General features: G+C 38.1%; 1 protein-coding gene across 1 annotated transcript; it reads right to left on the reverse strand.

The window, feature by feature from the left end:
- Window positions 1-110,641: 110,641 nt before the first annotated feature.
- On the reverse strand, window positions 110,642-114,454 carry LOC121978276. Its single transcript, XM_042530642.1, has 9 exons — window positions 114,262-114,454; window positions 113,883-114,090; window positions 113,699-113,807; window positions 113,492-113,590; window positions 112,713-113,164; window positions 112,428-112,589; window positions 111,920-112,347; window positions 110,835-111,145; window positions 110,642-110,785 (listed from the first exon to the last, which is right to left on the reverse strand). Exons 1-9 carry the CDS (start codon window positions 114,452-114,454, stop codon window positions 110,642-110,644), a joined length of 2,106 nt encoding a protein of 701 aa, XP_042386576.1.
- Between the last annotated feature and the right edge of the window lie 29,725 nt (window positions 114,455-144,179).

Raw genomic sequence — 144,179 nt, forward strand, 5'->3', positions numbered from 1 at the left:
GGACCGATCAGGCCTTAGGCTGATCGGTCCCCAGACCAATCAACCAAATCACTGTGAGAGTTGGCTTCGAAGCCTGATCGGTCTGTGGACCGATCAGACTATAGGTGGATCGGTCCACAGACCGATCCCCCTACCTTCTCTGCCTCTGATCGTTTCCTGATCGGTCTGGTGACCGATAAGATAACTTACAGTGAGCCACTATTTGGTTACTGATCGGTCACCAGACCGATCAGAAAACCCATAGTATCACTGGATCGGTCTGCTGACCGATCCAATGCCCATGTGGATTTAGAGCTTCCCATCCCTAAATCCTAAGGCCTTCCTGGTCTTGAGAACGGGCTACCGAGCCCTCTCTGACCTAGTCTGGAGAACGAGCTACCGAGCCCTCTCCGACTTCCTCATCTGGTCCATAGATCGAGCTACCGAGCCCTCTCTGACCTAGTCCGGAGAACGAGCTACCGAGCCCTCTCCAACTCTGTCTGGTCCAGAGAACGAGCTCCCGAGCCCTCTATGACCTAGTCCGGAGAATGAGCTACCGAGCCCTCTCCGACTTCGTCCGGTCCAGAGAACGAGCTCCCGAGCCCTCTCTGACCTAGTCCGGAGAACGAGCTACCGAGCCCTCTCCGACTTCGTCCGGTCCAGAGAACGAACTCCCGAGCCCTCTCTGACCTAGTCCGGAGAACGAGCTACCGAGCCCTCTCCGACTTCGTCCGGTCTAGAGAACGAGCTCACGAGCCCTCTCTGACTCCATCCAGTCCAGAGAACGAGCTACCGAGCCCTCTCTGACTTCATCCAGTCCAGAGAACGAGCTACCGAGCCCTCTCTGACTTCCACGTCCGATCTAGAGAACGAGCTCCCGAGCCCTCTCTGACCTAGTCCGGAGAACGAGTTGCCGAGTCCTCTCCGACTTCGCACGCCAAGCTTCCATACTTGGACTTCTCCCGTGCCAAGCTCCCTGCTTGGACTTTTCCGTGCCAAGTCTCCATACTTGGACTTTTCCCGTGCCAAGCTCCCTGCTTGGACTTTTCCGTGTCAAATCAACTCAAGTCGGGTCAACTAGGTCAACCTTGACCGAAGGTTGCACCCACAATCTCCCAAGTTTGTATTCTTGTCAAACATCAAGATACAACTTTTCTATTCTCGTCAAACATCAAAATACAACTCGAGTCAGGTCAACTCGAGTTGGGTCAACTAGGTCAACCTTGACCTAAGGTTGCACCAACACCAACTTGTTTCTTTTTCTTCTTTCTGCCTTTCAGCTTAGAAGCAGAAACATTTTTAGCAATGTGAATTTGAGAACTTTGACAAAATAGCCCTTCTGTTGCTCGGAGTTCTATCAGAAGTTCTGCCAATGAATAAGTCCTTTTGTTCATGATATAGTTCAGGAAGAACTGCTCAAAACTCTTAGGTAGCGTTTGGAGAATGATATCGACCAGGGCTCCCCACGTCGATTTCAGCTCCAAGGATTTGTATCTCGTTCAAGTGAGCCATCATTTTGAGGATATGATCCCTTACGGGTGTCCCCTCAGTCATGGTGGTCGTCATTAAGTTTCTCATGGCCTCCTGCCTGGTAGCCCGATTCTTGTGTCTGAAGAGTTCCTTGAGATTGAGCATCATGTCATAGGCAGTGGGTAAGGCCTGATGCTGATGTTGCAGCACATTTGACATAGAAGCCAAAATATAACACTGCGCCATCTCATCTGCCTTGACCCATTTCCTATGTCTGTCAATCTCCTCTTCACTAGAATCACTATCAGGCACATTAGGACAGACCTCAAAAAGTACGAACTTGTATCCTTCAGTAGTTAAGACAATGTCCAAGTTTCGTTTCCAATCAATATAATTGGGCCAGTAAGTTTGTTTTCTTTTGAAATAACAGTAAGAGGATTGGAAGCCATTTTGAAATCCTGAGAATCACAAAATAAGATATTTGGTCAAAACTTTAGAATTTAAAATAATATTGATTCCTCGAACAATATAATTTAAATTCATCAACATCTCAAAACACCGTGAATTTCGTATATCACGATAGTGTGGATGTATACTAATTCAAACATTTGTATGAGGAGGTTTTACCCATTAATTTTATTATCTTGTCAACCTAACTTTATGACAAATAAATTTAATAGTTGATTTGTCTTCAGTCACACAAATAATAGCAGTGAATCTGATGGGGAGGATACTATTAAATGCACCTAAGTGTATACCATTACTTAATACTTAGTCCATTAATTAGAATTATGCCCCTTCAGATGGAGAAGATCACACTAACCTAAATAATTTCCTATAATCATCCATAGAGGAAGTTTGATCTAGTGATCCGCAAACAAACTCATCCGATGTGGAGGAAGGCACTTAAAGCCAATGCGCAAGTTTGAATGCATCACTTACAAACCAGTAATGGAGATCGTGGAATTTATTTAAATAATTCCTCTCCCACTTAGTTATTTAAAATCGAGGAATTTTAACATGCGCACACATCACACATGCACACAAGCACGCAAATACAGCATATAAGGCAATAAATATGAAAATAAATTTCTAGCTATTATGACCTTATCCATCGTTCTCCTTTGTATGCCACCAACCCTAACCGCCGCCAACCCTATGGTTTATGTCATCACGTCTATCTTGCTTCCTTCTTCATCACACCTCCGGTCCTCAAGGTAGCACCACGCATAGCAAGCCGCAACAATAAAAAATAAAAAAAATATATTTATCGATTCTATATTCCACGAAGGAATGCATATTTAATCTAGATTGAACAAAAAGTAAAATAAACTAATACAGCTCCGGCTGTATTTAATAATTACAATCATGCACACACAATACCCTTGACATGCCCAAGGGTTCAATCGTTGGAACTATGATGCCATAATAGTTGGAACTATGATGCCTGCAACCATAGAGTTAATCTATTTTGCATATCCTACCATTATCCTGCCTAAATTATATATGAACAGTGCATAATTCAATTGAAAACCAATCACACAGAATCAGAAAACTCACTCTGATACCACTTGTTGGCGCTGGGAATTCCGTTCTATGTAAATCCCCTATACAAAAATTTGTATGAGTACAGAACCTTTCCTAGTAACCCACATGCTCGATCAGACATGCGTTTGATCAATCAAGCAAGATCTTGATTGATCAAAGTGCACCTTGATCGAAGCACAAGATTGCTGGCCTCTTATGTTGGTATTCAAATTGATATCCAAAATCGACATGAAGAAAACAAAACCAATTACGCAGCGGAATTAAAGAACTTGTTGTACCTTTCTTCATAGCTAAAGACCTCTTGATCTTCTGCCATTTTCCTCTCCTATTTTTGGACATCGTGTGGGCGACGATCTACCAAGAAAAAATACCCGAACTTCTTCTTCCTTTCCAAGCCACCTACCACCAAAAAATGAAAGCAAAAGGGGTGCCTCCTTCTTCTTTTCCTCCAAACCGCCTGCCACCTAGGTGCTTCTTCTCTTCTTTTTCTTCTCCTCCAAGCCCCAGCCACCAAGGGGAGATGTGGTGCCGGCCCTAGAGGGAAGAAAGGGAGGAAGAAAGGGATGGGGCGCCGACCCTAGAGGAAAGAAAGGAGGGGTTTTGGGCATCGACCCTATAGGAAAGAAAAGGAGAGGGTTTTGGTTGTCGAGAAAAACTTATCACTTATTTTTGTGGCACAACCTCCTCTTCTTTTATAATCCTTGGCGCCAAATAAAAAAGGAGAAAAATTAACAGATTTTTTTAGAATTCTATTGAAAAAAAGATCTCCCCTTTTTTTCTTTTTTCTTTTTTTCTTTTATTGTGGTCGACCCCTTGCTTGGGCACCAAGCAAGGCTTGGCTAGCCCTATGCTTGGCAACAAGCAAGGCTTGGCCGACCCCTTTCTTGGGTAGGAAGCAAAATGAAAATGGGTGAATGCAAGGCTTTTTAAATGCTACAACAAGGACCGAGTGGAGGAATTGGTTTTTGCCTCCTGATGGACTTGAGATTCTTGTGTTCGACCCGAACACCCAACTCAAGTTTATTAGTAATAATCTATACCACTAAAGGGTCATTATTGAACTACCGCACCAATCTCATATTACAATATGAGCTCCTACTTGTCATGAGTGCATTAATCTCCCTGTGTTTAAGATATCGTATGTCCGTTAATTAAATGAGTTACTGACAACTCACTTAATTAACATCTGACTCCAAGAGTAGTACCACTCATCTTTATTATCATGTACTAAGACTACCTGTAGGATTTACATGATAATCCTTATGAGCTCCTCAAGAGGACATCTCAACCTAAATAAATTGGACACAGTTTCCTTTTATAATCAACAACACACCATATAAATGGTACTATCTCCCAACTTATCGGGCCTATTTATTTAACGAATAAATCTCACCCATTGATAAGTTAAAGAAATAAATACTATGTATATGTGTTTGTTATTATATCAGGATTAAGAGTACGCACATCCATAATAATAGAGGTTCTGTTCTTTTATGCAGTTAGTATAAATCAAACAAGCTCAAATAGTCCTGCTCAATACACACAGTATACTAGTGTAATCTTATAGTCAAGACAAACTAATATCAAATTACACTACAACCATTCCAATGGTTCGTCCCAATCATCTTGGTTGTTAGCTACTATTTATAATTTATAAGGAACCGATAACATGAGCTTCTGTGTGACAACACACACCATGTTACCTACAATGAAAATTAAATGGACAACTGTATCGACATATATATAAATATAAAATGCAAACGTTTGACCAAAGTGATTCTCATTTCAAAATATCTCAAAAATAGATGTTCATACAAAAGCTAGGCTTATAGTATACATCCCAACATCCTTGACGATCCATCCATCTCCGCAGTAAGGAGGCATCCCCAAGACATCGGAAACATCGGCAAGCATCTCTTCTTCCCCTTCTTCTCACATCTAGGGTTGTTCTTCATTTGCAATAGAGTAGATCTCCTTTCTAGGAATAGGGAGTATATGTGATGTGATGGAGATGTAAAACTATACAGATTTGCCATGTTTCTATTCAATGACTTGTTAATGCCTTGTTCATGTTTGATGAAATGTGTGTGTGAAGCTTATATATATCTTTTACATATTTTATCAAATGGTTGTGTAGAATTGTTAATCCTGTAGGGGTGATACTCTAGATCATATGACCGAGGGTCGCTAGTGACAGGCTGCCCCGCTAACGGACACCTAGGGAATCACCTAGAAAGGAGAAGCAAATCTCCACAAGGAAGTAGGGGATCGGACATAATCACTATTTCTATTTCTATATTATTGTGTGTTAGTGTGTTTTTGTGTTGCATGACCGAGGGACGTTGGTGACAGACTGTCCCGCTAACGGGCTTCATAGGAATCACTTCCATTTAGTAGCATAGGACATGGAGTAGGAGATCATGTCAACTACTGCAGGGGAGAGTCGGTAATGCATCTAATTTGCTACAAGAGTATGAATATAGAGGATAGGAACTAAGCAATCTATGTAACATCACTTAGCATCACAACGAAACCAAAATCCTAGAATCACACCTTAAACCATCTCTCACATCCTCTTAGCTAAACCCCTCTCAAGATCCACCATTTCTTCTCTCTTCTCTTTCTCTTACTTTCTTTTCCAACCAATTGTACTTTTGTCTAGATAATTCACTGTACAAAGTTAACTAGTGCTTAATCAACAGTCCCTGTGGGATCGATAAACTTTTTATTACTGATGATGAAACTGTGCACTTGTGGTTGCGTAACAACGTCCTACATCATCCAAAGTGACTAATGGTTGTGTGACTAAGGGAAGTGTTTCTTGGGTCATCCCTACAATTCCATCCACAACGTGACTGTAAATAGGTTTGGATGTAGGAAGGGAAGGCTCTTTTGGATTTTTTTATATTAGGAGGTATTTGAATTAGAGTAGTGCACTCCACTGTTGATACGAACCCCACCAATAAATGTGATGGAACTCGAAACAAAGGTGGATAGAACCCCAAGAACTAAACGACAAGAGTGTGAGCCTTGACCCGTAACCAAGAATTGGCATGAACCATGTCTACGAAGGAAAGAAACGCCACACCTTGGGGTGATAAGTTTCGATGGGTTGAACGCCACGAGAGTAGACTCGATAAGTTCAGCAAGTTCTTTCAAGAACTAAGAGAACACACAATCTCACCAAAAACTAAGTTGCTTCATACTAAGATGTCCCTCCCTTATATAATGAGAGTGAACAAGGAAAAAAATAAGATAAGTACATGCACAATTAGAGTCCCAATGTTGCATGCCTCATACAAGCAATCTAGAAACCCAAAACAAAATAAATGCATGCACAATTAGAGTCCCAAGTTGCATGCTTCATTAAACAATCTCTTAAGTCTTCATGCATGAACGAATTCCCATGCTTTGCATGCTTATTAGCGTTCTTCCGTTAAGCGCGGCCAGTCATGGATGGTTATGCCCGATTACGTGGATTAGACCACGACTAGCAGTTGCGGTTATCTTGGTTTTTCCTTGCTTATAGTCCTCCCAATGTTTTCGATTAGCCCATTTAATGCTTCCTTGAAACGCTTTGCCCGTAGTCTTGTAATTGGGCCCTCCGGAAGTGATAACTGATCTCTCCTATCTTCAACCCTTGGGCATACATCATTCTCCCCTTCTCGAAAAGGATTTGTCCTCAAATCATCACCTGCATCAAACAGGGATAAGTCAGCAACATTAAAAGTAGAATGTACACCATACTCACCTGGTAATTCAAGTTTGTAGGCATTATCATTGATGCGCTCTAATACTTGAAATGGGCCATCCCCTCGAGGCAGAAGTTTAGAACGACGTTTGTCCGGAAATCGCTCCTTTCAGAGGTGCAACCAAACTCATTCTCTTGGTTCAAACACAATTTTCTTGCGCCCCTTGTTAGCTTGTTGTATGTATTGCTGAGTTCTTTTCTCAATATTCAGTCGTGCTTGTTCATGAATCTTTTTTACGAATTTAGCCTTTTGCTTACCATCTAAGTTTATATGCTCACTTACAGCTAAAGAAATCAAATCAAATGGTGACAAGGGATTGAAACCATAAACACTTTCAAATGGAGAAAATTTAGTCGCAGAATGTATGCTCCTATTGTAAGCAAATTCAACATGAGGTAGACAATCTTCCCATATTCTCAAATTCTTATTAATGACCGCACGAAGTAAAAAAGGACAAGGTTTGATTGACCACTTCAATTTGCCCATCAGTTTGGGGGTGACAAGTAGTAGAGAACAACAATTTAGTTCATAATTTCCCCCACAAAGTCTTCCAAAAATAACTCAAAAATTTTGCATCTCTATCAGAGACAATGGACCTAGGCATGTCATGCAACCTAATAACCTCTTTAAAGAACAATTCAGCTATATGCGATGCATCATCGGTTTTATGACATGGAATGAAATGCGCCATTTTAGAGAATCTGTCTACCACAACAAAAATTGAATCTCTCCCCCTCTTGGTCCGGGGTAATCCCAAAACAAAATCCATTGAAATATCAGTCCAAGGTTCACTAGGTATAGGCAAAGGAATATACAAGCCATGGGGTTTCAATTTAGATTTAGCTTGTTTACAAGTGATACACTTCTCACAAATTCTTTCCACGTCGCATTTCATATGAGTGTTAGAGTGTATACTAAAAGCCTTACTTTTGGTATAAACATTTATCTAGAAATAAGAATCACATTGGTCAAATGTCTACATTTATGATAAATGTAGTTGTTCAATTAATTTATATTGTAGATAACATGGTGTGTGGTGTCACACACAGAGGATCATGTTATCAGTACCTTATAAATTATAAACAGTAACTCACGACCATAATGGAAAGGAACAAACCATTGGAAGGTCGTAGTGTAATTAGGTATTAGTTTATCTTAACTATATAATTACACTAGTACACTTAGAGTGTATTGAGTAGGACCATTAGAGGTCGTTTCTTTTATACTGACTTTATAAAGAAACAAAGACCTCAGTTATTATGGAAGTGTGTGCTCTTAATCCTAATATAATAACAAGCACATATATTTGATATTTATTTCTTTAATTTATCAATGGGTGAGATTTAGTTCGATGAATCAATAAGCCCGATAAGTTGGGAAATGATATCACTTATAGTGTGTATTGTTGATTATAGAAGGAAACTGTGTCCTAGTGATCTAGGTTGAGAATGTCCTCAGGAGGAGCTCATAAGGATTGTCATGTTAAACCCTGCAGGTGGACTTAGTCCGACATGACGATAAGGTTGAGTGGTACTACTCTTGGACTAAGATATTAATTAAATGAGTTGTCAGTAACTCGCTTAATTAGTGGATATTTGACATCTTAAACACAGGGAGACTAACACACTCATAATAAGAAGGAGCCCAAAATGTAATTTGGGATTGGTGCGGTAGTTCAATAATAGTTCTTTAGTGGAATGAATTATTATTGATGGAATTAAGTTGTGTGTTCGGGGCGAACACGGGAAGCTTAATTTCATCGGGAGACCAAAACCAATTCCTCCTCCCGGTCCCTATCGTAGCCTCTTGTATATAGAGATTTATACCCACCACATACCCACCTTCTTACCCAACCAATAGGGGCCCCGCCAAGCTAAGCTTGAAGCTCAAGCTTAGGGCCGGCCAAGCCTAAAGGTTGGCCTTAAGGTGGCCGACCAATAGCTTGGAGCCCAAGCTTAGGTGGCCGGCCACATCATATTAAAAAGGATTTTTTTTAAAATTATTTCTTATGTGGATATCATAGTTTTAAAAGAGAGTTTAAAAATTAAATCTTTCCTTTTAAAGCTTTCTACAAAAGATTAAGAAAAGATTTGAAATCTTTCCTTATTTGTAGATTGAAAGGAGATTTTATTTAAGAAAAACTTTCCTTTTTAACCATGATAATAATTTAAAAGAGAAGTTTAAAAATTAAATATTCTCTTTTATTAGTTTCTACAAAAGATTAAGAAAAGATTTGATATCTTTCCTTATTTGTAGATTGAAAAGAGATTTTAATTTTTAGAGATAACTTTCCTTTTGAAAATTATCCACATGTTTAGAAGAAGAATTTTAATTTATAAAATTTCCTTTTTATTAACCAATCATGAAGGGATAAAAATTATTGGAGAAATTTTTATAAATTTCTAGAAACAAATTAGGAAGTTTAATTCTTGTATGAATTAAATTTTCCTTGTTTTGGGGAATTAGAAGTGGCCGACCATTATTATTAAAAGAAGAAAATTGTTTTTTAATTAAAATAATTTTTCTTTTTTATGACAAAAGAATTAAGGAAATTTTTATTAAAATTTCCTTATTTGTCAAGACCAAGGATTATAAAAGAGGGGGTAGAGGTGCCTTCATGGGTGATCAACTCTATTATTTTTCTCCTCTCTTTTCCTCCTTAGTGGCCGACCCTAGCTTCTTCCTCTTCTCTTCTTCTTATGGCCGGCGGCAACCTCTCTTGGAGCTCTTGATGGTGGCTTGTTCTAGCTAGGAGAAGAAGGAGAGAAAGGTGGTTTTGTTTCTTGCATCCCTTGGAGCTTGGTGGTGGTGGCCGGACCTCTACTTCTCTTGGAGAATTGTGGTGGCCGAAACTTGCAAGGAAGAAGAAGGTGCTTGGTGGTTCTCATCTCGGAAGATCGTTGCCCACACAACGTCCGAGGTTAGAAGAGGAATACGGTAGAAGATCAAGAGGTCTTTTTAGAAGGTATAACTAGTAATTTTTCCTTTCCGCATCATGCTAGTTATTTATGGAAATAATACCAAATACAAGAGGCTTACGATTCTAGTATTTTGAATATGTTTTTCGAAGTTGTGTTCTTTTATTTTTCTTTTCCTTGTGATTTGATTGTTCTTTTTGGTTGACCTAAAGTTATTTTAGGAAATTAAATATTAGATTTTCATAAAAGATTTTGTCTAGTCGGTGGTGGTTGTTCCCATATCCAAGAAGGCCATGTGCCTCGCCACGTCAGTACTGGGAACCAATTATGGAAATTAATATTTAATGGAATTAATAACTTAGGTGATTTGGATCAAACGTGTTAAGTTCCGCAGGAGATCCAAATCTAAACCTTAAAGAACAAATAGATTAAGTTTTGGATCAAACGTGTTAAGTTCCGCAGGCGATCCAAAATTTAATTTAAAAGAACACATGGTAGCTAGGAAAAGGTTCAGACCTTTGTACAAAATTTTTGTACAGTGGAACCTCTAGGTTTTCCGAGTAGCAACCAACAATGAGGCCAAAAGAAATGATCCTATAAAAGCCCTAAAGTCTTAGTAACGCCAAAATGACCCATCAATCCACCACCATGGGCTTCCCTAGTGAATAATTCACGTAATGAACACATAGACACACACAATCTATTTTCACGAAATAAAAACCCATTATGCCTATAGAACTTACCAAATGCAACCTTATCGCATGCTTTGAACACCTCAGAAAAATCAGTATCGTTAGTATATAAATCCTTGATATATTCAAATCCAAGTAACTTCGTATCTAAAGTGGACAGTAAAGCATACCTTCGAGATTGTGCATCAGCAGCTACGTTCTCCTTTCCTTGCTTGTATTTGATCACATAAGGAAATGTCTCAATGAATTCTACCCATTTAGCATGGCATCGGTTCAACTTATGTTGGCTCTTCAAATGCTTTAGAGATTGATGATCTGTGTGAATCACGAATTCTTTTGGCCATAGGTAATGTTGTCATGTCTCCAATGCTCTCACCAATGCATACATTTCCTTGTCATATGTGGGATAGTTGAGAGTGGCTCCACTCAACTTCTCACTGAAATAAGCAATGGGTCTCATTTCCAGCATAAGCACAGCACCTATACCAACACCAGAAGCATCACATTCGATTTCAAAGGTTTTAGAAAAATCTGGTAGGATTAGTAAAGGAGCAGAACTTAGCTTTTCTTTCAAAGTGTTGAAGGCCCTCTCTTGCTCCTCTCCCTACTTGAATGACTCATTTTTCTTGATGACTTTAGTAAGAGGAGCTGCAATATTGCTAAAATCATGAACAAACCGTCGATAGAAGCTGGCCAAACCATGGAAACTCCACACTTGGCTAATTGTTGTCGGTGTTGGCCACGCTTGGATTGCTTTCACCTTTTCCTCATTCATCTCAACACCTTTAGTACTAACAACAAAACCAAGAAACATGACTTTCTCCATACAAAATGTGCATTTATCGAGGTTAGCAAAAAGCTTTTCTTCTTTTAGCACACTCAAAACTAACCTTAAATGTGTAATATGCTCTTCTAAGCTTCTGCTAAAAATTAAAATATCATCAAAATACACAACTACAAATTTTCCTAAGAAAGCACGCAAAACATGGTTCATCAAACGCATAAAAGTGCTAGGAGCATTAGTTAAGCCAAAAGGCATTACTAACCATTCATATAAGTCATGCTTAGTTTTAAAACCAGTTTTCCATTCATCACCTTCCTGTTGGGTTTTTTGGGCCGCGAAAACCGCTTTTCGCATTGCGGAAACCCCGAAACTCCCTAGCCAACGGATCCGTTCAAAGAAAATTTTTTTTCGAAAAACTACGAGTACTAGTTTACCTAGATCTACACTTAGATCTACAAGGGAAAAGGTCCTTTGAAGCGAAGCCCTTCGCAATCCCGCAAGTCCAAGGTACGCCGGATCTCAAGATTGTCAACGTAGACAATCCTCTAGAAGTATCCACACGAACAAGATGTGTTCTCTAACACACAAGGATGGAGAAGAGAGCACCACAAGTGTGCTAGCACTTTCTAGGGCTCTCGGGTAGGATTTAAAAGGGGAGGAAAAAGAGAGAATAAGAGGAATCTCATACACTCCTCTATGCACCCTCCTTGTGACCTTCACTCCACCTTATTCTCTTGGAACTCAACTCACTCTCCTTCACCTTGCTTGGAACTCACGGCAACAGCAAAGAAGGAGGAAGAAAGACCAAGGAAGAAGATGATCACATGAATGCACTTGAATGAATATCAATTTTTCATTCACCACACCACCTCTTGAGTGGCCGGCCACAATAAATGGAGAAGGGGTTTGTAACCCCCATGAGGTGGCACACCATGTGCTAGCCTTGATGATGTGGCACATCATCATTGACCACTTAATGCCAAGTCACACATATGATGTGGCATAAAGTCAAGTCAAACTTGTCTCTTCCTCTTCCTCTCAAGTCAAGTCAAACTTTACTTAATCTCTCTCATGGTTGATCTAATCCAACCATTTAATTCAAGCCAATTTAATATAATGAATCTAATTCATTTAATTAAATTGATTCAATGAGTCATAATCTAAATTAGACTCATTGAACACATGAATCAACTTGAGTCCAACTCAATTAGCCCAATTTGGATTACTCTTAATACAATTTGGTTCAACACATGAACCTAATCCTCTTGGTTCATCATATGAACCTAATCTCCATCCACTTGTTCTTTGTGTGTGACCCAATAGGTTCTTGTAACGTTGGCAATGCTCCTAAACTCATTTAGAAGCATAAGTAATGAGCGGTATCTAACAATACATCATTACTACCAAAGTTACAAGAATGTTGAGATCCAACATCACCTTGTGACTACTAATTGTGACTCCTCACAATATATGACAAGTGTCCTTCTATCCTAGACATCTAGATTGATCAATGTGAGGCATAGACCGTGTCATCCTCTAATCAATCTAAATCTTGAACTCCAAGTAGGCTCACTAAATCAAATGAGCTCAATATCTCATATTGACTCATTTGGGCATGGCCATACACTTCGTGGTCTCACTCTATAAAAATTATCGATGTCTCTCCCATCATATAGGAGGGATAGATCTCAACTACATCACTCACATCCCTCTGCATAATTTGTTACATACCCAATAATCGCCTTTATAGTCCACCCAGTTACGGGTGACGTTTGACGAAACCAAAGTACGTAACTCCTTATGTAAGGAACCATGGTGACTTCAGGTCTAAGGACTAGTAGTCATACTAATAGCCACACGAGAAAGTATATGACACTCATCTAACGATCCATGATACTTTCTCATGGCGGGTCATTCAGTATACATTCTCTAATGTATACCCATGTGTCAACTTGATATCTCTATATCCATGACTTGTGAGATCAAGTCATCGAGTTGACCTACATGCTAGTCTTATTGCATTAACATTGTCCCTGATTATTAATACTCGACTAGAAATGATTAAGAGTAGTGTTCCCTATATCATCTCACTATCGATTCAACCAATCGATTGATATAGGTAAGAACCTTCTACTTAAGGACGTTATTATACTTAGTTTATTTGGCACCAATACAAGTAAGTATAATAACCAAAAACCAAATGCCTTTATTTATATAGAATATGATACAACAAGTCCATAATACAATCATCAAATGATTGGCTCTAGGACTCTAGCTAACAATCTCCCACTAGCACTAGTGTCAATCAGTGTAGGCTCGAAGCCCCAATGACCTAGTGTGACCATCATGCTTCCTCTGTGCTAAAGCCTTGGTCAAGGGATCTGCGATATTAGCCTCTGTGGGTACTCTACAAATCTTCACATCTCCTCTCTCAATAATCTCTCGAATGAGAGGGAAGCGCCGTAGTATGTGTTTGGTCCGCTGGTGTGAGCGAGGTTCCTTCGCCTGTGCTATAGCTCCATTGTTGTCACAATAGAGCTCAATAGGGTCAGCAATGCTAGGAACCACCTCAAGTTCAGTGATGAACTTGCGAATCTAAACTGCCTCCTTTGCTTCCTCTAATGCAGCAATATACTCGGTCTCTGTCGTAGAATCAGCTACAGTATCCTGCTTCGAACTCTTCCAGCTCACAGCACCACCATTTATGCAAAACACGAACCCTGACTGTGATCGATAATCATCCTGGTCGGTTTGGAAGCTAGCATCACTGTAACCCTTTATAGCTAGCTCATCATCGCCTCCATATATCAAGAAATATTCTTTAGTCCTTCTTAAGTACTTAAGAATATTCTTGACTGCTATCCAGTGACTTTCACCTGGATCTGACTGGTATCTGCTCGTCATGCTCAAAACATACGAGACATCAGGTCTAGTACATAGCATGACGTACATGATAGATCTTATGGCTGAAGCATAAGGGATCTGATCCATGCGGTCTCTCTCCTCTCTAGAAGAGGGAACTTGAGTCTTCAAAAGACTCACGCCATGTGACATCGGCAGAAACCCCTACTTGGAGTTCTTCATGGCAAACCGAAGGAGTACCTTGTCAATGTATGTACTCTGACTTAGGCCAAGCAATCTCTTAGATCTATCTCTATAGATCTGTATCCCTAGAATGCGGGATGCCTCACCTAAATCCTTCATTGAGAAACATGTCCCTAGCCAAGTCTTGACAGACTGTAGCAAAGGGATGTCTTTCCCAATGAGTAGTATGTCATCCATATACAATATGAGGAAGACAACTATGTCCCCTACAACTTTCTTGTAGACACAAAGTTCATCTTCGTTCTTGATGAAACCAAACTATTTGATTGCATCATCGAATCGAAGATTCCAGCTCCGAGAAGCTTGCTTTAGTCAATAAATGGACCTATGCAGCTTGCATACTCTGCTAGTATGGTTTGGATCTACAAAACCCTCAGGTTGTGTCATTTACACATCCTCGAGTAGGTTTCCATTTAGAAACACGGTTTTGACATCCATCTGCCAGATCTCGTAATCGTGGTAAGCTGCAATAGCAAGCATGATCCGAATGGACTTAAACATCGCTACTGGAGAAAAGGTTTCATCATAGTCAATACAATGAATCTGCTTGAAACCTTTAGCTACCAAGCGACCCTTATAGATAAGTCCATCCATGTCAGTCTTACTCTTAAAGACCCAATTACACCCTATGGGTTTTACCCCTTCAGGTGGATCAACCAAAGTCCATACTTGGTTGGTGTACATGGATTCCATTTTGGATCTCATGGCCTCTAGCCATTTCTCGGAATTTGGTCTCATCACAGCTTCCTGATAGGTGATAGGCTCATCCTCTATGAGCACAACGTCATCATGGTCAGACAAGAGAAATGAGTATCTCTCAGGCTGACGACGTACCCTATCAGACCTGCGAAGAGGTAGGTCTACTTGAACTGGTTGTTGTTCCTCAACTCTTTGTGGAACAACATCATCCACATCACTTTGCAGTTCCAGTTCAACTTCCATCGAGGCTTCAGTGCTAGGATCCGTATCTTGAACTTCTTCAAGATCGAATGTACTCCCACTAGTCTTTCTAGAAACAAAGTCCCTTTCTAGAAAGACTCCAGTCTTTGCCACAACTATCTTGTGCTGACTGGGAATGTAGAAGTAATATCCCTTAGTTTCCTTGGGATATCCTATAAAGTAGCACTTGTCGGATTTGAGTCCTAATTTATCTGAGACTTGACATCTAACGTAAGCCTCACAACCCCAAATCCTCATGAAAGACACCTGGGCATCTCTCCCAGTCCATATCCTATATGGTGTCTTTATCACGGTCTTAGATGGAACTCAGTTGAGTATAAAAGCTGCCGTGTCTAGAGCATAGCCCCAAAGGAATGTCGGAAGATCTGTGTGACTCATCATAGACCGTACCGTATCTAATAAGGTACGATTCCTCCTTTCGGATACACCATTCCACTGTGGTGTTCCAGGAGGAGTGAGTTGGGATAGGATCCCACACTCAGCTAGATAGTCACGAAACTCATGGCTAAGGTATTCTCCACCTCGATCTGATCGAAGTATCTTAATACTCTTGCCAAGCTGGTTCTGTACTTCATTCTTGAATTCTTTGAACTTTTCAAAGGATTCAGACTTATGTGCCATCAAGTACACATAACCATATCTACTGAAGTCATCAGTAAATGTGATGAAGTACCTATAACTGCCTCTAGCAGCGACATTGAAAGGGCCACATATATCACTATGTATAAGTCCAAACAAATCAGTCGCTCTTTCGCTGTGCCCACTAAAAGGTGTCTTGGTCATCTTGCCTAGTAGGCATGACTCACACATCTCATAAGATTCAAAATCAAATGAATCCAACAAACCATCCTTATGGAGCTAGGATAAGCGCTTGTCATTTACATGACCTAAGCGGCAGTGCCAGAGATAGGTTTGGTTCATGTCATTTGACTTGAACCTCTTGGTATTAATGTTATAGATAGGGCTCCCAAGGTCTAGAATATAGAGTCCATTCATCAAAGGTGCACTACAATAGAACATATCGTTTAAATAGACGGAACAACATTTGTTCTTTATTGTAAATGAAAATCCTTTCTTGTCCAAACAAGAAACTGAAATTATGTTCTTAGTCAAGGCAGGCACATAACAATAATTATCTAATTCTAGTACAAGCCCAGAGGGTAGAGATAGATAGTAAGTTCCTACAGCAATAGCAGCAACCCGTGCTCCATTGCCTACTCGTAGGTCTACCTCACCCTTCGTCAATGCCCTGCTATTTCTCAGCGCTTGTACATTAGTACAAATGTGCGAAGCACATCCGGTATCTAATACCCACGATGAAGAAATAGAGAGGTTGACTTCTATAACATGTATACCTGAAGTAGAAATCTTATTTCTCTTCTTCTTAAGTGTTAGCTAGAGCCCTAGAGCCAATCATTTGATGATTGTATTTTGGACTTATTGTATCATATTCTATATTAATAAAGGCATTTGGGTTTTGATTATTATACTTACTTATATTGGTGCCAAATAAACTAAGTATAATAACATCCTTGAGTAGAAGGTTAGCTGAACTGATAGTGAGATGATATAGGGAACATTACTCTTAATCATTCCTAGTCGAGTATTAACATTCAGGGACAATGTTAATGCAATAAGACTAGCATGTAGGTCAACTCGATGACTTGATCTCACAAGTCATGGATATAGAGATATCAAGTTGACACATGGGTATACATTAGAGAATGTATACTTAATGACCCGCCATGAAAAACTATCATGGATCGTTATATGAGTGTCATATACTTTCTCATGTGACTATTAGTATGACTACTAGTCCTTAGACCTGAAGTCACCATGGTTCCCTACATAAGGAGTTATGTACTTTGGTTTCGTCAAACGTCACCCGTAACTGGGTGGACTATAAAGGCGATTACTGGGTATGTAACAAATTATGCGGAGGGATGTGAATGATGTAGATGGGATCTATCCCTCCTATATGACGGGAGAGACATCGGTATTCCTGATAGAGTGAGACCACGAAGTGCATGGCCATGCCCAAATGAGTCAATATGAGATATTGAGCTCATTTGATTTAGTGAGCCTACTTGGAATTCAGGATTTAGATTGATCAGAGGATGACACGGTCTATGCCTCATATTGATCAATCTAGATGTCTAGGATAGAAGGACACTTGTCATATATTGTGAGGAGTCACAATTGATAGTCACAAGGTGATGTTGGATCTCAACATTTCTTGTAACTTGGGTAGCAATGATGTATTGCTAGATGCCGCTCATTGCTTATGTTTTTAAAGGAGTTTAGAAACATTGCCAACGTTACAAGAACCTATTGGGTCACACACAAAGAACAAGTGGATGAAGATTAGGTTCATATGATGAACCAATTGGATTAGGTTCATATGATGAACCAATTGGATTCAGATTGATTTAAATTAGACTTATTGAGTTAGACTCAATTAGATTCAATTGTTGAATGAGTCTAATTTAAATTTGATTCATTAAGTCAATTTATATTAATGAATTGAGATTCATTAGATTGAAATTGGCTTGAATCAAAGAATGAATTCAACTCAACATGGAAGAGATTTGGTCAATTTTGACTTGACCAAAATGGGAAGTTGAAACATCAAGTTTGACTTGATGGATTGCCACTTCATGGAGGATGACTCATCCTACATGGCAGCCACATCATCTCCTAGTTGTCAAGGAGGTTACAATCCTCTAGTTAATGTGGCCGGCCACATTAAATGAGGGGGTTACCCATGTGTGGTCGGCCACATAATAAAAGGAGGTTTCATTTTTTGTGGGAATTGATTAGGTGGTAATTATTCCATCTTCTTCCTAGCTTCTTCCTCCTCCTTTGCTGTGGTTGCCGTGAGCTTTCATGGAGGGAGAAGGTGTATGAGTTGTGTTCCAAGAAAAGAGTGAAGTGAAGGTCACAAAGGAGGGTACCTAGAGGATTATGTGAGATCCCTTTTTTCTTTCTCTCCTTTCTTCCCTTTTAAATCCTACCCGAGAGCCCTAGAGAGTGCTAGCACACTTGGGTGCTCTCTTCTCCATCCTTGAGTGTTAGAGAACACCTCTTGTTCGTGTGGATATCACTAGAGAGTTGTCTACATTGACAACTTTGAGATCCGGCGTACCATTGGACAACCTGGATTTGCGAGGGCACGCTTCGAAGGTAAAAATGTTTTTCCTTTGTAGATCTACTGTAGATTGTAGTTTAAAACTCGTACTCGTGTTTTCGGAAAGTTTTCTTCGCACGAGATCCAATGGCTAGGGTGATTCGGGGTTTCCGCGAAGCGAAAACGCGGTTTTCGCGGCCCGAAAAACCCAACATTAAGATCTTCCAGGTATTATTTGGAGTTCCTCTTCCAGTGCCTTGCTTGTCCTTGATATAGGTAACAAAGATGTTCAACCATATCATAAGCGCCCATCAACTCATGTTGCTTCTGAAGCTCAGAGTTCATGGTCGCGAGCATAAGACAGGACACATCTAATGCGTCATCTTGATGCTTCTTGTAAGCATCTCGGTCTACTCGCGTGGCAGTGGCAGGAGGAGCCTCCGGAATGGGCTGCTCCAGAACGTACAGTTTATGTTCTTAGGTGAGAACTATTCTCAGGTTCCTGTACCAGTCCAGGAAATTTGCTCCGTTGAGCTTGTCCTTATTAAGGACAGAACGCAGAGAGAAGTTGTTCGTGTTTGACGTCATGGAAATTCTACAACAGAAATAAATGCAGAAATAAATATCATATTCTTTTAAATCATTTAATTTGGTCTTTAACAAAATGATGCTCCCACTGAATTCTGTAATTCATGTGGGACAAGATCCATATCATACTAACCCTTGAGTTAGCTTTGGCTAATACGCCTAAGACTTAGTATGATCGGTAAGTAACTAATTACCAATTACATCTCTATGCAACTCTTGTTTATAGGATCAAAATCTGCATTTATATTAAAACTCGAGTTAGCTTTGGCTAATACGCCCAAGAGTTAATATAAACGTGATTTTGACCTATCTACCAACCATTGGATAATGCCTATAGTTAAACTCGATCCAATTGAGTTAACTAGTTACTCAATCTAATTGAGTTGTACTCACCCATGAGTTGATAGGCGGGACCAAGATTGTCCCTCCGTACCCTACCAAGATAGTATGTGTTTCTCTGCTTTGGCAGATTCAACAAAAACATGCGATCGAGGTAGTGGTAGGTATCACGGCATGGTAGGCATTACGAGTTGTCACGATTTAGATCTATTCTAAACGATGATGCGTATCATATACTCGATAGATCTAATATATTCGAAGGGTGCATCATGTGCACGACTTAGATCTAATCTAATCATTAAGCACTAATTAATTACTTAATTAATTAGCATGCATCATATACACACAAAAGAAATTAATTAAATAATTTTTTGATTATGTCATGGCCCTACTACGATCTTCTCAAGCCAATGAGAAGATCGGATGGTCAACCTAAGGTCAACAGCTTCTCAAGCGCCTTCTTTTTGACCACCTTGTGTTGCTCACGCCTTCCTCGTAACCCGTCTTGAGTGGACCTTCCACCGCTTCAAAATTTACATTACATTTTGAAACTCGAGTTACATTCGAGCCTAAATCTAATTTACAACACGAATATAAATAGGGAGGCACGACGCGCAGGTCGCGTATCAAATACAACACACACAAACACATGACGGCACGTAGGCCGTATTATAAATTACAACACAAATCTAATCATATTGGGTCTTTTTGGGCCATGACTATCACAAAAATAATATATAATTCTAAATTATATATTTTTCATAATTTTCTATAATTTTTCATAATTTATTTACAATTTTTATGTGTAAATTTTTCCCGGCGGTCCCGATTAGTGATTTCGGGTGCAATCGCGGAGCAAATCCCCTTGCGGGGTTAGGGGCAGTACCCCTACCCGCGATCTAACCATCGCGAGTTGCTCCTAAGCGATCCTACAGTGCCTTAGCCCGCTGTCCCAAAAAGTTTTGGGTCGAAGCATTGCCGTAACGGAAAAATCTTCTCGGTAGTCGAAGCCTACAAGTGTCTAAACATTTGTGCTTCGCTTCTACGAGAAAAATACCCTTTAAAACTATAAAAATCATGAAATTACAGAAATTCACAGAATGTTTATTTTTCATAAAAACCAAAATAAACTCGTACATGCCTTCGCACGTGGCTCTGATACCACTGTTGGATTTTTCGGGCCGCGAAAACCGCTTTTTCGCGTCGCGGAAACCCCGAAACTCCCTAGCCAACGGATCCGTGCAAAGAAAATTTTTTTTCGAAAAACTATGAGTACGAGTTCACCTAGATCTAGACTTAGATCTACAAGGGAAAAGGTTATACCTTTGAAGTGAAGCCCTTCGCATTCCCGCAAGTCCAAGGTACGCCGGATCTCAAGATTGTCAATGTAGACAATCCTCTAGAAGTATCCACATGAACAAGATGTGTTCTCTAACACACAAGGATGGAGAAGAGAGCACCACAAGTGTGCTAGCACTTTCTAGGGCTCTCGGGTAGGATTTAAAAGGGGAGGAAAAAGAGAGAATAAGAGGAATCTCATACACTCCTCTATGCACCCTCCTTGTGACCTTCACTCCACCTTATTCTCTTGTGACTCAACTCACTCTCCTTCACCTTGCTTGGAACTCACGGCAACAGCAAAGAAGGAGGAAGAAAGACCAAGGAAGAAGATGATCACATGAATGCACTTTAATGAATATCAATTTTTCATTCACCACACCACCTCTTGAGTGGCCGGCCACAATAAATGGAGAAGGGGTTTGTAACCCCTATGAGGTGGCACACCATGTGCTAGCCTAGATGATGTGGCACATCATCATTGGCCACTTAATGCCAAGTCACACATATGATGTGGCATAAAGTCAAGTCAAACTTGTCTCTTCCTCTTCCTCTCAAGTCAAGTCAAACTTTACTTAATCTCTCTCATGGTTGATCTAATCCAACCATTTAATTCAAGCCAATTTAATATAATGAATCTAATTCATTTAATTAAATTGATTCAATGAGTCAAAATCTAAATTAGACTCATTGAACACATGAATCAACTTGAGTCCAACTCAATTATCCCAATTTGGATTACTCTTAATCCAATTTGGTTCATCACATGAACCTAATCCTCTTGGTTCATCATATGAACCTAATCTCCATCCACTTGTTCTTTGTGTGTGACCCAATAGGTTCTTGTAACGTTGGCAATGCTCCTAAACTCATTTAGAAGCATAAGTAATGAGCGGTATCTAGCAATACATCATTACTACTAAAGTTACAAGAATGTTGAGATCCAACATCACCTTGTGACTACTAATTGTGACTCCTCACAATATATGACAAGTGTCCTTCTATCCTAGACATCTAGATTGATCAATGTGAGGCATAGACTGTGTCATCCTCTAATCAATCTAAATCTTGAACTCCAAGTAGACTCACTCAATCAAATGTGCTCAATATCTCATATTGACTCATTTGGGCAAGGCCATACACTTCGTGGTCTCACTCTATCAAGAATATCGATGTCTCACCCATCATATAGGAGGGATAGATCTCATCTACATCACTCACTTCCCTCTGCATAATTTGTTACATACCCAGTAATCGCCTTTATAGTCCACCTAGTTACGGGTGACGTTTGACGAATCAAAGTACATAACTCCTTATGTAGGGAACCATGGTGACTTCATGTCTAAGAACTAGTAGTCATACTAATAGCCACATGAGAAAGTATATGACACTCATATAACGATCCATGATACATTCTCATGGCGGGTCATTCAATATACATTCTCTAATGCATACCCATGTGTCAACTTGATATCTCTATATCCATGACTTGTGAGATCAAGTCATCGAGTTGACCTACATGATAGTCTTATTGCATTAACATTGTCCCTGAATGTTAATACTCGACTAGGAATGATTAAGAATAGTGTTCCCTATATCATCTCACTATCGATTCAATCAATCGATTGATATAGGTAAGAACCTTCTACTCAAGGACGTTATTATACTTAGTTTATTTGGCACCAATACAAGTAAGTATAATAACCAAAACCCAAATGCCTTTATTTATATAAAATATGATACAACAAGTCCATAATACAATCATCAAATGATTGGCTCTAGGGCTTTAGCTAACACTTCCATCATCCTAATCTGATGATATCCACTCCTAAAATCAATTTTTGTGAACACACAAGAACCATGCAATTCATCAAGTATATCATCAATCCTAGGAATTGGATGGCGATACTTTACCGTGATGTTGTTGATGGCTCGACAATCCACCTCACACATCCTTCATGTTCCGTCCTTCTTGGGAACTAGTAACACAGGCACGGCGCAAGGACTCATGCTTTCTCGAACATACCCCTTTTCTAATAATTCATTAACTTGCCTCTGAAGTTCCTTTGCTTCCTCCGGATTGCTTCTATAGGCAGGTCGATTCGGAATGGATGCACCAGGTATGAAGTCAATTTGGTGCTCAATTCCTCTAATGGGAGGTAAACCATGCAGAACCTCTTCAGGAAAGACCTCCTCGAATTCCTGTAAGAGAGAAACAATAACATTCGGCAAAGAATCGTTAAGGTCGTTAGTGCTCAGGAGTGCCTCCTTATACAAAAGGATAAGGGGCAGCTGATTTGAAAACGAAGCTTGTTTAATCTCACTTTTTTTTTGCATAAAAACTATTTTTCTTTCTCTCTCCTTTTTTTTCCTTGCCCACTCCTTTTGTCTCTTTCCTCTCATCTTCTTTCCTCACATTTTTCTTTTCCTCTACTTCTTTTTTCTCAATTTTTTTTTCTCTCAATTTCTTTTTCTCTCTTCTTTTCATTTACTTTTTGTAATCTCAACTGGTCCTCCATAACTTGTCTTGGAGTCAATGGTACAAGAATAATAGGCTGTCCCTTCATAGTAAAAGTATACCTATTTGTGAGGCCATCATGTGTTACCTTTCGATTGAATTGCCAAGGTCTCCCCAACAATAGATGACATGCATGCATGGGAACCACGTCACACAATAGTTCATCTTCATATTTGCCGATGGAAATTGCTACCAAGACTTGTTTTGTTACCTTGATTTCTCCGTAATCGTTTATCCACTGGAGGTGATAAGGTCGCGGATGTTTCTGAGTTGGTAGTGACAATTTCTCCACCAAATCAGTACTTGCCACATTGGTGCAACTCCCCCCATCAATAATGACACTGCAAACCTTGTTATTGACAAAGCAACGGGTATGAAACAAGTTTTCCCTTTGATTACCTTCCTCCTCCTTAACTTTTAAATTGAGAACTCGTCGGGCCACCAATAAGTCTCTGATAACAGCATGTTGTTCATCATCATTGTCCTCTATTTGTGGCACTTCTTCAACTATTTCATCCTCATCTTCCGACTCAAGTTCAACTTGGGCGTTTATTACCATTACCCTTTTGTTCACACATTGACTAGCTATATGACCATGCCCTTGACATTTAAAACACTTGATATCACGAGTTTTGGAGGAAATGGGCTCGCGATTACCTTGATGAGTAGTAGATGGTGTAGGTTTGGGCTTCTTGAAGGGTTCAAACTGTGGCTTATTTTGAGGTTGTTTCTCCTTTCTTGGAGCTGCCCGCCATGTGGCGTGAGTAGTTATTGGTTGTCCCTTCCTAGCCAATCCTCTCCTCTTGAGTTGTTCTTCCACTTTTTGTGCTTGGTGGATCATGTCCGACAGCTCAACATAATGCTGCAATTCAACAATATCAGCAATTTCTGGGATTAAACCATGTAAAAACCTGGCCATAGTGGCTTCCCGATCTTCGTTGACATTAGCTCGGATCATGGACAACTCCATGTCCTTGAAAATATTCCTCCACACTTTTGGAGCCTTGAGATAACCTTTGAAGCCGCTGATATAAGCTTCTATAATAATGGCTGGGTACAAACCTCCTTCTCATGAGTACTTTCATCTCCTCCCAAGTGGATACAGGTTGCTCTCTATTCCTTCTCCGAGTTAATTAGTGAATTCAGTGGCAGCTAACTTTACCTTTTTAAACTCTGAGAATTCATGACAGTCAAATACCATTTCCATCTTAGTTTCCCATTTCAAGTAAGCTTCTGGGTCATTTCTCCCTTGGAAGGTTGGAATCTTCATCTTAATCTCTCCTAAATCATTATTTCTTCTAGTTCTGTTTCTATCTCCTCGATAACCAATCCTGCTCCGATTGTAGTTTTGCTCATCAATGTCTTCCACAATAACCTCTTCATCTTCTTCGACATCAATCCCTTGGGCATGTCTTCATTGTAGTCTAGTAATACGGTCTTGTTGATGTCTTCTTGGTGTCCCATCCTCCACCCGATCCAACCTCTCATGGATAGATTCTAATTCCGCCCTCATCATCCGCTGCATCTCCCCCATCAATGCTTGTAATTGCAGGTTCGGAGGTGGCCTAGCCCCCTCATTTGCTCCATCCTCCTGGTTGTTGGACATGGCTGCAAAATGAAAGAAAAACCTCACAAGCACTCAACTCACGTTTGGGTGGTAGCTCTCAATTGATGATGTCTCTTAGTTCTTAAGCAAACTCTGGAACAAATCAGAATATCACGTAACAATTCAAAAGATACCACCGAAACTTATAAAGGCAGAATTTTTAAGAGAAAATGAAAGAGTAGAAGTTTGAGAGTAAGGAAAACAAGAAAGGGATAGTTTGAAGACAATTTACTTCGATTCACACAAGCAGTTTTTTTTTTTACGCTTTCTTCTTCTTCTTCTTCTTTTTGTCTTTTCGTTGCGCTCTTTTTTTTTCCATGATTTTTTTTTTTTGCTTTTTGCTAAACAACAAGTAAAGATAGATTTGCACTTGCCATTGAACCGAAGCTCTGATACCAAATGATACGAACCCCACCAATAAATGTGATGGAACCCGAAACAAAGGTGGATAGAACCCCAAGAACTAAACGACAAGAGTGTGAGCCTTGACCCGTAACCAAGAATTGACACGAACCAAGTCTACGAAGGAAAGAAATGCCACACCTTGGGGTGATAAGTTTCGATGGGTTGAACGCCACGACAGTAGACTCGATAAGTTCAGCAAGTTCTTTCAAGAACTAAGAGAACACACAATCTCACCAAAAACTAAGTTGCTTCATACTAAGATGTCCCTCCCTTATATAATGGGAGTGAACAAGGAAAAATACAAGATAAGTACATGCACAATTAGAGTCCCAATGTTGCATGCCTCATGCAAGCTATCTAGAAACCCAAAACAAAATAAATGCATGCACAATTAGAGTCCCAAGTTGCATGCTTCATTAAACAATCTCTTAAGTCTTCATGCATGAACGAATTCCCATGCTTTGCATGCTTATTAGTGTTCTTCCGTTAAGCGCGGCTAGTCATGGATGGTTATGCCCGATTACGCGGATTAGGTCATGACTAGCGGTTGCGATTATCTTGCTTTTTCCTTGCTCATAGTCCTCCCAATGTTTTTCGATTAGCCCATTTAATGCTTCCTTGAAACGCTTTGCCAGTAGTCTTGTAATTGGGCCTTCCGGAAGTGATAACTGATCTCTCCTATCTTCAACCCTTGGGCATACATCAACTGTCAAGGCCTCACTTTCTTGTTCCTCAAGCTCCTCTTCATGTGATATTTGAATGGCTTTGGACTCTTCATATATGATATATCGTCACTATCCTCACTCATGTTGGGATTTTCCCAAGCTGAAAGAGTTAATAAAATTCTAGTGTTTGAAGAGTCTACTCTCTCAAGCTTGGATCGTAAGTGTTTGATTTCTTGACGCATTTGGACTTGCGAGGCTACAAGTTCAAATCAAGTCAAAAACATAAATCCCATGAACAAATCTATAATCAAGTATATTTTAACTACAAAACAAATAAATAAAAACGAAGTCAATGATTCAAGGGGAGTCACCAAACTAGTTTTCACCTCCAAAACAAAGTCTACCCAGTTGAGTAGTTATGACTAGACTAAAATGATAATTTGGCTATTGTCCAACCTAGAACTAGGGTGGGGTGATATGATAGTACATTAGGAAGCTTGGTCTAGGGGGTCAAGTCGGGTAAGGTGATGTGCATAGATTTCATACACTTTTATACATACTTTGATGCACATTCACTTGTTTTCTTGAAGTATGCTCTATGCCATTATACTCCTCTTTATCATATTTTCAACATAATTACTTCCTTTCTTGTAGATCTACTTGTGCTTATTTTGCTCTTGACATGATTCATTTTTGGAGTGAAAATGGAGTTATGGAGTGTTGTGGAACAACCCTAGAAGAAGAATAGAGTTCGGTCGTGCCTTTTGGCACGATCGTGTCTCCTCACCAATGAGCAAAGTTGTAACACCCATAGGATCCTTAGCAAAATTCTAGAATATTCTATCATGAATAAAGAATAAAGAAAAATATATATGCTTTAGTTGAATTTTTTGCTCCTAGCCAAACACTTAAATAAATAAAATAGGAATAAAAATACATAAGGTCTAGGACTTGAACTCTAGATCTCTCATTAGATACCTGAATAAGATAACCACTAGACCAAGAGAAATTATTGTAAGGAATGAGAGGGAAACCATAATTAAATGTAAGAAGAAAAGGCTCTTCTCTTAGAAGGAGAAGTGAGAGTTGTCTTCTCCCTCTCTAATGAAGAGATGCTCTAGAATATTCCTTTCTTACTCACCAAGAAGGGATGTATCTAGACTTTTCTTAATGATGAAGAGAGTAAAAGAAAGGAGGAAGAAAAATATATTTTTCCTTCCTCCTCTCATGATGAATAAAAGGAAGAAATTAAAATGAGTTGGCATTTTTCTCATTCACTCTCTTACTCCTTCCTCCTTCACCGTGCCCCCTTCTTCACCCATTCTTCTTCTTGCCGAGACCAAGGAGCAAGGAAGCTTCCCCTCTCTAGAAAGGATCCACAACAAAAGGTTAAATCTCTAAGGAAAACAAGCGCAAGGAAGTGAGTATCCCCTCACTGCAGTACAAGTAGCTTCGGTTTTTAGAATGTTTTTCTCTTTCGAAACTCTAAAACTTTTCTTGAAAGAAGATGGTCAAGATAAAGAATAGGTAGTTACTTAGGGTTAACAAGTGATAAAAGATGCTTCATGTTATAAAAAAAAAAGAAAAAGAAATTTAGAACTTGTTGCATGATTCGGCCAAGGATGGAAGAAAGGATCTAGAATAAGTTTTTCTTTGATCACATACTTAAATTTCTACTCTATGATATATGAATTTCATATGTTGTTAGTTTAGTCTTCATTCTTCATGTCGTGAAGAAAAAAAAAAAAAAAAAAAAGAGAAACCTAGCTATATGGTTCGGCCAAATTGATTATAAGGCCATAGGTCAAGAATTTTAGTTAGAAACCATACTAGTTGTACCTCTTTGTGATGTATGAATTTTTACATGTTTATAACTAAGGTCTTTATGCTTCATATGGAATGAAATGGTGGTAAACCCTACTGATATGGTTGGCAAAATTGAATAAATGGGTTAGGGTTTAAGTTTTTGAACTCAAATATGCTTAGAACATGAAGTACAATACCTTGTAGGCTCTTAGATTAAATGAGCTTGTTATAAGTTTAAGTTTTATACTTCTTATGGAATAAAATGATATGGAACTCTACTGATATGATTCGGCCAAATGAAAATAAAAGGGTTAGGGTTAGAGTTTTGAACTCAAATAGGCTTATTCATGAAGTATGGTTCCTTGTAAGTACTTGTACAATATTCTATAGGTACTTAGATTAAATGTGCATGCTACATGTTTAAGTTTTATGCTTCCTAAGGGATAAAAAGACATGAAACCCTACTGATATGTTTCGGCCAAATGAAAATAAAAGGGTTAGGGTTAGAGTTTTGAACTCAAATAGTCTTATTCATGAAGTATGGTTCCTTGTAGGTACTTGTACTATGCTCTATAGGAACTTAGATTAAATGTGCATGTTACATGTTTAAGACTTATGCTTCTTATGGAGTAGAATGATGTGAAATCCTACTGATATGTTTCGGCCAAATTGAAATAAATGGGTTAGAGTTAGAGTTTTGAACTCAAACATGCTTATTCATGAAGTATATTACCTTGTATGTGCTTAGATCAAGTTTACATGCTATGTGGATAAGTTTTATGCTTCATATGGAACCAAATGATATAAGAACCCTACTGATATGTTTTGTCCAAATTGAGATAAATGAGTTAGAGTTAGAGTTTTGAACTCAAACATGCTTATTCATGAAGTATATTACCTTGTATGTGCTTAGATCAAGTTTACATGCTATGTGGATAAGTTTTATGCTTCATATGGAACCAAATGATATAAGAACCCTACTGATATGTTTTGCCAAATTTAGATAAATGGGTTAAGGTTAGAGTTTTGAACTCAAACATGCTTATTCATGAAGTATATTACCTTGTATGTGCTTAGATTAAGTTTTACATGTTAGGTGGGTAAGTTCTATGCTTAATATGGAATTAAATGAGGATGAAACCTACTGATATGGTTCGGCCAAGATGGATAAATTGGGTTAGGAAAGAGTTAAACTTAACCAAACATGCTTAGGCATTTTCATGATATGTAGTCTTTGATATATAAGTGGAGTAAGCTTTCATGCTTTATGATATGTTGCATTTCTATGTCTTATGATAAGATGTGCCATGTTTATGATATGACATGATAGACTTATGACATGATATGCCATGTTAATGATATGATATGCTAGACTCATGATATGATATGCCATGTTCATGATATGTATGTTAAGTTCATGAGATGATATGCCATGTTTGATGATATGAAAATGACATGTTATGCTTTATGTTATGATAAGAACATGTTATGTTTCATAATGCATGTATGAATGGCTTATGTAAGAAGAAAAGCCTAAAGAGTTGCTTCCCTTAAGCTGGGACCAAGAGCACTCTTCATGTTATGGAAAAGAGTTGCTTCCCTTAAGTTGGGATCAAGAGCACTCTTCATGCTATGGTAAAGAGATGCTTCCCTTAGGTTGGGATCAAGAGCTCTCTTAATGATATGACAAGAATTATGACATGTATGATATGATGAGATATGATATACATGATATTTTACTTTGTATGGCTTGTACCAAGGGTGGGCTCCATAAGCGCCCCGGGGTCGACGGACTATGAACGGACCTCGTTAAGGGATGGGCTCCTCAGTACGCCCCTAGGTCGACGGACTATGAACGGACCTAGATCCCTAGTAGGTTCGGGGCTAGCTACCCTGTCCTAGGGATTGCGCATTTATGTTTACATGTGGTACAAGTCAGGGCCCTTCTCATGATGATGATGATATGATATTCAAGTATGTATACTATATGTTTTGAAAGAAGCATGATGCATATGTGCATTCCATGATACATGTTTTAAAAATATACATATTGCATCTACATGCACATATTTATGAAATTATGTTTATGCACCCTTATGAACAGGTATGAGTTATGATACATGTTTACATGATATGATAGGCTTCATGATATGTGCTTAAAGAATGTGATATGAATCATGATATACCTTCACATGATAGACTTTGATATGTTATGCTCCTTATGTGATATGATATATTATGTTCTGCTTTCCCTCATGTGACGCTATGAGTTGTTATGGTTTTTACATGATAAGATATGTTCTATGTTATGACTCTCCATGCTATGTTATGCTATGCTATGTTTTCTACATGTTATGTTATGTTATGTGTTTCTTCGGATTTATGGGTAGGCAAGGATCTCACTAAGCCTTTGGCTTATAGCTACACGTTTTCCTTGTACTGCAGATAAAGGCAAGGAATGGATTGTTTAAGGGGAGCAGAGTAGGAAAGGCAAGGAAGATGTGTGTGGAAGTGCTGGTGGATAGATCTATTTAAGTTTCTTTGAATTATCTAAGTTATGCATGTGAACAATGTTGGACCTATGCTTATGCTGATGATTTCAGCTAGTATTTCATACACTTATGATATTTTACTCATGTTAGAATAATGATGATATGATGATAATGTTCAGTATGCTTTGATTCACATGCCATGATAAGTAAACTAAATGCATATGAAAAAAAAAAAATTTAAAAAAAAAATTTACATATGTCTTCCGCTGCCATGAATCCATATGCATTAGTATAATTGATGTCTATGTTTCAGTGACGTCCGTCCCTCCGGGGTGGCCTTAGTTCTACCTGGAAGGGCGGGCTTTACAAAAGTAGACCATGGTTGTGCCCCTGGCACTACCACCCCTGGCATGGTTGTGCCACTCCACCATAACTCAGTTAGGCCTAGGTAGTGTGGTTTCACAAGACTGTTTCCTCCAAACAGAGCCCAATCAAGTCTCGACTGTGTGGTTTTACACGGTCGTGTCTTCCATCCAGAGGCCAATCAACCCTGGCCGTGTTAAAGCACACAACCATGTGCTACTTCAAGAGGCTATTCAAGCTCTGGCTATGCCAAAAGGTGCGGCCGTGACACGACCCATACTTGGGTCGTGACACGACCCGCTCTTGGGTCGTGCTCTACTCTATAAAAGGGGAGTTCTTCCCTTTTTCAAGGGGCGGAAGGTCTTCCCTTTAGGAGGCTAAACCTGGTATAGATCTATTGATTCTTCATGATCTGATTGACGATCTGAAACCATTTTTACCCTCTCATTCATCTTCAGAAGCATAGGATTAGACCCGAAGACCTCTCTTTGTCTTGGCTTAGCTTTTCTTCCTCTTCTTCTTAGATTTGGATTTTAAGCTTACAATTACAATATCTTTGGATTCAACTCCTCTTGTTATGGAGTATATTCCTTTGTTTTAAGATTAAGAGAATAGTTGTGTCGTATAATTGATATATCTATTCTTTAAATTTGCCAATTTTAAATCCGTGTGACATGTTTATAACTTGTATCTATTTGATTGAATGTGTGTGTATAGTATTTGTACTTAGATCTCATGTTTGATTGAAGGATTATACTGATTTATTTGCCCCATAAAGGGAATGCTCTAGATCGTATGACCAGAGGGCTCTAGTGATAAGGGTATCCCTTTAATCGGACATCTAGAGTATTGCCTTGAAAGGGAAGATAATTCTCCACAAGGAAGCATTGAATTAGGATTAATGGGCTATTTATAATCCTATGTTCATAGGTGTTTTGTGTACCCTAGTGCATATTTGACCGAAGGGGGGGGGGGGGGGGGTCCTAGTGACAAGGGTATCCCTTCTATCGGACTTCCTAGATAACCTCATCTACTAGTAGCATTGGATACCAATAGAGATATCACTCTGACATGACCGTCGTGGGGTAGTATTATATTGAGTTAGACTTTCTACATGTGCATAAGGATAGACAATGAGATATGGGAAATTCTTGGTATATTAATTGACATCATAATGAAACCAAACTTCTAGAATGCTCCCCTAAACCAAGTTTCCTCAACTAACTCTCGTTTCTCTCTCTCTTTCTTCTCTTACTTCTCTCTTACTTTAAGTGCGTAAATTCACAACTCTCAAATTGTTTAGCTAATTTGCGGTGCTAAGTCTCTAGTGCTTATACCCAATCCATGTGGATTCAATATCTTTTATTACTGACCATATAGTTGTGTACTTGTGGCCTCGTAACAAATTTTTGGTGTCATTGTGAAGGATTGTGTGTATAACATTAGTTGATTAAACACTTGAGTTAGTCTGAACATTATTTTCTTTTCCTTTTTGTAAATATTTTTGCATCTCTTTTTGGCATATACCTTGCATTTTCTTATTTTAATTTGTGAAATTTGTTTACTACACTAATTCAGTATCTTGTTTTTTCTTATTTATGCATTTTTTATTCTACAATTTAATTTCTACACTTTTATTTTCTACATTTCAATTTGATTAAGTCTTGTTCTTGCATTCATAGATCTAACCCTGCAATAGAGATTTATTACCTCTTGATTTGGAGATCGATAGGACTTTTCAAAGAAGACGAACTTGCAGAAGTAACAAGAAGAACATGCAAAAACAGAGATGGCAAACAAATATCTCAAAGATTAAGCAGCAACTTATGCTCGAGGACTCTGGTTTAGCATCACAAGATCATCTATCGAAGACAATAATTTTGAGATAGAGTCTCCCATAATTATTATGATGCAACAACATCAGTTCGGAGGTGGACCGTATGAGTATCCCAATTAGCATCTAGAGGTTTTCTATGAAATATGTGGTACCATGAAAATGAATGGAGTACTAAATGATGTTAGCTAGAGCCCTAGAGCCAATCATTTGATGATTGTATTTTGGACTTATTGTATCATATTCTATATAAATAATGGCATTTTGATTTTGGTTATTATACTTACTTGTATTGGTGCCAAATAAACTAAGTATAATAATGTCCTTGAGTAGACGGTTCTCACCTATATCAATCGGTTAGTTGAACCGATAGTGAGATGATATAAGGAACACTACTCTTAATCATTCCTAGTCAAGTATTAACATTCAGGGACAATGTTAATGCAATAAGACTAGCATGTAGGTCAACTCGATGACTTGATCTCACAAGTCATGGATATAGCGATATCAAGTTGACACATGGGTATACATTAGAGAATGTATACTGAATGACCCGCCATGAGAAAGTATCATGAATCGTTATATGAGTGTCATATACTTTCTCATGTGGCTATTAGTATGACTACTAGTCCTTAGACCTGAAGTCACCATAGATCCCTACATAAGGAGTTATGTACTTTGGTTTCGTCAAACGTCACCCGTAACTGGGTGGACTATAAAGGCGAATACTAGGTATATAACAAATTATGCAGAGGGATGTGAGTGATGTAGATGGGATCTATCCCTCCTAAATGACGGGAGAGACATCGGTATTCTTGATAGAGTGAGACCACGAAGTGCATGACCATGCCCAAATGAGTCAATATAGGATATTGAGCTCATTTGATTTAGTGAGTCTACTTGGAGTTCAAGATTTAGATTTGTCAGAGGATGACACGGTCTATGCCTCACATTGATCAATCTAGATGTCTAGGATAGAAGGACACTTGTCATATTTTGTGAGGAGTCACAATTAGTAGTCACAAGGTGATGTCGGATCTCGACATTCTTGTAACTTGGGTAGTAATGATGTGTTGCTAGATACCGCTCATTACTTATGCTCCTAAATGGGTTTAGGGCATTGCCAACGTTACAAGAACCTATAGGGACACACTTAGGACAATTAGATGGAGATTAGGTTCATATGATGAACCAAGAGGATTAGATTCATTTGATGAGTCAAATTGGATTAAGAGTAATCCTAATTGGGCTAACTTGAGTTCGACTCAAGTTGATTCATGTGTTTAATGAGTCTAATTTAGATTTTGACTCATTGAATCAATTTAATTAAATGAATTAGATTCATTATATTAAGTTGGCTTGAATCAAATGGTTGGATTCGATCAATCATAGAAGAGATTTGGTCAAGTTTGACTTGACTTGAGAGGAAGATTAAAAGTCAAGTTTGACTTGACTTTATGCCACCTCATTGGTGAGTTGACATTGATGTGGACCAATGATGTTACTCCACATCATCATGGGTGCCACCTCATGGAAGTTACAAAGCCATTCTCTTTAATGGATTTACATTAATTGCAATTAATGCAGTTAATTTGGGGTTACAATGGAGAGTGGCCGGCCACTATTGTTTGAATGAGAATTCAATTTTTTCATTGAAGTGTGCATTTTTCTTCCTTCTTCCTCTCAAGCTCTCCCTCTCCTCCTTCCTTGGCTGAACCACATAGGTGCTAGCACACCTTGGTTTTTGGTCATCTCCACCTAATTAGTTCGTGTGGATACTTCTAGAGGAGTGTCTATTTTGACACTCTCGAGATCCGGCACCGTTTGGACGAGCGGGAACGCGAAGGGCTTCGCTACAAGGGTAAATTTCTAAACATGTAGATCTAAGTATAGATCTAGATAGTAAACTCGTACTCGTAAGTTTTTCGTAAATTTTCTTCGCACGGATCCATGGCTAGGGGCTTTCGGGGTTTCCGCGACGCGAAAAACCCAACAGTGGTATCAGAGCCACGTGCGAAGCTTGTACGAGTTTAATTTGATTTTATGAAAAATTAAAGCTTCTGTACATTTCTGTAAATTTATGATTTTTATAGTTTTAAGAGTAATATTTCTCGTAGAAGCGAAGCACAAGTGTTTATACACTTGTAGGCTTCGACTACCGAGAAGTTTTTCCCAAAACGGCATCGTTTCGACCCAAATCTTTTTGGGACAGCGGGATAAGGTGCTCTTGGATCGCTTAGGAGCAACTCGCGATGGTTAGATCGCGGGTAGGGGTACTGCCCCTAACCCCGCAAGGGGATTTGCTCCGCGATTGCGCCCGAAATCGCTAATCGGGACCGCCGGGAAAAATTTACTCATAAAATCTGTAAAATTATGAAAAATTACAGAAATATATAATTTTGAATTATATATTAATTTTGTGATAGTCATGGCCCAAAGACCCAATTCGATTGGACAATTGTGTTGTAATTCATAATACGGCCTGCGTGCCGTTATGTGATGTGCGTGCTTGTATTTTATTTTTATTTTATTTTTCGCGACCTGCGCGTCGTGCCTTTCTTTTATTCTGGTTGTAAATTAGATTTAGACTCGAATGTAACTCGAGTTTCAAAATTGTAATGTACAAAAATTGGAGCTGTGGAAGGTCCACTCGAGACGGAGTTACGAGGAAGGCGCGAGCAACACAAGGTGGTCAAAAGGAAGGCGCTTGAGAAGTTGACCTTAGGTTGACCATCCGGTCTTCTCATTGGCTTGAGAAGATCGTAGTAGGGCCATGACTAATCACAAAACTTAGTTAATTACTTGTGTATATGATGCATGTTTAATTAAGTAATTAATTAGTGCCTAGCGATTAAGATTAGATCTAAATCGTGCACAAGATGCACCCTTACGATTAGATTAGATCTACATCGTGTACAAGATGCACTCTATCGATTAGATTAGATCTATTTCATGTATATGATACAACATCATTTAGATTAGATCTAAATCACGACAACTCAAAATGCCTACCATGCCGTGATACCTACCACTACCTCGATCGCATGATGTTGTTGAATCTGCCAAAGCAGAGCAACACATACTATCTTGGTAGGGTACGGAGGGACAATCTTGGTCCAGCCTATCAACGCATGGGCGAGTACAAACTCAATTAGATTGAGTATTCCTAGTTTACTCGGTTGGATCGAGTACAACTATAGGCATTCTTCCAATGGTTGGAAAGGTAGGACAAATCACGTTTATATTAATTCTCGGGCGTATTAGCCAAAGCTAACTCGAGTTTTAATATAAATGCGGATTTCATCCTATAAACAAGAGTTGCATAGAGATGTAATTGGTAATCGTTACCTACCGATCATACTAAGTCTTGGGCGTTTTAGCCAAAGCTAACTCAAGGGTTAGTATGATGTGGATCTTGTCCCACATGAATTATAGACTTCAGTGGGAGCATCATTTAGTTAAAGGCCTAATTAAATGATTAAGAATATGATATTTATTTCTGCTTTTATTCTGTTGTAGATAACCATGACGTCAAATACGAACACCTTCTCCCTGCGATCTATCCTTGAGAAGGACAAGCTCAACGGAGCAAACTTCCTGGACTGGTACAGGAACCTGAGAATAGTTCTCACTCAGGAACGTAAACTGTACGTTCTGGAGCAACCCATTCCGGAGGCTCCTCCTGCCACTGCCCAAGAAGCATCAAGATGACGCATTAGATGTGTCCTGTCTAATGCTCGCGACCATGAACTCTGAGCTTCAGAAGCAACACGAGTTAATGGGCGCTTACGATATGGTTGAACATCTTCGTCAACTATATCAAGGACAAGCGAGGCATGAGAGATTTGAGATCTCAAGGGCACTGTTTCAGTGCAAGATGTCAGACGGGGCTCCTGTAGGCCCATATGTACTCAAAATGATTGGGTACATAGAGAACCTACAAAGGTTGGGGTTCCCACTTGGCCAAGAGTTGGCCACTGATCTGATCTTGCAATCCTTGCCGGATAGCTATAGTCAGTTCGTTCTAAACTACAATATGAACAAGATTGACAAGCCACTGCCCGAGCTGCTTAGCATGTTAAGAACTGCTGAGCTAAACCTTAAGAAGGCTAAGCCCAACACTGTTATGATGGTTCAGAAACATAAGGGCAAGGCCAAGCCCAAAGGCAAGGGAAAGTCCCAAGTTAAGGGCAAAGGCAAGGCACTGAAGCCTAAAGGAGGGGTCGCCAAGGATGCTACCTGCTTCCACTGCGGTCAGACCGGGCACTGGAAGAGGAACTGCAAGGTATACTTGGAGGATCTTAAGAAGAAGCGAAGTGAGACTTCCACTTCAGGTATATATGTTATAGAAGTCAATCTATCTATTTCTACATCATGGGTATTAGATACTGGATGTGCTTCTCACATTTGTACTGATGTGCAGGCGCTGAGAAATAGCAGGGCATTGACAAAGGGCGAGGTGGACCTACGAGTAGGCAATGGAGCACGGGTTGCTGCTGTTGCTGTAGGGACTTACTTTCTATCTCTGCCCTCTGGGCTTGTATTAGAGTTAGTCGATTGTTGTTATGTGCCTGCATTAACTAAGAACATTAAATCAGTTTCTTGTTTGGACAAGAAAGGTTTCTCGTTTACTATTAAGAACAAATGTTGTTCCGTCTATTTGAACGATATGTTCTATTGTAGTGCACCTTTGATAAACAGACTCTATATTCTAGACCTTGAGAGCCTTATCTATAACATAAATACCAAGAGGTTCAAGTCAAATGACATGAACCAAACCTACCTCTAGCACTGTCGCTTAGGTCATATAAATGACAAACGCTTATCCCAGCTCCATAAGGATGGTATGCTGGACTCATTTGATTTTGAATCATATGAGGTATGCGAGTCATGCCTACGAGGCAAGATGACCAAGACTCCCTTTAGTGGGCACAGCGAGAGAGAAACTGATTTGTTAGGACTCATACATAGTGATGTATGTGGCCCTTTCAATGTTGCTGCTAGAGGCGGTTACAGGTACTTCATCACATTTACTGATGACTTCAGTAGATATGGTTATGTGTACTTGATGACACATAAGTCTGAATCCTTTGAAAAGTTCAAAGAATTCAAGAATGAAGTACAGAACCAGCTTGGCAAGAGTATTAAGATACTTCGATCTGATCGAGGTGGAGAATACCTTAGCCATGAGTTCCGTGACTATCTAGCTGAGTGTGAGATTCTATCCCAACTCACTCCTCCTGGAACACCACAGTGGAATGGTGTATCCGAAAGGAGGAATCGTACCCTATTAGATATGGTACGATCGATGATGAGTCACACAGATCTTCCGACATACCTTTGGGGCTATGCTCTAGACACGACAACTTTTATACTCAATCGAGTTCCATCCAAGGCCGTGATAAAGACACCATATAGGATATGGACTGGGAGAGATGCCCAGGTGTCTTTCATGAGGATTTGGGGTTGTGAGGCTTACGTACGACGTCAAGTCTCAGACAAATTAGGACCCAAATCCGACAAGTGTTATTTCATTGGATATCCCAAGGAAACTAAGGGATATTACTTCTACATTCCCAGTCAGCACAAGGTAGTTGTGGCAAAGACTGGGGTCTTTCTAGAAAGGGACTTTGTTTCTAGAAAGACTAGTGGGAGCGCGTTCGATCTTGAAGAAGTTCAAGATGCGAACAATAGCACTGATGCCTAGATGGAAATTGAACTGGAACCACAAAGTGTTGTGGATGATGTTCCACAAGGAGTTGAGGAACAACAACCAGTTCAAGTAGACATTCCTCTTCGCAGGTCTGATAGGGTACGTCGTCAGCTTGAGAGATACTCATTTCTCTTGTCTGACCATGATGGCGTTGTGCTCATAGAGGATGAGCCTACCACCTATCAGGAAGCTGTGATGAGACCAGATTCCGAGAAATGGCTAGAGGCCATGAGATCCGAGATGGAATCCATGTACACCAACCAAGTTTGGACTTTGGTTGATCCACCTGAAGGGGTAAAACCCATAGGGTGCAAGTGGGTCTTTAAGAGAAAGACTGACATGGATGGACTTATTTATAAGGGTCGCTTGGTAGCTAAAGGTTTCAAGCAGATTCATGGTATTGACTATGATGAGACCTTTTCTCCAGTAGCGATGTTTAAGTCCATTCGGATCATGCTTGCTATTGCAGCCTACCATGACTATGAGATATGGAAGATGGATGTCAAAACCGCGTTTCTGAATGAAAACCTGCTCGAGGATGTGTACATGACACAACCTGAGGGTTTTGTAGATCCACAGCATACTAGTAGAGTATGCAAGCTGCATAGGTCCATTTATGGACTAAAGCAAGCTTCTCGGAGCTGGAATCTTCGATTCAATGATGCAATCAAATAGTTTGGTTTCATCAAGAACGAAGATGAACCTTGTGTCTACAAGAAGGTTGTAGGGGATATAGTTGTCTTCCTCATATTGTATGTGGATAACATACTACTCATTGGGAAGGACATCCCTATGCTTCAGTTTGTCAAGACCTGGCTAGGGAGTTGCTTCTCAATGAAGGACCTAGGTGAGGCATCTCATATTCTAGGGATACAGATCTATAGAGATAGATCTAAGAGATTTCTTGTCCTAAGTCTGAGTACATACATTGACAAGGTACTCCTTCGGTTTGCCATGCAGAACTCCAAGAAGGGATTTCTGCCGATGTCACATGGCGTGAGTCTTTCGAAGACTCAAGGTCCCTCTTCTTGAGAGGAGAGAGACCGCATGGTTCAGATCCCTTATGCCTCAACCATAGGATCGATCATGTACGCCATGCTATGTACTCGACCTGATGTCTCGTATGCTTTGAGCATGACGAGCAGATACCAGTCAGATCCAGGTGAAAGTCACTGGATAGCGGTCAAGAATATTATTAAGTACTTAAGAAGGACTAAAGAATATTTCTTGATATATGGAAGTAATGATGAGCTAGCTGTAAAAGGTTACAGTGATGCTAGCTTCCAGACCGACCAGGATGACTATAGATCGCAGTCGGGGTTCGTATTTTGCATTAATGGTGGTGCTGTCAGCTGGAAGAGTTCGAAGCAGGATACAGTAGCTGATTCTACAACAGAAGCCGAGTACATTGCTGCATCAGAGGCAGCAAAGGAGGCAATTTGGATCCACAAGTTCATCACTGAACTTGGGGTAGTTCCTAGCATTGCTGACCCCATATTGTGACAACAATGGAGCTATAGCACAGGCGAAGGAACCTTGCTCACACCAGCGGACCAAACACATACTACGACGCTTCCATCTCATTCGAGAGATCATCGAGAGAGGAGATGTGAAGATTTGCAGAATACCTACAGAGGCTAACATCGCAGATCCCTTGACCAAGGCTTTGACACAGAAGAAGCATGATGGTCACACTAGGTCATTTGGGCTTAGAGCCTACACTGATTGGCACTAGTGCTAGTGGGAGATTGTTAGCTAGAGCCCTAGAGCCAATCATTTGATGATTGTATTTTGGACTTATTGTATCATATTCTATATAAATAAAGGCATTTTGATTTTGGTTATTATACTTACTTGTATTGGTGCCAAATAAACTAAGTATAATAATGTCCTTGAGTAGACAGTTCTCACCTATATCAATCGGTTAGTTGAACCGATAGTGAGATGATATAGGGAACACTACTATTAATCATTCCTAGTCAAGTATTAACATTCAGGGACAATGTTAATGCAATAAGACTAGCATATAGGTCAACTCGATGACTTGATCTCACAAGTCATGGATATAGAGATATCAAGTTGACACATGGGTATACATTAGAGAATGTATACTGAATGACCCGCCATGAGAAAGTATCATGGATCGTTATATGAGTGTCATATACTTTCTCATGTGGCTATTAGTATGACTACTAGTTCTTAAACCTGAAGTCACCATAGATCCCTACATAAGGAGTTATGTACTTTGGTTTCGTCAAACGTCACCCGTAACTGGGTGGACTATAAAGGCGAATACTGGGTATATAACAAATTATGCAGAGGGATGTGAGTGATGTAGATGGGATCTATCCCTCCTATATGACGGGAGAGACATCGGTATTCTTGTCAGAGTGAGACCACGAAGTGCATGGCCATGCCCAAATGAGTCAATATAGGATATTGAGCTCATTTGATTTAGTGAGTCTACTTGGAGTTCAAGATTTAGATTGGTTAGAGGATGACACGGTCTATGCCTCACATTGATCAATCTAGATGTCTAGGATAGAAGGACACCTGTCATATTTTGTGAGGAGTCACAATTAGTAGTCACAAGGTGATGTCGGATCTCGACATTCTTGTAACTTGGGTAGTAATGATGTCTTGCTAGATACCGCTCATTACTTATGCTCCTAAATGGGTTTAGGGCATTGCCAATGTTACAAGAACCTATAGGGTCACACACTTAGGACAATTAGATGGAGATTAGGTTCATATGATGAACCAAGAGGATTAGATTCATTTGATGAATCAAATTGGATTAAGAGTAATCCTAATTGGGCTAACTTGAGTTCGACTCAAGTTGATTCATGTGTTCAATGAGTCTAATTTAGATTTTGACTCATTGAATCAATTTAATTAAATGAATTAGATTCATTATATTAAGTTGGCTTGAATCAAATGGTTGGATTCGATCAACCATAGAAGAGATTTGGTCAAGTTTGACTTGACTTGAGAGGAAGATTAAAAGTCAAGTTTGACTTGACTTTATGCCACCTCATTGGTGAGTTGGCATTGATGTGGACCAATGATGTTACTCCACATCATCATGGGTGCCACCTCATGGAAGTTACAAAGCCATTCTCTTTAATGGCTTCACATTAATTGCAATTAATGCAATTAATTTGGGGTTACAATGGAGAGTGGCCGACCACTATTGTTTGAATGAGAATTCAATTTTTTCATTGAAGTGTGCATTTTTCTTCCTTCTTCCTCTCAAGCTCTCCCTCTCCTCCTTCCTTGGCCGAACCACATAGGTGCTAGCACACCTTGGTTTTTGGTCATCTCCACCTAATTAGTTCGTGTGGATACTTCTAGAGGAGTGTCTATTTTGACACTCTCGAGATCCGGCACCGTTTGGACGAGCGGGAACGCGAAGGGCTTCGCTATAAGGGTAAATTTCTAAACATGTAGATCTAAGTATAGATCTAGATAGTAAACTCGTACTCGTAAGTTTTTCGTAAATTTTCTTCGCACGGATCCATGGCTAGGGGCTTTCGGGGTTTCCGCGACGTGAAAAAGCGGTTTTCGCGGCCCGAAAAATCCAACAAATGAAACGTGTAGACTTCTCTTATTCGACTTTTCTTCAAGGGATAGAGCTAAACTACGACTCTCTTCATTACCTATAAATAGTATTACATCTTGGGAATAGTGTGAGCAATTATTCCTTAATAAGTTCTACCCACAAAGAAAGACAACGTATATATGAAATTTAATTGCTAGCTTCAGACAGCTTGACATCGAATCTCTCTATGAAGCGTGAGATCGATTTAAAAATATGCTTAGATCATGCCCACGCCATGAATTGGAAAAATGGTTAGTGGTCCATACATTCTATAATGGAATCAATTATCATATGAAGGTATCACTTGACTTTGCTGCCGGAGGTGCACTTATGAATAAGAGCCTTGATGAAGCCAAAGAAATAATTGAGAGCATGACTCTTAATCATCATCAGTGGGCGTCAGAAAGAAGTGAAAGTTCTTTCTCTGGGAATCCCATTAAGGTACCTGGTAAATATGATGTTGAAGTAACCCTAATATCATGAAAAATGGATGCCTTAACAAAGAAGCTTTCCCTCTTGGAGTCATTTTTGCTCAATTAGCTCAAATTGAACAATATAACACTATTGAAAACTTCAACACACGCCAAAAATAATCCATACTCCAATACATATAATCAAGGTTGGAAGAATCACCCCAACTTCTACAAAAATAACCAAGATCAAGGGCAACACATTGGGAAACGTCAAAGTTAGCAACCAAAGCATCAACAAAGCTATCCACCATAACAAACACAACCCAACTATCAGCCATCCCAAATAGAGAAATTTCTTGAGGAGATTCTAGCTACACAATTGGAGATGAAAAATGACATCAAGTAATTTAATTAAAGGTTGGAAAATTCTGAAAAGCATTTGAAAATGCTTGATAGTTAGGTGGCACAGATAGCTTCATCATCCTAAAGAGCACCTAGGGTATTTCCAAGAAAGCCATATGTTAATCCTATTGAGGAATGTAATAGAATTGAGCTTCGAAGCGGATAGACCTTGGGAGACCCCCAAGTGACTTCTTCTAACAAAAGAATTAATACTTATGGAGAGCCCTCTCTGTCTTCATCTCATTAGGTGGCACTCAAGAGAAGGAAGAGAGTACCATTCAGGTTGAAGATCTTCCTCCACCAATAAACCAAAGTCAAGCAATTCCTTTTCCCTAAAGACTTGCTAACATCAAGAAGGATAAAAAATTTGGTAAATTTCTAGAGAAAGTCAAAGAACTTTGCATCGAAATTCCTTTGATAGATGCATTGCATCAAATGTTAAAATTTTTGGATATCATATTCAACAGAAGAAAGAAGGAAGGCTATAAGACAGTGACATTGACTAAGGAGTGTAGTGCTCTATTGTTTGCCATTGTACCTCGAAAGCTCCAAGATCCAGAAAGTTTTTAGATTCCTTGCAAGATAGGAACCACAGTTATTGATAAAGCTTTATGTGATTTGAGAGCTAGTATTAGCCTCATTCCTTTTTCAATTCGAAATAAGCTGGGTCTTAAAAACTTTAAGTTAACCACTATGACACTACAACTCGTGGAACATTCATGTAGATACCCAATTGGTATCATTGAAGATGTGCCAGTGAAGGTGGGGGTTGTATCATCCCCACTGACTTTGTCATGCTAGACATTGAAGAGGATCCAGAGATCCTAATAATTTTGGGGAGTCAATTCCTTGCCAGCAAGAGCTTTAATTGATGTAAAAAATCACAAATTGTCCTTCGTGATAGGCGAGAAAAGGATAATTTGACTTGTCTAAATCCTCTAATCATGTCTCTTTTCTTAAAAGTAGTTGTAATAGGTTAGATGAATTCTTACAAGATGCAATGATGTTTCACTCACACAGGAGGCTGCCGGATGTTGTCCCTAGTCCGACAAATAATGAAAGGAGGCCCCAACAAAAAAAAATACATCTATCCGGTAAGAGCAAAGATGAAGGAAGAACAAGAAACGACCATCATTAGAGGGTAAAGCCATTCCTCTAAGGACATAGTTTTTAGTTGAACTGAGATGTGGTTGAGCTAAAGACCTAAAACAAGCCTTGCTTGGGAGGCAACCCAAGATTTTCTATTTCATTTTCCTTAATTTTTCTTTTTCATTGAGTCTACTACACTTTTTTAATTTTATTTTTAGTATTATTGTGTCCTCCATAAGCTGGCCATGACCCTTCCATTGACATAGAGGAATCCTTGAAGACAGAAAGGAGGAAAGTCGTAGTGAAACTCAATGAAGCACATACCTCATGACATGGTCATGTCATTTGATATGGTCATGTGAGACTGGCCATGGGCATTCAAGCTACAACTAGTCGTCTGACATGGATGTGTGAGTTTGGCCAAGCAGGTTCAAGGTGAGGTCATGTCATTTAACACAACCGTGTGCTACTAGTAGAGGGCATTCATAATACGAATGTGTCATTTGACATGGCCATTTGCGAAGCCGTGCTTTAAAAAAAAAAAACTGAAGTACGGCACGACCGTATCATTTTGGCATGTTGTGCCAGACCAATCGAGCCCAACACTGTTTGGCCGTGCCTATAAGGCACGATCGTGGGAGGCAACAACCCCCCCTCTCTTCCTAATCTCCCTCCTTCATGTTTCCATCTCCAAGTTTCCACTTTCCTCATCCCTAAGCAAGATCCCACAACATTCTTCTCCCTCAATGTCTCCATCTTGAATTTCTTCTCCAAGATCTCCTTTTCTCCAAGATATCTTCTTTCTAAGACCTAAATCTAGATCTAGATCTAAGAGATCTTTTCTTCCTTTTTTTCTCCTAGAGCTCCGCTCTCCAAGATTCTCTCCTCTCTCAAGATGCCTCTTTCCTTCTTCTAGAACACTCTTTTTTCTCTTCAATAATCACTCTCTCCTACTTTTCTTTAAACCATGTCCAACATTTTGAAGATGATCTGACATGGAAGTGAAGGATCAAGTAGAGGGAATTTCTCGGGGAAGGACAAAGGAAAAAGGAAGGCTTCTTCCAAGAACAAAGGCAAACATATTACACACGATGAAGGTAACGACATTAAATTTGGTATTATCTTTCGAAATAATGAGAAAAAGCTAGATTTGACTCTCTTGTTACTCGTAAATTGGTTTGCACTAGATATTTAGATCCTACTACTATGGAAGTCTTGGGGATTAAGGATGATATATACTAGTAAATTAGTTCTTTCGTTGGAACAACATGATGTACTCACACCAACCAACCTATCCCCACCTTACCCAAGAGTTTTTGAGTTCACAAGAGACCAACTTTACCTCTAATGATGATTATGATGGTAAAATCTACTTTAGGTTAATGAATTAGGATTTTTGGTGGACTCTATATGACTCTAAACATTGCTTTAGTCTACCTACAAGGGGATCTCACAGATTCATGTATAATTTCAATAGCAATTAATTTTGGAATTCAATTACTAGTTTAAATAAACCCTATGATCCTTCACGATCTAAAGCTTCGATCATGTAAAATCCCATGTTTCGATACTATTGGTGCAAGGAGCACTAGACAATCAAACCTGAATTTTGATAATGGCAAAGAGTTCTAAAGTTAAGTATTATTGTTATTCTAACAAGCTAAACCCAGTGTGCAGGAAAGTTCTAAGTGATCTTAGGCAAGGGAAAGCCTTAGCTGTGGTTAGATAATGAAATCCTGGTCCAGATGACTGGGTAAAATCCTAGAGTCGAGAACATTAAGTGAAAATCTTAGGAGTCGCGGACACCAGGTGCAAGACTGAATGAGTTAGGGATCAGATGTCTAGCATGAAGTCTTGATGTCTTTGATGCTGAGAAAAAGTCCAGACAGTTTAGAGGACTGGTCTGGCAAAAGGTAATCTCTCCTAAGAAGAGTAGGTGAGGCACATTCCGCAAAGAGGAACTAGTAGGCATCGGTCTGACCTAAAGTTTCAACAAAATTCAAAGTCAGAATCAGACAATCTGAAGGCTATTAAAACTTAATATTCTTTATATATTATTACCTAGACTAACCCTATTTTGTAGAAATACTAAGATGGAAAAAATGGTGGTTTGGGCACTTAGAGTCCGAGTGCCTACAGCTGCTCTGGGCACTCAGAGTTTGAGTGCCCCGAGCTGCTCCGAGTACCTAGAGTCTGGGTGCTTGGAGCTGCTGCAGGAGCCTAAACAAGCTTCATCAAAGAGGTTCCCTTGGGCGGGTGCTTAGCTAGTCATTATGGTAGTCTGGGCACTTGGAGTTACTCCAAGCGCTCGGACGACCAAAAGTTGATCTGCACAGCGAGATGGAGTGCGATGACTGGTGGACCTACATCACGGTCTAGGCACCTAAGGGTGATCCGGTTGCCTAGAAGTGGATAAGTTTTGTTAGACCGAGTTATAATGAGAGCACGCCATGTCAGCCCTATGGGGCCGCTCAGGGAGGTTCTAGTCGCCTAGAGTAGGCTATAAAAGGAGGATTCGACCAGCACCTCCAATACATCATTCTAAGCATCTTCCGCTTCTGCATTGCTATGAAAAATACTCTACGACGCCAGAAAGCTACTCCAACGATGACTACATTAGAGATCCTCTTCTAAGTTGTCGGTATCATTTTAATTCAAAGTTACTTATGCTTGAAGTGTAATTTTTCATTGTAACTTTTTGAATTTATTACTAATTGTCCAATGAAAGCACTTTCACATATAGACCTTGGCGTAGGAGTCGCCACAGGCTCCGAACCAAGTAAATCTTGGTGTGTTAGAGACTGCTTGTTTTTTACTTTCCATTTTCCACTATGTGTTATTCTAATCGAATATTTTCTAAAAAGCATGAAAGCCATGAGCAATATTCACCCCCCTTTAGCTCAATGATCCTACAGTTGGTATCAAAGAAGATGTGCTTCGAATGGTGAAACCACCATTCATGTAATTTTTTTTTGTGGTATTAGTTTTAAATTCTTTTTGAGTCGATCAGAATCTGTACAATTGCCCCTTCTGATCATTTTTCTAGCAATTGAGTTTTTTTTCTTTCTAGAAGTAGGTATAACACTACTCAAGTTCTTTTATTTTTTCATAAATTCTTTATTCCGCACTACTAATCTAAGACCAAGTCTTGGGACAAAGTCTACTTATTTTGTTGTGTGCTAGATTTGTTTTTCAAATGGCATACCAAGAAGGCTATAACACCGCACGCCCACCACTTTTCTCCAGTGAAGATTTCAGCTAGTGGAAGAGCCGAATAGAGTACCACCTCAAACACAAGTCAAAATGTGCCGATGCAAAGGCACTCCAGACCCTCCAATGTGGTTTAACTAAAGAAGAGTTGAATTGGGTCGGCCCCTTCAACAGTATTAAGGAATTATGGGAAAAGCTAATCGAGCTGCATGAGGGCACCTTTGACACTAAGATAAGAAAACAAGACTTAATTATAAATAAGTTATACAATATTAAAATATAGGATGGTGAGTCGCGAGTCAACTCCATGATTGGATCAAAGACTTGCTCAACAGTCTTCATGCAATTGGTTAGAAGGTGAAAAATTGTGATGTTATAAGGTATGCCCATAATGTTTTTCCAAGGAATACTTTGTGGGTATTCATGGTGGATGCTTAAAAGGTTTCTAAGGATATCTCTCTAATTAAGTTAGATGAATTATTTTTAAAATTTGAACTTCATGAACATACTAATGCACATCTAGTCGAGAATGTTATTGCGTTGGTTGCAGGTACAAGCAAGACAAAGGAGTCTAGGAAGAAGTACCAGATCGAGCAAGAGTTTGAAGACGAATCTGACTCGAAAGAAGACGATGAAATTACTAAAGAACTTGTGAACCGAGTTTGGAAACTATGCAGGAAGAATAGGGGAATCACTAAAAGAGAGATTAAAAAGGTGATCCAGTCAAAGACGATGCAACCAAGTCCAAAATTGAACACCAAGTCCAAGTTTGAAGTCACTTGCTATGGTTGCAACAAGAAGGGACATATCAAGGCAAATTGTCCAAACCAGAAGGAAAAGAAGAAGCAATGGTAGAAGAAGGCACTATAAGGAACGTGGGATAAGTCTTCATCAGAAGACTCCAACGAAGATCTCGAACAGATAAGCTTCCTCACACTTCCAGCTCGAGAATAAGTCAACGAGTCTAAAATAGAGAGTCAATCATAAGTCGAGTCCGAGCAAAGCCATGGATCCGTATCTGGTTCAGAAGGTTCCCAATCTACTGTAAGTATCTCTTTAATTAGATCACATAATTTAATTTCCTACATATCTATAAAATTGGCTGAATCTAACCTCCAGGTCAAGTCACTCCAAGAGGAGGTCAAAGCCCTCAAGGAAATGACTAACCAAAGTTCATTAACTAAGAAGACACAAATTGGAACTCCAACTCAAGTCCAACTTGAGGAAGAAAATTCCAATATGAGAACTCAAGTTAAAGAACATAAGGAAACATTGGAACAATTCACTTTGGGTTCCAAGAACCTTGACCTAATTCTTGGAAAATAAAGGGTCGTATACAAATGATCTGGACTTAGGTATAAGGCCAAACATAAATTTAAATCTTACATGTCTCTTGTTAATCAAACAAATAGAAAAGTAGTCCAAGTGTCATGCCCCGAAGGTTGTTCGATAAAAAAAAATTATACAACACGTCCCCTGTAGCAGTGATAAATGAAATATGTATACAAGGTCACTAGGCTGCACAAGCAATAATCAACAACTCACACAGCTAGAACATACACAACCACACAGTTATATACACAACCCATACGGCTAGAACAAAAAGAACATAACTAAGCAGTTGTATAATAAACAACCACACAGCTGTACTAAAAATATAATAGATGACAAAAACAATACACAACCTACATGACTGGTATTTACACAAACCACGCAAGATAATACACTATTGAATGTCGGCATGACTTACACCACAATACAAACTCAAAACGAATAAATGTGGCAACAAGGCTTAAAACCATAAGCAAAATCATATAACACAATACCAAACTCAAATACAAAGTACCAATAGTGCATTACAAAATTGCATGGAAAACTGATCTCATATGTGACGTGAGACTGACAACTAGGATCCTCCAAGCAACTCCTCTAACATCTACTTGTTATTTGGCGAAAGAAAAACCATTACAAGGGGTGGTGAGTGTGAATCACTCAGCGGGTAATGAAAACATGGTAGTGCTTGAAGAAAAATGTAAGGCGATCAAAGGTATACAGTCCTAGTAGGAAAATAAGAACATGATCATATATATGACATAACAAATATACATACCCGTACCCGTCTAACACAAATAGTATAATGATCAGTAACTCACTAGAGATCAATCACAAACCTGCTCATAACACCTGGGCAATATATATAACAGTATAACCATGTATGATAAATAGTAATAGATCATGAAATGTAAGACCATCGCTCCATCACAAGAATACGTCATATGTGGGAGCAATGCTCCTCCATAATAAATCCATTGTATGTGTGGGTAACACTCCACCACAAACAATCCACAATATGTGAGAGCAATGCTCCACCACAAACAATCCACAAGTATGTGGGAGCAAAGTTCCACCATAAATAATCCATAATATGTGGGAGCAACACTTTACCACAACAATCCACAATATATGAGAGCAACGGTCCACCACAAACAATCCACAGTATGATGTATGCCCAAGGGCTGAAGATAGGAGAGATCAGTTATCACTTCCGGAAGGCCCAATTACAAGACTACGGGGAAAGCGTTTCAAGGAAGGATTAAATGGGCTAATCGAAAAACATTGGGAGTACTATGAGCAAGGAGAAACCAAAATAATCGCAACTGCTAGTCGTGGCCTAATCCATGTAATCGGGCATAACCATCCATGACTGGCCGTGCTTAATGGAAGAACGCTAATAAGCATGCAAAGCATGTGAATTCGTTCATGCATGAAGACTTACGAGATTGTTTAATGAAGCATGCAACTTGGGACTCTAATTGTGCATCCATTTATTTTGCTTTGGGTTTCTAGATAGCTTGCATGAGGCATGCAACATTGGGACTCTAATTGTGCATGTACTTATCTTGTATTTTTCCTTGTTCACTCCCATTATATAAGGGAGGGACATCTTAGTATGAAGCAACTTAGTTTTTAGTGAGTTGTGTGCTCTCTTAGTTCTTGAAAGAACTAGCTGAACTTATCGAGTCTACTCTCGTGGCGTTCAACCCATCAAAACTTATCACCCCTAGGTGTGGCGTTTCTTTCCTTCGTAGGCTTGGTTCGTGCCAATTCTTGGTTACGGGTCAAGGCTCACACTCTTGTCATTTAGTTCTTGGGGTTCTATCCACCTTTGTTTCAGGTTCCATCACATTTATTGGTGGGGTTCGTATCATCTGGTATCAGAGCTTCGGTTCAAAGACAAGTGCAAATCTATCTTGTTATTTAGCAAAAAAAAAAAATCGTGGAAAAAAAAGAAAAAAAAAGAGCGCAACGAAAAGACAAAAAAAAAAAGAATAAGAAGAAGAAGAAAGCGCAAAAAAAAAAAAGCTGCTTGTGTGAATCGAAGTAAATTGTCTTCAACAATTGTTTTCTTGTTTTCCTTATTCTCAAACTTCTACTCTTTCATTTTCTCTTAAAATTCTGCCATCATAAGTTTCGGTGGTATCTTTTGAATTGCTACATGATATTCTGATTTGTTCTAGAGTTTGATCAAGAACTGAGAGATATCATCAATTGAGAGCTACCACCCAAACGTGAGTTGAGTGCTTGCGAGGTTTTCTTTCATTTTGCAGCCATGTCCAACAACCAGGAGGATGGAGCAAATGAAGGGGCTAGGCCACTTCCGAACCTGCAATTACAAGCATTGATGGGGGAGATGCAGCGGATGATGAGGGTTGAATTAGAATCTATCCATGAGAGGTTGGATCGGGTGGAGGATGGGACACCAAGAAGACATCAATAAGACCGTATTACTAGACCACAACGAAGACATGCCCAAGGGATTGATGTCGAAGAAGATGAAGAGGTTATTATGGAAGACTTTGATGAGCAAAACTACAATCGGGGCAGGATTGGACATCGAGGAGATAGAAACGGAACTAGAAGAAATAATGATTTAGGAGGGATTAAGATGAAGATTCCAACCTTCCAAGGGAGAAATGACCCAGAAGCTTACTTGGAATGGGAAACTAAGATGGAAATGATATTTGACTGTCATGAATTCTCAGAGTTTAAGAAGGTAAAGTTAGCTGCCATTGAATTCACTGATTACGCTATTGTTTGGTGGGATCAAGTGGTGATGACTCGGAGAAGAAACAGAGAGCAACCTGTATCCACTTGGGAGGGGATGAAAGTGCTCATGAGAAGGAGGTTTGTACCTAGCCATTATTATAGAAGCTTATATCACCGGCTTCAAAGATTATCTCAAGGCTCCAAAAGTGTGGATGAATATTTCAAGGACATGGAGTTGTCCATGATCCGAGCTAATGTCAATGAAGATCGGGATGCCACTATGGCCAGGTTTTAAGTGCTCATGAGAAGGAGGTTTGCTTATATTGTTGAATTGCAGTGTAACACCCATGAATTATTTAAGCTATACATATGGGTATTCTAGTTTAGAATAAAAGGGAAATGGAAATAGAACCAAAAAGAAATAAAAAGAGAGAGGAGTTAAGGTTTGAACCTTGAACCTCTCACAATAGATAAGGCTAAATTGGTGTATGATAACCACTAGAATTATGAATGATATATGAATAACAAGGAATGGAAATTGTAGTTAAAGGTAAGAGTATGATTAAGTAAGGGAGCAAGGGAAAATCAAGTAGCTTTCCTCCTCTTCCTCTTGGTTAAGAGAAGAAGCAAGCAAAAAGACAAGTTGCTTTTTTCTTCCTCTTACCATTTTCGTGGGAATGGAGAGAGTGAGGGAATAGAGGAGTCAAGGGGATGAATTGAGACATTCTCCACTACAACAAAAATGACTTTCCGCAGCGCACCATCAACGACGTGCAGTTAAAGCACACCGTTAATAATAGTTTTTACGACGCGCCTAATTAAGTGTGCTGCGGATAGTAAAATATTTATGCAAATGATAGTGTGCAGAAAAACTACGCCGTTAATAAACTTTTTTACGGCGTGCAAAGTGCGCTGTCAAAACTTTATATTAATAGCACGTGGAGCGCGCTGTTAATAATTATTATATATATAAATAACGGCGTACAAAAATATATGCTGTGAATAAATATTATAAAATATTAGCAGCATGCAATATGCACCTTAATAATCTTCAAAATTTTCTAAATATTTAACCAAAAATTTTCACGCAAAACAAACCTCCCGCAAATATTTTTTCGTACACCCTCATCTGCCTGCGAAACAAATCCTCACGCCCGAAACTGCCCACAAAACCTAAATTCATGACAACTTCCTCACGCCAACTCCTGTCGTCGGAACCTCCCCGCTGCAGCCCTAAACTCCTCTCCGCCAACATCTTCGCCCATCCTCTCTCCGTCGAAGCCCTCTCTGGCCTAGTCGGGTGTCGCCGTCACCTTCTTCCGCTGGGTGTGATCCTGCTACCTCAGCGACCAACACCCACCCTACGCGTGGAACCTTATGGTCGACCTCCTCGGCAAGAACTTTTCGACACCAAGTGAAACTCTGTCCACTCCATACAATCCGAGGGCCTTCTCTCCATTCCTCCTACAATGGTGATCTTGATTTTTAGTACTGCCACATCTCCAAAGGTGCATGACCCTTTTCCATAGCAGATAATGGGTGTAGATTTCACGGCAGAAGAACTTAAGGTAACTCTTATCTTCTATTCTCAAGCAAAATTTCTTGATGTTGATGCTAATGTTTTTTTATACAGGTAGACCTCTTGTTATCTAAAATTTCTTCAAAGATTGTTTGTGATCCAATTGAAGCAAGGAAGTTTTTTGATCCAATCTTTGCTTGTGTAGGAGATTATGGGTGAGAAATTATGGATCAGTTATTTTAGATTCTTCATCATCCAAAATTCTGTTTGACTCTGTCCTGTCAACACAGACAATCATGTTGTTTTAGGTTGTGTATGTAATAGGATTTCCTCTTTTCTTCATGAAATATCTTTGTTATTTTTTAGTCGAATTGTTAGATCCATGAATCCTTTTCTGGTCATTAAATAGTAGTTCATGCCATTCATGCTAAGTATGTTAAATAAGTCGTCAAAGTTTCAATTATATATAGATGTTAACTATGAACTGTTTGATAAATTGTCTCGAAGATATTTCGTTGTTACTTTCAACAAGAATTAGTGAAGCAGAAAATTAAAGATTTCTCACTAGATTTGTTGAATGGCTCTTTGAGAAATGTTGCCATCAGTCATACAATCATCTCAAGTAATTTATTCATTTATTCATGTAGTCTTAGCGATACTGGTTCTCTCTGGAATTGTTCTGCTCCCAGTTCTTCTAGTGGTTGCAACTAAACCTGCACCATCTTCCACGGATAGCAATAGTGAGGGAAGCTTCAAGAACCTTGACAAATTGACCATGGGGCATGTCAATGTAAGCTATGTTGGTCTCTGGAATTTATCCTTCAATGATTTGTAGGTCATGTAAATGTCGCTCGTCATTTAACAGCTGAGGTTGAAACATTGCTTTCAGCCACATTAATACACGAGGTTAGTAAATGCTCTATAATTCTACTACTTCTATTTCTACTTTCTTTCATTATGCTTGGTGGCAACTGAAGGCCATTTTCTTCAAAGGTGATGCATGCTTTAGATTTTGACCCTCATGCCTTTGCACATTTCCATGATGAGTGAAAGAGATGAAGGCGTAGCCAGGTATCAATTTGCAGTTTGTCATTATAACTTATTCCTCTTGTTACTTTATACATAGCTTCTGGTTACTTTTTTTGTGTGTCTGTAACTATCCTTAAAGGACACTATGCAAGTTATGGATGAGAAGTTTGGTTGTGCAGTTGCACATATTGTCCTGCCCCGACTAGTTATGCATACTAGATAGCATTATGGGGTAAGTTGCACCAAACTGTTATATTCATTATGTATTTGGAGTATGATAATTAGTTTAGCATTGAAACTTGAGTTTGTGATTTCTATTGGCTTGATGCTTTTATTATTGTTTGGAAGGCATTTTCTGAAAATTTTACTTGCTTAGAGTTAGAAGATGGAGGTGGTCGTGGTACATCAAGTAGTTTCTTTTGAATAAAAAACATTTAGTTAAAGTTCAACTAATTTTCTTTCCATTATGACTACCTGATGTGTGTTTCATGATCAGGCTCTCATTGGGAGGGAAGACTTTTGATGAATGAAATAATGATGGGATCCGTCGATACAAGATCTGTGGTTTCAGAAATGACATTGGCTTTATTAGAGGATAGTGGATGGTACCAGGCTAATTATAGCATAGCTGAGCGCCTTGATTGGGGTAGGAATCAGGGAGCTGAGTTTCTAAATTATGTATTTCTAAATCACAAAATTGTTACAAAAATATACATGATTGAATTAATAACTTTGTATTGTTTATTTACAGTCAAATTTGAGAAATATGAATCATGGAAATGTCTGTGCTAATACCAAATGTAAGTTGCTTCATTGATCTGCTGATGAATTAGTTGTTGCAGAAGGTCGAATTGCATCTACATATCCAAACACAAAAGTGCATCATATTATTCTTGGTGGATCATGTTGGAAAGTTTGGGTTGATAAGGTTTTGGTGGAAAAGGTAGACCTAATTCGACCAAATGATGAAATGCAGTTTCTCGATGATACAATAGGAAGCACGGTCGCATGGTTATCTAAATTTATAGTATTGTGTGATTGATACATATTATACTAATTTTTTTGGATTGTAAGTTGAATTGTTGTTATGTAATTGCTAGTTTGTTAGAGATTTCATATCTTGTTTTAGATCTTTTGAGTTTTTGTGGTATAATGAAAAACTATAACTTTTATTACTTTTGTATGGATTTGATTTGCACTAAATTTGTTGTAAAATTTTAATTTATTATTTTTGTCAAATTATTTTTTTAATATAGTTAAGACCATCAACAGCATGCTTTTACGCGTTGCGAAAAGTAATTTCCGCAACGCGCAAAGCACGCCGCGAATACTATTATCCGCGGCGTGCTTTGCGCGCTGCGGAAAATACTATCCACAGCGTGCAAAGCACGCCGCGGATAATAGTATCCGCGGTGTGCTTTGCGCGCTGCGCAAAATACTTTTCGCAGCACGCAAAAGCATGCCACGGATAATTTATGACTTTCAACAGCTTTTAATTGTGCAGCACGCAATGCGCGCTGTGAAAAGCGAATTTGCACGCTATGAAAATTCATTTTTGTTGTAGTGCTCCTTTCTTTTTACTTCCTCATTAAGGATAAATAGGAATAAGAGAAGAGAAGGGAAAGAAATGTTGGCTACTTCTTCCTCCTTCTTCTTCCTCCTCCTTCTTTCTCCTTGTTCCTCCACCGAGACCCAAAGCTCCTCCCTCTCCCATTTTCGAATCCAAGATAAGTTTTCTCCCTTAGAAAACTAATTCACTAGAAGGAGACCTCAAGATCTACTCCTTACAAGCAAGAGAAAAAAAAGGAGAACTAGGAAGAGAAGCTTCTTCTTCCTCTTTACAAGAGTACTTTCTCTTAACTAAGCAACAAGTTGTGAGTATCCCCTCACCGATGATACAAGTTGTTCATATGTCTTCCATGAGTTTAGATTGTGTAAAATAAAAACCTAAGGTTCTTCTTAAAACTTTTGGCCATGGTATGATTAAAGGCTTAGGAAAGCTTAAAACCAAATCTAATGTGCTCATGGTTTTCTTTATGATATAATATGAAATTCTTATGCTTATATGTTGTTAAAAACCTAGACACCTTCACTTAGGGTATTCGGCCATAGTGAGATTAAAGGCTTGGGAAAGCTTAAAACTAAATCTAATATGCTCATGGTTTTCTTTATAAAAGGCATTAATCAAGGAGTGAAAGGACTTAAATTAAGTTAAATATTTTTTAAATAATTTCTTAAAGTTAAAGTGTTTTCTCTCAAAATTAAATATCCTTTTAAGTGAAAGCATTTTTTTTCTTAAATTTCAAAGTTAAATATTTTTTGAAGGTCAAAGTATTTTTGAAAAAGGAAGCTAAGTTTTTTTTGTTAACTATTTTTTAAAAGAAAGTTTAAACTATTTTAGCAAAAATAAGTTTAAATATTTCTTCTGTCTTAGTTTGTTTTGAATCTTTTCAGTTAAATACTTAACTAAGTTATTTTATAGAAATCTGTAACTAAGTACTCACCTAACTTTTTGAAGCTAAGTATTTATCTCAGTTTTTTTTTATCAAAATATTTTTAAAAACTAAGTACTTAATTTTTTTTTGAAAATATTTCAAAAGTTAAAGTATTTAGTTAAAATTTTTGAAGGCTTTTATCAAAATCTTGTTATGATAACTGCTTATGCTCTAAAGTTATTAAAAGTTTTATAAAATCTTTTTAAAGCTAATTAAGTACTTTAAGTTTTTATAAAGTTTTTAGTTAAATACTTAACTAAGTGTTTTAAATCCCTTTCAAAACTAAATTTGTTTAAGGGGGAGCTTTGTGTTATGAAAGAGAATAGACTTTTTAACTATCTTTGCAAATTTTTCCCCCTAAACTTAATATCTTTTTGATTATGTCAAAGGGGGAGAGAAAGGTTAAAATTAAGTTAAACATATAACTTTTTGATAAAGGGGGAGCATAAGGGAGATTTTTTTAAAAAATGTCAAAATTGTTTTAAGTTCTTTTAACTGTTTCACTTATGCTCATGCTTAAGTTCTTTACATTATTAGTATGTTTTACTTAACTTTGAACCAGGTTATCATAATAAAAAGGGGGAGATTATTGATGTAGGAAGCACCAGATAATCGAACCTAAGTTTTGATTATGGAAAAGGGCCCAAAGTTAAGGTTACTTGTTGTCTAACAAGTGTGAATGAGTTTGCAGGAAAGTCCTAGGTAAAAGTCTTAGTGGATTCTAAGTAGGTGGAAAACCTTAGGGGGAGGTAACTCTAAGTCCTAGGGGTGGTAACCATAGGAAATGGAAAGTCGTAACTGTGGTTAGGTAAGGTGAAGTCTTGGTGGGTCGAGCACTTTGGGTGAAATCCAAGAGTCGAGGACTCTAGCTGAAAATCTTGGTGGTCGCGGATCAGGTGGAAGTCTAGACGGGTTGTGGAGCGGACGTTCAGCATGAATACCTAAAGTCTTGTAAGCTGAGAAAAAGTCCAGATGGTCATGGAGGACTGATCTGGCAAATGGTAAACTCTCGTGAGAGGAGTAGGTGAGGATGCGTTCCCCGAAGAGGAAAAAGTAGGAGTCGGTTCAACCTATAGTTTCAACGAAACTTAAAATCAGAATTGGGCAGCCCAAGGCTATCAAATTCATATTATATATATTGTTTATTGCTTGGACTAACTTTGTTTTGCAAAAAATAAGGAGGCTGAAAAAGTTGGTTTGGGTGCCCAGAGCTGGTCCGGGTGCCCAGACCAAGCTCATCCTGGGTGGGCCGTGGGTATCTAGGTGGTCTGGGCGCTCGGACTCGATTTAGGAGCCATGTAAAATACGACATTCAAATAATAAGGTTATTTGAGAAATAATCTTATTGAATTTTTTTAAAAATTTTTAGGAAATTTTTGTGATTTAAATGGAGTTTGTATGACTCGTTTTGAGGGTTGAATTGGTAGGGCTAGTTGGAGGCCTATTTAGAATACCCAAATTAAATGGGAGTTGATTTAAGTAATTAACGTAAGGTAAGGTTATAAAGGATTAGCCTAGGGTTTTATTTTAATCGTCGATTTCCTTTTCCCCACTCGATTCCTCTCTTCTTCGTCTCTCTCTCGCGCGCGGATGACCCGACGCCGATGGCTTCCCCAACGATCTCGATCTCGCCGAGTCACCTGAGGAACGTCGTCGAATCTCGATGGTACCGACCATCTCCGGTGGAGCCATCGTCTCCTCGGCCGTTTTTTGTGCGCGATCGGTGGAGGATCGACATCTAGGGCACCGCGAGGTACTGGACTCACGTCGTCCCCAGTCGTTCGACTCCTTACAATCCTCCTCGTTGATATGTTCATAGGAGAGTGATCGTTATTGTAAAATACCGTAAAATTAAATAATAAATATTATTGGATGAAAAATCTTATTGGATTTTTTATTTGGAATTTTTAGAAATTTTTCGGAATTTAAACAGAGTTCATATAACCCGTTTTGAGGGGATGGATTCGGGGTAGAGTGAGAGATCTATTTGGGATACCCTGTAGTAGGAGTTGATTGAGGCATTAGCTTAGGTTTAATTTCTTAACCTAAGTTTTTCCTCTCTTTATTTCCTTTTCCCTTTTTCCTGATCCCCTCTCTCTCGATTTCCCCTTCCTCGCGCGATCTCCGCTGTTCTCGACCCCTTTCCTCCATTGATCATCGCCGATTGCCATCGCCGACCCAATGGAGTAGTCCCCGGCGTCAATCGGCCCACCGCCTGCCGAGTCTGCTTCCTCCCTCACCTTCTCTCTCGCGTGAACGCCCGACGCCGACGAAGAACGACTTCTTCCACTGCGATCGCGTCCTCGCTAAGTCGCCGGAGAGCATGGCCTTGGTTTTCGGGGGTTACCGACCATCTCCGACTGAGAGGTTGTCTTCTTGGTGGTTTCTTGCTCGTGGTCGGCAGCAGCCCGACGTCTAGGGCACAGCCGGGGGAGTTTGACTGGCATCCCCAACTGATTGATCGTCTCCTCCTCAATTTGTTCGCTAGGGATTGATCTGTAGCTCCACACCTACTGGATTGGATCGGGCGACATCATCGGAGGCGACCTATCAAGGTATGCTTCGTCCGAAAATTTATGGATTCAAGGATCCGGTACTATAGGTCTCAATTTTTGATATTCCTCTTGTTTTGGACTAGGGGAAAGTGTCGAATCATCTTAGTAACAGATCTTCCCTGAGTGGATCTTGATCTTCTTCTCTGTTCATGGGCAAGAACAGATCATTGCCCTAGCCTTGATCTTGGAGGTAAGTGTTTAGTTTTGGTTGTGGATTCGAGCTAGTGATCTTCTTGGTTTGATTTGGGTGGTTTCTGGGAAACAAGGGTTGTGTTTTGATTCCGGCCAGCAGGCATGTGGAAGGATTTATTGTGGTTTCAGCCATGAGTTTCCAGCAACATACAGTTGCAACTCTTCAATTGTGGATCAACAGCAATTCATCTGTTGAGGTGAGTTTTTATACTGAGGATTAGGGTTTCAGCAAATCTTTTGCTGTATGATTGTAGTTTTGGATTGCTTTCTTGGAGGGATAGGTTTGTGTGTGCTCTTGGAGCTTATGGGCAGGGAGTCATAAGTAGACTTGGATTCGGGATGAGCGTCTTGATGTGAGACTACTTGATACAATCTACATATCAAGGCGGGTGTTTCTTCCTTGGCCTCTATGTAGATTTTCTTGTACTTAGTGCATGGTTATTATTCGATGGATTAGGCTACTTTACCTTATATCGTGTTCGTTTGTTGATTTCCTGCTTGAGACTTATGCTTGATCGTTGAGGTGTTCCATTTAATTCATATACAGTCTCAACTCTTGATATCTACTCTGTTGTGATTACATGTGTAGAGTAAGTCTTGTAGGGATTGTCGGGTTGTTGGTATTACCATGCTGATTGGGTATATGATGTGGACTGTACGTAGGTTGGTATGCGTGATAGGAGTCATCATGTTGACTATACATTTGCATGTTGTATGTACACACGTATTTGTTATGTATTTTTTGGAGGAGTTGTGTTGATTGTAGGTTTGTTGTATATACACGTGTCTGATGTGTTTATTGGAGGATACATGTTGATTGTACTTATGTTCTGTGTACATGTGTCTTGTGGGATTATTGGAGAGTTTTGGTTGGTTATACATGTGCAGTGGTGTACATGTGTTTGGTGGGATATATGGAGGTATCATTATGATTATACTCATGTTGTGGAGTACGTATGTCGATTTGGGGGTTGCATGGATGATGACGGGGTTTGTATCATGATTATATATATATCATATTCATCATTCATTGCATTTGATGACCATTGTCTCCTTTGTGCTGAGAGAGTCGTCAGTTGGTTTGGGAATAGCCCCGCACACTCGGCCACTCATGGGTAGTGGTAGCTGGAGTAGTTGCCGCTAGTCCTTTCGTGCCACCCGGTCACAAGGTTTTGTGAGATCCGGCGTTGTGAGCAGTCAGGGACCCTGATACTACGTAGCTAGATAGCTACTAGAGGACTGTCCGCCTCGACCACTATATAGTGGGCTGGAGGGTAGTACATTCGTCATAGACCCAAGCCTCTCGGCCATACGGGGGTCATGGTGTCTAAGAGGTGGCGGGGGTGACCATGGAGCATGCATGCACTTTTGCATATGATGCGCGGTGCATCTGGGGGGGGATATATTTGCATACATGCCTAGTAGATACTAGTCGCATGTGATTGTGATTTGTTGCACTTGTTTGAGATATGATTGTTGCATATGGTTGTCATGCTGCATACATGTCATTTATTTTACATGTATATGCAGTCGTATTTATATTACACAGGTGTCACGGGTATATCTGTTGCAGATCCGGTGAGTTTACTGATCATTGTACCATGTGTCGATTTCAGATTGGGTATGTATCTGTCATTATGTTAGTTGTGATTTGTACAGTTTATATGTCAGGTTTTTATGTCAGATATGTTTAGGTGCATTAATTATGATAGTATGATCATGTTCTTTATTCCCTACTGAGACTGTATACTTGTGATCTCCATGTTTGTTTATGGATCATGCACTATCTTGTCTATTACCCGCTGAGTTACCTATACTCACCACCGCATGTATACATTTATGTTTTCAGGTAGCTTGTAGATGGTTGGTGTGTCACTTGGAGTATCTTGTCTGCCGGGTCCTACATCACATCTGAAGACGGTTTCATCTAGTGTTTGTTTTCTTTTTGTATATCTTTTTATTATTTTTGGCATTGTATTTGTGTGTAGCCATGTGACTATCTTATGGTTTTGGTGTTGTATTTGTTTTTAAGCCGTGTAGGCATGCATTGTATTTATTTGGTTTGTGTGGGCTTTCCTTCATTTTTTGCTGTGTTTCTAGTACAGCCATGTGAGCTGCTTTATATATAACTGTGTAGTTGTGATTGTTTCATTCCAGCCGAGTGGGCTATGATTATAACTGCGTGGTTGTGTATATATTCCAGCCATATGTGACTGATGTATATTTTGTATGTATTGATGTGTCAGATTGTCACTGGTACAGCGGAGATGCTATCGAATTTTTGTCTGGCAGGGACTTCTTTGGGGAGTGACAGTTACCACCACGGATAGGATCCAATCTGGCATTACCATCTGGAGGCGACCGGTCGAGGTGTGCTTCGTCTGGAATCTTATGGATTCAAAGTTCTTGCTCAATTAGTTCTATTTGTGATGTTCTTCCTATTCTGGATTAGAGGAAGGCATTGGATCAACGAACTGTGCACCTTCCCTCTTGCTGTTCACTACCTCTCCACTTCTTGTAGCTGATTAATGGTTTGGTTGAAGAATTGGGGTTCTATTGAGGTAAGTGTTGTCTTGTTTGTTAGGGTTTTAGCGTTGTACTGCTTTATAGATTAGTTCTAGACTAATTCTTGGAAGATTTAGTGTGTGGATGTTCTTGTGTGGTTTTCGGACAGTGGATTGTAGGGTTGTGAGCTATTGAATTATGGTCAAATCTCAAGGTATGTGATTTCTAGAGAGGTATCTCTGTTATTCTCATTTGTGTGTTGCTAAACTAGGTTTTCTAATAGGTTGTAGAGTTTTATTCTTGCTTAGATCAATTAGTAGTGAATGGTTGTATTTCTAAATCCACATTGATACTAGATCATCATGTTAAAAAAATAGATTAGGTGTTGGATTGAAACCTAAGGGTTTGGGTGAAATCGAAAGGTGAATTATATTTGAACCTAATCTAGTTGATTAGGGGATGTTCATTTTAAGCAATTATGAAAGAATTTAATAGTTAGTAAGGATGTTTGTGAATTGATCATTTGGATGATCTAAGCTTGGGGTAGGAGGAACGATTTTGATTTAATCAATAGAAGGAGACATTAACTAGGATTAGCTAATGAATTAAGGATGAGCTTATTATCTAGTTGGATTTGGTTCATTAGGTAGAATTAAACATAGTTATCTAATCGACGTAGGATTGGGTTTTGGGTTTAGCTAGTGTTGTATATGTGATTAGCTAAACTTTATATCATGTGATCGCAGGATTTGGATTCAGGACGAGTGTCTCGACGTAGGTTTTCTAGACACAATTTATGTAAAAAGACGGGTACTTCTTGCTTTATCTCTTTAGTACATTGATCTTAGTGTATGAGCTATATTTTCGGATAGTTCCTGTATTTACCTTGACTCCACTCATATTTTTACTAAGCTTGATACTTATCCACTTAATCTTTGAGCTACTCGTTTCTGTATCTATACAGTCTTTTGTTGCTATCTATGATATTTAGTAGATACCAGATACCAGATATTTGATATTGGATATATGGTTACTGGTTGCCATGTCTACTTGCTTTGAATGTTGTATGTTTACATACCTTATTGAGCACGGTGGCTTCATGTAGCATACCTAATTTCTGCTTATATATGTCATGACTGCTACATCTTGCACATCATGTCATTGCATGCATGCAGGCGACCACGTCGCCCTTGTGGTGAGTGAGTCGTTGGGTTGCGCCGCACACTCGGCCACTCATGGGTAGTGATAGATAGGGGAGATGCCGCTTGTCCTGTCGTGCCGCACTCAACCACTCATTGGTAGTGGTAGCTGGAGTTGCGAGCAGTAGGGACCCTAGTCACTTTGTAGCTAGATAGCTACTTAGTTCCTATCCATTTGGTCATTCTAGAGTAGTGGCAGCCTTTGAGTGGTACAGTTGTCATCGATCCGACCTCTCGACCATACAGGGGTCGTGGTGCAGAGAGGTGGGCGGGGTGACCATCCCTGCATACGCTGTTAATATTATACTGCTGATGTTGTTGCTTACTTATGTTGTTGTTACTTACTTTTGCTGTTGTTGCTTATTTATGCTGATATGCTTACATATGTTGAGATATATATATATATATCTGTTGTATGTGTTTAGACTGACTTACTTAGTGGTAATGTGTATATACCTCACATGTTACCCTTATAGTTATGAGTAGCTCTATAGCAGAGTTGTTCTACTCCTAAATTTACTAGCCTAGGATATGGTTTCAGGTATGGGTATTATTATGATATCACTTTAGTATCTACTATTTTCTTTACTAGACTGTATATCTTTGTATCTCTAGTTATTTATTATGTTCATGCACTATCTTTCTATTACCCGCTGAGTCTTAGTACTCACCACCCGTATATTGATTTATTTCGCTAGGTAGCAGGTAAAGGACTCTTGGAGTCGCTTGGAGAACCTGTCCGCCAGTCCCACATCACATCTGAGGACGATCTTCTGGTTTTGGTTTCCTCTGCTATTTGTGTTTTGATTTTGTGATCTTTGTATTGTAATAATTCGATGTCGACTTAGAGTTTTGTCTTGTGGTATCTTGTATTGGTTTGGTAATATTGTGTCAAGCCGAGCCGACTCGCAGTTAGTTGCTTTGTTCATTTCATGTTTTTTATTTTGTGATTTTCGTTGTGATATGTTTCAGCCGAGTGGGTTGCATTATTAACTGTGTGGTTATGCTATGTTTCAACTGTGTGGGTTGCATTATTAACTGCGTGGTTGTGTGTATATTCCAGCCGTATGTGGCTGATGTATTTTATATGTATGTATGCCTCAGATTGTCACTAGTATAGTGGAGATGTTGTCGAAATTTTGTCAGTAGGGACTCCTTTGGGACGTGACATGCCTGGACTCGAAAAATTATCAATAAGCTGATGTGGAGCATGTCGATTAGCTAAGCCACGTGGTTTAAGCCCCCGGAGGGTTCCAGGTGCTTGGAATAACTTATATAAGCAGCATTCAACCATGGGCTAAGATAACAACATTCTGAATGATCTCTGCTCTTGCACGTTACTCAGAAAACACTTCCACAAATGCCCAAAAGTTCCGACGACAATTCTACTAAACATTTCATCCTACAAAGTTGTCGTTATTCTTTAATTTCAAATTATTTGTAATCAATTAAGACTGTACTTGTACTTTTACCGATTGATTAGTGTTTGCCCACAAGCTCTGAACCAAGTAACTCCTGATGTTTGCGACTATGTTGTTTTCTTTCTTTCTTGCCTATTTCTATTCTGCTGCATTTTACTTGAACATTTTTAAATGAACATGAAAGCCACAAGCGCTATCCATCCCTCCTCCAACGCAACGATCCTACATCATACAGACTTTGTTTAAATCTTAAAAAATTTCTAAAAACTCTCAAAAAATTTTATAAGGTTATTTCTCCAGTAATATTTATTATTTAATTATTATTTAGGTGTCATATGTTACACCAAGCTTGGGTCCCCAAGTCAAACTTTGTTAATCAAGTTAGACTTGCTCAATATTGGATCCTCAAGGATCAAATCTACTACCTTGATAGACTTTATCGAGACTATGATCTAAGGAGAGCCAATAGAAAGACCATCTTCATTATTAGATAAACTTGTTTGATGTTTACTTTACCGCTTTCCTTGTACATGCTTAGATTAGGATAGATAAGAACATAGGATTGATTGACACTTGTTTAATTAGACTAAGAAATCTCAGAAATAAAATTAAATATTTAATTTCTTTAAAAGACTTTGTCTAGAAGTGGTTATTGCTCCAATACTCAAGAAGGCCAAGTGTCTCGCCATAGTCTAAAATCCAATTATTGAAATAGATGTTTAATTAACTAACTGTTAAATTTTAATCTAACTTAAATATAAATTAATCCTTATATTTTAATATAAATTAAAGATAAAATTAATCATCTCACAAAACGTAAACGTTTCCTTGATTGACAATTTAGAAAATGGTGAGAGAGACTTAGGTTTAAAATAAAAATTAATTAACTTAAATCAAACCTAATTAAACTTAAATTATTTAATTCAAATCTAATTAAACTCAAATTAACTTAAACCGAAGTCAACCAAATCTAACTGAACTTAAATAAAATTAAAGTTAAATCAAATTAAACTTAACTCAAATCAAATTAAAATTAACTTAAATCAATTAAAACTTCACTCAAATAAAATTAAACTTGAATTAGATCAACTTAGAACTTAAATATAATTAATCTAACTAAACTTAAGTTAAACTTAATCAACCATCACACAATCACCCATAGGTATAACATGATTAACAACCTAGATTGGGTGAGATGGAAAATAAGGGGTTGAATTCAATCAAACTATTTTATAATCCATTTAAATTAGATTTAAATCAAATACTTTATGTGTAGGAATATAATAATTTAGACCAATGGATTTGGATAGTGGATGCTCCAGACACATGATTGAAGACCGATTGATGTTTACTAAGCTAAAACTCAAAAACTTAGAGATAGTTGTGTTCGACAATGATGGAATAATATCAAATTGAGTTCCAATTTAATTATTCAAAAAGTCTTATTAGTTGATAAATTAAATTTTATTTTACTTAACATAAGTCGACTGTGTAACTCTGGATACTTAGTTACTTTTTATAACTCTGAATCTTTAATTAAAAATATTGAAAATACTAAAATTACACTTAAGGGAATTATAAAAAATAACATTTATACAATTGACTTATCAACCTCCCCACTAAAGTGTCTTTTGACACAGCAAGAGGAAACAAAATTGTGGCACAGAAGACTGGGTCACACTCACATTAGACTCATTTAAAAAATGTGTCAAAATGGCTTAGTTAAAGGTCTACCTAAATTAAAAAATTTAGAGAATACAATCTGTAATGTTTGTCAATAAGGTAAATAAACTAAGTCAAACCATAAACCAACAAACCTAAATCGAGCCAACTCAATACTTGAGCTCCTACACTTAGACCTATTTGATTAACACGGAGCCAAGCCACTAAGCAGAAACCAATACTATTTAGTTATAATTGATGATTACTCAAGATTTACTTGGGTAAAATTTCTAAAAATCAAAGATAAAACTTTTGAAATCTTTAATAATTTTTTTAATTAATAGAAAATAAAAAAGATACCAAGATTAAAAGAATTAGAAGTGATCATGGGGTGGAATCTAAAAATCATAAGTTTACTGAATTTTGTCAAACTAATGGATATAATCATGAATTTTCATGTCCTAAAACTCACCAACAAAATGGTCTAGTAGAACGAAAAAAAAGAATATTACAAGAAACTGATAGAACCATGTTAAACGAATATAACCTAAGTAACTAATTTTAGGCAGAAGTAATAAATACAGCATGATATATTCAAAATAGAATATTAATTAATAAATTTTTACAATAAAATCCCTTATGAAATATATTATAATAAAATATGCAATCAAAATATCTAAAAGTGTTTGGATGTAAAGTACATATATTAAACACTATGGATTATCTAGGTAAATTTATGCCCAAATCAACATCTAGCATATTTCTAGGGTACTCCACAACCAGTAGGGCTTATAGAGTTTATAACAAAAATACTCTAAAAGTTGAAGAAACAACCAATGTAATTTCCGATGAAGAAAATAACCTACATAATTTAATCAATGAAAATAATAATCAAATTAAAAGAAATATAGAAGATGATGAAGATAATAAGATTAACATAAATCAAGTGAATCAGAAGAACTAATTGTTGACCCTAACATAAGACCATCAAGGATAAGATCTAATCATCCATCTGGCCAAATTTTAGGTGACCCAACCTTAGGAGTTCAAACTTGATCATCTTATAGAAACCTAAGTCAAATAGCTCTTATTTCTAAACTTGAACCCAAGACTATAGAAAAAGCCTTACCTGACCTAGATTGAATAATTATGATACAAGAGGAACTAGCTCAATTTGAAAGAAACCAAGTCTGGAAACTAGTAGCTAAACCCACAAATAAATCCATAATTGATACTAAGTGGGTCTTTAGGAATAAACTAGATGATAAAGGTGAAATAGTAAGAAATAAGGCTAGACTAGTAGTTAAGGGATTTATCCAAGTAGAAGAGTTAGATTATGATGAAACCTATGCACAAGTAGCTAGACTTGAATCCATCAGGATGTTGCTAACCTATGAAGCACATAAAGGATTCAAGTTATACCAAATGAATGTAAAGTCCGCACTCCTCAATGAGTTTATCAAAGAAGAGATTTATGTAAATCAACCCCCATGATTTGAGGATTTAGACCACCCAAACCATGTCCTTAGGTTAAAGAAAGTTTTATATGGACTAAAATAAGCACCTAGAGCCTGATATGAACGACTATCAGCATACCTAATAACTAAGGGATTTAAGCAAGGCTAAATAGACCAAATCTTATTTATTAAAACCTTATAAAAAGATATTTTTATAACTCAAATTTATGTAGATGACATAATTTTTAGCTCAATTAATACTAAATTTTCAAAAGAATTCATTAAATTAATATAAAATGAATTTAAAATGAGCCTAGTAGAAGAACATAATTTTTTTCTTAGGTTTACAAATAAAACAAACAAAAGAGGGAATTTTTTTCAAATAAAATACGCTAAAGAGTTAATTAAAAAGTTTGGAATGGAAAATTCAAAAATATAAATACCTTAATGGCAACCAATGTTAAAATTGACTCTAATTTAGAAGGAAAATCAGTAAACTTAAAATATTATATAAGTACAATAGGAAGTCTACTACACCTAACTTCAAGTCAACCTGATATTTTATTTGCAGTAGATATGTGTACTAGGTACCAATCTTGTGTAAAAGAATCACACTTAACTAATGTAAAAATGATACTTAGATACATTAAGGGGACAATAAGTGTAAGAGTTTGGTACCCTAGGACAAGCACATTTTACCTAGTTGGGTATTTAGACTCAAATTATGCTGGATGTAAACTAGAAAGAAAAATATAAGTGAAAACTGTCAATTTGTAGGTCAGTGCCTTCTGAGCTAGTCCAGTAGAAAGTAACATTGTGTTGCTCTATCCACTACTGAAGCAGAGTATATAGCTATAAGTGAATATGTATCTCAACTATATGGATGATACACATTTTAAAAGATCATCAATTAGAATATAAAAATACAAAAATTTTAATTGATAACATAAGCTCAATTAATTTAACTAAAAATCCAATACATCACTCAATGACTAAACATATAAAGGTTATGCATCACTTTGTATGTAGCTAGGAGTGATATTGTACTTGACTATGTTGAGCCCAAGTCAAATCTAGTAGACATTTTTATAAAACCCTTGCCTCAACTTGAGTTCAGTACACTTAGAAGACAATTAGATATGTGCTTAGTAGGATAGATTCTAAAGTTTTTAAAATCATTATTTTTATTGTTTTGACTTTTCAAAAATTATGATTTTACAAAATTATATTATCTCTTCAAAAAACCTTATCAGCTTTGTGTTAAAATTCTAAGATAAATTATTTTACTTTCTTTAAAAAATCCCAATTTTACTAGTCTTTTCAAAAATTGGACTTAGCCTAGGTTTTTCCCCTAGAAAACATGTACCCATACATTTCAGCAAAAGCATCTCACAAGAACACTCGGAATACCTTGCTTGTGTATGAAAAAACATACTTAGAATGGTATGGGATGCATAGGATATTGCCTGAACTTCAGAATACTTATGTCTCTGCATCAACATAAGTCTGGGTTACAAATACTAATTTAAATTGATCAAGTTAAGTCATCCTTTTTAATAAACTTAACTGTATCATGTACTTAACTTGACTAACCAAGTAAATGCTAATACCTTATGGTAAATGCCTAATAACTAATGGTTAGACATTTCTTCTAAAGAAAATAGGGATTTTTTTTATTTTTTTTCTTTTCTCAAAAAATTCTCTTTACTTTGAGCTTTACATGCTTGGACTCTAGGATAAAATTATTAACTTTCCCCTCAAACTTACAACACTTACTTAAAGAGTTCTTAAGGCATTAATCAAGGGGGAGATTAAAAATTATTTTTCTTATTAATAGCTTCTTTTCTCTACTTAATATTTTTGATAGAAGTCAAAAGGAGGAGTAAAAAGAGTTAATTTAAATTTTTTTTTAAGTTAAAGTATTTTTTTTAAATTTTTAAAGTTAAATATTTTTTCAAAGTTAATGTATTTTTCAAAATTTTCAAAGTTAAAGTATTTTTTAAAATTTTCAAAGTTAAATATTTTTTTTCAAAGTTAAAGTATTTTTTAAAATTTTTAAAGTTAAAGTATTTTTCAAAAGAAAGTACTTTTTAGAAATTAAGGTAAATTTGTTTTAAAGTACTTTTTCAAAGGTAAGTTTTTTTAAGTTAAAATATTTTTTAAAATGAAAGAAAGTACTTTTTAGAAATTAAGTTAAATTTGTTTTAAAGTACTTCTTCAAAGTTAAGTTTTTTTCTTCTTCTTAAAAGTTGAGCTTTTTTTCAAAAAGAAAAAGTTAAGTATGTTTTTTTTAAGCAAAGAGAAAAAACAAGTGTTTTTAAGAAAGTTTTTTTGCTAAGTATGTTTAGCTAAGTGTTTTACCTGAGTATTTTTGAAAGAAAAACTGAATCTGGGAAAACTAAGTTTTTGCAAAGAAAGTGCTATATTTCAGGGGGAGTTTTTGAACTCTTAAAACAATTCTTAGTTGTATTTCAAAACTTAGAAACTTAGTTTTCTAAAAAATTTTCACTTGTGAAAATACTAAATCATTCTTACTTGTTATCTGTTATACTTAACTTAACTATAAACTGTGTTACCATAATTAAAAAGGAAGTGATTATTGGTGTAGAGAACACCAGACGATTGAACCTGAGTTTTGATAATAGCAAAGGGTTCTAAAGTTAAGTGTTATTATTATTTTAACAAGTTAAACTGAGGGTGCAAGAAAGTTCTAAGTGATCTTAGGCAAAGAGAAATTCCTATCTGTGGCTAGGCAATGAACTGCTGGTCTGTGGGACTGGGTAATGTCTTGGCAGTTCGAGGGCGCTCGGTGAAAATCTCAGGGGTCGCAGACACCAGGTGATAGACTGGACGGGTTAGGGATCGAACATCCAGCATGAAGTCCAAATGTCTCAAACGCTGAGCAAAAGTCCAGACAATATGGAGGACTAGTCTTGCAAAATGTGACATCCCTAGTTTTTTTTTATATTCATGCACACGTCCAAGCGTGTGGACATCCCAAATCATAATTGTACTTACAACCATGTATAGTCTCAATTTAACTAAATTACTTGAAACAAATAACTACTAGCAACATTTGGTATTAGTCTTATGATCCCAGAAATTATTCTATGAAAGGAAACATTTAGCTATGCAAAACTAAACTGGAAGGTCTTCGGATTATACCACTAGGGTCCCGAGCTGACTCACTGGTCATTGCCTTTTACCTCATTCGTCTCATTTCTTGAAGAAAAAAGTTGTAATCTATGAGTCGAGAGACTTAGCATATTCAGTAATGTGTTATACAATAGTTAGCACCTATAATCTAGTGTATAAAGGATATCCATGCTAGGTAACTTAGGACTTACCTACAAGCATATCATGGACATGAGCATAGGTGTCGACATAGGCATACGAGCATGATAATAAGCATAAGCATGTAAATAAACTAGGTGTAAAATAGACATAATCATGAGCAGGTACATAAGCATAGGCATAAGCACACTTGCATGACATAATCATACATACCAAGGATGAGCATAGACATAAGCATCAACATGTAAATAAACTAAGCATAAAAATGAACATAATCATGAGCATGTACCTATATAGCCATAAACATTATCACATAGGGTTGGTGAGCTCTTGGGCTAAGGTCACTAGTCACACTCAGCTACCTAAGGTTTGGTGATCTCCTAGGCTAAGGTCACCGGTCACACTCAACCACATAGAGTTCGGTGAGCTCCTAGGCTAAGGATACTGGTCGCACTCAACCATACAGAATTTTGGTGAGCTCTCAAGATACGGACACTGGTTACACTCCACCATATACTTACATAAACATGGATATAAGCATAATCATACACTAAACATAAACTTGATCCCTACTAAAACATGGACATAATCGTAAATCTTAACATAAGCAAGCAAATTCATGTCATAAGTTTAAGCATAGACTTGTGCATCAACATAGCATGATCATGCATAGAAACTTAAACATGGCATAATCATAAACCTAAAAAAAAGCATGTAAATTCATAACATAAGCTTAAGCATAGACTTATGCATCAACATAACATGACCATGCATAAGAAACTAATATGATGGCAAGGGAATAACATGATCAAGCTCCCTAATACCATGAATCAAACTAACTTTTATTAAATTCAAAATATAGGAATTATACAATCCATCTGGAGAAACAAGGAAAGTGCCACTTCTAACGGGAAGAAAGTATAAGGACCTAAACATGATTGTAAGGGAAAGACATGATTTATAGTTTAACTTGTTGAACCCTAAGGATCCTAACTTTCATCCCATTAATGAGTTAATAAGGTTTCTTATTTTATAGCATTTGAAATAATGTAAACTAAAATTTAATGGGTATATATCAAATGAACTAACTTATCAACAACATTATACAACGAAAGGTCATCAAGGATATGTTTTATGACCTAATTGGTTAAGTCCTAAGGATCCAAAACTATTATCACTTTGATGAGTTGTTAAGGTTACTAATTTCCTAACATTTATCATGATACAAACTGAAACTAAACTATAGCATGTGATATCAAACAAACTAGCATATCAACAACATTCAATGGTCCTACCAAATGAAAAATGAAGATCCCCAAATAATTTCACAGTATTTAAAGGACCCTAAATTTTGATAAAATATCTTAAAATGTTCGCTATACATTAACCATGAATTTCCTAATTTTAGGGGGCATTGTATGCATCAATTAAGTGAATAAACTACATGAAATATTAAAACTACAAACAATGATCTGATTTCATAAAATGTAAAATATCCTAAATGTTTTCACCAGTATTTAGATGACATTACAATTAGATTAATTCACCTAAATTGTTCTCTTTACCTATCCCTTAATTCTACATATTATAAGAAGGATTTAAAGCAACTAGAAGGTAAAGAACATGCACAAACTTGTCATGCAAGAGCGTGATGGACACCCTTTAAAATTTAGTGAGGAACCTATCCCTTCAAGAAATCTGAAATCCTCCATTTATGCAAATCATTTGAAGCTTAGGAGAGGAACATAAACTAGGGAATCATTCTAAAAAAACATCCAAGAACATCAACTTTAGGATCCGAATTTTTCACTAATTATAGAACTAACTAAAGCATAAGTTAAGTGGGGAACAAGCCTTTAATCTTTAGCTACTAACTCCCTCTTTTTGTATTCCCTTGGAGCTCTAGAACCGGTGGAGAACAATGGGGAGTGGGAGCTCCTTAGGGCCAGTGGCAACATGAGGGGATGGGGCTTTTGGAGGTAGGTGTTTTAATGAGATGGAAGCTTAGGACTTTGTCTAAATTTTATCAACTAAGTCATATAAATCTTATAATACTAAGTCATAATTTTATATTCATATGTTATATAAATTTTTATACTAAGTTTTATAAATTTTGTACATGTTAAGTCTTATAAATATTTTATTTACTAATCCCTATAAATTTTATATAAAAATTTATACACAAAGGTTATAAATTTTTAAAAACTTACTAAGTCACATATATATTTTTCCATACACATATTTGGATAAAAAATTTTATACACATTTATATATTGCTATTTTTCTTAATTAAATTGATTAATCTAAATTTCATAATTATGGACTAACTAAAATAATTAAATTAAATAAATTCTTAATTAAACCTAAACTAATCAAATAAACCCTCTTAATTGAACAATTGGGTTTTCGAACACTACCATTTCGCGCGGCCCCCCCCCCAAATAATAAAATTTCATCCCTAAAATTAACACTTACCAAGTCAATCCTAGGTAGTGGTTCCTTGAGTAAATAAAAATAATAGGTTGTTCTAGATTCAGAAGTTGTCTGTGATAATGTCATTTAGAACTAGGTGTAAAAGTCACTCTAGCATACTAACTTAACACCTTAAGCCACTGTTTAATTAAAAAATGGTAAATTATGGTTTACCTATAAGAGGGGTAGTGTCCGAATTTGCCTCCTCAACTTGCATCATGAATACCCTCCCTTGCATGAGTGGTCTAGTTAGGGGACACTCCTTTTTCATATGCCCCATAGCCCCACATTGTAACACTTGTTCGATCCCTTCAAGCAAGCCCTTGAATGCGGGTGCTAGCATGTTGCGTATACTAGAAGCTCATTAGGATTTGGATCGACTTGCTTCTGCTGCCACTCCTCCTAGCCCTTTCATGGCTCGTTAGCTTCTCTCTTATTTCACTATTGAGGTTGTTGATAGATAGTCGGCACGATGGCTTGTTCTGACTATCGGCCTCTATGTCTTTTTGATCCTGCTATCTCTCAGGGAGCTAGTCCCGATCTTAACATAACTTTTAGGGTTGACTACCTTACATTGTAGCATATGATGTTGTGACCGCAAGCACACAATTGTAATCAAGTAATAAAATTTATAAATGTCAATCCCACGAGGACAGAGGATTAAGTGCTAGTTGGTTCTGTACTTCGAGTTTGACTAGACAAGATCGATAAGTGTTTGTCTGGAGATTTTCAACTAATACCGTAAAGTAAAAGGAAGAAAATCAAGGAAGTCTTTAATTCAGAAAGTGTTCTAGGCCATTGGTTTCGTTGTAATGGTGGATGTTATACTATGAATTCACCCTTCCCTAGTTCTCTACTCATATGTTTATAGGATAGTCTAAATCATTACCGAATCCCACCCCGTGATGGTGTATTGGAGTACTCTCCCTACCAGTAACCACGTATGCCATCAAGTAAAGAAGTAACTTAGAAAGTCTGGGGTTTCAGTAGAATACCTCCTGTCGCAAGGTCTCCCCCGGGTATATGTTTCTAGATTACATAGGTCACTTGCGTAGCATATGATTAGGGAAAGCCTATTAGGTCAAGTAAAAGACTAATCCATACATAGAATTATTCTCCTCTAGGAGGTTATGACCCATATAGAAGGATAGTTACTTTAGATGCTTAACTTTGAAACAAACATCCTAAAGTCATGCCGAGCTATATCGGATCACACACTTAAACGAGACAACAATTTATGCATCTATTTAATGAAAGTTCAGGTTCATACTCAACTCTAGACGCACAACAATGTATCTAGTACAGAATTCAAATCTATGCATATAGAAATGCAATCTAGATATACAAATTCAAGTCCATAAAAGGTAGTCTTCTTACAAGAATTTCATCAAACAGAACAAGTACATACAAGCTTCATCAAACTAGGGAATCGACAATTCAATAGAGTTTATAACATCCACACATTGCAATTTCTACCTACATCCTAGAATAGTAAAGATCTATTCCATAATAGATAGAAATGCAATCCAAAGACTCAAATACATAAAATTTCTAAATCCCGAAAGCAAGGGAGTAGAAACTTATCCATGATGTCGAGTGAAGCCTTTTCATGCAAATCTTGAAATGCCAATGAGGATGGAGCAGTAGAATGACCTCGGATTGTACAGATGACAACTCTGGATGTAGGGATTTGACCTAGATGGTCTCGTCCCATTTACCAAGCTTCCTCCCCTTTAGGAAGGAGATGAAGTGCCCCTTTTATAAGGATGAGGCACAGGGTGGCCGTGCCTCTAGGCACAACCAAACCGTCTCTTGGCTACCTGGTCATGCCTAGAGGCACGGCCAAAGGCAAGTTGGCTCTGAACGCAAGATAGTAATTATGCTGAAATTAATATGATATAAGATGAAAAAGCATAGATCATAGACAATGAATGCAAGAAGATGTGCGTTAAACCTTAGAAAATTGTTGGTGCAATATTTCTTGGGTCAAGTTGACCAGGTTGACTAAGCTTGAGTTGGCTCAAGCTTGAGTCTTGATGTTTGGGTTTTGATATTTGACAATACATGGAGATTGTAGATGTAATCGTCCGATTGGGAAGATTATTGATATAATTCTCCTTTGGTCAAGGATTGACCAGTTTGTTGTGAAGAAGAGTCAAATAGGGCAAAATTGACAGGATACTTGACTGGGAAAGTCCTAACTAGAGTTTAGCCAAGGGAAAATCCTGGTGAGTGAAGCTAGGTGAAAGACCTGGTGAGTGAAGCTAGGCAGTTGGAAAATCCTGGTGAATGAAGTTAGGTGAAAGACCTAGTGAGTGAAGTTAGGTAGGTGAAAGTCCAAGTGAGTGAAGCTGGGCAGTGGAAAAATCCTGGTGAGTGAAGCCAGGTGAAAGACCTTGTGAGTGAAGCTAGGTAGGTGAAAGTCCCGGTGAGTGAAGTCGGACAGTGGAAAATTCTGGTGAGTGAAGATAGGCGAAAGACCTAGTGAGTGAAACTAGACCGGTGAAAGTCCCGGTGAGTGAAGCCGGGTAGTGGGAAAATCCTGGTGAGTGAAGCCAAGTGAAAGCCCTAGTGAGTGAAGCTAGGTGAAAGTCCTGGTGAGTGAAGCTAAGCAGATAGAAAGTTCTGGTGAGGGAAATCAGGCAGATGGAAATTCCTAGTGAGTGAAGCTAGGCAGATGGAAAGACCTAGTTGTTGGTTGCTACTCGGAAAACCTAGAGGTTCCACTGTACAAAAATTTTGTACAAAGGTCTGAACCTTTTCCTAGCTACCATGTGTTCTTTTAAATTAAATTTTGGATCGCCTGCGGAACTTAACACGTTTGATCCAAAACTTAATCTATTTGTTCTTTAAGGTTTAGACTTGGATCTCCTGCAGAACTTAACACGTTTGATCCAAATCACCTAAGTTATTAATTCCATTAAATATTAATTTCCATAATTGGTTCCCAGTACTGACGTGGCGAGGCACATGACCTTCTTGGATATGGGAACAACCACCACCGACTAGACAAAACCTTTTATGGAAAGCTAATATTTAATTTCCTAAAATAACTTTAGGTCAACCAAAAAGAACAATCAAATCACAAGGAAAAGAAAAATAAAAGAACACAACTTTGAAAAACATATTTGAAATACTAGAATCGTAAGCCTCTTGTATTTGGTATTATTTCCATAAATAACTAGCATGATGCGGAAAGAAAAATTACTAGTTATACCTTTTAGAAAGACCTCTTGATCTTCTACCGTATTCCTCTTCTAACCTCGGACGTTGTGTGGGCAACGATCTTCCGAGATGAGAACCACCAAGCACCTTCTTCTTCCTTGCAAGTTTCGGCCACCACAATTCTCCAAGAGAAGTAGAGGTCCGGCCACCACCACCAAGCTCCAAGGGATGCAAGAAACAAAACCACCTTTCTCTCCTTCTTCTCCTAGCTAGAACCGGCCACCATCAAGAGCTCCAAGAGAGGTTGCCACCGGCCATAAGAAGAAGAGAAGAGGAAGAAGCTAGGGTCGACCACCAAGGAGGAAAAGAGAGGAGAAGAATAATAGAGTTGATCACCCGTGAAGGCACCTCTACCCCCTCTTTTATAATCCTTGGTCTTGACAAATAAGGAAATTTTAATAAAAAATTCCTTAATTCATTTGTCATAAAAAATAAAAATTATTTTAATTAAAAAACAATTTTCTTCTTTTAATAATAATGGCCGACCACTTCTAATTCCCCAAAACAAGGAAAATTTAATTTACACAAGAATTAAAACTTCCTAATTTGTTTCTAGAAATTTATAAAAATTTCTCCAATAATTTTTATCCCTTCATGATTGGTTAATAAAAAGGAAATTTTATAAATTAAAATTCTTCTTCTAAACATGTGGATAATTTCCAAAAGGAAAGTTATCTCTAAAAATTAAAATATCTTTTCAATCTACAAATAAGGAAAGATATCAAATCTTTTCTTAATCTTTTGTAGAAACTAATAAAAGAGAATATTTAATTTTTAAACTTCTCTTTTAAATTATTATCATGGTCAAAAAGGAAAGTTTTTCTTAAAAATAAAATCTCCTTTCAATCTACAAATAAGGAAAGATTTCAAATCTTTTCTTAATCTTTTGTAGAAAGCTTTAAAAGGAAAGATTTAATTTTTAAACTCTCTTTTAAAACTATGATATCCACATAAGAAATAATTTTAATAAAAAATCCTTTTTAATATGATGTGGCCGGCCACCTAAACTTGGGCTCCAAGCTATTGGTCGGCCACCTTAAGGCCAACCTTTAGGCTTGGCCGGCCCCTATTGGTTGGGTAAGAAGGTGGGTATGTGGTGGGTATAAATCTCTATATACAAGAGGCTACGATAGGGACCGAGAGGATGAATTGGTTTTGGTCTCCCGATGAAATTAAGCTTCCCGTGTTCGCCCCGAATACACAACTTAATTCCATCAATAATAATTCATTCCACTAAAGAACTATTATTGAACTACCGCACCAATCCCAAATTACATTTTGGGCTCCTTCTTATTATGAGTGTGTTAGTCTCCCTGTGTTTAAGATGTCAAATGTCCACTAATTAAGCGAGTTACTGACAACTCATTTAATTAATATCTTAGTCCAAGAGTAGTACCACTCAACCTTATCGTCATGTCGGACTAAGTCCACCTGCAGGGTTTAACATGACAATCCTTATGAGCTCCTCCTGAGGACATTCTCAACCTAGATCACTAGGACACAGTTTCCTTCTATAATCAACAATACACACTATAAGTGATATCATTTCCCAACTTATCGGGTTTATTGATTCATCTAACTAAATCTCACCCATTGATAAATTAAAGAAATAAATATCAAATATATGTGCTTGTTATTATATTAGGATTAAGAGCACACACTTCCATAATAACTGAGGTCTTTGTTTCTTTATAAAGTCAGTATAAAAGAAACGACCTCTAATGGTCCTACTCAATACACTCTAAGTGTACTAGTGTAATTATATAGTTAAGATAAACTAATACCTAATTACACTACGACCTTCCAATGGTTTGTTCCTTTCCATTATGGTCATGAGTTACTGTTTATAATTTATAAGGTACTGATAACATGATCCTCTGTGTGTGACACCACACCATGTTATCTACAATATAAATTAATTGAACAACTACATTTATCATAAATGTAGACATTTGACCAATGTGATTCTTATTTCTAGATAAATGTTTATACCAAAAGCTAGGCTTTTAGTATACACTCTAACACTAGTGAGTGACACTAGGCAGGGGAAAGTCCTAGTGAGTGAAGCTAGGTAGATGAAAATACCTGGAGAGTGAAGCCAAGAACGTGGAAATCTAGGTGGGTCAAGATTAGCTGGACACCTAGTGTTGGGAGGCCCAAGTAGGTCAAAGGATTGACCGGATACTTGGCACGAGAAAATTCAGATGGATCAAGGGTGACCAAACATCTAGTGGAAGTCCAAGTGGGTCATGGATGACCAGACACTTGATACGAGACAGTAAGTCCAAGTGGATCAAGGTTGACCAGACACTTGGCACGAGGAGAAAAGTCTAAATAGGTCAAACGGTTGACCAAACACTTGGTGAAAAAGTCCCAGCAGGTCAAGGTTGACCGAATGCTAGGCATGAGGATATGGGGACCCTAGACTTGGTTTAAGCAAGTCAAGGGGAGGCTAATCGATCAACCGAACGATTGAATAGTTGTTCAATCAATTGGCCGATCGATTGGCACAATGCTGCGATAAACAGCATCCCAATCGATTAGTAGATCGATTGGGAAGAAATGTCGCGAGCATAGAATGGGTCCCAATCGATCATCCGTTCGATTGGGCACCTCCAATAGATCAAGCGATCGATTGGAGCCTGTTTCTCGCGTGTGGATGCAAGAAGTTTGAATCGATCAGCCGATCGATTGGAATTCGACCGTTATGTAGGATGTAGGTGATGGATGGCTGCGATGGCTGGGATGTGATGTAGTAATCGATTGGGATGAAGCTCAATCGATTGGGAGCCGCAGGAGCACAGAGTATATAGCCGTTGCGAGCGTTTTTCTTAGAGCTTTTAACGCGCGATTCTTCCTGATTCTTCACGCAATTTCTCCACTGCTCACAACCAATTCTTGAAGGCTCTTGGGGACAAGTACTGGTGCACTTCCAAAGTTCAAGAGGCAACAACAAGTGACAAGTAAGCAAGAAGAGAGGGATTTTTATTTGTTTTCATTGCATTTTTCTTCTTGTGTTGAGTCGTTGTATCTGTAAATATTGTACGAGGTTTCTCGACCTCCGGTATGATACGAACCCCACCAACAAATGTGATGGAACCCGAAACAAAGGTGGATAGAACCCCAAGAACTAAACGACAAGGGTGTGAGCCTTAATCCGTAACCAATTGGCACGAACCAAGCCTATGAAGGAAAGAAACGCCACACCTAGGGGTGATAGGTTTCGATGGGTTGAACACCACGAGAGTAGACTCGATAAGTTCAGTAAGTTCTTTCAAGAACTAAGAGAACACACAATCTCACCAAAAACTAAGTTGCTTCATACTAAGATGTCCCTCCCTTATATAATGGGAGTGAACAAGGAAAAATACAAGATAAGTACATGCACAATTAGAGTCCCAATGTTGCATGCCTCATGCAAGCTATCTAGAAACCCAAAATAAAATAAATGCATGCACAATTAGAGTCCCAAGTTGCATGCTTCATTAAGCAATCTCTTAAGTCTTCATGCATGAACGAATTCCCAAGCTTTGCATGCTTATTAGCGTTCTTCCGTTAAGCGCGGCCAGTCATGGATGGTTATGCCCGATTACGTGGATTAGTCCACGACTAGCAGTTGCGATTATCTTGGCTTCTCCTTGCTCATAGTCCTCCCAATGTTTTTCGATTAGCCCATTTAATGCTTCCTTGAAACGCTTTGCCCGTAGTCTTGTAATTGGGCCTTCCGGAAGTGATAACTGATCTCTCCTATCTTCAGCCCTTGGGCATACATCATTCTCCCCTTCTTGAAAAGGATTTGTCCTCAAATCATCACCTGCATCAAACGGGGATAAGTCAGCAACATTAAAAGTAGATTGTATGCCATACTCACCTGGTAGTTCAAGTTTGTAGGCATTATCATTGATGCGCTCTAATACTTGAAATGGGACATCCCCTCGAGGTAGAAGTTTAGAACGACGTTTGTTCAGAAATCGCTCCTTTCGGAGGTGCAACCAAACCCATTCTCCTGGTTCAAACACAATTTTCTTGCGCCCCTTGTTAGCTTGTTGCATGTATTGCTGAGTTCTTTTCTCAATATTCAGTCATGCTTGTTCATGAATCTTCTTTACGAATTCGGCCTTCTGCTTACCATCTAAGTTTATATGCTCACTTACAGCTAAAGGAATCAAATCTAATGGTGACAAGGGATTGAAACCATAAACAATTTCAAATGGAGAAAATTTAGTCACAGAATGTATGCTCCTATTGTAAGCAAATTCAACATGAGGTAGACAATCTTCCCATATTCTCAAATTCTTGTTAATGACTGCACGAAGTAAAAAGGACAAGGTTCGATTGACCACTTCAGTTTGCCCATCAGTTTGGGGGTGACAAGTAGTTCCTAATTTCCCCCACAAAGTCTTCCAAAAATAACTCAAAAATTTTGCATCTCTATCCGAGACAATGGTCCTAGGCATGTCATGCAACCTAATAAACTCTTTAAAGAACAATTCAGCTATATGTGATGCATCATCGGTTTTATGACATGGAATGAAATGTGCCATTTTAGAGAATCTGTCTACCACAACAAAAATTGAATCTCTCCCCCTCTTGGTCCGGGGTAATCCCAAAACAAAGTCCATTGAAATATCAGTCCAAGGTTCACTAGGTATAGGCAAAGGAGTATGCAAGCCATGGGGTTTCAATTTAGATTTAACTTGTTTGCAAGTGATACACTTCTCACAAATTCTTTCCACATCGCGTTTCATATGAGGCCAAAAGAAATGATCCTGTAAAACCCCTAAAGTCTTAGTAACGCCAAAATGACCCATCAATCCACCATCATGGGCTTCCCTAGTGAATAATTCACGTAACGAACACATAGGCACACACAATCTATTTTCACGAAATAAAAACCCATCATGCCTATTGAACGTACCAAATGCAACCTTATCGCATGCTTTGAACTCCTTAGAAAAATCAATATCGTTAGTATATAAATCCTTGATATATTCAAATACAAGTAACTTCGTATCTAAAGTGGACAGTAAAGCATACCTTCGAGATAGTGCATCAACAACTACGTTCTCCTTTCCTTGCTTGTATTTGATCACATAAGGAAATGTCTCAATGAATTCTACCCATTTAGCATGGTGTCGGTTCAACTTATGTTGGCTCTTCAAATGCTTTAGAGATTGATGATTTGTGTGAATCACAAATTCTTTTGGCCAAAGGTAATGTTGCCATGTCTCCAATGATCTCACCAATGCATACATTTCCTTGTCTTATGTGGGATAGTTGAGAGTGGCTCCACTCAACTTCTCACTGAAATAAGCAATGGGTCTCATTTCCTGCATAAGCACAACACCTATACCAACACCAGAAGCATCACATTCGATTTCAAAGGTTTTAGAAAAATCTGGTAGGATTAGTAAAGGAGCAGAACTTAGCTTTTCTTTCAAAGTGTTGAAGGCCCTCTCTTGCTCCTCTCCCCACTTGAATGACTAATTTTTCTTGATGACTTTAGTAAGAGGAGCTGCAATATTGCTAAAATCACGAACAAACCGTCGATAGAGCTGGCCAAACCATGGAAACTCCTCACTTGGCTAATTATTGTCGGTGTTGGCCACTCTTGGATTGATTTCACCTTTTCCTCATCCATCTCAACCCCTTTAGTACTAACAACAAAACCAAGAAACACGACTTTCTCTGTACAAAAGGAGCATTTAACGAGGTTAGCAAAAAGCTTTTCTTCTTTTAGCACACTCAAAACTAACCATAATGTGTAACATGCTCTTCTAAGCTTCTGCTATAAATCAAAATATCATCAAAATACACAACTACAAATTTTCCTAAGAAAGCACGCAAAACATGGTTCATTAAATCCATAAAAGTGCTAGGAGCATTAGTTAAGCCAAAAGGCATTACTAACCATTCATATAAGCCATGTTTGGTTTTAAAACCAGTTTTCCATTCATCACCTTCCTTCATCCTAATCTGATGATATCCACTTCTAAGATCAATTTTTTTGAACACATAAGAACCATGCAATTCATCAAGTATATCATCAATCCTAGGAATTGGATAGCGATACTTTACCGTGATGTTGTTGATGGCTCGACAATCCACACACATCCTTCATGTTCCGGCCTTCTTGGGAACTAGTAACACAGGCACGGCGCAAGGACTCATGCTTTCTCGAACATACCCCTTTTCTAATAATTCATTAACTTGCCTCTGAAGTTCCTTTGCGTCCTCCGGATTGCTTCTATAGGCAGGTCGATTGGGAATGGAGGCACCAGGTATGAAGTCAATTTGGTGCTCAATTCCTCTAATGGGAGGTAAACCATGCGGAACCTCTTCAGGAAAGACCTCCTCGAATTCCTGTAAGGGAGAAACAATAACACTAGGCAAAGAATTGTTAAGGTCGTTAGTGCTCAAGAGTGCCTCCTTATACAAAAGGATAAGGGGCAGCTGATTTGAAAACAAAGTTCGTTTAATCTCACTTTTTTTTGCATAAAAAATATTTTTCTTTCTCTCTCCTTTTTTTCCTTGCCCACTACTTTTGTCTCTTTCCTCTCATCTTCTTTCCTCTCATTTTTCTTTCCCTCTTCTTATTTTTTCTCAATTTTTTTCTCTCAATTTCTTTTTCTTTCTTCTTTTCATTTGCTTTTTGTAGTCTCAACTGGTCCTCTATAACTTGTCTTGGAGTCAACGGTACAAGAATAATAGGTTTCCCTTTCAAAGTTAAACTATACTTATTTGTGAGGCCATTATGTGTTACCTTTCGATCGAATTGCCAAGGTCTTCCCAACAATAGATGGCATGCATGCATGGGAACCACGTCACACAATAGCTCATCTTCATATTTGCCAATGGAGATTGCTACCAAGACTTGTTTTGTTACCTTGATTTCTCCGCAATCGTTTAGCCATTGGAGTCGATAAGGTCGTGAATGTTTTCGAGTTGGTAGTGATAATTTCTCCACCAAATCAGTACTTGCCACATTGATGCAACTTCCCCCATCAATAATAACACTGCAAACCTTGTTATTGACAAAGCAACGGGTATGAAACAAATTCTCCCTTTGATTACCTTCTTCCTCCTTAGCTTGTAGATTGAGAACTCGTCGGGCCATCGTCGGGCCACCAATAAGTCTCCAATAATAGCATGTTGTTCATCATCACTGTCCTCTTTTTGTGGCACTTCTTCAACTATTTCATCCTCATCTTCCGACTCAAGTTCACCTTGAGCATTTATTACCATCACCCTTTTGTTCACACATTGACTAGCTATATGACCATGCCCTTGACATTTAAAACACTTGATATCACGAGTTTTGGAGGAAATGGGCTCGCGATTACCTTGAGTAGTTGATGGTGTGGGTTTGGGCTTCTTGAAGGGTTCAAACTTTGGCTGATTTTGAGGTTGTTCCTCCTTTCTTGGAGTTGTCCGCCATGTGCCATGAGTAGTCATTGGTTGTCTCTTCCTAGCCAATCCTCTCCTCTTGAGTTGTTCTTCCACTTTTTGTGCTTGGTGGACCATATCCGACAGCTCAACATAATGCTGTAATTCAACAATATCAGCGATTTCTGGATTTAAACCATGTAAAAACCTGGCCATAGTGGCTTCCCGATCTTCATTGACATTAGCTCGGATCATGGACAACTCCATGTCCTTGAAATATTCATCCACACTTTTGGAGCCTTGAGATAATCTTTGAAGTCGCTGATATAAGCTTCTATAATAATGGTTGGGTACAAACCTCCTCATGAGCACTTTCATTGTAACGCCCGCCCTTCCAGGTAGCACTAAGGCCACCCCGGAGGGACGGACGTCACTGAAACATAGACATCAATTCCTAATGCATATGGATTCATGGCAGCGGAAGACTTATTTAAATTTTTATTTCTTTTATCATATGCATTTAGTTTACTTATCATGGCATGTGAATCAAAGCATACTGAACATTTCATCATATCATCATCATTCTAACATGAGTAAAATATCATAAGTGTATGAAATACTAGCTGAAATCATCATCATAAGCATAGGGTCCAACTTAGTTCACATGCACAGCTTAACTAATATATAAGTTCCAAAACTTAAGTAGATCTATCCACCGAGCACTTCCACACACATCCATCACCTTTCCTGCTACTCTCCTTAATTGATCCATTCCTTGCCTTTATCTGCAGTACAAGGAAAACGTGTAGCTATAAGCCAAAGGCTTAGTGAGGTCCTTGCCTACCCATAAATCCGAAAAACACATAACATAACATAACATGTAGAAAAATAGAACATAATATATCATATCACATAAGGAGCATAACATATCAAAGTATATCATGTGAGTGCATATCATGGTTCATATCACATTCTGTAAGCACATATCATGAAGTCTATCATATCATGTAAACATGTATCATAACTCATACCTGTTCATAAGGGTGCATAAACATAATTCCATAAATATGTGCATGTAGATGCAATATGTATATTTTTAAAACATGTATCATGGAATGCACATATGCATCATGCTTCTTTCAAAACATATAGTATACATACTTGAATATCATATCATCATCATGAGAAGGGCCCTGGCTTGTACCACATGTAAACATAAATGCGCGCAATCCCTAGGACAGGGTAGCTAGCCCCGAACCTACTAGGGATCTAGGTCCGTTCATAGTCCGTCAACCTAGGGGCGTACTGAGGAGCCCATCCCTTAACGAGGTCCGTTCATAGTCCATCGACCTCGGGGCGCTTATGGAGCCCACCCTTGGTACAAGCCATACAAAGTAAAATATCATGCATATCATATCTCATCATATCATACATGTCATAATTCTTGTCATATCATTAAGAGAGCTCTCGATCCCAACTTAAGGGAAGCATCTCTTTACCATAGCATGAAGAGTGCTCTTGATCCCAACTTAAGGGAAGCAACTCTTTTCCATAACATGAAGAGTGCTCTTGGTCCCAGCTTAAGGGAAGCAACTCTTTAGGCTTTTCTTCTTACATAAGCCATTCATACATGCATTATGAAACATAACATGTTCTTATCATAACATAAAGTATAACATGTCATTTTCATATCATCAAACATGGCATATCATCTCATGAACTTAGCATACATATCATGAACATGGCATATCATATCATGAGTCTAGCATATCATATCATTAACATGGCATATCATGTCATAAGTCTATCATATCATATCATGAACATGGCATATCATATCATAAGACATAGCAATGCAACATATCATAAGGCATATTTTCATCATATTATGAAGCATGAAAGCTTAATCTACTCATATATCAAAGGCTACATATCATGAGAATACATAACATGTTTAGTTAGGTTTAAACTCTTTCCTAACCCAATTAATCCATCTTGGCCGAACCACATCAGTAGGTTTCATCCTCATTTCATTCCATATTAAGTATAGAACTTACCCACATAACATGTAAACTTGATCTAAACACATACAAGGCATTATACTTCATGAATAAGCATGTTTGAGTTCAAAACTCTAACCTTAATCCATTTATCTCAATTTGGCCGAAACATATCAGTAGGGTTCTTATATCATTTGGTTCCTTATGAAGCATAAAACTTATCCACATAACATGTAAACTTGACCAAAGCACATACAAGGCATTATACTTCATGAATAAGCATGTTTGAGTTCAAAACTCTAACCCTAACCCATTTATTTCAATTTGGCCGAAACACATCAGTAGGGTTCTTATATCATTTGGTTCCATATGAAGCATAAAACTTATCCACATAACATGTAAACTTGACCTAAGCACATAAAAGACATTATACTTCATGAATAAGCATGTTTGAGTTCAAAACTCTAACCCTAACCCATTTATTTCAATTTGGCCGAAACATATCAGTAGGGTTTCATATCATTTTATCCCATATGAAGCATACAACTTAAACATATAACATGCAAATTTGATCTAAGCATATACAAGGCACTATACAAGCATATACAAGGCACTATACTTCATGAATAAGCCTATTTGAGTTCAAAACTTTAACTTTAACCTATTTATCTCAATTTGGCCTAAACATATCAGTAGGGTTTCATATCCTTTCATTCCATATGAAGCATACAACTTAACCATATAACATGCAAATTTGATCTAAGCATATACAAGACACTATACAAGCATATACAAGGCATTATACTTCATGAATAAGCCTATTTGAGTTCAAAACTTTAACCCTAACCTATTTATCTCAACTTGGCCGAAACATATCAGTAGGGTTTCATATCATTTTATTCCATATGAATCATATAACTTAACCATATAACATGCAAACTTAATCTAAGTATATACAAGGCATTGTACAAGCACATACAAGTCACCATACTTCATGAATGAGACTATTTGAGTTCAAAACTATAACCCTAACTTATTTATCTAAATTTGGCCGAAACATATCAGTAGGGTTTCATGATTTTTCATTCCATATCAAGCATAAAAATTAAGTTATCCAAATGTAAAAATTCATACATCATAAAAGAGTACAACTACTATGGTTTCTATGCAAAATTCTTGATCTAAGGCCTATAAGTCATGTTGGCCGAAACATATATATAGAAATCTCCTTGTTTTTGTCACAACATGAAGAATGAGAACTTAACTATCAACACATAAAATTCACATATCATATAAGTATGAAATCAAGCATGTTCTCACAAGAAAAAGAACCTAGCCTTAACCCTTTTTTTTGTCTCTTGGCCGAAATATTCATAGTGAGGGTTTAGATTTCTTTTTTTTTTATAAAACATAACTTGAAACTTGTTGACCCTAAAAGATCATCCATCAAAACCCACAAGAAAATTTTACGGTTTTGAAAACTCTTGAAAAAAACTTAACGATCAATTCGACAACAACTTGTACTGCAGTGAGGGGAATACTCACATCCTTCGCTAAATTCTCTAAGGAGGGAACCTTGCTTGTGAATCCTTCCTAGAGGAGAGCTTCCTTGCTCCTTGGTCTCGGCAAGAGGATGAGAGGGAGAGAGAGGTCACGGTGAGGGAGAGTAGGAGGAGAATGAGAGCAAAAATGACAACTCATCTTTAATTTCCTCCTTTTATTCATTATGAGAGGAGGAAGGAAAATATATTTTTCTTCCTCCTTTCTTTTACTCTCCTCATAATTAAGAGAAAGTCTAGATACATCCCTTCTTGGTGAGTAAGAAAGGAATATTCTAGAGCATCTCTTCATTAGAGAGGGAGAAGACAACTCTTACTTCTCCTTCTAAGAGAAGAGTCTTTTCTTCTTACATTTAATTATGGTTTCCCTCTATTTCCTAATAATAATTTCTATTGGTCTAGTGGTTATCTTATTCAGGCATCTAATGAGAGATCTAGAGTTCAAGTCCTAGATCTTATGTATTTTTATTTCTATTTTGTTTGTTTAAGTGTTCGGCTAGGAGCAAAATTCAACTAAAGCATATATATTTTTCTTTATTCATGATAGAATATTCTAGAATTTTGCTAAGGACCCTATGGGTGTTACAGTCTCCCATACCTCATAAAAGTTCGTCCTCGAACTTAAAATAAGAATTCCGGTAACTCAGAACTTCCTACTGAGCGCATCTGCTACCTTGTTTGCTTTTCCCGGATGATAAAAGATCTCGCAATCATAATCCTTGACTAGCTCGAGCCATCTCCGTTGTCGCATGTTTAGGTCTTTCTGTGTTAAGAAATATTTCAGACTCTGGTGATCTGTATAAATCTTACACTGGACCCCATATAGATAATGCCTCCATATCTTGAGAGCAAAGACTATAGCGGCTAGCTCTAAATCATGTGTGGGATAATTCTTTTCATGCTCCTTAAGTTGTCGAGAGGCATACGCAATGACTTTTCCATTCTACATAAGTATAGCTCCGAGTCCCAATCTGGAAGCATCGCTGTACATATCGAATCCCTCGTTACTTTCTGGAAGAGTGAGAATTGGGGCACTAGTCAATTTTCTCTTCAACTCCGTGAAGCTTCTTTCACAATTCTCCATCCATTCATACCTCTTGTTCTTCTTGGTGAGGGCCGTCATGGGGGCTACAATTATGGAAAAACCCTCTACGAATTTCCGATAATAGCCGGCTAGTCCGAGGAAACTTCGGATTTCACTGGCATTCTTTGGTCTGTTCCAGTTACTCACGGCTTCTATCTTGCTTGGGTCTACCATAATTCCGTCCTTAGAGATCACGTGACCCAAAAATGACACCTGGTCAAGCCAAAATTCACACTTTGAGAATTTGGCATACAATTGTCTCTCTCGGAGAATTTGTAATGTTATGCTCAGGTGCTCAGCGTGCTCTTCCTGGGTCTTCGAGTAGATAAGAATATCATCGATGAAGACTATCACAAATTTATCGAGATATTCTGAGAACACTCGATTCATCAATTCCATGAATAGGGCAGGAGCATTTGTAACTCCGAAGGGCATTACTACGAATTCATAATGTCCGTATCTCGTTCGGAAGGCCGTCTTTGGTATATCATCTTGTTTCACTTTCACTTGATGATAGCCAGATCTCAAATCAATCTTGGAGAAGATGGTGGCACCTTTCAATTGGTCAAATAAGTCATCAATCCGAGGTAAAGGGTACCTGTTCTTGATTGTTACTTTATTCAGCGCTCGGTAATCTATGCACATTCGCATAGATTCATCCCTTTTCTTCACAAATAGTACGGGAGCTCCCTATGGAGAGTGGCTAGGGCGAATAAGTCCTTTGTCAAGTAACTCCCGTAACTGTTCCTGTAGCTCTTTCAATTCAGCTGGCGCCATACGGTAGGGTGCCTTAGAGATCGGTTTAGTTCCAGGAATCAATTCGATCTCAAATTCAATTTCTCTGTCAGGTGCTAACCCTGGCAGTTCATCGGGGAAGACATCTGGAAAGTTGCATACAACTCTGACATTCTCTAGCTTCTGATCCTCTGCTCTACTTGCATCGACCACATGTGCTAGAAACCCCGTGCATCCATTGCTCAACAGCTTCCGTGCTTCCAGAGCTGATAGGAATTTCTCAGTCTCTCCCCTTGGCATTCCGCTAAATTCAAATATCAATTCTGCCTCGGGCCGGAAGACCACCTTTCTTTTACGGCACTCAATCGAAGCTCCGTATTTGCTCAAGAAATCCATGCCCAATATTATATCATAATCCTGCATATCCAGCACTATCAGATCACAGTATAGTTCCCTGTCTGCGATTCGGATAGGTGCGGCTCGCAGCATATGAGTGGATGGCATTACTTCTCCTGAAGGCAGGGTCGTTAAAAATTTGCCATCTAAGGCTTGCGGTGGCATATCTATCTTACTTGTGAAGGGTGTAGAGATAAACGAGTGTGTTGCCCCAGTGTCAAATAATACAGTAGCATACTGACTGAAAATGAGTATCTGACCTGTGACAACAGTCGAAGCGTTCGCCACATCTTCTCTAGTGAGGGAGTGGATCCTGGCATTCGTCATAGCTGGCGGGGCTTCCAGTCTCCCTTGGCCAATCTGAGGGCCTTCTAGTGCAGCTTGCATTAGATGTAGCTGTGAGGGGGCACCTCTGTTCTGGATACTTTGCTGCTGAGGTGTCTGCATCTGAGTAGGACAATTTCTGGCCAAGTGTCCTTCCAATCCGCAGCTGTAGCACTTATTCGTGCCCACACGACATTTTCCCGGATGCTTCTTTCCGCAGGTGGTGCACTGAGGAAACATAGGTTGCTTGTTCGCTGAACCACCCTGAGAACTGTTCCATTGTTTTCTTTTACCGTTGGAGTTTCCCTTCCAGTTGGTTCTGATATGTTGAGGTTTCTGAACTTGACTCTTACCCTCATTCATCGCCTTCTGATAGTGTTCAGTGATCAGAGCACTGCTAATTAATTCCTCGGTGGTCTGTGGTCTATTAACGCCGCCGGCCACATTTAAGGCTATCTCGGGTCTGAGCATCTTCAGCATAAGTCTGAACCCACCCTTTCTCTTTCTGTACTGACCAGCTCTGGACATAGGCGTGCTAATCGGTTAAATTTCTTCACGGCCTCATTCACTGATAGGTCACCTTGCCGAAACTCGGTGAACTCGTCGTAGTGTTTATTGGTCACCCGCATATGGAAGAACTCTTCAAGGAATTCAGTCTCGAAGTCTGTCCATCTCATCTGATTCACCTGTCTCCTTGCTTTGACTCGGTCCCACCACATTCTGGCATCGCCTGTAAGGCAAAACGATGCACACTTAACCTTCTCGTGTTCTGGCCAATCTAAAAGCTCCACGATGCTTTCCACAGTCTTAAGCCACGCCTGAGCATCCCATGGCTCACAGTTTCCGGAGAAGGCTTCGGGCTTCAACCTCTGCCACTGAATCAGGTATGCCTCTTGTCGGACCACTGGAATAGGAGCTACCGGTGGTACCGGTGCCGGAGGTACTGGTACAGCCGCAGGTATAATAGGTACCGCATTCGGGTTCCCTGGTGGTGTAACAGGATTCCCTTGCTGATTCATCAATGCAGTGATCGTTTATTGCTGTTCCGTGACCTGACGCTGGAGCTCGGTAATCACATGCATCAGATCGGGTGGAGGTACCATCTCATCTGCTCGGGTAGTTCGTGTTCTAACCATGCTTTATCTTCAATAATCACAATAAGCTAATATAAGTTATCGTTATTCATAACCAGGCTACCCTAAGGTTGTTATTGTTCCTAATCTACCATCATATATATCTAAGCTAAAAATGTGATAACTAAATAAATAAGATAATAAGCATGCATATTATCAAACATCATAAAGAAAATAGATCAAGCATAAATATCACATCAAAATAAAATTTAAGCATAAAATTCTTACTTGGAGCGGCAGGATAAAGGCTTGATGTGTGTGTAGTGGAAGGTATACCTGCTCTGATACCATACTGTAACGCCCGCCCTTCCAGGTAGCACTAAGGCCACCCCGGAGGGACGGACGTCACTGAAACATAGACATCAATTCCTAATGCATATGGATTCATGGCAGCGGAAGACTTATTTAAATTTTTATTTCTTTTATCATATGCATTTAGTTTACTTATCATGGCATGTGAATCAAAGCATACTGAACATTTCATCATATCATCATCATTCTAACATGAGTAAAATATCATAAGTGTATGAAATACTAGCTGAAATCATCATCATAAGCATAGGGTCCAACTTAGTTCACATGCACAACTTAACTAATATATAAGTTCCAAAACTTAAGTAGATCTATCCACCGAGCACTTCCACACACATCCATCACCTTTCCTGCTACTCCCCTTAATTGATCCATTCCTTGCCTTTATCTGCAGTACAAGGAAAACGTGTAGCTATAAGCCAAAGGCTTAGTGAGGTCCTTGCCTACCCATAAATCCGAAAAACACATAACATAACATAACATGTAGAAAAATAGAACATAATATATCATATCACATAAGGAGCATAACATATCAAAGTATATCATGTGAGTGAATATCATGGTTCATATCACATTCTGTAAGCACATATCATGAAGTCTATCATATCATGTAAACATGTATCATAACTCATACCTGTTCATAAGGGTGCATAAACATAATTCCATAAATATGTGCATGTAGATGCAATATGTATATTTTTAAAACATGTATCATGGAATGCACATATGCATCATGCTTCTTTCAAAACATATAGTATACATACTTGAATATCATATCATCATCATGAGAAGGGCCCTGGCTTGTACCACATGTAAACATAAATGCGCGCAATCCCTAGGACAGGGTAGCTAGCCCCGAACCTACTAGGGATCTAGGTCCGTTCATAGTCCGTCGACCTAGGGGCGTACTGAGGAGCCCATCCCTTAACGAGGTCCGTTCATAGTCCGTCGACCCCGGGGCGCTTATGGAGCCCACCCTTGGTACAAGCCATACAAAGTAAAATATCATGCATATCATATCTCATCATATCATACATGTCATAATTCTTGTCATATCATTAAGAGAGCTCTTGATCCCAACTTAAGGGAAGCATCTCTTTACCATAGCATGAAGAGTGCTCTTGATCCCAACTTAAGGAAAGCAACTCTTTTCCATAACATGAAGAGTGCTCTTGGTCCCAGCTTAAGGGAAGCAACTCTTTAGGCTTTTCTTCTTACATAAGCCATTCATACATGCATTATGAAACATAACATGTTCTTATCATAACATAAAGTATAACATGTCATTTTCATATCATCAAACATGGCATATCATCTCATGAACTTAGCATACATATCATGAACATGGCATATCATATCATGAGTCTAGCATATCATATCATTAACATGGCATATCATGTCATAAGTCTATCATATCATATCATGAACATGGCATATCATATCATAAGACATAGCAATGCAACATATCATAAGGCATATTTTCATCATATTATGAAGCATGAAAGCTTAATCTACTCATATATCAAAGGCTACATATCATGAGAATACATAACATGTTTAGTTAGGTTTAAACTCTTTCCTAACCCAATTAATCCATCTTGGCCGAACCACATCAGTAGGTTTCATCCTCATTTCATTCCATATTAAGCATAGAACTTACCCACATAACATGTAAACTTGATCTAAACACATACAAGGCATTATACTTCATGAATAAGCATGTTTGAGTTCAAAACTCTAACCTTAATTCATTTATCTCAATTTGGCCGAAACATATCAGTAGGGTTCTTATATCATTTGGTTCCATATGAAGCATAAAACTTATCCACATAACATGTAAACTTGACCTAAGCACATACAAGGCATTATACTTCATGAATAAGCATGTTTGAGTTCAAAACTCTAACCCTAACCCATTTATTTCAATTTGGCCGAAACACATCAGTAGGGTTCTTATATCATTTTGTTCCATATGAAGCATAAAACTTATCCACATAACATGTAAACTTGACCTAAGCACATACAAGGCATTATACTTCATGAATAAGCATGTTTGAGTTCAAAACTCTAACCCTAACCCATTTATTTCAATTTGGCCGAAACATATCAGTAGGGTTTCATATCATTTTATCCCATATGAAGCATACAACTTAAACATATAACATGCAAATTTGATCTAAGCATATACAAGGCACTATACAAGCATATATAAGGCACTATACTTCATGAATAAGCCTATTTGAGTTCAAAACTTTAACTTTAACCTATTTATTTCAATTTGGCCTAAACATATCAGTAGGGTTTCATATCCTTTCATTCCATATGAAGCATACAACTTAACCATATAACATGCAAATTTGATCTAAGCATATACAAGACACTATACAAGCATATACAAGGCATTATACTTCATGAATAAGCCTATTTGAGTTCAAAACTTTAACCCTAACCTATTTATCTCAACTTGGCCGAAACATATCAGTAGGGTTTCATATCATTTTATTCCATATGAATCATATAACTTAACCATATAACATGCAAACTTAATCTAAGTATATACAAGGCATTGTACAAGCACATACAAGTCACCATACTTCATGAATGAGACTATTTGAGTTCAAAACTATAACCCTAACTTATTTATCTAAATTTGGCCGAAACATATCAGTAGGGTTTCATGATTTTTCATTCCATATCAAGCATAAAAATTAAGTTATCCACATGTAAAAATTCATACATCATAAAAGAGTACAACTACTATGGTTTCTATGCAAAATTCTTGACCTAAGGCCTATAAGTCATGTTGGCCGAAACATATATATAGAAATCTCCTTGTTTTTGTCACAACATGAAGAATGAGAACTTAACTATCAACACATAAAATTCACATATCATATAAGTATGAAATCAAGCATGTTCTCACAAGAAAAAGAACCTAGCCTTAACCCTTTTTTTTGTCTCTTGGCCGAAATATTCATAGAGAGGGTTTAGATTTCTTTTTTTTTTTTTATAAAACATAACTTGAAACTTGTTGACCCTAAAAGATAATCCATCAAAACCCACAAGAAAATTTTACGGTTTTGAAAACTCTTCAAAAAAACTTAACGATCGATTCGACAACAACTTGTACTGCAGTGAGGGGAATACTCACATCCTTCGCTAAATTCTCTAAGGAGGGAACCTTGCTTGTGAATCCTTCCTAGAGGAGAGCTTCCTTGCTCCTTGGTCTCGGCAAGAGGATGAGAGGGAGAGAGAGGTCACGGTGAGGGAGAGTAGGAGGAGAATGAGAGCAAAAATGACAACTCATCTTTAATTTCCTCCTTTTATTCATTATGAGAGGAGGAAGGAAAATATATTTTTCTTCCTCCTTTCTTTTACTCTCCTCATAATTAAGAGAAAGTCTAGATACATCCCTTCTTGGTGAGTAAGAAAGGAATATTCTAGAGCATCTCTTCATTAGAGAGGGAGAAGATAACTCTTACTTCTCCTTCTAAGAGAAGAGTCTTTTCTTCTTACATTTAATTATGGTTTCCCTCTATTTCCTAATAATAATTTCTCTTGGTCTAGTGGTTATCTTATTCAGGCATCTAAAGAGAGATCTAGAGTTCAAGTCCTAGATCTTATGTATTTTTATTTCTATTTTGTTTGTTTAAGTGTTCGGCTAGGAGCAAAATTCAACTAAAGCATATATATTTTTCTTTATTCATGATAGAATATTCTAGAATTTTGCTAAGAACCCTATGAGTGTTACATTCATCTCCTCCCAAGTGGAAACAAGTTGCTCTCTGTTTCTTCTCCGAGTCATCACCACTTGATCCCACCAAATAATAGCGTAATCAGTGAATTCAATGGCAGCTAACTTTACCTTTTTAAACTCTGAGAATTCATGACAGTCAAATACCATTTCCATCTTAGTTTCCCATTCCAAGTAAGCTTCTGGGTCATTTCTCCCTTGGAAGGTTGGAATCTTCATCTTAATCCCTCCTAAATCATTATTTCTTCTAGTTCCATTTCTATCTCCTCGATGTCCAATCCTGCCCCGATTATAGTTTTGCTCATCAAAGTCTTCCACAATAACCTCTTCATCTTCTTCGACATCAATCCCTTGGGCAAGTCTTCGTTGTGGTCTAGTAATACGGTCTTGTTGATGTCTTCTTGGTGTCCCATCCTCCACCCAATCCAACCTCTCATGGATAGATTCCAATTCCGCCCTCATCATCCGCTGCATCTCCCCGATCAATGCTTGTAATTGTAGGTTCGGCAGTGGTCTAGCCCCCTCATTTTCTCCATCCTCCTGGTTGTTGGACATGGTTGCAAAATGAAAGAAAACCTCACAAGCACTCAACTCACGTTTGGGTGGTAGCTCTCAATTGATGATATCTCTCAGTTCTTGATCAAACTCTAGAACAAATCAGAATATCACGTAGCAATTCAAAAGATACCACCAAAACTGTTAGCTAGAGCCGTAGAGCCAATCATTTGATGATTGTATTTTGAACTTGTTGTATCATATTCTATATAAATAAAGGGATTTGATTTTTGGTTATTATACTTACTTGTATTGGTGCCAAATAAACTAAGTATAATAACGTCCATGAGTAGAAGGTTCTTACCTATATCAATCGATTGGTTGAATCGATAGTGAGATAATATAGGGAACACTACTCTTAATCATTCCTAGTCGAATATTAACATTCAGGGACAATGTTAATGCAATAAGACTAGCATGTAGGTCAACTCGATGACTTGATCTCACAAGTCATGGATATGGAGATATCAAGTTGACACATGGTTATGCATTGGAGAATGTATACTGAATGACTCGCCATGAGAAAGTATCATGGATCGTTATATGAGTGTCATATACTTTCTCATGTGACTATTAGTATAACTATTGGTCCTTAGACCTGAAGTCACCATGGTTCCCTACATAAGGAGTTATGTACTTTAATTTCGTCAAACGTCACCCGTAACTGGGTGGACTATAAAGGCGATTACTGGGTATATAACGAATTATGCAGAGGGATGTGAGTGATGTAGATGAGATCTATCCCTCCCATATGACGGGAGCGACATCGGTATTCTTGATAGAGTTAGACCACGAAGTGCATGGCCATGCCCAAATGAGTCAATATGAGATGTTGAGCTCATTTGATCGAGTGAGTCTACTTGGAGTTCAAGATTTAGATTGATTAGAGGATGACACCGTCTATGCCTCACATTGATCAATCTAGATGTCTAGGATAGAAGGACAATGTCACATATTGTGAGGAGTCACAATTAGTAGTCACAAGGTGATGTTGGATCTCAACATTTCTTGTAACTTAGGTAGCAATGATGTATTGCTAGATGCCGCTAATTGTTTATGTTTCTAAAGGGGTTTAGAAACATTGCCAACGTTACAAGAACCTATTGGGTCACACACAAAGAATAAGTGGATGGAGATTAGGTTCATAGGATGAACCAATTGGATTAGGTTCATATGATGCACCAAGGATTGGATTCGGATTAATTCAAATTAGACTTATTGAGTTAGACTCAATTAGATTCAATTGTTGAATGAGTCTAATTTAAATTTGATTCATTGAGTCAATTTATATTAATGAATTGAGATTCATTAAATTAAAATTGACTTGAACCAAATGTTGGTTTTAACTCACAAAGGAAGAGAATTGGTCAATTTTGACTTGACCAAATGGAAGTTGAAACATCAAGTTTGACTTGATGTATTGCCACATCATGAAGGTTGACTCATCCTACATGGCATGACTAACCTTGCCACATCATCTCCACATCATCAAGGGAGATCAAGAGGTTACACTCCTCCATTTAATGTGGCCGGCCACATTAAATGAGGAGTTACTCATGTGTGGCCGACCACATAATGAAAATGGGTTTTCATTTTTGGTGGCATTGATTTGGTGTTGAATGCATCTTCTTCCTTGGGTTCTTCCTTCTCTTTGCTACTGTTGCCGTGGGTTTTCAAGAAAGAGGAAGGTGAGTGAGTTGAGTTCCAAGTGAAAAGGGTGAAGTGAAGGTCACAAAGGAGGGTACCTAGAGGAGTATGTGAGATTCCTTTTACTTTCTCTCCTTTTCTCCTTTTAAATCCTACCTGAGAGCCCTAGAAAGTGTTAGCACACTTGGGGTGCTCTCTTCTCCATCCTTGAGTGTTAGAGAACACATCTTGTTCGTGTGGATATCACTAGAGAGTTGTCTACGTTGACATCTTCGAGATCCGGCGTACCTTGGACTTGCGGGATTGCGATGGGCACGCATCGTAGCTATAAAATGTTTTTCCTTTGTAGATCTACTGTAGATCGAAGTTTAAAACTTGTACTCGTATTTCCAAAATTTTTCTTCGCACAGATCCAATGGCTAGGGGGTTTCGGGGTTTCCGCGACGCGAAAAAGCGGTTTTCGCGGCCCGAAAAACCCAATAGTGGTATCAGAGCCACGTGCGAATCTTGTACGAGTTTAGTTTTTGTTTTTATGATAAAAATTAAGTTCTATGATATTCTGTAATTTTATGGTTTTTAGAGTTTTTATGGGTTTTTTTTTCTCGTAGAGGCGAAGCACAAGTGTTTCGGCACTTGTAGGCTTCGACTACCGAGAAGAATTTTTCAAAACGGCAACGTTTCGCCCCAAAAATTTTTGGGACAGCGGGCTAAGGCGCTCTTGGATCACTTAGGAGCAACTCGCGATGGTTAGATCGCGGGTAGGGGTACTGCCCCTAACCCCGCAAGGGGATTTGCTTCGCGATTGCACCCGAAATCGCTAATCGGGACTGTCGGGAAAAATTTACTCATAAAATCTGTAAAATTATAAAAAAAAATTACAGAAAATTATAGAAATATATAATTTTGAATTATATATTAATTTTGTGATAGTCATGGCCAAAACGACCCAAACTGGATTTGGAAATGTGTTGTAATTCATAATACGGCCTGCGTGCCGTTATGTGATGTGCGTGCTGTATTTATTTTATTTTTATTTTATTTTCACGGCCTGCGCGTCGTGCCTTTCTCTTTTATTCTGGTTGTAAATTAGATTTAGACTCGAATGTAACTCGAGTTTCAAAATTGTAATGTAAATTTTGAAGCGGTGGAAGGTCCACACGAGACGGAGTTACGAGGAGGGCACGAGCAACACAAGGTGGTCAAAGGAAGAAGCTTGAGAAGCTGTTGACCTTAGGTTGACCATCCGATCTTCTCATTGGCTTGAGAAGATCGTAGTAGGGTCATGACACAATCACAAAATAATTTAATTAATTACTTATATATATGTGATGCATGTTTAATTAAGTAGTTAATTAGCGCCTAGCGATTAGATAATATCTAAATCGTGCACATGATGCACCCCACGATTAGATTAGATCTAAATCAAAGTATTTGATATGCATAATCATTTAGATTAGATGTAAATCACGTCAACTCGTAATGCCTACCATGCTGTGATACCTACCACTACCTCGATCGCATGCTGTTGTTGAATCTGCCAAAGCAGAGCAACACATACTATCTTGGTAGGGTACGGAGGGACAATCTTGGTCCTGCCTATCAACGCATGGGTGAGTACAACTCAATTAGATTGAGTATTCCTAGTTAACTCGGTTGGATCGAGTATAACTATAGGCATTCTTCCAACGGTTGGAAAGTTAGGTCAAAATCACATATATATTAACTCTCGGGCGTATTAGCCAAAGCTAACTCGAGTTTTAATATAAATGCGGATTTTGATTCTATAAACAAGAGTTGCATAGAGATGTAATTGGTAATCATTACCTACCGATCATACTAAGTCTTGGGCGTATTAGCCAAAGCTAACTCAAGGGTTAGTATGATGTGGAACTTGTCCCACATGAATTATAGAATTCAGTGGGAGCATCATTTAGTTAAAGGCCTAATTAAATGATTAAGAATATAATATTTATTTCTTCTTTTATTTCTGTTATAGATTACCATGACGTCGAATACGAACACCTTCTCCCTGCGATCTGTCCTCGAGAAGGACAAGCTCAAAGGAGCAAACTTCCTGGACTGGTACAGGAACCTGAGAATAGTTCTCACCCAAGAACGTAAAATGTACGTTCTGGAGCAGCCCATTCCGGAGGCTCCTCCTGCCAATGCCCCGCGAGCTGACAAAGATGCTTACAAGAAGCATCAAGATGATGCATTAGATGTGTCCTGTCTAATGCTCGCGACCATGAACTCTGAGCTTCAGAAGCAACACGAGTTAATGGGCGCTTACGATATGGTTGAACATCTTCGTCAACTATATCAAGGACAAGCGAGGCATGAGAGATTTGAGATCTCAAAGGCACTGTTTCAGTGCAAGATGTCAGACGGGGCTCCAGTAGGCCCATATGTACTCAAAATGATTGGGTACATAAAGAACCTACAAAGGTTGGGGTTCCCTCTTGGCCAAGAGCTGGCTACTGACCTGATCTTGCAATCCTTGCCGAATAGCTACAGTCAATTCATTCTAAACTACAATATGAACGAGATTGACAAGCCACTGCCCGAGCTTCTTAGCATGTTAAGAACTGCTGAGCTAAACCTTAAGAAGGCTAAGCCCAACACTATTCTGATGGTTCAGAAACATAAGGGCAAGGGCAAGCCCAAAGGCAAGGGAAAGTCCCAAGCCAAGGGAAAAGGCAAGGCACTAAAGCCTAAAGGAGGGGTCGCCAAGGATGCTACCTGCTTCCACTGCGGTCAGACCGGGAGACTTCCACTTCAGGTATATATGTTATAGAAGTCAATCTATCTATTTCTACATCATGGGTATTAGATATTGGATGTGCTTCTCACATTTGTACTGCTGAGAAATAGCAGGGCATTGACAAAGGGCGAGGTGGACCTACGAGTAGGCAATGGAGCACGGGTTACTACTGTTGTTGTAGGGACTTACTGTCTATCTCTGCCCTCTGGGCTTGTACTAGAGTTAGTCGATTGTTGTTATGTGCCTGCATTAACTAAGAACATTATATCAGTTTCTTGTTTGGACAAGAAAGGTTTCTCGTTTACTATAAAGAACAAATGTTGTTCCGTCTATTTAAACGATATGTTATATTGTAGTGCACCTCTGATAAACAGACTCTATATTCTAGACCTTGAGAGCCCTATCTATAACGTAAATACCAAGAGGTTCAAGTCAAATGACATGAACCAAACCTACCTCTGGCACTGTCGCTTAGGTCATATAAATGACAAGCGCTTATCCCAGCTCCATAAGGATGGTTTGCTGGATTTTGAATCATATGAGATATGCGAGTCATGCCTACGAGGCAAGATGACCAAGACTCCCTTTAGTGGGCACAGCGAGAGAGCAACTGATTTTTTAGGACTCATACATAGTTATGTATGTGGCCCTTTCAATGTTGCTGCTAGAGGCGGTTATAGATACTTCATCACATTTACTGATGACTACAGTAGATATGGTTATGTGTACTTGATGACACATAAGTCTGAATCCTTTGAAAAGTTCAAAGAATTCAAGAATGAAGTACAGAACCAGCTTGGCAAGAGTATTAAGATACTTCGATCCGATCGAGGTGGAGAATACCTTAGCCATGAGTTCCGTGACTATCTAGCTGAGTGTGGGATTCTATCCCAACTCACTCCTCTGGGAACACCACAGTGGAATGGTCTGTCCGAAAGGAGGAATAGTACCCTATTAGATATGGTACGATCTATGATGAGTCACACAGATCTTCCGACATACCTTTGGGGCTATGCTCTAGACACGGCAACTTTTATACTCAACCGAGTTCCATCCAAGGCCGTCATAAAGTCACCATATAGGATATGGACTGGGAGAGATGCCCAAGTGTCTTTCATGAGGATTTGGGGTTGTGAGGCTTACGTTAGACGTCAAGTCTCAGACAAATTAGGACCTAAATCCGACAAGTGCTACTTTATTGGATATCCCAAGGAAACTAAGGGATATTACTTCTACATTCCCAGTCAGCACAAGGTAGTTGTGGCAAAGACTGGGGTCTTTCTAGAAAGGGACTTTGTTTCTAGAAAGACTAGTGGGAGCGCGTTCGATTTTGAAGAAGTTCAAGATGCGAACAATAGCACTGATGCCTCGATGGAAATTGAACTGGAACCACAAAGTGTTGTGGATGATGTTGTTCCACAAGGAGTTGAGGAACAACAACCAGTTCAAGTAGGCATACCTCTTCGCAGGTCTGATAGGGTACGTCGTCAGCCTGAGAGATACTCATTTCTCTTGTCTGACCATGATGACATTGTGCTCATAGAGGATGAGCCTACCACCTATCAAGAAGTTGTGATGAGATCATATTCCGAGAAATGGCTAGAAGCCATGAGATCCGAGATGGAATCCATGTACACCAACCAAGTATGGACTTTGGTTGATCCACCTGAAGGGATAAAACCCTTTGGGTGTAAGTGGGTCTTTAAGAGAAAGACTGACATGGATGAACTTATCTATAAGGGTCGCTTGGTAGCTAAAGGTTTCAAGCAGATTCATGGTATTGACTATGATGAAACCTTTTCTCCAGTAGCGATGTTTAAGTCCATTCGGATCATGCTTGCTATTGCAGCCTACCATGACTATGAGATATGGCAGATGGATGTCAAAACCGTGTTTCTGAATGGAAACCTACTCGAGGATGTGTACATGACACAACCTGAGGGTTTTGTAGATCCACAGCATACTAGTAGAGTATGCAAGCTGCATAGGTCCATTTATGGATTAAAGCAAGCTTCTCAGAGCTGGAATCTTCGATTCGATCATGCAATCAAATAGTTTGGTTTCATCAAGAACGAAGATGAACCTCGTGTCTACAATAAGGTTATAGGGGATATAGTTATCTTCCTCATATTGTATGTGGATGACATACTACTCATTGGGAAGGACATCCCTATGCTTCAGTCTGTCAAGACATGGCTAGGGAGTTGCTTCTCAATGAAGGATTTAGGTGAGGCATCCCGCATTCTAGGGATACAGATCTATAGAGATAGATCTAAGAGAATGCTTGGCCTAAGTCAGAGTACATACATTGACAAGGTACTCCTACGGTTTGCCATGCACAACTCCAAGAAGGGATTTCTGTCGATGTCACATGGCGTGAGTCTTTTGAAGACTCAAGGTCCCTCTTCTAGAAAGGAGAGAGACCGCATGGATCAGATCCCTTATGCCTCAGCTATAGGATCGATCATGTACGCCATGCTATGTACTCGACCTGATGTCTCGTATGCTTTGAGTATGACGAGCAGATACTAGTCAGATCCAGGTGAAAGTCACTAGATAGCGGTCAAGAATATTCTTAAGTACTTGAGAAGGACTAAAGAATATTTCTTGATATATGGAGGCGATGATGAGCTAGCTGTAAAGGGTTACAGTGATGCTAGCTTCCAGACCGACCAGGATGACTATAGATCGCTGTCAGGGTTCGTATTTTGCATTAATGGTGGTGCTGTCAGCTGGAAGAGTTCGAGGCAGGATACAGTAGCTGATTCTACAATAGAAGTCGAGTACATTGCTGCATCAGAGGCAGAAAAGGAGGCAGTTTGGATCCGCAAGTTCATCACTGAACTTGGGGTGGTTCCTAGCATTGCTGACCCTATTGAGCTCTATTGTGACAACAATGGAGCTATAGCACAGGCGAAGGAACCTCGCTCACACCAGCGGACCAAACACATACTACGACGCTTCCACCTCATTCAACAGATCATTGAGAGAGGAGATGTGAAGATTTGCAGAGTACCTACATAGGCTAACATCGCAGATCCCTTGACCAAGGCTTTGGCACAAAGGAAGCATGATGGTCACACTAGGTCATTTGGGCTTAGAGCCTACACTGATTGGCACTAGTGCTAGTGGGAGATTGTTAGCTAGAGCCCTAGAGCCAATCATTTAATGATTGTATTTTGGACTTGTTGTATCATATTCTATATAAATAAAGGCATTTGGTTTTTGGTTATTATAATTACTTGTATTGGTGCCAAATAAACTAAGTATAATAACGTCCTTGAGTAGAAGGTTCTTACCTATATCAATCGATTGGTTGAATCGATAATGAGATAATATAGGGAACACTACTCTTAATCATTCCTAGTCGAGTATTAACATTCAGGGACAATGTTAATGCAATAAGACTAGCATGTAGGTCAACTCGATGACTTGATCTCACAAGTCATGGATATGGAGATATCAAGTTGACACATGGTTATGCATTGGAGAATGTATACTGAATGACTCGCCATGAGAAAGTATCATGGATCGTTATATGAGTGTCATATACTTTCTCATGTGACTATTAGTATGACTATTGGTCCTTAGACCTGAAGTCACCATGGTTCCCTACATAAGGAGTTATGTAATTTAGTTTCGTCAAACGTCACCCGTAACTGGGTGGACTATAAAGGCGATTACTGGGTATATAACGAATTATGCAGAGGGATGTGAGTGATGTAGATGGGATCTATCCCTCCCATATAACGGGAGCGACATCGGTATTCTTGATAGAGTTAGACCACGAAGTGCATGGCCATGCCCAAATGAGTCAACATGAGATGTTGAGCTCATTTGATCGAGTGAGTCTACTTGGAGTTCAAGATTTAGATTGATTAGAGGATGACACCATCTATGCCTCACATTGATCAATCTAGATGTCTAGGATAGAAGGACAATGTCACATATTGTGAGGAGTCACAATTAGTAGTCACAAGGTGATGTTGGATCTCAACATTTCTAGTAACTTGGGTAGCAATGATGTATTGCTAGATGCCGCACATTGTTTATGTTTCTAAAGGGGTTTAGAAACATTGCCAACGTTATAAGAACCTATTGGGTCACACACAAAGAACAAGTGGATGGAGATTAGGTTCATAGGATGAACCAATTGGATTAGGTTCATATGATGCACCAAGGATTGTATTCGGATTAATTCAAATTAGACTTATTGAGTTAGACTCAATTAGATTCAATTGTTGAATGAGTCTAATATAAATTTGATTCATTGAGTCAATTTATATTAATGAATTGAGATTCATTAAATTAAAATTGACTTGAACCAAATGTTGGTTTTAACTCACAAAGGAAGAGAATTGGTCAATTTTGACTTGACCAAATGGAAGTTGAAACTTCAAGTTTGACTTGATGTATTGCCACATCTTGAAGGTTGACTCATCCTACATGGCATGACTAACCTTGCCACATCATCTCCACATCATCAAGGGAGATCAAGAGGTTACACTCCTCCATTTAATGTGGTCGGCCACATTAAATGAGGAGTTACTCATGTGTGGCCGGCCACATAATGAAAATGGGTTTTCATTTTTGGAGGCATTGATTTGGTGTTGAATGCATCTTCTTCCTTGGGTTCTTCCTTCTCTTTGCTACTGTTGCCGTGGGTTTTCAAGCAAGAGGAAGGTGAGTGAGTTGAGTTCCAAGTGAAAAGGGTGAAGTGAAGGTCACAAAGGAGGGTACCTAGAGGAGTATGTGAGATTCCTTTTACTTTCTCTCCTTTTCTCCTTTTAAATCCTACCCGAGAGCCCTAGAAAGTGCTAGCACACTTGGGGTGCTCTCTTCTCCATCCTTGAGTGTTAGAGAACACATCTTGTTCGTGTGGATATCACTAGAGAGTTGTCTACGTTGACAACTTCGAGATCCGGCGTACCTTGGACTTGTGGGATTGCGACGGGCACGCATCGAAGGTATAAAATGTTTTTCCTTTGTAGATCTACTGTAGATCAAAGTTTAAAACTCGTACTCGTATTTCCAAAATTTTTCTTCGCACGGATCCAATGGCTAGGGGGTTTCGGGGTTTCCGCGACGCGAAAAAGCGGTTTTCGCGGCCCGAAAAACCCAACAAAAACTTATGATGGTAGAATTTTAAGAGAAAATGAAAGATTAGAAGTTTGAGAATAAGGAAAACAAGAAAAGAATTATTGAAAACAATTTACTTCGATTCACACAAGCAGTTTTTTTTTTGCGCTTTCTTCTTCTTCTTCTTCTTTTTGTATTTTTGTTGCGCTCTTTTTTTTCCCTTTTTTCCATGATTTTTTTTTTGCTTTTTGCTAAACAACAAGTAAAGATAGATTTGCACTTGCCTTTGAACCGAAGCTCTGATACCAGATGATACGAACCCCACCAACAAATGTGATGGAACCTGAAACAAAGGTGGATAGAACCCCAAGAACTAAACGACAAGAGTGTGAGCCTTGACCCATAACCAAGAATTGGCATTAACCAAGCCTACGAAGGAAAGAAACGCCACACCTAGGGGTGATAAGTTTCGATAGGTTGAATGCCACGAGAGTAGACTCGATAAGTTCAGCAAGTTCTTTCAAGAACTAAGAGAGCACACAATCTCACCAAAAACTAAGTTGCTTCATACTAAGATGTTCCTCCCTTATATAATGGGAGTGAACAAGGAAAAATACAAGATAAGTACATGCACAATTAGACCCAATGTTTCATGCCTCATGCAAGCTATCTAGAAACCAAAAACAAAATAAATGCATGTACAATTAGAGTCCCAAGTTGCATGCTTCATTAAACAATCTCTTAAGTCTTCATGCATGAACGAATTCCCATGCTTTGCATGCTTATTAGCGTTCTTCCGTTAAGCGCGGCCAGTCATGGATGGTTATGCCTAATTACATGGATTAGGCCACGACTAGCAGTTGCGATTATCTTTGCTTCTCCTTGCGCATAGTCCTCCCAATGTTTTTTGATTAGCACATTTAATGCTTCCTTGAAACGCTTTGCCCGTAGTCTTGTAATTGGGCCTTCCGGAAGTGATAACTGATCTCTCCTATCTTCAGCCCTTGGGCATACATCATGGTAGTTACCAAGAAGGTGTGTTTTTATTAGTGGAGTGAGCGTAGTGTGTGGATCATTTGATTAGTCACCTTTTCTTGAGGTGGATACCAAGTAAATCTACTTGTTAGCATTGTGAGTGTGTTTTCTTGTTCCTTATTCTGCTGCACATCATCAAAGAAGCATATAACAGAAGCACGATGAGCTATTCACCCCCCTCTCTTGCTACAAATCTACCCTAACAAGTGGTATTAGAGTCAAGTCGCTCTTCACCAGAATCATCACCGGAAAGGACAACAAGATTGAGGGAGAAGTTGAAGCAAGTTCATCAAAGTCAAGGACTTCAAAACACTCAAGTTCAAATGGAATTCCAAGATGGACTTGGATTCGACAAAAGGGTGCCTCCACCATTCATATCAATGAGCTTTGATTCTTGGAAATCAAGAATCAAAAATTTTCTCATGATGGAGATAGAGCAATGGTTTGCTCTAATGGAAGGTTTTGAAGCTCCAAAAGATTCAAAGGGAAAAATTCTCAAGCAAAGAAAATGAAACAAGGAGAAAATTCAAAGGTGTGAGGCAAACAACAAGGTAACCAAATTATTGGTTAGTCTATTGCCAAGCACAATCATTTAAAAAATTGGAGAATACAAGGATGCAAATGAACTATGGAGCAAATTGTCCAAGGTTCATGAAGAACCCTTCATTGCACCAAACCAAGAGAAATCCAAAGAGGGTAACTCATTGGAGCAAGACCAAGAGGAAGAGGACTCCAAAGTTGAGAGATGCTCAACTTTCGAAGATGAAGAAGACTCCACCTCTAGGATTGAGGGGGAGTGTAGATCATTGACATCAGAGCAAGAAGATGCTTCTACTTCCGGGTCAAGTGAAGAAGAAGAGGATGAGGCAACCTCCACAAGTCAAGAAAATCAATTGGAGGATCGAGTGCCATCCCTACATGTTAAGGTACAATTAGTTCAATTAATAATAAAAATCATATTATATGCTTTGAGTGTAGGGAAGATGGGCACTACAAGAGTAAGTGCCCTAAATTGGCCAAGAAGAAGGGCCAAGTGGCACCTAAGGGCAAGGAGACCGCCCCCACAACAAAGAAGAGCAAGGAGCACATCATATGCTTTTCTTGCAATCAAAAAGGACATTATTGGAGTTAATGTCCTAAGGAGAGAAAATCAGTCAAGCCTAAAGGAGGAAGCACAAGTCAAGGGGAACTTCCAAGGTGAACCCCAAGGTATGATTTATTGAGCCTATCTCTTTAAGTAATGATAAAAAACATGCTAGGAATAATTTATATCATTTCAATGTTATTTACCATAAAAATATGATTCATGATAGAATTAATGAAAATCATGTGGCTCTTCATGCAAAGACTATCTCACCTAGGGCTAGAAAGATAGACAATAATTTGGGCAAGAATTCAAAGAATTTTAGATATAGGCCCAAACATAAAAAATGCTCATGGGAATAATGAAAAATCCAAAACTAAGGATTTATGGATGGAAAACCAAGCCTTGAAGTCAAGGCTTGATAAATTAGAAAAGGCCCTAAAAAGGATGGAAAATATTCTAAAAGGGCAAAATGAGCATAACCTAGGTTTAGGATATCGAGAGGCATCCAATGGCCATAGAGGTTTGGGATACAAAACCAAGGCCAAGAAGGATGTTCCTTCTTATCATAGAACCATATAGCTATGGAACAAACCCTAGGTCTAGTGGTCGAGTCAAAAACACAAGGAAAGTTATCCCTAGAAGTATTTTTGCAAAGGTAAATGTGACTAAGACTTCTAAGAAGTCTAAGAAAGTCACTAAGGAGGTCACAAGGGAAGTTATCCCTATAGTTGACCTAGAGGAAGTGATGAAGGCTTCTAAGAAGCCTATAAAGGTCATTAGGAAAGTATCTAGGGAGGTTATCCCTAGTGAATACCTAGAACACTCAAGGAGCACCAATAAGTTTTGGCTTTCTAGGAGTATATTCTTTACACCCTAGATGGGTCAGAGAGTCTCAACTCTAATTGAAAGGACCCAACCTTGATGAAGTTGACATTTGGAGACATTTTCAAGGTTTTTTTGACCTTTGAAAATGAAATGGATTAATTGTTTACTCTTTGGAAGAGTAAAATGTGTCAAAATTTGAGGAATTGGACTTAATTTAAATTGGCATAGATTGAAAAATGATAAGAAATGCCAAGTTGGGATTTTGGTATTTTCTTAGGGAGGTAAGGTCAATTTAGGCCTTAATTTAAAATGATTACTCTTTAAAAGAGTAAAGTGTGTCAAACCTTGAGGAGTTATGCTTAATTTAAGTTGGCACAAATTAAGAAAAATAAAAGAAATGTCAAATTGGGAGTTTGACATTTTCTTGGGAAAAAATGGGCAATCTAGGATTTAATTTTAAGTTAGCTAAGGTTAAGGATATTTAGATAGATAATCTAGGTATTTTACTTATACAAAATTGCCATGCTTTGTTTGTCCATCGTATTCCATGACATCATGTGTGCATTCATTTTTATTATGAAAAATATAAAAATACCATGGCATATACTATAAAAAACTAGAGCGCTAAACACGCTTATGCGCAGCGGAAACCATTTAGTTCCTTCGAGGAGATCCATGCAAAGGGAAAAAAAAATATACTAAGTTTTTCATAAGATTATAAGAGGGATATACCTTTGGTGCGTGCTCACGGACTCTAGACAGCTTGGATCTCAGCACGATCACACGTTCGTGCCTCTACGGTATCCACACGAACAAGCGTTCATTTGTCTCACAAACTCACAAAATGGAGATAGGTTGTGCTAGCAACATAGAGAAAGGATTTCGACCAAGAGAGGAGAAGAGAAAGGAGAATGAAGAACTATCTCAAAAATGAAGAGAAAATTGCTTAAGTATTTTCATCCAATGGAAACACTTAATTAGCATTAATAGCCATAATGAGCATTTAATCTCCATTACGGACCACACTTGAAACTCCTGATTTCAAATTCAATTTCAAAAATTGAATGAAATGAATCATTGAATTTTTAAATTCAATAAATATCTCCATTAATCCTCACTTGAGTCCAACTCAAGTCTCCTCACTTGAGTCTAACTAAAGTATAATTCACTTGAGTCTAACTCAAGTCTAATTCAACGAGTCTTACTCAATTAATCTCATGCAATTTCAAATTCAATGAATCACATTTAATTAATTTGAATTGACTCCTTGAGTCTAGTTTGAATTGGACTTAATCCAACAATTAGATCCAATTGAGTCTAACTTAATAAATCCAATTCGGATAAGACTTAATCTAATGATTTATCATATGAACCCATCTCCAAATCCACTTGTTCTTTGTATGTGACCCAATAGGTTCTCATAACGTTGGCAATGTACCCAAATCAACAATTAGATACATAAGCAATGAGTGACATCTAGCAAGACATCATTGCTACCCAAGTGATGAGAAAGTCAAGATCCGACCTAACCTGTCCGTGGCTATTATCTTGTATGACTTTGTCCCTATATCCTTGATATCTAGATTGATCAATGAGACATAGACCGTGTTATCCTTTTATCAACCTTTATGTTTCTTGATCTCTAAGTAGACACACTCAATCAAATAAGCTCAATATCTCATATTGACTCATTTGCGCATGACCATACTTTCTTGTGTGGTACTAATCAAGGGGCCCACAGATATCACTTCTGTCATATGGAAGGGATAGATCTCATCTACATCACTCACATCCCTCCACATAATTCATTGCATACCTAGTGATCGACTTTATTATCCACCTTGTTACAGGTGACATTTGCCGATACCAAAGTACACAACTCCTTATGTAGGGAACCGTAGTAACTTCAGGTCTAAGGACTATTCATACCAATAGTCACATGAGAATGTTTATGACACTCATATAACGATCCATGAAATATTCTCATGGCGGGTCATTCAGTATATATTCTCTAATATATACCCATATGTCAACCTGATATCTTATATCCATGACTTGTGAGATTAAGTCATCCGTTGAACTACATGCTAGTCTCAATGCATTAATATTGTCCTTGTATATTAATGCTCAACTAGGAATAGTTAAAAGTAGTGTTCTATGTATATCTATAATATCTCACTATCAATTCAACCAATTGATATGCTATAGATAAGAACCTACTACCCAAGGACATTATTATACTTATTCAATCGGCACTGAACTGAAATAAATATAATAACCAACTTTATCTTTTATTAATAATGATATATGATACAAAATGAGCCCCTTACAATCATCTCATAATTGGTACTAGGATTAATACTAACAATCTCCCACTAGCACTAGCGCCAATCACTGAGACATCGAATACCCAATGACCTAGTGATGCGAACCTCGACGAACAATGCCGCGAAACCCAGCAACAATAAGATTGGAACTCAGTTCTGGGATCGTCCAAAGGAGGTTTCGGAGGGATAGAATATTGACCCGTTAATAATAGAGAATCAAGAACCAATAATATGAAAACAATGGAGAATATCGACCCAATGATTATAACAAAACCAAGAACCGATATTATAAAAGTGCTGAGAATTACAAGTGCTCGCCCGTAATCCCTGCAGAGTTGTGGAAGAACAACAAGGAGGAAAACTCTCTCAAAATATAATGTTTTCTACCCTCTTTGATATCTACTCAAGACATTATATAGAACTGAAAATGGTAGTTTCCAAGGCATGGAAATAGAAGATAATGAATGCAAGTCTTCATGCACACTCCCTTTCCAACAAATGGTAGTTTCCAATGCATGGAAAGAGAAGATGATGAATGCAAGTCTTTATGCACACTCCCTCTAGCTGCCCTCCAACTTGGGAATTCGTCCAAAATGTAGGTGGCATTAAATGACACACCAATTCCAACCAGAATGGTGTGTTTTCCCACCATTCTAGTATGGTATTTGGCTAGGAACATGTTGCATCATGATATTCTATTCTTCCGCAGCTAATTGGCCCATTTTAGGGTCGACTTGTATGAAGTTGATCATTCGGCATGACATCGACTGTAACTCTATAGCCTGCCCTTCCAAGATACGAGATGTCAATGCTTGTACAGCATGTTAAATTTGCTTGACCTCTGTTTTCATTATCAGCTCAGTTGCCACGTGCAAGTCCTCTTCATGCTCCTCGTGGTTCGGGATGTACATCTCGACTTGTAGCCATGTCTCATTGGCTTAGAGCTGATTCGGAGTTGTATCATCCCCTCCTTCCTCAAAAGGATTCGTCCTCGAATCTGAAACAATAAAAGGGGAAAGATAAAAAACATTAAAGGTTGAACTCACTTGGTACTCATCTGGAAGATCCAACTTGTATGCATTGTCGTTGATTTTCTCCAGTACTTGAAATGGTCCATCACCACATGGGTTCAGCTTGTATTGCCTTCGTTTTAGAAATCGCTCCTTTCGAAAATGAACCCAGACCCAGTCTCCAGGTTGAAAAGTAATCGACTTTCGTCCCTTGTTGGCACGGGTTGCAATCTGCTCATTCCTCCTCAGCATGTGTTGCCTTGCCTTGTTATGGATCCTTTTCACCAAATCAACCTTCTCTTGACCTTTAAGGCTAGCAATCTCATCCACAGGTAATGGAATTAAATCTAATGGAGTTAATGGATTAAAACCATAGACAATCTCAAAAGGTGAATACTTAGTAGAAGAATGTGTAACTCTATTGTATGCAAATTCAATGAATGCTATGCAATCTTCTCATGCTTTCAAATTCTTCCCAATGGTAGAACGTAACAAATTTCCCAAGGTTCGATTAACGACCTCGGTTTGCCCATCAGTTTGTGGGTGACAAGTGGTAGAGAATAACAACTTTGTCCCAAGTTTTCCCCACAAGACTCGCCAAAAATGGCTGAGGAACTTCACATCTCGATCACTAACAATTGTTCGAGGGCCCCCATGCAAATGGACCACCTCCCTAAAGAATAAATTTGCCAAATGTGTAGCATCATCAGTTTTATGGCAAGGGATAAAGTGTACCATTTTCGAAAATCGGTCCACAACCACAAGAATACTATCTCGGCCATTCCTAGTCCTAGGCAAACCTAACACAAAATCCATTGACACATCAGGCCAAGGGTGGCTAGGCACAGACAAAGACATATAAAGTCCATGTGGTTGCACCTTAGACTTGGCTTTCTTACATGCAAGGCACCTAATGCAAATCCTTTCAACATCTCTTTTCATATGAGGCCAGAAGAAATGTTCTTTCAAAATGTCCAAGGTTTTCACATCTCCAAAATGCCCCATTAATCCACCCCCATGTGACTCCCTAACAAGCAACTCACACAAAGAACTTTAGGGAATGCAAAGTCTATTTTCTCTAAACAAGTAACCATCATGCATATAGAACTTATCAAATGTACCCTTTTCGTATGCTTTAAAGATATCAGCAAAGTCAGCATCATTCACATACAATTCCTTTAGGTGCTCAAATCCAAGAAACTTTGACCCTAAGGTAGAGATAAGGGTGTACCTACATGACAAAGCATCTGCTACCACATTCTCTTTTCCTTGCTTGTATCGGATCACATAAGGAAACATTTCAATGAATTCAATCCAACGAGCATGTCTACTATTCAATTTACCAACAGCACCTATACCAATACCAGAAGCATCACATTCGATTTCAAAAATCTTAGAAAAATCTGGTAGTAGTAAAGGAGCAGTACTTAGCTTTTCTTTTAATGCGTTGAAGGCTTTCTCTTGTGCCTCTCCCCACTTAAATCCAATATTCTTCTTGATGATTTCTGTTAAAGGGGCAGCGATGGTGCTGAAATTTGGCACAAACCTCCTATAGAACCCAGCTAAACCATGAAAACTCCTTACTTCAGTGATGGTGCTAGGGGTAGTTCATTCCCTGATAGCTTTCACCTTCTCCCATCAACTTCCACGCCTCTGGAACTAACAACAAATCCAAGGAAAACAAGCTTATCTACGTAAAAGCTGCATTTCTTAAGGTTAGCAAACAATTTTTCACGCCTCAAAGCTTCAAGCACACATTTCAAATTATCAATATGGTCATGCAAACTCTTGCTATAGATCAGAATGTCATTAAAATAAACAACAACAAATTTTCCAATAAATGCATGTAGCACATGGTTCATGAGATGCATAAATGTGCTAGGAGCATTCGTCAATCCAAATGGCATCACTAACCATTCATATAGCCCCTGTTTTGTCTTAAAAGTTGTTTTCCACTCATCCCCTTCCTTAATTCGAATTTGATGATACCCACTCTTCAAATCAATCTTAGAAAATATAGTGGATCCATGTAATTCATCAAGCATGACATCTAAGCGAGGAATAGGGTGACGATACTTTACCGTTATCTTGTTTACAGCTCGATAATCCACACACATCCTCCAAGTCTCGTCTTTCTTTGGAACCAGCAGCACAGGCACAACACAGGGACTCATGCTTTCACGAACATGTCCTTTGGTCATAGGTTCTTCGACTTGCCTTTGAAGCTCTTTGGTCTCTTCTGGACTACTTCGATAAGCTGGTCGGTTTGGAATGGAAGCTCTCGGAATGAGATCAATCTGATGCTCGATTCGTCTTTTGGTTGGTAACCCAGGTGGTGTATCCTCGGAAAAGACATCCTTAAAATCCTACAAAAGAGACATCACAGCACTAGGCAAAGAAACATTATGGTCAGTCAAAGAAAGATAGGCCTCCTTGTATAGAAACAAGATCATCGGTCTATCGGAGTTAAAAACACTTTTGATCTCTCTTTCTTTTGCATAGAGGCTCATTTTTCTTTCTTCTTTCTTTTTCAAGGCCGAACTCTCAATCTTTTCTTTTTTTCCACTCTCTTTTTTTATTCTTAGTCCACCATCTTTTTTTTTCATTTTCACTCTCATTTTCTTTTTCTATCTCAGCCACACCTTTTCCTCTTGCTACAACGGACTTTTGATCTTGAGTTGTTCCTCAAATACTTGACGAGGTGTCAAAGGTGCAAATGTAATGTTCCTACCATCCTTGTTGAAGCTGTAGCGGTTCTTGTACCCATCATGTGTGGTCCGTCTATCAAATTGCTACGGTTTTCCAAGAAGCAAATGGCTAGCTTGCATGGGTACAACATCACACAGAACCTCATCCGTGTACCTTCCAATTGTAAAAAAAACAAGGACCTACTTGGTTACCTTCATTTCTCCACTGTCATTGAGCCATTGGAGTTTATACGGCTTTGGATGCTTCAAGGTAGGTAGGCTAAGCTTGTCCACCATTAACTTGCTTGCCACATTAACATAGCTGCCACCATCAATAATCAAACTGCATACTTGATCTGTCACATGGCAGCGGGTGTAGAAGATGTTTTCCCTTTACAGCCCGTCATCATCTTCTTTGGCTTGCATATGGAGAGCTCTTAGCACAACAAGAGCTTGGCCATCAACAATAAGCTCAACATCACTAGTATCTTCAACTGATGGAGTGGACTCATTTCCTTCATCTTCCTCTTCAGTTTCGATCTCCCCATTATCCAACATGATCATTGATCGCTTGTTTGGGCATTGAGAAGCAATATGACATGATCCTAAACAACGAAAACATTTGATGTCACGATTTCTTTGAGGTTGGGATGATGAGTTACTCTTATCTTTGTTGCTAGGTTGTGTCTTGGCCACATTCGTCTCTCCCTTTGATTTTGAAACTGCTTTCTCAGTTGGTTTTGACGATCCTCACTTCTGCTTCCAAGGGGATGAACTCGCAGCCTCATACTTGGAAGATGATCGCACTCCTTTCTTGAGTTGTCTTTCAACTTTCATTGCCATGTGTACCACATTGTCAAGCTCCACGTAGTGATGCAACTCAACAATATTGGCAATCTCACGGTTCAATATAAACTGAGCCATGAACCGAGCCAGGCCACAAATGAACCGAGCCATGAACCGAGCCATGGTTCAATATAAACATCAGGGTCATTTTTACCTTGAAATGGAGGAATGGACAGCTTGATGGTGCCCATGTTACGATCTACGGCTTCCCTTTCTCGGTGTTGCCTTTGAACATGCCTTGGCCTTTCGGGTCTGATTGCCCTAGCCCTCCTCCAAGTAGCATTGGAGACCACTTCATTGCTCGCCCCATCATCATAGTCATCATTTGGGACATTTGGAGCAACATGTAGCTGCTGGTCGGGTCTTCGATGCCTAGGTAATGGCTCTTGCTGAAGTTGTTCGAGTCGATCCTCATGCCTATCCAACCGATCTTAAATCTCATTGAACACGACATTCATGCACTCAAATTGTTGCTGCATAGCCCACATGATCGTAGTCTGATCAGCCCCTCCTCCATCACTTAGATCAACCTTGCCACCGTGCTCTCGAGACATAGTGACCTGCAACTGAAATATTATGAACAAAGGAGGATCCTCACTCACTCCCTCACATATTTGCTCTCAGTTGGATGTCACAAAAACACTCATGTTTTACTTAGAAAATTGAGTTCTCTCTGCTCACTTGTTTTCCTCCAAAAAGTTCTAGAGAAACTAAGCAAGTCAAAAAAAGCAAACACTTATTCAACCCAACAAACTCAGAATACCGATTCTAGGCTTAGTTGGATTAAGGTTACGATGTCAATCAAGGAATGATGGAAAGAAGATATGAAGCAAACAGAAATGATGATATGATGAAGCAAAATAGAATTGATGATAAGATAGAGAAAATCAAACCAAAGCAGCACAATGGAGATGATAAACGGAGTTGAAAAGAAACATGCAAATGGAAACGGAATCACGACAGCCACAGATGGCACTAGATGTATATCACGAGATGCATTCAAAACAAACAAACGATCTTTGTTCTTCCTTTTCTTTTCTGCTCTTTTTTTTTTTGTTTTTCTTTTCTGTTCTTCTTTTTTTTTTGTTCTTCCTTTTTTTCCTTTTCTTTTTTTCTTTTCCTTTTTTGCAACAATACTAGAAAGTAGATGAAGATAACAAGATGAGTATGGACTGATTGTGATGATAAAAATAAAATAAACACTAGGAAAGATAGATAAATCTGATTTGGAACTTGGCTCTGATACCAAAGATGATGCGAACCTCGACGAACAATGCCACGAGACCCAGCAATAATAAGATTGGAACTCAGTTCTGGGATCGTCCAAAGGAGGTTTCGGAGGGATGGAATATTGACCTGTTGATTATAGGAATCAAGAACCAATATTATGAGAACAATGGAGAATATCGACCCAATGATTATAACAAAACCAAGAACCGATATTATAAAAGTGCTGAGAATTACAAGTGCTCACCTGTAATCCCTGCAGAGTTGCTGAAGAACAACAAGGAGGAAAACTCTCTCAAAATATATTGTTTTCTACCCTCTTTGATATCTACTCAAGACATTATATAGAACTGAAAATGGTAGTTTCCAAGGCATGGAAAGAGAAGATAATGAATGCAAGTCTTCATGCACACTCCCTTTCCAACAAATGATAGTTTCCAATGCATGGAAAGAGAAGATGATGAATGCAATTCTTTATGCACACTCCCTCTAGTTGTCCCCCAACTTGAGAATTCATCCAAAATGTAGGTGGCGTTAAATGGCACACCAATTCCAACCAGAATGGTGTGTTTTCCCACCATTCTAGTATGGTATTTGGCTAGGAACATGTTGCTTCATGATATTCCATTCTTCCACAGCTAATTGGCCCATTTTAGGGTCGACTTGTATGAAGTTGATCATTCGTCAAGGCATCGACTGTAACTCCATAGTCTGCCCTTCCAAGATACGAGAAGTCAATGCTTGTACAACATGTTGAACTTGCTTGACCTCTATTTTGATTATCAGCTCAGTTGGCACGTGCAAGTCCTCTTCATGCTCCTCATGGTTTGGGATGTACATCTCGACTTGCAGTCCTGTCTCATTGGCTTGGAGCTAATCTAGAGTTGTATCACCTAGTGTGACCATCATGCTTTCTCTATGCCAAAACCTTTGTCAAAGGATCCGCAATGTTAGCATCGGTCAGTACTCTGCATATTCTCATATCTCCTCTATCGATGATCTCTCGAATGAGATGGAATTACCATAGTATGTGTTTGGATCTCTGATGAGAGTGAGGTTCCTTCCTGTGCACTAGCCCCATTGTTATCACAATAAAGGTCTATTAGATTCGCTATACTAGGAACAACACCAAGCTCTGTAATGAACTTCCTGATCCAAAAAACCTCCTTTGCTATAGCTGAAGCAGCAATATACTTGGACTTTGTTGTAGAATCAGCGAGTATGTCCTGCTTTGAACTATTCCAGCTCACAGCACCACCATTTAAGCAAAACACATACCCTGAGTGCAATCTATAATCATCCTTATCTATTTGGAAGCTTGCATTGGTGTAACCCTTTACAACAAGCTCTTCATCGCCTCCAAAAATCAAGAAATAATCTTGAGTCCTTCTCAAGTACTTAAGAATATTCTTGACTACTGTCCAATGACCTTCACCTGGATCTGACTGGTATCTGCTCGTCATGCTTAACACATATGAGACATCTAGGCGAGTACAAAGCATGGCGTACATGATAGACCCTAGAGTAGATGCATAAGGAATCTGATCCATGTGGTCCCTTTCTTCCTTAGAAGAGGGACATTGAGTCTTTGAAAAACTCACACCATGTGACATAGGCAGGAATCCATTCTTGGAATTTTCCATGGCAAAACGTTTAAGCACCTTTTCAATGTATGTACTCTGGCTTAGGTCAAGAATTCTTTTAGATCTATCTCTATAGATCTTAAGGCCTAAAATATAGGCTACTTCACCTAAGTCATTAGTTGAAAAACAATTTCGAAGCCAAGTCTTCACTGATTGAAGAGTAGAGATATCATTTCCAATGAGTAGCATGTCATCTACATACAATATGAGAAAGATGACTGTGCTCCCACTAACCTTCTTATAGATACAAGGCTCATCTTCATTCTTAATAAAACCAAACATTCTGATCGCATCATCGAATATAAGATTCCAGCTTCTAGAAGCCTGCTTTAATCCATAAATTGATCTTTGCAACTTACAAATCTTTCCAGCATACTTTGGATCTATAAAACCCTCAGGTTGTGTCATGTCACATCCTTGAGTAGATTTTCATTAAGAAATGCGGTGTTGACATCCATCTGTCAGATCTCATAATCATAGTAAGCTGCAATAGCAAGCATGATCCGAATGGACTTGAGCATCGCAACTAGTGAAAAGGTTTTATCATTGTCTATACCATGAATCTGATTGAAACCCTACCAATCTACCTTTATAGGTATGAATACGTCCATCCATGTCAGTCTTCACTTTGAAGACCCACATACACCCAATGGGTTTAATCCCTTCAGGTGGATCTACCAAAGTCCATACTTGGTTAGTGTACATGGATTCTATTTCAGATCTCATGGCCTCTAGCCATTTCTCAGAGGCCCTGTACAACTTCCTGATAAGATGTAGGTTTGTTGAGACCAACTAGCACTACATCACCGTCGTCAGACAAGAAAAATGAATATCTCTCAAGTTGACGACGAGTCCTATCAGATTTGTATAGAGCATGTGCTACTTGAACAGGTTGTTGTTCCACAACTTCTTGTGGTACCTATTCAATTTCCATTAAGGCGTCAGTGCTAGTTTGTGTATCTTGAATTTTCTTCAAGATCGACTTCACTCCCACTAGTTTTTCTAGAAATAAATTCCCTTTCTAGAAAGACACCAGTTCTAGCAACAAACACCTTGCCTTGTGTGGGATTATAGAAGTAATATCCCTTTGTTTCCTTGGGATATCCAACAAAATAGCCCTTGTCTGATTTGGGTCTTAGTTTATCTGAGACTTGTCGTCGAACATAATCCTCACAACCCCAAATCTTCATAAAAGACATCTTGGGACTCTTCCCTATCCATATTGTATATGGTGTTTTTATGACAACTTTGGATGGAACTCGGTTAAGTGTGAAAGCGGCCGTCTCTAGAGCATGTCCCCAGAAGAAAGTAGGAAGATCTCTATGACTCATTATCGATCGCACCATATCTAATAAAGTACAGTTTCTCCTTTCTGATACACCATTCCATTGTGGTGTTCCAGGTGGAGTGAGTTGAGATATGTCCCACACTCAACGAGATGGTCATGAAACTCTTGGCTAAGGTATTAGCCACCTCGATCTGATCGAAGCATCTTAATACTCTTACCAAGTTGGGTTTGTACTTCATTCTTGAATTCTTTGAACTTTTCATAGGATTCTGACTTGTGTCTCATCAGATACACATAGTCTTATCTACTGAAATCATCAGTGAAGGTAATGAATTAATAATAGCCTCCTCTAACTGCTATTCTGAAAGGGCCATATCCATCAGTATGTATGAGTCCTAACAGATCATTAGCCCTTTCGCCGTGTCCTCTAAATGGAGTCTTTGTCATCTTGCCTTGAAGACAAGATTCGCATGCCTCATATGATTCAATATCAAATGAGTCCAAAAGTCCATCCTTATGGAGTTGGGATATGTGACTCTCATTTATGTGACCCAAGCGACAATGCCAGAGATATGTTTGGTTCAAATCAATGGATTTGAACAGTTTGGTATTTATGTTATAGATTGAGTTTTCAAAGTCTAGAACATAGAGGTCATTCATAAGAGGTGCACTACAATAGAACATATCATTGAAATAAACGGAACAACATTTGTCCTTTATTACAAATGAAAAACCTTTCTTGTCCAAACAAGAAATAGAGATAATGTTCTTTGTCAAAGTGAGCACATAACAACACTCTTCTAGTTCTAAAATAAGGAATATGTTCCCACAGTGACAGCATCAACTTTTGCACCATTGCCTACTCGTAAGTACACTTCACCCTTTGCCAATGCTCTACTATTTCTCAGCCCCTGCACATTAGTACAAATGTGAGATGCACACCCGATATCTAATACCCATGAAGAAGAAATAGATAGGTTGACTTCTATAACATATATACCGGAGGCAGAAGTCTCACTTCTCTTCCGTTTCAGTTCCTCTAGGTATACCTTACAGTTCATTTTCTAGTGTCCGGTCTCACCGCAGTGGAAGCAGGTTCCTTCCTTAGCAACCCCACCTTTGGGTTTCAGTGCATAAGTTTTGCCTTTTCCTTTGGCTTGGGTCTTATCCTTACCTTTAGGCTTCCACTTGCCTTTGCCCTTAGACACCATCAAAATAGAACTAGGCTTTGCCTTCTTAAGGTTGAGTTCAACAGTTTTCAACATGCTCAACATTTCAGGCAGTGGTTTGTCAATTTCATTCATGTTGTAGTTTATGACAAATTGACTACAGCTATCGGACAATGATTGCAAGATAAGATCAGTGGTCAATTCTTGGCCAAGTGGAAATCCCAATCGCTATAGGTTTTCTACATACCCAATCATTTTGAGTACATATAGCCCTACGGGACTTCCTTCCTGCATTTTACATTGAAACAACGCTTTAGAGATCTCAAATCTCTCATGCCTTGCTTGTCCTTGATATAGTTATCTAAGGTGTTCAACCATATCAGCATCCATGTTCTCATGTTGCTTCTGAAGCTCAGAGTTCATGGTGGCGATCATAAGGCATGACACATCTAATGCATCATCTTGATACTTCTTGTAAGCATCCCTATCAGCTCTAGTGGCAGTAGTGGGGGGTGCTTCAAGAATTGGCTGCTCTAGGACATATAGTTTTTGTACCGGTGCAGGAAGTTAGCTCCATTGAGCTTGTCCTTATCAAAGACAAATCATAGAGAGAGAGTGTTTGACGTATTTGACGACATGGTAATCTAAAATAACATAATGCAGAACTTAGTATCATATATCGATCATTTAATTAGGGCTTTAATTAAATGATTCTCACAGAATTATAAAGCTTGGTAGGAGCAAGTCATGGTTGTTGTTTTACCCACACTACTAGCTCCAAATCCAATCACAATAACATTCATGTGGGATAAGATCCATATTATACCTCATCTTGAGTTAGCTTTAGCTAATTACCCTAGACTCGTATAATGTAGGTAGGCTATTTGTATAGCTAGATGAACAAGACTATTTGTTCATTTGCCCATCTTATGAAATACATATTATAGCTCATCTTGAGTTAGCTTTGGCTAATCGGCCAAGATTAGTATAATTTGAATTCCATCTTATGGGATATGCCTCTATGCTCTCAATCCAAGTGAGATAACTTAGTTAAGTCACACCCAAAGTTTAATAGTCGGACATCACAATTATCCCATCGCACTCTAGCAAGATAAATTGAGTCACTTTGCTTTGGCAAAACCAGACAACAATTGATCGAACTAGAAGTGAGTATTAAACTTTTGGTAGGCATATATATTAAAAGACGTAATTATATTTAAACTATACATGCATCGAATACAATTAAGCACACATCACATATATGCATAAATTAAAATGTGACATGGTTATAACCCCCATAAACTACGATCTTCTCAAGCCAATGAGAAGAGCGATGAGTCAACCTAGGTCAAAGTAGCTTCTCCAAGCGCTTCCTTGGTCGTTATGTGTTGTTGTCCTTCCTTTCTTTTCACCTATCATCCAATAGACTTACTCCTTTTAATTTGTATATTACAAAATCTAAAGAAACTCAGGTTACATTCAAGTGTAGTCTAAAATTACAATAGGAATGAAAAGATGAAAGCACGACACGCAGGCCATATCATGAATTACAACATCACACACAATCACATTGGGGTTCAAGGGTCATAACCATGCACCATGTCATTTATATTCACAATATACTTGTGACATAAATTTACTATGATGTGAAAAATAAATTATGAGCCGCAACGCCACGGCGGTCCCGCTAGCTGGTTAGCGGGCGGGGTCAAGGGGCATCACCTCCGAAACAAAATTGATTTTGCATACTCATTTATGAGTTACTGCCATACCTAAGACCCTACTACCCTCAAGACCGACTATGTTTCATTCCGAACAAAACACCTTTGGCCGAGACCCTACTGGTCACATACCAACTATGTCTCATTCTCAACAAAACACTAATTTTTGGTCGAAACTAATAATTTGCAAATCAAAGTAAACCTATCATGCATTTCTATATCACATATAAAAATCCTAACAACTTAGTATATCCCTTCGTAAGTGGCTCTGATACCACTATAAGGAACTAGAGCTCTAAACATGCTTATGTGCATTGGAAACCATCTAGTTCCTTCCAGGAGATCCATGCGAAGGGAAAGAAAAATATACTAAGTTTTTCATAAGATCATAAGAGGGTTAAAAGACTATGCTGCCATACATCTGATTCTCATCCCCTCAACATGCCCATTAAAAGCTCTCGCCTGAAGGACCTAAGTGAAAGGATCTAGCTTATCTGCTGATGCAATCTTGGCGACAACAACTTCTCCTCGTTTTTACGATGTCTCGTATTAGGTGGTACTTGTGCTCAATTGGTTTACTTGCCTTATGGGCTCGAGGTTCCTTCGAGTTTTCTACTGCACCACTATTATCACAATAAATTATGATAATTTTTGGCAAACCAGGAATCACATCTAAGTCCATCAAGAAGTTTCTGAGCCATACAGCTTCTTTGGTTGCCTTAGAGGCTGCCACATACTCAGCTTCCATGGTACAGTCTGAAACGCAATTATGCTTTAACACTCCTCCATGCTATGGCTCCACCTCCCAAAGTAAACACATACCTCGAGGTTGACTTTGTTGGTTGCTATTCGGAACATCGTTCTGTTGCCCCTGTACAAAAATATGTACAAGCACAGAACTTAACCTAGCAACCCATGTGCTCTACTGAAGTTAAACTTGGATTTCAAACGATGCATAACATTATTAATCCAAGTGGCTCTTCAGAAGTTAAACTTGGATTGGAAACGATACTTATCATTTTTACTCCAAGTTTAACCGATGTGATCTTCCTATGTTAAACCACATTACAGAAGTTGATTAAATATCTATTTCAAAGATTGGCTTCCAGGTTAAACATGGCGAGGCACTAGGCCTTCTTGGTTATGGGATTATCCGCCACTTCCTAAATAAAGACTTTCAATGAAATTGGATATTTAACTTCTTACAGTAACCCTAGGTTTAACTACAGAGACCACAATAGAAACACAAAATCGAAGCACAAAATCAAAATACAAAATCGATAGCATGAAATCGAAATATAAAATCGCTCGTCTCTTGTGTTGGTGTTTCAGAATCCATGCAAAGAAAACTAACTAATTAATTCGTTGCGGAAACCATTAATTAGTTATACCTTTCTTTGTAGCTAATTACCTCTTGATCTTCTGTTGTATTCCTCTCCTCCTCTTGGATGTCGTAGGGGCGATGATCTACCAAGATAACTCCACCCGAACCACTTCTTTGTCTCGAAGAAACTCGAACCACCAAGGGATAAGAAATTTCCTTCTTCTTCTTCATCCCCTCTAAACAACCGGCCACTAAGGATCTCTTCTTTTCTTTTCAAGTTTCGGCCACCAAGATGAGATAGGTGCCGACCTTAGAAAGAAGAAAGGGAAGAGAAGAAGATGGTGCTGCAGGCCTAAGAGAAGAAACAAAGTGAGAAGAGGAAGAGAGAGGGTCGGCCACAAGGAAGAGAAGAGAGGAGGCAAGGCTTAAGGTTGTGTCTCTCATGAGGCATCATCTCCTTCTCATTTAAAATCCTTGGTCATGGCAAAAAAGGGATGTTTAAACATAATTAAAACTTCCTTATTTATGGTCTCCTTTTAAAAAAGGAAATTTTATCAACAATTAATCTCCTATTGTACATGGCAACAAAAGGAAAGTTTTAAAATTAATCTCTATCTTTTAAAACATGTAGACAACTACAAAAAAAGAAAGATTAATTAAAACTTCTCTTTTAAAATCATGGTTACAAAAAAGGAAAGTTTTATCAAAAATTAAAATCTCTATTTTAGATAACTACAAATAATGAAAGATTTTAACAAAATTAAAATCTCTCTTTTAGATAACTACAAATAAAAGGAAAGATTTTAAAAATTTAAAACTCTCTTTTAAAACCATGAGGATGGATATAAAAGGAAATTTTTAATACAAAATTAAAAACTTCTTTTATTCTTCATGTGGCTGCTAAAAAGGAAAGTTTTAAACAAAATTTAAAACTTTCTTTTAACTTGTGTGGCCGACCACATCTTGGACACCAAGATGTGCTTGGGGTTGGCCACCTCTTGGGCTCCAAATAATGCTTGGTTGGCCCCCTTTGCTCCAAGCAAGGATGCGTCCGAGCCATTACTTGGGTAAGAAGTGGACTTTGTGGATACAAGGCTTTATAGAAGCTACAATAGGGACCGAGAGGACAAATTGATTTTGGTCTCCCGATGAGCTTGGGCTTCCTGTGTTCGCCCCGAACATCCAACTCAAGTTCATCAGTAATAACTCATACCACTAAAGAGTTATTATTGAACTACCGCACCAATCATAAATTACATTATGGGCTCCTTCTTATTATGAGTGCATTAATCTCCCTGTGTTTAAGATATCGAATGCCCATTAATTAAATGAGTTACTGACAACTTACTTAAATAATATCTAGCTCAAAGAGTAGTACCACTCAACTTTATTGTCATGTCGGACTAAGTCCACCTACAGGGTTTACATGACAATCCTAATGAGCTCCTCAAGGGGACATCATCAACCTAGATTTACTAGGACACAGTTTCCTTTTATAATCAACAACACATCATATAAATAATATTACTTCCCAACTTATCGGGCCTTTTGATTTAACGAACTAAATCTTACCCATTGATAAATTAAAGAAATACATACTAAGTATATTCGCTTGTTTTTATATCGGGATTAAGAGTATGCACATCCATAATAATAAAGGTTTTGTTCTTTTATGTAGTCAGTATAAAAAGAAACTAACTCAAATGGTCCTGCTCAATACATACATAGTATACTAGTGTAATTTTATAGTCAAGATAAACTAATACCAAATTATACTACAACCACTCCAATGGTTTGTCCCATTCCATCTTAGTAGTTAGCTATTATTTATAATTTATAAGGAACTGATAACATGATCTTTTGTGTGACACCACACACCATGTTATCTACAATATAAATTAAATGAGCAACTATATTTTACTAAATGTACACATTTGACCAATGTGATTTTCATTTCAAAATAAATATTCATACAAAAGCTAGGCTTTTAGTATACATCCTAACAATCTCCCACTTATACTAAAAAACTATGCTGCCATACATCTGATTCCCATCCCCTCAACATGTCCATCAAAAGCTCTCGCCTGAAGGGCCTAAGTGAAAGGATCCAGGTTATCTGCTGATGTAATCTTGGCGACAACAACTTCTCCTCATTTTTACGATGTCTCGTATTAGGTGGTACTTGCGCTCAATGGGGTTACTTGCCTTATGGGCTCGTGGTTCCTTCGAGTTTGCTACTGCACCACTATTATCACAATAAATTATGATAATTTTTGGCAAACCAGGAATCACATCTAAGTCCATCAAGAAGTTTCTGAGCCATACAATTTCTTTGGCTGCCTCAGAGGCTGCCACATACTCAGCTTTCATGGTAGAGTCCAAAATGCATTTCTGCTTAACACTCCTTCATGTTATGGCTCCACCTCCCAAACTAAACACATACCCCAAGGTTGACTTTGTTGGTTGCTATTCAGAACACCGTTCTGTTTCCCCTGTACAAAAATTTGTACAACCACAGAACTTAACCTAGCTACCCATGTGCTCTACTGAAGTTAAACTTGGATTGCAAACGATGCTTAATATTATTAATCCAAGTTGCTCTTCAGAAGTTAAACTTGGATTGGAAACGATACTTAACATTTTTACTCCAAGTTTAACCGATGTGATATTCCTAAGTTAAACCATATTATAGAAGTTGATTAAATATTTATTTCAAAGATTGGCTTCCAGGTTAAACATGGCGAGGCACTAGGTCTTCTTGGTTATGGGATCATCCACCACTTCCTAGACAAAGCCTTTCAATGAAATTAATATTTAAATTCTTACAGTAACCCTAGGTTTAACTACAGAGACCACAATAGAAACATAAAATCAAAACACAAAATTGAAATAGAAAAACAATAGCACAAAATCGAAACATAAAATCACTAGTCTCTTGTGTTGGTGTTTCAGAATCCATGCAAAGAAAACTAACTAATTAATTCTAAGTAGAAAACATTAATTAATTATACCTTTCTTTGTAGCTAATGACCTCTTGATCTTCTGTTGTATTCCTCTCCTCCTCTTGGACGTCATGTGGGTGACAATCTAACAAGATAACTCCACCCGAACCACTTCTTTTGTAACACCCACGAAATTATAAGATAAGTATATGGGTATTATTTTCGTTAGAGCATAGGAATAAAAAGGATAAGAGAAAAGGGAAAATAGAAACAAAAAAAATAGAATAAGAAGAGGTGAGGTCAAGGATTGAACCTTGAACCTCCCACAAATAATGGAGATAAATTGATGTATGATAACCACTAGAATAATGAATAATATATGGATAGAAAGGAATGAAAATTTAGTTAGAGGTGAGAAGAAAATAAAAGAGAACTAAGCAAAAGAGCAAGAGAAAACCAAGTTGCTTACCTCCTCTTCCTCTTGGTTAAGAGAAGAAGCAAGCAAAAGATAAATTGCCTACTTCCCTCCCTCTCTCTATTTTCGTGGGAATTAAAGGAATGAGGGAAAAGAGGAGTTGAGGGAATGAATGAAGACATGTTTCATTTGCAAAGGAATAAATTGATTGGGAGAAGAAAAACAAGAGATTAAATTCTTTTTTCTTCCTCCTTCCTTCTCCTTTCTTCTTTCCTCACCGAAACCAAGAGCCCTTCCCTCTCCTTATTACAAAAGCTAAGCTAAGTTCCTCTCCAAGAAAACTAAAGTTAGATAAGAAGCCTTCAAGGTCTATCCCTTCCAAGCAAGAGAAGAAAAAGGAGGTACAAGAAGAAGAAGCTTTCTCCTTCCTTGGAACTTAGGATACCCTTCTTCCTTAAGAAAAAAAAACCACAAGCGAAAGGATGTAAGTTTCCCTCACCTGTGGTACAATAGCTTGTGTATTTTTTTAATGAGATTTGGTTGCCTAAAAACCTAGGATACCTTTTGTAACACCCACTAAGCTTTTAAGATAAATATGAGAATGATGAATTTACCTTAGAAAAATATTAGTAGAATGTTGAACCAAAAAGAAATAAAAAGAAATAAAAATAGGGAATGGTCAAGGATTGAACCTTGAACCTCTCATGATGTAAATGATAGGATTAATGGGTAATAACCAGTTGGGATAGGAATAATATATTGATAGCAAAGGAGGGAAACTCATGATAAGGGTGAGAGTAAAAGCTAGCAAAAAGAAAACAAGAAAAGAGCAAGAGAAAGACAACTTGTCTTCCTTCTTTTCTCTCCCTCTTCTTCTTCTTTTGCCGTGACTTAAAGAAGGGAATTAAAGGGATTCATTCCCCCTTGTTTCATCATGAATGATGAGAACAAATAAATAAATAAAATAAAAAGAAAAATGGGAAAAAAAGGGGGCTAAGGGAGTAGGAAAGCAAAAACCAATTTTGCTACCTCTTCCCCCTTAACATAAAAGAAAATATGTAAAGAGAAGATTTTATTTTTTTTCTCATTTCTCTCATTCTGTCCTCTCCATCAACGAGAACCTCAGCCCCCTCTCCTCCATTTTCGGCTCCAAAAAAAAACAAGGTTCCTCCTAGAATACAAGGAAGGCTACCAAGGGAAATCAAAGGAGGAGAACAAGAAGAAGAGACCTCTTCTTCCATCACCACACTTTAGAACCACAAGCGAAAAGGATGTAAGCTTCCCCTCACCTGTGGTACAAGGGATTTTTATGTGTTTTTTGGATTTTATGAGGATTTTAAAACCTAGAAACAAAGTTGTGAAAATTCGGCCAAAGAAAGGACTCGTTGATCCTAGGAATGTTTAATATAAGCTTTGATTCATGATAAGTTTTCTATGCTTTGTAAGAAGGTTTTCTCTCATATTTTTATATATATGTGATGTTGGATTAGGGATGTATCTAACCCTAGAGTTTCGGCCAAAAAGGTTTTGTAAGGGCTAGGGAATTTAATTGTTTACCTAACTTGCACAAAACCCTCTAAATAAATGGTTAGGGATCCATTATCGTTTTCATACTTGAAGGTTACTTGGAACCAAAAGTATCCCACTCACAAGTTTCGGCCAAGGAAGGGTTTAGGGTTAGGAAGACTTTGAATTTAAACTTACCATGTTTATATGATAGAATATAGAGTTTCTCAAAGAGTTGCATGCTTGTATGTTGATAGAAACTCATGAACATCATTTCTAAAGTTTCGGCCATGGTAAGGTGGATGCTTTAGAATAGCTTAAACAGATTTTTAACATGCTCAAAACTTACATGACAATAAGATATGAAAGTTGTTTGATGCTCCCATGCTTAATTAGAGTATAGGAAAATTGGTTGCATGATATATGTTAATTAAGACCACAAGGGTCCTAGCTTGTTTGTGAACCAAACTTGTAAGTATAGTTTCTTTAATATTTTTGCCATGAAACTTGTTTAGGTTTTCCATACCTTAGGCCACCTAAAACCTAGTTTAAAGACTTGAAAGGTTTCGGCCAAACATATGCTATGAGATAAAGAAAGGAAAAACCTAGGAAACCTAAGACACAACTTGAATGTATGCTTATAGTGCTTGACTTTTATACATGTTATGAAATGTGTTATGACTTTCTATGCTTTTATGCCATTTGAACAAATTCCATGCTTGATGAGGTTCGGCCATGTAGGGTTTAAAGACCTAGAAACCTTAAAATTTAGACCTCATGTGTTAAAGATGCTTCTTATGAAATTGAGATAACATGTTGATTGTGTTCACATGCTTATATATTTAACTATGATTCAAGTGGACACCTTTGAGTCTCGTCCATGAAGGGAATACATGCTTTAGAAACCCTAGAACTTACTTGAACATGCTCATGTCACTCTCCATGAAATATGAAATGTAGAAAGCTAAAATTTACATGCTATATGTTGTTAGTGACCTAAATTGATGCTAAGGGAAGTTTCGGCCATGACTACTTGTATGAGGCCACTTATGAATTTATACATGATGTTAGAGTAAGTTCACATGCTTGTATGCTTGCTTGAAACCCTAAAGGAGTACTTGTAAGTTTCGGCCAAGACATAATTTTAAGGGCTTAAAGGAGTTAGGAACTAACTCAATTGTGCTTACCATATTCCTTGAAACAAATGCTATAAATATGGTTAAGGTTTCCATTCTTTATGTCATTTAGAACCTTGTTTCACATTTGTTAAGGTTCGGCCAAATGAGGTTCAAGGACTTGGAGAACTTAGAGTCCAAGTAAATCTTGTTTATAATACTTCCTATGAAAATGATATGTGGATGAATTAGGTTCTACATGCTTGGATGTTGTTTAAAACCTAAATTGGCACCTAAGAGGGTTTCGGCCAAGATAAGAATCCAAGGGATTAGGAAGCTTAGTACCCAAGTTAATCATGTTACATTGTTCCTTATGAGAATTTCTACGATATGTTATGAGTTTAGAATATGCATGCTTTATGTTATGATATGTGGGAAAATTATGCATGCTTTGATGATATGATATGAGTTTAAAAATATGCATGCTTTATGTTATGATATGTGGTTAAATTATGCATGCTTTGATGCTATGTTAAGTGCTTAAGATATGCATGCTTTATGTTATGATATGTGGGAAAATTATGCATGTTTTGATGATATGATATGAGTTTTAAAATATGCATCCTTTATGTTATGATATGTGGTTAAATTATGCATGCTTTGATGCTATGTTAAGTGCTTAAGATATGCATGCTTTATGTTATGATATGTGGGAAAATTATGCATGCTTTGATGATATGATATGAGTTTAAAAATATGCATGCTTTATGTCATGATATGTGGTTACATTATGCATGCTTTGATGCTATGTTAAGTGCTTAAGATATGCATGCTTTATGTTATGATATGTGGTTAAATTATGCATGCTTTGATGCTATGTTAAGTGCTTAAAATATGCATGCTTTCATGATATGCTATGTGGTTAAATTATGCATGCTTGATGATATGCTTTATGCTTAAAATATGCATGTTTTATGATCTATGCCTAAGTGATGCATATTGTTATGATATGATGTATGCCTAAGTGATGCATATTGTTATGATATGATGTATGCCTAAGTGATGCATATTTTGATGGTATGATGTATGCCTAAGTGATGCATACCTTTATGATATGATATATGCCTAAGTGATGCATACTTTTTTGACATGATGTATGCCTAAGTGATGCATACTTTTATGATATGATGTGTGCCTAAGTGATGCATGCTTTTATGATGTATGATATGTATAAGTATGACATGTACTTTACTTTATATGGCTTGTACCAAGGGTGGGCTCCATAAGCCTGGGTCGATGGAATAAGACTCGGGCCTCGTTAGGGATGGGCTCCTAAGTGCCCCTAGGTCGATGGAGTAAGACTCGGGCCTAGTATGTTTGCCTTGTAGGGTTCAAGACTTGCTACCTTGGACCTACATAGGTTGCGCGCAATATGTAAGTGGTACATAGCCGGGATCCCCTTTAAGTTGAGATTATGTTCAAGTATATATATGTAAGAAGAAATGGTTTTAAAGGTCATGAGACATACACATGTTTTTCGGATACATGTTTTCCAAAATCATATTGCATATACCTTATGATGATTTATGATATGTCATGGTTAGATATGATTATGTTATGTTTCATGATATGTCCATGTGTATGATATGCCATGAATCCTTATGATGATATGCCATGGTTAGATAAGATTATGTTATGCTTCATGCTATGCTTACGCTATGATATGCCATGACTAGTTCTGATTTCTTCATGTTGCATGATATGCTTAAAAGAGTATGTTACATTTTGTCATGACTAATTGAAATGATGCCATGTTGAGACATTCTTTGATTATACTATGATTTTTGGTTTTAGTGAGTAGGAAAGGAACTTACCGAGCCATGAGTGCTCACAGCTTACTGTCCTTGTACCAAAGATAAAGGAAAAAAGCTGGATGAGCTAGAGGAGCAGCAGGAGGGGCAAGGAGATGTGTGTGGCAGTGACTAGGCAACCAAATAAGAACCTGCTTTAAAAACTTTTAAAGAACTATGCTTTGTTATCATGAATTGTAGTACCGTATGTGTGATTTGATGTAATGCTTCTACTAATTTTGATATCATATTATTAAGGCCATGATAGTGTAGTTCGGATTTGATGAAAAGGAAACAAAAGAAAAGTTTTTATTAAACTAAGAAAATCATTTTAAGTCTTCCGCTGTAATTTGTACATAGAGTATCGTAGCCCCGTCCCTTAGGGTTAGCAGGGAGGGCGGGCGCTACACCTTTATGAAATTTTCGGCCAAGACAAGACCAAAAAGAAGGACCTAGGAAATGTAAAGACCTAAATTATGACATGCTCAACATGTTTCTTGTAGCATGTATCTTATGGTAGGGATTTATCTAATGTCCATATGCTAGAATATTTGGTTAGAATTTAGAGTCATACCCCTAGATTCTCGGCCAAACATGAACAAAGGAAATAGGTAAGTTAAGACTCAAACCAAGCATGTTTCTTATTTTTGTTTATGATATGTGCCTCATGATGAGGAAGTTATTAACATGATATGCTCATATGATGATTAAACTTTATTCCATGCTCATAAGTATTCGGCCATGATAGGATTAAGGGCCTAGAAAAATTGTTAAACCTAAACTAATTATGCCATGATCCTCCTTAAGACAAGTTATGAAATTTATATGACATGCTCATGTTGTTCCTTGAAATAATTGCTATGAAATTTGTTTAGGGTTCTCATGCTTTTATGACACTTGAACCCTAGCTTTAAGTCTTACAAGTCTCGGCCACAACATGTTTAAGGGCCTAGGAAACTTAGCACCTAACCTAATTATGCTCATGTTGTTCCTTGAAATAATTGGTATGAAATTTGTTTAGGGTTCTCATGCTTTTATGACACTTGAACCCTAGCTTTAAGTCTTACAAGTCTCGGCCACAACATGTTTAAGGGCCTAGGAAACTTAGCACCTAACCTAATTATGCTCATGTTGTTCCTTGAAATAATTGCTATGAAATTTGTTTAGGGTTCTCATGCTTTTATGACACTTGAACCCTAGATTCAAGCCTTACAAGTCTCGGCCACAACATGTTTAAGGGCCTAGGAAACTTAGAACCTAACCTAATTATGCTCATGTTGTTCCTTGTAATAATTGCTATGAAATTGGTTTAGGGTTCCCATGCTTTTAGGACACTTGAAACCTAGTTCCAAGCCTTAAGGGTTTCGGCCACAACAAGTTTAAGGGCCTAGGAAAATTGGAACCTAACCTAATTATGCTCATGATGTTCCTTGTAATATTTGCTACGAAATTGGTTTAGGGTTCACATGTTTGAATGATGATTTCAACCCAATGTAATGCTTGATAAGATTCAGCCATGATAAGTTTATAAGCTTAAGAAACCTAGAACCCTACCTAAACATGCTCATGATGTTTCCTTATGGTATATGATATGATAATGGTTTAGGGTTCACATTCTTGTATGTAGTTTTTTTTTACCTAAATCCCAACTATATGTTTCGGCCACTATATGGCATTAGGGTTAGAAATCTAAATATGATTCCCATGTATCTCACATGCAATGTTTTATGATGTGGTAAGAGATTGCTATGCTTCTATGTTTAATTATGTACACTTATGATCTATGTATGATGGTAACCCTTATACTATGCTGTGTTTTATGATGATGAGCTGTGTGCCCAGATTATGCATGCTATTTATGATGAGCTGTGTACCCAAATTATGCATGCTATTTATGATGAGCTGTGTGCCCAAACTATGCATGTATTTATGATGTGCTGTGTGCCCAAATTTTACATACCATTATGATGAGCTGTGTGCCCAAATTCTATATGGTATGATATGATAAGAAATATGATGTGCATGAAATATTAAGAACCATGATATGTATGACATGCTACTTTATTTTATATGGCTTGTACCAAGGGTGGGCTCCATAAGTGCCCCGGGGTCGATGGACTAAGAAACGGGCCTCGTTAGGGATGGGCTCCTAAGTGCCCTTAGGTCAATGGACTAAGAAACGGGCCTAGTATGTATGCCTTGTAGGGTTCAAGACTTGCTACCTTGGACCTACATAGGACGTGCTCATTTATGTATGTGGTACAAGCCGGGGCCCTAATCATGTTATGATTATGTTTAAGTATGTATGTAATAAGTTTTCAAAGGACATGTTGCATATAATATTGCATGAATCATGTTTTTGAAAGTCATCTCGCATAACACTTTATGATTATGTTACGATATACCGCGATTCTTATGATTATGACATGTTATGTTAGGATGAACTTTATGATTATGTTATGATATGCCATAATCATGATTATGATATGCTAGGATGTACCTTATGATTTTATCATGATATGATATAATGTTTATGATTATGTTATGTTATGTTAGGATGAACATTATGATTATGTTATGATATGCCATGATCATGATTATGATATGCTAGGATGTACTTTATGATTATATCATGATATGCTATAATGTTTATGATTATGTTATGTTATGCTAAGATGAACTTTATGATCATGTTACAATATCCTATGATTATGATTATGTTATGCTAGGATGCATGTTATGATATGCCATGATACCTTACGATTATGTTATGATATGATGCTTCTATACATGATATGATGAGTTGTCTTTATGCTTTATGCCTTGGAGATTTAGTTATGCTATACGGTTTTTGTGAGTAGGAAAGGATCTTACTGAGCCTTGTATGCTCACTGCTTACTTTCCTTGTACCACAGATAAGGGCAAAGAATGGATGTACTAAGGGAGCAGCAGGAGGGGGCAAGAAGGACGTGTGTAGTAGTGACTCGACTAAAGAGAAAGACCTGTTTCTAGTTAATAAGAATTATATTTATGTCGCTCTTTTATGACTCCATGACATTTCATCATGCTCTTTGGTATTGTGGTTTAAATTTATGTTAAGCATGTTATGTGACTCATATGATAGGTAGTTAGCGATGATGATTTGAAAAGTAAAGAAAAAGTTTTAAAGAAAAAAAAATTATACTATAGATAAGACTTCCGCTGTTTTAAGAAGAAAAGATAAGTAACCTCCGTCAGCTTAAGCAGGAAGGGGCGGGGCGTTACATCTTTGCCTCGAAGAAACTCGAGCCACCAAGGGATGGAAAAATAGGAAATTTCCTTCTTCTTCTTCTTCCCCTCTAAACAACCGGCCACCAAGGATCTCTTCTTTTCTTTTCAAGTTTCGGCCACCAAGATGAGATAGGTGCCGACCTTAGAATAAAGAAAGGGAAGAGAAGAAGATGGTGCCGCCGGCCTAAGAGAAGAAACAATGTGAGAAGAGGAAGAGAGAGGACCGGCCACAAGGAAGAGAAGAGAGGAGGTAAGGCTTAGGTTGTGTCTCTCATGAGGCACCCTCTCCTTCTCTTTTATAATCCTTGGGCATTGCAAAAAAGGAAAGTTTTTAACATAATTAAAACTTCCTTATTTATGGCCTCCCTTTAAAAAAAGGAAATTTTATCAACAATTAAAATCTCTCTCTTTTAAATTTCCTATTGTACATAACAACAAAAGAAAAGTTTTAAAATTAATTTCTCTCATTTAAAACCATGAGGATGGCTATAAAAGAAATTTTTAACACAAAATTAAAAACTCCTTTTATTCTTCATGTGGCCGCTAAAAATGAAAGTTTTAAACAAAAATTAAAACTTCCTTTTAACTTATGTGGCCGGTCACATCTTGGACTCCAAGATGTGCTTGGGGCCGGCCACCTCTTGTGCTCCAAATAATGCTTGGTCGGACCCCCTGCTCCAAGCAAGGATGCGTCCGACCCATTACTTGGGTAAGAAGTGGACTTTGTGGATACAAGACTTTATAGAGGGTACAACAGGGACCGAGAGGAGAAATTGATTTTGGTCTCTCGATGAGCTTGAGATTCCTGTTTTTGCCCCGAACACCCAACTCAAGTTCATCAATAATAACTCATACCACTAAAGAGTTATTATTGAACTACCGCACCAATCCCAAATTTACCAATCCCATTGATAAATTTAAGAAATATATACTAAGTATATGTGCTTGTTATTATATCGGGATTAAGAGTACGGACATCCATAATAACAGAGGTTTTGTTCTTTTATATAGTCAGTATAAAAAGAAACTACCTCAAGTGATCCTGCTCAATACACACATAGTGTACTAGTGTAATTTTATAGTCAAGATAAACTAATACCAAATTACACTACAACCACTCCAATTGTTTATCCCATTCCATCTTGGTTGTGAGCTACTATTTATAATTTATAATTAACTGATTACTTGATCTTCTGTGTGGCACCACACACCATGTTATCTACAATATACATTAAATGGACAACTGCATTTAACATAAATACAGACATTTGACCAATGTGATTCTTATGTTATACAAAAAGCTAGGCTTTTAGTATGCATCCCAACAGACTTACTATTGTCCTTATCTGATTGGAAGTCAGAATCCGTGTAACCCACAGTGAGCAAATCATCTACCTGGTAATCCAGCATATAATCTCTAGTCTTTCTCAGGTACTTTAATATATGCTTTACGACATTCCAATGTCCCTGTCTTGGATTACTTTGATATCTGCTAACCATGCCACGATAAAACAGATATCCGGTCTCGTCTATAGCATTGCATACATTAAGCTTCCTACAGTCGAAGCATAAGGAACTACCTTCATATCCTCTATCTCCTTTGATGTTTTAGGACACACTCTTTAGATAAAGGTACTCCATGCCGAAAAGGTAGAAAACCTTTCTTGGAGTTTTTCATGCTAAAACAAGCTTGGGATAAGCACAATATTCTTTTCTTGCGATCCCTTATTACTTTTATCCCAAGAATATATCCACATTCTCCCAAATCCTTCATATCAAACTGCTTGGACAACCATACCTTTACATCTGACAACACTTTGACATTATTGCCAATGAGCAAAATGTTATCTATGTATAGTACAAGAAATACCACAACGTTTCCGTCACAAGGCTCATCCGGATACTAAATAAATCCATAACATTAAACTGGATGTTCCAAGATCTCGAAGCTTGCTTTAGTCCATAGATAGACCGATGTTGCATCTTTATCTTGGAGTGCTTCATCATATGTCCCGGGATCAAGTTCATGTTCACCAGGGATCAAGTCTGAAGATTCTCCCAAAAACATGAATCTATCAGGTTGCCTAACAACCCTCACACTACGACGAGGCATTACTTGTAATTGTGCATCATTTGTGACACGTGTTGTAGTTTCTTTTGGTATCTCATCTTGTATCGTTGGTACTAAGGTAGACGTGTCTTCTCTTATTTCTTCAAGAATAATTTTACTCATGGGCTTGTGGTTCATTACATAGTCCTCTACTAAAAATCGAGCATTGATGCTAACAATGACCTTCTGATCTTTAGGACTATAATAAACCACCTTTCGTTCCTTTAGGATAACCCACAAACAAGCAAACTTCTATACGTGATTCCAACTTATCAGCGTCTCCCTTTAGCACATGTGCTGGACTACCCCAATCTGAATATGTTTCAGACTAGGCTTATGCTCATTCCATAATTTTGTGGGAGTAGACGTTACTACTTAGATGGTACCAAGTTCAGAATGTACACTACCATTTCCAGAGCATATCCCCAAAATCAATTTGGTAATTCTGAATAACTCATCTTGAATAGTCGCCTATAAAAGTGACAAAATATTCAAAACCACCTCTTACCTGAATAGTCATAGGTCCACACAAATCAGAATGAACCAATTCCAACACATCTTTGGCTCTATACCCCTTGGCCTTGGAAGGTCTCTTGGTCATTTTTCCTTGCAAGCAAGATTCGTAGGTTGGAAAGTCTTCCACCACCAATGAACCCAAAGGTCCATCGACTATTATAGCCTTTGAATCCTACTCAAGTTAACATGACCAAGCCTTAGACACCAAAGATATGTTTGGTTCATTTTCGAAGGCTGCTTTCTCTTATTAGAATTAGAAGATGTGTTATTAATTTCTATTTGTTGCATCGTGGGAGTTATTGGATTTAGAGTTTACAAATTGTCAACCAATGTACCAGAACAGATAACTACTCTATTTTTGTTGACAACTACTTTGTCATCAAAAGAAACAGAATATCCATCCATAAATATTTTAGAAACTGAAATTATGTTCTTTCTAAAAGTTGGTACATAAAGACAATTTCTCAAAATTAATATTTTATTCCTATCAAAGGACAAATAAACATCTCTCACTACAACAACCACCACTTTTGTAGCATTGCCCATGTAGACGGTAATCTCCCCTTCATGTAGTCGTCGAGTTTCCTGGAACCCCTGCAATGAATTGTAAACATGATCAGTGGCTCTCATATCTACACACCAGGTACTGGTAGATAACACCGCTAAACATGTTTCAACAACTAATGAATAAGATACACTTTTATTGTTCTCCCTTTTACGAGGACAGTCCAAGTTTTGTTTCCAATCAATGTAATTGGGACTAGTAAGTTTGTTCTCTTTCAATATAACAGTAAGAGGATTGAAAGTCATTTGAAATCCTTAGAATCACAAAATATTTGGTTAAAACTTTAGAATTTAAAATAATATTGATTCCTCAAACAATATCATTTAAATTCACCAACACCTCAAAACACCGTGAATTTTGTATGCCACGATAGTGTGGACGTATACAAATTCAAACATTTGTATGCCATTAATTTTATTATTTTGTCAACCTAACTTTATGACAAATAAAATTAATAGTTGATTTTTCTTCGATCACACAAATAATAGTAGTGACTCCGATGGGGTGGATACTATTAAATGCGCCTAAGTGTATACCATTACTTGATACTTAGTCCATTAAATAGGATTGTGTCCCTTCAGATGGAAAAGATCACACAAATCTAAATAATTTCCTATAATCATCTATAAAGGAAGTTTGATCTAGTGATCCGCAAACAAACTCATTCGATGTGGAGGAAGGCACTCAAAGCCAACGTGCATGTTTGAATGCATCACTTACAAACCAGTAATGGAGACCGTGGAATTTAAATAATTCCTCTCCCACTTAGTTATTTAAAACGAGGAATTTTAACATGCACACACACACAACACATATAAATAGCATAAAAGGCAATAAATATGAAAACTAATTTTCCAACTATTATGGCCTCATCCATAGCTGTCCTCCGTGTGCCACCAACCCTAGCCGCTGCCAACGGATCATGTCGTCGCGTCTATCTTGCTTCCTTTTCCGTTGCGCCTCTAGTCCTCAAATAGCACCACGCCTCACAAGGATATGATCCGCGAAAAATAATAAAATTTTACTTTTATCGATCCTATATTCCACAAGAGAATGTATATGTAATCTAGATCGAACAGAATGTAAAATCCTAAAGCTAATATAGCTCCTGCTGTATTTAATAATTACAATAATGCACACACATAAAATGCCCTCGACATGCCCGAGGGTCCAATTAGACACAAACACAATAGGGCCATAATAGTTGGAACTAGGATGCTTGCAACCATAGAGTTAATCTATTTGCACATCCTACTATTATCCTGCCTAAATTTATATACGAAAAGTACATAATTTAACTAAAACCAAACGCACAGAGGTAGAAAACTAGCTCTGATACCAATTGTTGTGTGCTATTTTGAATTTAGTTCTATTTCCCTTGTTCAAAAATTTGTACAAGAACAAAACTTTTCCTAGCAGCCCATGTGCTCTATAGAAGTTAAACTTGGATTGCAAACAAAAATTAACATTATTAATCCAAGTTGTTTTTCAGAAGTTAAACTTGGATTGGAAATGGAATTTAACATTTTTACACCAAGTTCAACCCATGTGTTCTTTAGAAGTTAAACCATATTACAGAAGTCAATTAAATATCTATTTCAAAGATTGGCTTCCAGGCTAAACATGGCAAGGCACTCGGCCTTCTTGGGTATGGGATCATCCACCACTTCCTAGACAAAGCCTTTCAAAGAAATTGAATATTTAAACTTCTTACAATAACCTTAGGTTTTACTATAGAGACCACAATAAAAACACAAAATTGAAACACAAAATCGAAACACAAAATTGATAGCCTCTTGTGTTGATATTTCAGGATCCATACAAAGAAAAACTAGTTCACCGTGGAAACAATTAACTAGTTATACCTTTCATGGTATCTTAAAGACCTCTTGATCTTTTGTTGTATTCCTCTCTCTTTCTTGGACGTCATGTGGGTGACGATCTACCAAGACGAAGACACCCGACTTTCTCCTTCATTTCCAAGCTTTCAGCCACCAAAGAATACAAAGTGAAGAGGCCTCCTCCTTCTTCTTCTCCTTCAAGCAACCGGCCATAAGGTGAAGGTCCTTCTCCAAGTGCCGCCGGACCTTATGAAGACGAAGGGAAAAGAGGGAAGACCCGACCATAAGAAATTAGAAGAGGAGCCTTGGCTACAAAAAAGGAAAGATTTAAACAAAATTAAAAATCTCTCTTTTTACCATTGTAGATAACTGAAAAAGGAAAGATTTTAATAAAATTAAAATATCTCTCTTAACCATTGTAGATAACTACAAAAAGGAAAGATTTTAACAAAATTAAAATCTATCTTTTAATCCATTATAGAAAGCTATAAAAGGAAAGAGTATAACAAAATTTTGTTTTAAAAAAAATCTTCCTTTTATTCCTATAATGGTTGGTTACAAAAAAGGAAAGATTTTAACAAAATTAAAATATCTCTTTTAACCATTGTAGATAATTACAAAAAAGAAAATTTTTTAACAAAATTAAAATCTCTCTTTTAACCATTGTAGATAACTACAAAAAAAAGAAAGATTTAACAAAATTAAAATCTATTGTAGAAAGCTATAAAAGGAAAGATTATAACAAAATGTTGTTTTAAACAAAATCTTCCTTTTATTCCTATAATGTTTGGTTACAAAAAAGAAAAGATTTTAACAAAATTAAAATCTCTCTTTTAACCATTGTAGATAACTACAAAAATGGAAAGATTTTAACAAAATTAAAATCTATCTTTTAATCCATTGTAGAAAGTTATAAAAGGAAAGATTTTAACAAAATTTTGTTTTCAACAAAACTTGCTTTTCTCTTCTTGTATGGCCGACCTCATGCTTGGGCACCAAGCATGGCTTGGCCGACCCACATCTTGGGCACCAAGAGGGCTTGGCTGGCCCCTTACTTGGGCCCCAAGCAAGGATGTGGCCAGCCCCTCATTTGGGTAAGAAGCAAAATCAAAACTGGTGAACGCGAGGCTTTATAGAGGCTACAGCAGGGACCGAGAGGATGAATTGGTTTGGGCCTCCTGATGAGCTTGAGCTTCCTATGTTCGACCCGAACACCCAACTCAAGTTCATCAATAATAATTTATACCACTAAAGAGTTATTATTGAACTACTGCATCAATCCCATATTACATTATGACCTCCTTCTTATCATGAGTGCGTTAATCTCCCTGTGTTTAAGATATCGAATGCCCTTTAATTAAATGAGTTACTGACAACTCACTTAATTAACATCTAGCTCCAAGAGTAGTACCACTCAACTTCATTGTGATGTCGGACTAAGTCTAACTGCAGGATTTACATGACAATCCTTATGAACTCCTCAAGGGGACATCATCAACCTAGATAACTAGGACACAGTTTCCTTCTATAATCAACAACTCACCATATAAATAATATTATTTCCTTACTTATCGGGCCTATTGATTTAAAGAAATAAATCTCACCCATTGATAAATTAAAGAAATGAATACTAAGTATATGTGCTTGTTATTATATCGGGATTAAGAGTACACGCATCCATAATAACAGAGGTTATGTTCTTTTATGCAGTCAGTATAAAAAGAACAACCTCAAATGGTCTTGCTCAATACATACATAGTGTACTAGTATAATTTTATAGTCAAAATAAACTTGTACCAAATTACTCTACAACCATTCCAATGGTTTGTCCCAATCCATCTTAGTTGTGAGCTACTATTTATAATTTATAAGGAATTGATAACATGATCTTCTTGTGACACCACACACCATGTTATCTACAATATAAATTAAATGGACAACTGCATTTTACTAAATGTAGACATTTGACCAATGTGATTCTCATTTCAAAATAAATGTTCATACAAAAAACTAGGCTTTTAGTATATACATGCTAACAGGATGTTCATAATTCAAAATGCATAGATAAATATGCATGATCCCTAGTTAGGGAAAAACTAAAAAACTACATCTCACAAAGACTATATGGTGACTTGTATATGTTTAAGTATACATTAGATACAAGTGAGATGTTAGGATGATGAACAAGGCTCAAGATGTTGATTTAGTGCATCTAGTTGAGTTTTGAATTCATCTAAACACGTAGTTATGTGTTCTCTAATCATTAGGAAAGCTAATGTATAAGTCATGTGCATTGAGTCCAAAGAACATGGTTGAAAATTAGTTTTGAAAATTATTTTAAATATACTTTAGAAAACCTTGGTGAAAGCTATCTTTTGATAGTAATCATCATTGAAAAGTTAGACACAAAATTGGAAGAAACATTGGAGTTTTTACAAGTTTCTAATTTTGTGTCAGTCTTTAAACATAGGAAGTATTTTCTTAGAAAATTATTTTTCCTTGATAGTATATGTTGGGGTAATTTCCTTAGGTCAACTTTGACCAGTTTGACTAAGCTTGAGTTGAGTCAAGTTTGAGTCGGGATGTGAGTTTTGATATTTGACAATATAAGGAGATTGCTGGAGCAATCGTAAGGTTATGGAGATGGTCAAAGCGTTGACCAGGTTGATGAGAATACAAGTCAGGTAGGTTAAGGTTGATAGAGACTTGACTGTGAAAGTCCTAACTGGATGTTAGGCATTTGAAAATTCCTGGTGAGGAGCCAGGCAACAGGAAAGTCCTAGTGAGGAGCTAGGCAGGAGAAAGTCCTGGTGAGTAGCCAGGCAAGGAGAAAGTCCTGGTGAGGGGTTAGGTAATTGGAAAGTTTTGGTGAGGAGCCAGGCAAGTGGAAAGTCCTGGTGAGGAGCCAGACAGTTGGAAAGTCCAAGTGTGATCTTGGAAAAGGGTTTAAGTCCAAGCATGTAGTCTTGGCAAGGTAAGTCTTGGTATGACTTGGCAAGGAAGAACTCGACAACTAGGATGAGGCCGAAGGAAGCTCCTGAAGTCAAGGCGTGAAGGATGGGAGATATCCGAGGGACGCAAGGCTGATGGAGGAGACTAGAAGGCTAGTTCGAGGTTGGTCGGGTGTGGCCAGGTGACTAGGAGTTGGGTTGGATATTTTAGACTTGAGTTTGAGTCAAGTCCAGGTTGGTCAATCGATCGGACGATCGATTGAACCAGGGTCCAATTGATCAGTCGATCGATTGGAGTGTGCTGCGATTGTGGGAAGGTCCAATCGATCGATCGATAGATTGGGATATGGAATCTTAAGCACAGAGTGTTGGTGCAGCGGAGACCGGCAAGAGGGGGGTGTATTGCTGAAAATAAAAAGTAACTATACCCTCCTCGTACTTTCAACTCAGTTAGTGCAATAGTTAACAAAATAATAAAACAGTAAAAGAAAGACACAGAAGAATTAACCTGGTTATAACCAAGGAGGTTGTTAATCCAGGGCAATAGAAGCGCACTAAAAGAAACTCTCCTTTGCTGAAGGCGGAGAAGCCTTTTACACTTTCAAAAGCTCAGAACTATTGCCAGGAAACACTACAGATTGAATGCTTGAGTTGTTGTTGAATTCCTAGCTCCAGGGGCCTTTATATAGGCCTTGAAAATCTTATCCCGAGAGTCCAAGGCGCCTCCAACAGGGTTCAAGGCGCCTCCAACTCGATCTGTGGATAAAACTTTATCCGCAGCGTAAACGGTCAAACTGGCCTGCTCAAGGCGCCTTGAACAGGCTTGAAGGAGCCTTCAAGGGTGCCTTCAAGCTTGTTTAAGGCACCTTCAAGTTACAGTAACTTCTGCTACAGTAACTTTCTGCTACAGTAATTTCCAGCTTCTTTTGACTCCTTTTCTTCTTCGCTTTGGCTTCCGAAGCTCCGTTCTTTTAGGTGATTGCGGCCAACCGGAATAGGGCTCACCCGAACCCAATTCCTGGCCTTCTCCTCGAGTAGCCTTCCGTCCCGGCTTAACGTCCCTCGAACGCCGCGCACGCTCTTCACGCCCACCGGAGTACTCTTCCGCAGCTCTCTCGTCCTTCGGACGCACCGAGCCCGTCGGCTCCCTTCCCATGCCGTCCTTCTCGCTAACTGTGTCTTCCGCTCGACTTCCTGTGCTCCTAAGCTCCTGCACACTCAGACACAGGGATCAAACACAGCAGGACCTAACCAACTTGGTTGATCACATCAAAACTACCACGGGGTCCAACAATCTCCCCCTTTTTGATTTGCATCAACCCAAGTTCAAGTTAGGGTTAACATAGACATAAATAGTAATTTTAAAGGTAAATTACTAAACTGACAAGTTAAACATAATTTTTGCAATTAGTAAAATTGCAACACTTTTTATAAAAATAATAACAGAAATTTTAAATTTTTTCTAACTCCCTCTAAACTTGTATTTTTCTCTCCCCCTTTGATCACAGCAAAAATGGGGTCTTAAGAATATTCAAGTAAGATTGAAGTTTTTTGAAAATTTTCTAAGTTAAAAATGAATTTTTGAAAAAAAAAATTGCTAAGTTAAAATAAATTTTTTTAAAAAATAATTTTTATATCAAATTTTTTAATTTTCAGAAAAAATTTTCTACCTCAATATGAAGTATTTAAAAAAAATTTCTAAGTCAAAATGAATTTTTCCCAAAAAAAATTCTAAGTCAAATTTTTGAATTTTCAGAAAATATTTTCTAAGTCAATAAAAAAAATTTCTAAGTCAAATTAAAATTTTTAATTTTCACAATCTGACTTTTTAGAATTTTAAAAAGATTTAAAAACTTTTAAAGCATTATTTGATTCTAGTTTAATGCTTTTTCAGAAAGTTAATTAAACATTTTCTTTCAATATTTTAGCTTCGAGGTCGTGGCGAGGCACTAGGCCTTCTTGGTTATTGGAGCAACCACTTCCTTAGACAAAGCTTCCATAAAGAATTTCAATGTTTAATTTTCTCACTTTAAGCTTTTAATTTTTGAAAAATTAATTAAGCACAGATTTTGCAACCCAATAGAGGTTCCTTCCTACAGGATTATTCAAAAATCTAGGGGGTAAATAGTTTCTTGGTATTTTTCTAAGTTGACCTTGATGCTTCCTTATATACCAATTTAATTTACTATAAATTCTAATTTTTGACTTTGGAAATTTCTTTAAGCATGCATCATTTTTCAATTTTTCAATTTCTAATTTTAAATTTTCATTTTTTGATTTTAAATGATCATACATTTCTAACAGGCATGCTCTTGCTAAGTTCAACTTTAGTTCAGCATTCTCTTTTTCTAATTGATCTAACTCTTTAGAAAGAGACTTGATAAATTTGAAAGAT

This window comes from Zingiber officinale, chromosome 4B, assembly GCF_018446385.1.
Source record: "Zingiber officinale cultivar Zhangliang chromosome 4B, Zo_v1.1, whole genome shotgun sequence".
Taxonomy (NCBI): domain Eukaryota; kingdom Viridiplantae; phylum Streptophyta; class Magnoliopsida; order Zingiberales; family Zingiberaceae; genus Zingiber; species Zingiber officinale.

What these genes read in the sequence shown, in the direction of transcription:
- LOC121978276 (XM_042530642.1), bottom strand. Translation starts at nt 114,454, where the DNA reads ATGGCTCGGTTCATGGCTCGGTTCATTTGTGGCCTGGCTCGGTTCATG. An exon ending in ATGACAGTGGAGAAATGAAG is followed by an intron (nt 113,591 to 113,698) that starts GTAACCAAGTAG and finishes GGAAAACCGTAG; the next exon opens with CAATTTGATAGACGGACCAC. An exon ending in CACCTTTGACACCTCGTCAA is followed by an intron (nt 113,165 to 113,491) that starts GTATTTGAGGAA and finishes TCTCTTTTGTAG; the next exon opens with GATTTTAAGGATGTCTTTTC.